Source organism: Tasmannia lanceolata, unplaced genomic scaffold (genome assembly GCF_043159265.1).
Source record: "Tasmannia lanceolata isolate RefF3 unplaced genomic scaffold, GAP_Taslan_0.1 ptg000015l, whole genome shotgun sequence".
NCBI lineage: Eukaryota > Viridiplantae > Streptophyta > Magnoliopsida > Canellales > Winteraceae > Tasmannia > Tasmannia lanceolata.
Genome location: NW_027518692.1, coordinates 39,072,500 through 39,178,639, shown reverse-complemented (window position 1 = coordinate 39,178,639; position 106,140 = coordinate 39,072,500). Strand labels below are relative to the sequence as shown.

General features: G+C 38.0%; 5 protein-coding genes and 1 long non-coding RNA gene across 10 annotated transcripts in view; 2 read left to right on the top strand and 4 right to left on the bottom strand.

Annotated features, from left to right (window-relative positions):
* Positions 1 to 1,976, bottom strand: part of LOC143847164 (uncharacterized) — a 4,053-nt gene extending 2,077 nt beyond the window's left edge. Inside the window, exons 1-4 of one of the 2 annotated variants that reach the window (XR_013234956.1) lie at positions 1,953 to 1,976; positions 1,581 to 1,871; positions 863 to 1,230; positions 145 to 512 (exon numbers count right to left, since the gene is read on the bottom strand). This is a non-coding gene — a long non-coding RNA (uncharacterized LOC143847164). Of the gene's footprint in view, positions 1 to 144; positions 513 to 862; positions 1,253 to 1,580; positions 1,872 to 1,952 lie in introns of those variants that run through there. The other variant, XR_013234955.1, reaches the window with a different exon arrangement.
* A 22,555-nt stretch (positions 1,977 to 24,531) lies between these two features.
* Positions 24,532 to 40,458, top strand: LOC143847163 (CMP-sialic acid transporter 2-like). Its single transcript, XM_077355888.1, has 14 exons — positions 24,532 to 24,626; positions 24,717 to 24,833; positions 28,412 to 28,468; positions 32,470 to 32,547; positions 32,793 to 32,837; positions 33,381 to 33,440; positions 34,260 to 34,382; positions 35,082 to 35,159; positions 37,521 to 37,590; positions 38,331 to 38,438; positions 38,605 to 38,738; positions 38,822 to 38,901; positions 39,983 to 40,031; positions 40,129 to 40,458. Exons 2-14 carry the CDS (start codon positions 24,732 to 24,734, stop codon positions 40,177 to 40,179), a joined length of 1,035 nt encoding a protein of 344 aa, XP_077212003.1. The 5' UTR covers positions 24,532 to 24,626; positions 24,717 to 24,731; the 3' UTR covers positions 40,180 to 40,458.
* A 2,387-nt stretch (positions 40,459 to 42,845) lies between these two features.
* On the bottom strand, positions 42,846 to 57,902 carry LOC143847161 (PTI1-like tyrosine-protein kinase 3). Of its 2 annotated transcripts, none has more exons than XM_077355884.1 (8): positions 57,746 to 57,902; positions 53,159 to 53,333; positions 51,136 to 51,389; positions 50,822 to 50,948; positions 50,145 to 50,418; positions 44,584 to 44,716; positions 44,381 to 44,467; positions 42,846 to 43,335 (listed from the first exon to the last, which is right to left on the bottom strand). In XM_077355884.1, the coding sequence occupies exons 2-8, from the start codon at positions 53,250 to 53,252 to the stop codon at positions 43,210 to 43,212; spliced, it is 1,095 nt and encodes a 364-aa protein (XP_077211999.1). In that variant the 5' UTR covers positions 53,253 to 53,333; positions 57,746 to 57,902; the 3' UTR covers positions 42,846 to 43,209. The 2 variants fall into 2 exon arrangements, with proteins under 2 accessions (XP_077211999.1, XP_077211998.1); XM_077355883.1 differs by having other exon boundaries at positions 53,159 to 53,337; positions 57,746 to 57,901.
* Positions 57,903 to 62,962: 5,060 nt separating this feature from the next.
* LOC143847160 (Ubiquitin-like superfamily protein) lies at positions 62,963 to 75,658 on the bottom strand. Its single transcript, XM_077355882.1, has 10 exons — positions 75,500 to 75,658; positions 74,123 to 74,222; positions 69,440 to 69,492; positions 69,243 to 69,324; positions 67,510 to 67,578; positions 67,325 to 67,392; positions 67,009 to 67,227; positions 66,071 to 66,617; positions 64,211 to 64,486; positions 62,963 to 63,522 (listed from the first exon to the last, which is right to left on the bottom strand). The coding sequence occupies exons 2-10, from the start codon at positions 74,220 to 74,222 to the stop codon at positions 63,281 to 63,283; spliced, it is 1,656 nt and encodes a 551-aa protein (XP_077211997.1). The 5' UTR covers positions 75,500 to 75,658; the 3' UTR covers positions 62,963 to 63,280.
* Positions 75,659 to 76,738: 1,080 nt separating this feature from the next.
* Positions 76,739 to 92,179, bottom strand: LOC143847159 (Tetratricopeptide repeat (TPR)-like superfamily protein). Of its 2 annotated transcripts, XM_077355880.1 has the most exons (6): positions 89,027 to 92,179; positions 81,371 to 81,843; positions 79,595 to 79,699; positions 79,371 to 79,473; positions 78,706 to 79,015; positions 76,739 to 77,709 (listed from the first exon to the last, which is right to left on the bottom strand). In XM_077355880.1, the coding sequence occupies exons 1-2, from the start codon at positions 92,021 to 92,023 to the stop codon at positions 81,799 to 81,801; spliced, it is 3,042 nt and encodes a 1,013-aa protein (XP_077211995.1). In that variant the 5' UTR covers positions 92,024 to 92,179; the 3' UTR covers positions 76,739 to 77,709; positions 78,706 to 79,015; positions 79,371 to 79,473; positions 79,595 to 79,699; positions 81,371 to 81,798. The 2 variants fall into 2 exon arrangements, with proteins under 2 accessions (XP_077211995.1, XP_077211996.1); XM_077355881.1 differs by lacking the exon at positions 79,595 to 79,699.
* Positions 92,180 to 94,412: 2,233 nt separating this feature from the next.
* Positions 94,413 to 104,643, top strand: LOC143847157 (S-adenosyl-L-methionine-dependent methyltransferases superfamily protein). Of its 2 annotated transcripts, none has more exons than XM_077355878.1 (7): positions 94,413 to 95,223; positions 99,076 to 99,286; positions 99,960 to 100,257; positions 102,152 to 102,541; positions 102,842 to 102,919; positions 103,249 to 103,447; positions 104,386 to 104,643. In XM_077355878.1, exons 1-7 carry the CDS (start codon positions 94,567 to 94,569, stop codon positions 104,389 to 104,391), a joined length of 1,839 nt encoding a protein of 612 aa, XP_077211993.1. In that variant the 5' UTR covers positions 94,413 to 94,566; the 3' UTR covers positions 104,392 to 104,643. The 2 variants fall into 2 exon arrangements, with proteins under 2 accessions (XP_077211993.1, XP_077211992.1); XM_077355877.1 differs by having other exon boundaries at positions 103,249 to 103,479.
* Positions 104,644 to 106,140: the final 1,497 nt, after the last annotated feature.

The following is a 106,140-nucleotide window of genomic DNA, read 5'->3' as shown; positions in this document are numbered from 1 at the left end:
TAATGTTTGCCAGAAGAAGCCCAGATTTTTGGTAGGCCTAGCCTAAAAAACAAAGCTTTAAGAAGAAATTATAATCAAGGATCAAGAATCAAGGAGTAAACAAACAGAACAGAACAGACATGTTGCAATTAATCTTGATCTTACTTCATTAAATATTTGACTTGAAGACATTTCAAGTCAAAACCTCTATTGCCCATTCATCTTCCTTAAGAAAAAAAATTCGGATATCCGTGAAAGAGTTAGTTAAAATCCCTTCAATATCATCATCTGAAGAGCTAAAAAAACCCAGAATGCTATTAAAATTACATCATAGTGAAGTGGAACACTGCTTCTACGAAACAATGAAGGCGGTTTGAGAACTCATCCCATTGCTAAGTGGAACACTGCTCATACGACTAGACAAATCTGGATTCTATCCTTTGGCCGCGACCCATCCTGAAATAGAATTGCTGATAATAAATAATATGGTAACAGGTTGTTATATTCTCTCGTAGACCCATAAATGATGAAACCTACATGCCATGTAAAAGAGGTAAGAGGTATAAAATCTCAGTATCTGGCTGGTCAATGCAAATTGAACAAGGTTGAGCATCTGAAATCAAAATGATCCATGTGCCCTGCATACCACAATTAGTATTTGATCCATATGTTTGTGCGTGTGTGTGTTCTGACAAAATTCTTATTAGAACCATAAGAACATAATAATTTAATGTGAATATAATGTTTGCCAGAAGAAGCCCAGATTTTTGGTAGGCCTAGCCTAAAAAACAAAGCTTTAAGAAGAAATTATAATCAAGGATCAAGAATCAAGGAGTAAACAAACAGAACAGAACAGACATGTTGCAATTAATCTTGATCTTACTTCATTAAATATTTGACTTGAAGACATTTCAAGTCAAAACCTCTATTGCCCATTCATCTTCCTTAAGAAAAAAAATTCGGATATCCGTGAAAGAGTTAGTTAAAATCCCTTCAATATCATCATCTGAAGAGCTAAAAAAACCCAGAATGCTATTAAAATTACATCATAGTGAAGTGGAACACTGCTTCTACGAAACAATGAAGGCGGTTTGAGAACTCATCCCATTGCTAAGTGGAACACTGCTCATACGACTAGACAAATCTGGATTCTATCCTTTGGCCGCGACCCATCCTGAAATAGAATTGCTGATAATAAATAATATGGTAACAGGTTGTTATATTCTCTCGTAGACCCATAAATGATGAAACCTACATGCCATGTAAAAGAGGTAAGAGGTATAAAATCTCAGTATCTGGCTGGTCAATGCAAATTGAACAAGGTTGAGCATCTGAAATCAAAATGATCCATGTGCCCTGCATACCACAATTAGTATTTGATCCATATGTTTGTGCGTGTGTGTGTTCTGACAAAATTCTTATTAGAACCATAAGAACATAATAATTTAATGTGAATATAATGTTTGCCAGAAGAAGCCCAGATTTTTGGTAGGCCTAGCCTAAAAAACAAAGCTTTAAGAAGAAATTATAATCAAGGATCAAGAATCAAGGAGTAAACAAACAGAACAGAACAGACATGTTGCAATTAATCTTGATCTTACTTCATTAAATATTTGACTTGAAGACATTTCAAGTCAAAACCTCTATTGCCCATTCATCTTCCTTAAGAAAAAAAATTCGGATATCCGTGAAAGAGTTAGTTAAAATCCCTTCAATATCATCATCTGAAGAGCTAAAAAAACCCAGAATGCTATTAAAATTACATCATAGTGAAGTGGAACACTGCTTCTACGAAACAATGAAGGCGGTTTGAGAACTCATCCCATTGCTAAGTGGAACACTGCTCATACGACTAGACAAATCTGGATTCTATCCTTTGGCCGCGACCCATCCTGAAATAGAATTGCTGATAATAAATAATATGGTAACAGGTTGTTATATTCTCTCGTAGACCCATAAATGATGAAACCTACATGCCATGTAAAAGAGGTAAGAGGTATAAAATCTCAGTATCTGGCTGGTCAATGCAAATTGAACAAGGTTGAGCATCTGAAATCAAAATGATCCATGTGCCCTGCATACCACAATTTGTATTTGATCGATATGTTTGTGCGTGTGTGTGTTCTGACAAAATTCTTATTAGAACCATAAGAACATAATAATTTAATGTGAATATAATGTTTGCCAGAAGAAGCCCAGATTTTTGGTAGGCCTAGCCTAAAAAGCAAAGCTTTAAGAAGAAATTATAATCAAGGATCAAGAATCAAGGAGTAAACAAACAGAACAGAACAGACATGTTGCAATTAATCTTGATCTTACTTCATTAAATATTTGACTTGAAGAAATTTCAAGTCAAAACCTCTATTGCCCATTCATCTTCCTTAAGAAAAAAAATTCAGATATCCGTGAAAGAGTTAGTTAAAATCCCTTCAATATCATCATCTGAAGAGCTAAAAAAACCCAGAATGCTATTAAAATTACATCATAGTGAAGTGGAACACTGCTTCTACGAAACAATGAAGGCGGTTTGAGAACTCATCCCATTGCTAAGTGGAACACTGCTCCTACGACTAGACAAATCTGGATTCTATCCTTTGGCCGCGACCCATCCTGAAATAGAATTGCTGATAATAAATAATATGGTAACAGGTTGTTATATTCTCTCGTAGACCCATAAATGATGAAACCAACTGATTAAGAACTAACATAGTGCTTTACAAAGAAGATGAAACCTTCCAAAAGGGAATTCCACAAACTTGAAACCTCATTCTTTGACTTCAAAGATCTACATTTGAAGGAAATTCTCCAATAGTTGAAGTTGAAAATTCTGCAAATAAGAATATAAATATAAACCCACAAAAAAAAGAATATAAATATAAAAATTATCAAGTTCCAAGTCAAAAAATAGAAAGAACACACTAAAAAAAATTTAAAAATAAAAATATACAAAGATTACCATTTTCAACAGTTTCAAAATCCTCTAATGCTTCTTCGACATTAATCGGCATTGACGATGATCGAAGCCAATCTTGAGTACATATAAGAGCTTGTACTATCTTAGGAGTCAAAGAGCTCCTAAATGTATCAAGAACACGCCCCCCCGTGCTAAATGAGGACTCCGAAGCAACGGTGGAGATGGGAACCGCCAATACACTCCGAGCTATTTGTGACAAGATAGGAAATCTAGGACTATGAAGTTTCCACCACCCTAAAATATCAAACTCGTCACTATCATCTTCAGCATCTTCACTTAAATATCTATCTAACTCTGATTTGTTATCCCCACCTCCGGATTCGATCTTGTGCTTCTTGTACTTTTCTATCATCATCTTCCACACATGTTGTCTCGGTTCTTGCATTTGTGAATTTCGAGAATTCTCACTTGAACTTGATTTCCCCAAGTGAACTTGATTAGCATGAGGTGTGTTGATTGTGTTCTTATTATTTAACTCATTGAACATTTCTAATGTGGCATCAAACACTTTTTCCCCCAACTCCTTACCTTTTTCATCTCCATACATATCAATAAGAGCAAACTTCACAAAATCCAACTTGTTTCGAGGGTCAAGAACAGCCGCAATATAAATTAACTTGTTCATCTTTTCAATATCGCCCCAATACTTGTCATACTTTTCTTTCATTCTCCTCGCCATCATTACCAACTTAAAATCATCACTCTCACTCCATTGTCGGAAAAGACATTCAACCTCACTAATTTCATCAAATAGAGTGTCGGATGTAACATGCAATGAGCCCGAAACCCGTAAGGTGAACTCATAGAAGTTTTGAAGCAATGTCGTCATCCTCCTAACATTTTCCCAATCTTCACGGTCAGGCTTCCTAATCCCATCCGCATCTCCCGAATCAAGTTCACTACTGAAAAAAGGATCTTGATTGTCAAATCTATTAAATGCTTTTTCAAGCTTTTCAGCTGCATTTAACATCAAATAAGTCGAGTTCCATTTTGTAGAAACATCCAAACACAACGAACTCTTGCTTTGAATACTTTCAATCTCAACACACTCTTTGAAAAGCTTCAACCTAGCTGGAGAACTCCTCACATATCTAATTGCCGTCCGAACACGATCAACTGAAATTCCCACTTCTTTCAAGCCATCACACACAACTAAATTAATTATGTGTGCAATACACCTCATATGAAGATATTTTCCTTGCAGAACACTAGACCCCCAGTTGTTTATTCTTCTCCTCAAGTATTCAACTGCAACATCATTTGAACTTGCATTGTCCACAGTAATAGTGAACACTTTATCAATCCCCCATTCAAGCAGACACTTCTCAACAGCCTTACCAATAGCTTCACCTTCGTGACTAGAAATTTGACAAAAATTTATTATCTTTTTGTGCAATTTCCAGTCACTGTCTATATAATGAGCTGTGAGACACATATAGTCAATTCTTTGCAAAGAGGACCATGTGTCTGTGGTGAGACAAACCCATTGACTTGATTGTTTAAAAAGCTTTTTCAACTTCAACCTTTCATCCAAGAAAAATTGAAAGCAATCCCTTATAATTGTTGAACGTGACGGAATATGAAATCGAGGACACGCAACCGACATCAAATCTCTAAATCCTTCGTTATCCACAAACTTAAAAGGAAGTTCATCAACAATTATCATACGGGCTAAGGCATTTCTAATAGCCTCTTGATCAGACTTCCAATTAGTAAGGGTGCCACTGTCGTCCCCCTCTTGTCCCTTGATCGATTGGAAATTCAATTGTGCCTGCTTTGTGTTTATATTGGCGGGGAACTTTTTGCACGAAGAAATGTGATTCCTAAGTGCGGAAGTTCCATTTTTTCGCGGATCACTATGAAACTCCTTCTCACAGTACCTACACCTAGACTTATTTTCACCCTCCTTATTAACAAATTTTGTATAGTGATCCCACACCTGTGACCTTGGCTTCATGGCCTTTCTCTTTCGTGAGGTTGCAACCATTTTGCTTGAGCCTGTGGAGTTTGAAGATTGGTCGCTAACATTAGGAATAGAAGCTCCTCCTTGCGACATCTTAAGAGAAAAACAAAAGTACACAAGAAACCACTTCTCAATAAAGTAAATAAAGTACTAGCCCTCAAACACAAAAGTATCAAGAGATATCTACCTAAAATATGAAAAAACATAAATAAGAGATGATCAAAGACACCAGCACAAGATATGCACAAGATACTTACATAAAGTACAAGCTAACCTGCAAAAGCTTGGGTGTGACTATGGAGAGGTGGCCGTGGAGAATGAACAGACCCTCCTTCCTCTTTCAAAGCTTGAGAGTTGAGAGGAAGAAAGAATCAACCAACTACAGGAATCAGAACAACAGAACCTGCAAAAGAAATAAGAAAGATCAAATAAGAAAAAAAAATCTATTTTAACTGCAAAATATAGGAACCCTAATCGAAACCACAATCAAGCAAGTATAGAAAAGGAGTATAGGAACCCTAATATGCCATGAATCAACATATCAGATGGTCGAATGCAAAATTGTGGAAAGTATTGAAATAAAAAAACCCCAGAACAAACAATTTTATACAGAATCCAAAACTCAAGAAGGGAAAATCAATTAAATTCCAAGAATTTATAAATAACATTTAGGAAAAACAACAACATCAGTAAGTCAGTAACATGCATAAAACCCAGAAATTAGAACAACCAATAAAAAAAAATCAGAGACAACAAACAAACAACCTAGGAAAAAAAAACAATCAAAATCATTAAAAAGCACAAAACGAATATCCTACTCAAGATCTGTTTCTTAGATGTAAGAAAAATAAAAAGAAATCAGAACCAGATATCTTTAGTTGTAGAATCGTAAAAAAAATAAATTACGAATTATAAAAAAACGGAAGAAGAAAAGAAGATCCAGAAGAATGTAGAAGCAAAAAAACAACATCAGGCTAAGGATTAGTGTTGAATATGTTGAGAGAGATGAAAAAAGAAGTTACCTTTCCGGATCTGTTGAAATACAAGGCCGTGAGAGGGATTGAAAGAGCGAGAAGAACAAAATGCGGGATTGGATTTCTCGGACCAAAACCAGAGAAATTTCCTAAAGAAGGAGGGGAGAGAAATCAAAACCCTAAAATGAAAAAGATAAAGAAAGGAAAAAACGAAGAAAAGAAGGAACAAAATACAGTTGAGAGGTGGCCGGAGGCGGAGATGCGGAGGCACAAGTAACGGCCGAGATGGACAGCAAAAAAGAAAACCCTAGTTCTCTAGAAGAGCTGTTCTTATGACATTTTATACTTAGGTTTTTTTTTTTTAATCTCAGCCCTTGATCCTAATCCCTCCTCACTTTCATTTGATCCTCTGCTTCAAATTTTCTTCTTTGCTTTCACTTTGACCACTCATCCTCCTTTGGACAGTCCAGATGAGTAATTACCTTAATCCTCAAATAGAAGAGGTCTTCCCTTTATCTGATTCTTTGGTTCCTTTTAATCCGACTCATTCATTTCCAATTTCTATGGTTTAGATGAAATCAATCTTAACAAAGCTTCCCTCCATCCGAAGACTAATCTTAATTCGATGGTTGTGATCGCTCCTCCCCTAAAGAAGGATCTAGAAGACTCTAAAATTCTTGATTAATCTCTTCCATTCATCTCATTGTTTTGTTCCAATGGTTGAGATCAACATAATGAGCTCAACCTATCCTCTTCACCGAGATATCCCTTCTTTACACATCATCTCCTGATCCAACGGTTTAAAATCATCTCCTGATCCAACGGTATAAGCTCCGTTTGGTTGCCGGAATTTTTTTGGTTCTTGGGATTTTTGTGGAAGAAAAAACTCCCTCGGAGATTGGTGGAAAAAAAACTCCCTAGAAGTATCTCGGTAAAATAAAAATCGCATGTTTGCTTGTCCAGACTATGGTGGGAAAAAAAATGCTTTGTTTGGTTGCTTAAATTGTTGGGAATAAAAAATTTCTTCTGCAAGCTTATTTTTGGTTCCTAGGATTATTATTTTTTGGTTCTTGGGTTTCGTGAAGGGTTATTTTGGTTCCTGGGATTATTTTGGGCCCACTATATAACCAGCAACCAAACATGGGTTTCCTGCGGAAATTCCACAAAAGTCCCAAGAACCAAAAAAATTCTGGCAACCAAACGGAACTATCGTGTGAAGGGTTCTAACGAGAATTTCCGGATGGTACGGGTTTATTTTAATTTTCAAACGGCTAATCAGAAGGGCTTTCTTTTGGGATTTTTCACAATTTGAAGTCGGTTTTGACGGATTTCGGGATTTGGTTTCGGAAATTCATAAAAATGGTTTTCTCCGGTCAAAATGGGGTGTCCATTTTGGGTTAAATGCGGCAACCTAGCTAGATTAGGCAGTTAGATTGAATTAGTAATTATGTTAGATTAGAATATCCTATACTTATCTCTTTCCATAGTTATCTCGAGGCCCATTCTCGCCAATTATGGTGTTGCCATAGTGACCCATTTTTATGAGTATCGGTAAGAGGTGGAACTCGGGCGGGCTCAACCCAAACCCGACCGGTTCAACCTGAAAAAAAGTCGGGTTGGGTTGAGTTTAGGTCGGGTTCGGATTCAGGTTCGGGTTGAGGGCTTGGCCAATCCGACTCGAGTGAACCCGACATTTTTAATAATTTTTTTTATTTTTTAAGCTTAAAATCTCAGGTTGGGTCGTGTTGAACTCGGGTCGGGTTCGGGTTGGCAAAAAAGGTTCCTCGGTTCAGGCGGGGTTGAACTTTGTCAGGTTGGAACTCGGGTCGGGTCGGGTTGAGTAAATGGTTGCTCGGGTCGGGTTGGCCTCAACCTGACCCAACCCGACCCGAGTTGCCCCCCTAGTATCGGTGTTCCAAAACTGGCCCATCATGACTCACCCATTGAGGCTTGAGTTCTATTCGGCCTATTGAAGCAATCATTTGTTGAGGTTCTAAGCTCACTTTGTGGCTCATCTTCCAAGCGACACATTCTTCAACATTGGCAGCATACAACATCTTTAACGAACATCTTCAACTATATCGGCAACATACATTAGCCAACATCTTCAACAAATATCGGACATCAGTAGTGTGTATCGAATTGGGAATTTTTTTTGGGAATTCTACTATAATCAAATGTATGTAGATTTTTCATTCCAAATACAGCTGACGGGGCATGTTAGAATATGTGAGATCCAACTGTTGGATTGGGAGTAGATCTCACCGTTGGATTTTTTGTGGTAGATTAGGCAACATAGCTAGATTAGGCAGCTATATTGAATTAGTAATTTGGTTAGATTAAAATATTTTATACTTCATGCTTTCCATAATTGTCTTTACATCTTTTTTATGTTTATCATCGTGTGTTTGGCGTACCGTTTGAAATAGCGTTTAAAACGCCGTTTTGCAAAACTGTGTTTTGGTTCAAAACGGTGTTTTGCCAAACGGCCTTTTCATGTTTGGTTGGCCAGAGGTGTTTGGTTGCAAATGCCCCAAAACAAAGTTTTAGTGGTAAAATGACCAAAAAGGGCATTGTTTGGTTGGCCTCAATGTAACTCAACTACTCTCTCATTAGGCCCAATATTAAAAGGTCATTAGGATCTCATTCAAACACTACTAAAATTAAACATCATTGCCAAAAAAAAGTGGCTATACCTTTGGGGTTCTTCTCCTTCTTCTTCTTAACGGCTGGATTTGCGGGATTTGACGGACGAGTGGAGGCGCTGAGGCAGTGAGGCGTGAGAGGGTTTGCAACTTTGCAAAGTAGATGAAGAAAGTAAGAAACTAGGGTTTCTTTTAATTCTTTTGTCTTTAAAAAATTAAAATTAAGTGATCATAAAATGATATCAGTATCCACTTGTTTTGAATTAAATATTAACAATTTAACAAATTTGTGTCCTCAAGAATGATATTAACACCCCCACTTTTTTGGTATTTGACGTAACGCATAAAATCGCAAGCATATACGTAAAAATGGGTTTTAATGAGGGCAAACACGTAAAAACTCACAGCCCAAAAACTCCGTTCAAAACGGCGTTTTGCAAACGGACCTCCCCCCTCCGTTTGCAAAAAGCCGTTTTGAGAGTTCAAAATGGTGTTTCAAACGGTGGCTGCGTACCCAAATACTCCCAAACGGCTATTTGGCCCCAAAACGGTGTTTCAAACGCCCAACAGTGTTTTAAACGGTACGCCAAACACGCACTAAGTGCTATTCTCCTGTAAATGGGTTCAAGATCAATAGAAAATCTCTGATTTTATCATACTCCCAACAACTTTTAAAAATCTTTTCACGACCATAAAATTCACAAAAAAAAAACAAACAACATCACTGTACTACCCTCCATTACCTCACTCACGGGAAACCTACACCAAGGAAAACCGAGTGAGAAGTAGATCAACCAGAGAGATCGAAATCATATCTTTGATCTTTCAGTATATGCTTATAGATTTTCTGAATTTATTTTTATAGCAAATGAATCAATTTTCTAATTTTTGTGAAGGGAGGGAGGGGAGGGCAAATGTCCTTATTTCAAATATTTGTACTATTCAGTCCCCATGCAATTCTTGCCTTTTCTGGCAACGATGCTGATTTCTAGGGATTTTTTTTTCACTCTCTTTTTCTACCTCCATCTCTATTTTATCTGCCCTCCAGATTTCGGTCTCTCAACCTCCTCTTGAAGATTTTCGTTCATTCTTCTAAAGGTACTCTCTCTCTCTCTCTCCTATTTATTTTTTATTTTGAAAACCGATTGGAGCAAAAGGCCCTATTAGTCCCGAACTGATTTGAGTCATAGACTCGCAATCGGTTCTCAAAATCCAAAACGAACAGGGACTTCTACTCCCATTCTCCCAATCGGTTTTAAATATCTAAATACCTTAGTTGTTTTGGAGTGCTTTTTTATTTTGGATTTTCAAAACCGATTGGGAGTATGAGCCTTGATTGATCTCATATTGCTTAATTTCTTGTTTCATATGTTATTTTTCCCCGTTGGGAGATATTGAAGTCTTGTAGATTGGTTCATCCGAAAGTGATTTTTTTTTGGGATTTCTATTACTCTTGAATGAATTACAATGAGACTACTGAGTGTTTAAAAAAAACACTCAAATGATAAACACGGAAATAATTTAAGATAATAAAGGAAAGATATTATATCAATCTTGCCTAACGAAGCCAGCCTACCTCAATTTACCCCCAAATCAAATCAAATCTAATTTCCCAATTTATGTGCTTGCCTCATCTAATCTCTTTCCTAATCTACTACCAAGATAATCCAATGGTAAGATCTACACCCAATCCAATGATTTATCTCACATATTATAACATCCCTCAAACGTATATGGATTGGAAATCAATATACATTTGAATACAATAGATATCCCCAAAATTACAAATGTAATCAAAATCCACCAAAAAGCCAATGGATCATAGTCTCTAACGGTTAGATAAGATCCAAGCCTTGATGGGCGAGTAGGAATGGGTCACCCTCAGTAGGCAGGAATGAGCCTCAATGGGCAAAAGAAAGCCTCGATGGGCAAGACATAATGGGCCGATCCTCATGGAATTAGACATCGTGAGTCGATCCTCATGGAATTTGAAACCACTCTCTCAAGCACGAACCTCAAGGAATCGAGGCCCCTCAACTAAGTAGATGAACTATTTCTGGCACGCACTTAAGTAAGGGACCTCAACAAAATTTGGACATGAATAAGAAAGAAGAGAATAAATTGAGAGCAAAAAGGGGAGTATAGAGATGAGCAACTGATAACAACAGAAAAGCTAATGGCAAATATCAATAAAATGGCAACGACTTTGCAAATTTAAACAGTGCATCAAAAGGAGGGTGCCAATGTCAAAATTAGAGATAGTATATTTCACTTTGGATGAGAGGAGGTGTCCAACGTAGGTCTTTGGATACTCCAGTGAGAAGAGGTGACTCATGCCAAGTTGATGGAGTAAAAAGAGGAGAAGATGAGAGAGCACCACTTAAGATGGTTTGGGCATATTGAACATAGGCTTTTGGATAATGCTCCACTGAGAAGAAGTGACTCGTGCCAAGTTGACGGAGTAAAAAGAGGAGAAGATGAGAGAGTGACAAGCATTCATCATTACTGGAGCATCCAACGGCCTAGGACAAGAATTCTGGGATTTCTATTAATCTTGAATGAATTACAATGAGACTAACGAGTGTTTAAATAAAACACTCAAATGATAAACATGGAAATAGTTTAGGATAATAAAGGAAAGAGATAATATCAATCTAACTAGTTGTTTAACCAAGCCACCCTCCCCCAATTTACCCCCAAATCAAATCAAATCTAATTTCCTAATTTATGTAGCTTGCCCCATCTATCCTCTTTCCTAATCTACTACCAAGATGATCCAATGGTGAGATTTACACCCAATCCAATGGTCATCTCACATATTCTAACACCAGCAATGCCTTTCCATTCCAGATATGACCATCGGTTTTACTTCACGTTAGCAATTTTTTTTTTCAGTTCAATCGGATTCCACGTTTTTTTACGTATTTTACTTTCGTACTAAAAACAATGTTCTCAGTAATTTTTTACCAATCTGAGTATGCACACTAATGTAATGGATTTTGATTCTTTAACCACAAAATTCCAAACCATATTTCTAAATCAAATTGAACACAAATCGGTTTCTCTTTATACAAATTGATATAAATTTGAGTATGAGACTCAAATCGGTTTCTCTTTACACACATTTATATCAATTTCTAGGATATTGATTTTGGACTCGGTCTATCTTTCATTCACTTGATTTCAAAAATTACTACTTATAAATTCAAACTTCTTTTACCCATCCTCTAAAGGAAGTAAGCATGCCTCACAATCTCACTGTATATAAAATTTAAGGTGTCTGTCCAGGTTTCTAGTTAATTTATAGGTAATAAGTTTTTTCTAATAAAAACTTCTTTGCCCCCCAAAGCAAATTCCCGGCTCCGCCCTTGTCCAATGCGTTTGCAACCCCTTTATCCAACAGATTGGGCCCCACCATCTCCACTCAAATTCATGCACAGCGTAGGGGCCACCATTTTTATACCGTGTTTTGATAGGAGGGATCCTGATGTAGGACATTAGTAGTAGGTTTCCTATTCCACTATGATACTAGGATTAGTAATATCTTTCTTTTTTTAATAGGATTAGTAACTTATTTTTCTCATTAAGTCAATAGGAAGCTTTGCTTTTTATAGCATTAGTTTCTTGTTTATGGGTTTCTTAAGTTGGCAAGAGTTATATATTGTTGATTTGGTTGAATGTAGTTTCTTATTTTTAGTTTCTTGATTTTCTATAAATAAGAGAGCATGTATGTGAAAAAAAGAACAATCAAGCTTATTGGAACAAAAGTTACTCTTTTATATGTCTCTTCTTCTCTAGTGGATTCTAGGGCATATCTCGGATCATAAGCTCCGGATCCGACTGTGATTCCCATTTGATCCCCCCATTTGATCCTCTACGTTAATTAGTATCAGAGCGAGGTTTCTCCTTGGATCGGACCATCTTACTTCAACGTCAAACACCATCAGCAGGCTCGGATTTCTGATGCAGATTTCTCGCACAAACGGGTCTGGCTACTTATTTTAAGGTTAGTTTTTGTCCGCTCGGGTTTATCTGTTTCCTCCAAAGCTTTTTTATTTTTGCCTTAACCCCTTATAGTTTGTCTTTTATGACCCAAAACCCTGTTTGTTTGATCAAAACTCTCCACTGTAGAGCCATCTTTTCCACCCCAAATTTCCTACAAAATAGCCACCAAAATTATCTTTTAGTTGCACCCAAAAATCCATGTGAACTCCTATTTTTAAGCCTCCCACTCAACGCATCTTTGAAACCCATCCAAATCCTTGTTTTTAGGTATATTTCCTAGCTTTTAGACCCACCATCCCATCTTTCATTTCGGAAAAACCATCCAAAAGTTCATAAATTTTGGCCCAATAATTCCTAAAGAATAGTAAGCCTTTTGTGGATTCCAGAAAATCTTGAAAACACCAACCTTTCAAGATCCCGATTCTTTCCCACCTTTGCAACTTCCCAATTAAACTCCCTATACCCAGCCGATCATCTTCTTGTTACTCACCCGCAACCCATCTTGCCTGAAAACCTTTACCAAGTCCTTGAACTTTCAACCTGATAAAGCTTCTGCTTCCTTACCCTTTTGACCTGACACCCATGTCTTCCTAAAAGCAAACCAGTTTCTGGCTTGTTTTGCCTCGTTCACATGCCCAAGAGCCACACCTTCTTTCCTTGTTTCAATTGCCTCCATTCTGTCTTTCCATTCTACTTTCAACTATCTACATCACCCGATTCCAACTTGTGTTTTCCTCAACCCGAAATATTTGATACCAGTCCGCTATGCCTTCACCCGCATCTGGTTGTTTTACCATCACCAACAACCCAACAAAACATCCGCCAACCAAATTTAGCCTTCCCCATTTTCATTGTCTTCATTATTTTTTATTTCCTTTTTAACAGATCCAATACCTTTACAAAATTTTCAATTATTCTTTTCTTAGTTTTCACCCCTCACCTTTCATTCTAAACCTGCTCTGTTTGGTTGCCGGGTTTTTTTTGTTCCTGGGAGTTATGTGGGAGAAAAAAATACCCTGGGAGATAGGTGGGAAAAAAAAAGTCCTAGAAGTATCCTGGTAAAATAAAAATCCCATGTTTGGTTGACCGGATTATGGTGGGAAAAAAAAAAAACCTTTGTTTGGTTGCTTGAACTGTTGGGTAGAAAAAAAATTCTTCTCAAGCTTAATTTTTAGTTCCTGAGTTTATTTTTGTTCCGGGGGTTATCTTGGGATGGGATGAAAAGGCAATCATTACAAAAGTGGGATTAAAAAATTCACCCCACAAGTAATCATTACAAGAGTGGGATTAAAATAAACCTAGTGCTAAAAGGCAACCAAACATGGGATGGGACCAAAATTTAACTAACTCTCCCACATAACTCCCAAGAACAAAAAAAACCCGGCAACCAAACAGAGCGTGGCCAAATTTTACCTTAACCAACCATGGATCTGTCTTTCATTTTGTCCTTCTTTGGGTAAGGAGATTGCGAGACACTGCATGTTTGGTATGGATTGATGCAATTGAGGATTATATTGAAAAATATGGCTTGAGCCACACATAAATAATTAAGTGAGCTAAAGCGACCATTGGCCTTCATGCCAAATCAATTTTAATAAAGATGGAACGAGATCGATATAGATTGGGATAATCACCCTTCACTTGTTGGTATGAAGTACACGATTTGTTTATCAAAGAATTCACACTGGTTATCTATCAAGAGAGCTTGGAGATCCAAGCTCTACTCAGGCGAGAGAAAGCCCAAATGGCTAAGGGCCGTGCCACGAGGAAAGCCGTGTCTTCTAATTCAAAAAACTTGGCGCATGTAGCAGGCCAGACGAGAATATAAGAGGTACAACAGTTCTGCAACTAAGATTCAAAGTTGGTGGCGTCAAAAGATCGCCCGAGTTGATTACTTGTGCACCAAATATGCTACCAATATCATTTAGAGGCCTGGAGAGCCTAAATCACTCGACAGAGCATCGTGATGATCAAAGGTGACAGATGGAGATTTACCTTATTTCTATGACAACGTTGTTCATATCGAGCATAGTGAAGGGTATATTCTGCCTCAGCTATTCCAGATTGAAGAGTCTGTCAAAGGCATGATTTCTAGTCGAATCAAGTCCAACCTTCTGCCGACACGTGTTAGATTACCAAGCAGATGGCAGTATCTGATTTGTGGGCCTCCGAAGTTGGCAAGAGTTATATTGTTGACTTGATAGGATTTAGTTTCTTGATTTTCTATAAATACGAGAGCATCCATTTGAAAAAAGAACAATCAAGATTATTGGGTCAAAAGTTTCCGTCTTATCTCTCTTCTTCCGTAGTCGATTCTAGGGCATATCTTAGATCGTATGCTTCGGCTGCGATTCCCGCTTGATCCTTTGCGTTAGATCCCATCAACTCCACCCAAAGCATGCATTGGGTAAAGCCAGCTATTTTAACTCATGTTTTGATGGATGGGTCCTACCAACTCCACATCCAAGAATGCCAGCATTTATTATGGCACTTAAAAAATACAGAATTAAAGAGGCAATAAATACGGTTGTGTGATTTGGATCCAATGGGGCACCCTTGCAATGGGGGTTTTTGCAAGGGCACCCTTCAAAATATAGCATTCCCCTTTAACTAAATAAGGTTATTTTAGTTTTTATAAAATGAGAAATGATAGATGTAACTTGTAAGGGCGCCCTTGCATCAAGAGGCAGAAAAGTGCCGATTGGATCTGCGTCATTAATTGCAATTGAATTAACTTTTTTAAACCTATTTTTAAAGTTTACCAAAAATGACATGATCCAATCAAGAGCTCTTTTCCGGATCTTCACGTAAGGGCGCGCTTGCATGTATCAATCCTCTCATACAATATGTAGGGGTATTTTTGTCCTTTAAAAATAAAAAATAATGTATCCTTAGAAAGTGGAGAGGGCTGTTACAAAGATCCTGACACAGGTCTCTTTCCATCCGCTGTTTTTGCAAAAAGAAGTCTCCTAGTTAGCAAAAAGTGTTTTGTAGTTTGTCAATTTGCAAAATAGAGTCTATCACATTTGAGTGAATTTTGCAAATCAGGTTATGCCATTAATCTGTGACCAAATACCCACGGTGGATTGTCTTTTACTTATAAAAAGACCAAAATGTCCATATTTTGTATGAGGGTGGTGATAAATTCATCCCCTTCCAGACCTCATTCACCCCGTTGCAAGGATTAGCAACCGGTATTTACCAAAGGGGAGTGATAAATCGACTCCCAAGTCCCAAACTCTCTCTCTCTCTCAACCTTGAGATAATGGTGCAACTCGGGTCGGGTAGTCATTTTTCCAACCTTGAACCCGACCTGATTTTGAGCCCGACGAGGTTCAACCCGACCCAACTTCAACCCAATTTCCAACCCGGCTGGGTTCAACTTGACCTATTCCGATTTGCAATTTCCTCAACCCGATCCAACCCGATTTCCAATTTGGGTTGAACCCGACCCGAGTTGCACCCCTAAGAAGAAAAAGGGTTTAAAAAAAGTCCTAAACCATTAAAAAAAAAAAAACCCTAAAATCAAATTCCAAACTTCCAATAGGCGGAAGAATCCTGACACAATAAAGTATAACTCTAACCGTCGTAGCCCGTAGGATGGATGAAAATGAAATCAATCAAAAAAAGAAAGAAAAAAAATAGAAGGAATCAAGGACTCTGAAGATTACCACGGCCGGTGGCGGTGAGGCTGTTAGTCGTAGGGGTGCAACTCGGGTCGGGTTGGATTGAGGCCAACCCGACCCAACCCGAGGAACCCATTTTTCCAACCCGACCCAACCCGATTTCAGAGGGGAGAAGAAACTCAAGTGGTTTTTGAAAATTACAAAAATACCCTCGCTCCTACCTCTATCAAGTGGTTTTTGAAAATTACAAAACGGGTGTCCATAGGATATAAATGAGTAAATGTCTTTTGGAAAAGAGGTTATCAATATAAAAGTCATTAAAAAAAGTAAAGTTTCTTACATTGTTCTACACGTGTAACAAGAGAGGAAAACCTACATTATTTTTTTGGCATTGGGAGAAGTTAAAAATGGGAAGAGAAGTAATGGCTGTCTAGAAAAGTGCATAAGAGTTGTCTACTTTTGTGGAAAAGAGATTGCGCCATTATTTTCAATGCATATTCAAAATATTTTGGTATTCAACAAAGACAATTCGGGTTTCGGGTTGGGTCGGGTTGCCCGACACCCCAACCCGATTTCCAATTCGGGTTGGTTTTTCCCAACCCAACCCAACCCCACCCAACCCAAATTCGGGTTGAACCCGACCCGAGTTGCACCCCTAGTTAGTCGGTGACGGCAGTCGACGGCCACGGTGGCTGGTCAGGCGGTGAGTCGGTGACAAGCCGGCGGAGTCGAACGGCGGTCTTCTTTATCTCTTCTCCGAAACCCTAACTCGATAGTTCAAAGTTCACACAGAAGATAAGTTCTGTAACTTTTACTTTTACTCGAGTATAAGGTGTAACGGTGTATAACTCTCGAAGTCTCGATTCTTGAACTCCCGTTTAGAAATTAGGTATAGTGATATATATCACTCCATTTTTTACTCAGGACAGCCAACTAGGCTTTACTCAAGCGAGTGTGTGGCAAGTGGGGGCTGTCCCAAGTTAAAAAATGGGTAAAAAAAACATTTAACATCTAATGTAATGGTTCTTACTAATTCGGTTCTCCAAACCGATGTATAAAACCAAAACCGAAAACGGAAATGTATTTTATACGAACCAAAATTCTGTTTTCGGATTGACCGAATTTTGTGGACGGGAACCGAAACCGAAAACCGAAATTTGGTTGGATAAAAGACCGAAACCGAACTGAATTGCAAAACAACAGAACCGAAATAACAATTTCGGTTCGGAAAATTCGGTTATTTCGGTTATACCCGAACAATGCACACCCCTATGTATATATAAAACACTATATATAAACATCTACAAATCGAAGAGTTTGGATCATCCTATGGAGATGATTTCGAGAGAAAAGCCCCCAACAAATGAACGGTTTGGATCTTCAAACAAAGTGTGCCAGAATGAATTTTCTAATAAATATGCGATATTACGGTATTCGTATGTAGTTGAACTTATTTTATTTTTTAAACAGTGGGTCAGCCTTCATTAAAAATCTAAACCATTCAATTGTTGGGGCTCAATGTGAATAGCCCATATGCCAAAAATCCTCTCCATAGGATGATCCTAACCTTCCAATAATTAGATATTTCTATCTGATATAGTTTGTCTACAGATTAGAGAGTTAGGATCATCCTATGCAGATGATTTTTGGGGCATAGTCTATTTACATGTGGGCTCAACAATTGAATGGTTTGGATCTTCGAATAAGGTAAGCTCCAGTGTATTTAAAAAAAAATAAAAAAATACGCATCTACGCCCATAAGCAATATGCAGTGGGTCCCACCTATTTTAAAAAATACATTATAGTCCAGTTGTTTGGCCTCAATGTAAATAGGTGTTGCCCTAAAATAATATTTATTATTATTATTTTTTGATGGGTAAGCTGGGGTTAGGCAGGACCCCGACCAGATATATTAATAGAAAACGAAAGATATACAAGGAGCAAGAGAGCAACCCCCTAACATGAAGGGGAAAAAAAGAAGCAACAAGCCAAAACAAAAGCAACAAAACAGGGCAAAATCCCAAGATGCAGCAAAGAAAAAAAAACAAAATAGAAGACAAGCCCGAACAAGGGCAAAGCTCCAACACTGCAAGGGGGGACTATAGCAACCCACCAAGCAAGGACCGGAGAAAAGTAGCTACAGCCCTCTGGGGATCAGAACCTTCCAGGGATAAGGCCTTTGAAAGCTGGTGGAGTTCGAAACCCAGGTAGGGGGGGAACAAAAGGCAAAACCTTCCCTTTCTTTTTTGAAACTAAATTACAGGGTTCTCCATTGGAAGAAGAGGGAATAGAAGCTGAATTAGATAATGGACTATCTAATGGGGGCTTACTACTATCAATCACATTTGTTATCCCAGTTGCTTTGCCTTTGTCAATTGCGTCTGGGGGAATCGGGGTGATGGTTGCTCCCTTGGATACCATATTTTCTTGATCACAGAGGGCATCAAATCTGTTATAGAGAAGATTCTGATTAGGAGGCAGGCTCCTACAGGAAGGAGGATGATTTTCGGGAGAAGACTTAGCTTGCTCAGGGACATCACTCTTTTGGACAGGTTTCCAAACCTTTTTGGGGAGCACATGAAAAGAAATTAAGGTACAATTCTCCAAAGAGTGGCTGAAATCTTTGCACCTAGAACATGCCTTAGGCTTCCAATCATAAACAATTTCTTGAATGATCTCCCCAGAGGAAGTTTTAAGCTTTATAGAGTCAGGGAGGGCTTGCTCTGCTGAAATTTGGATGCAAATTCTTGCAAAGTGGAGTCTTGAAGTTTCAGCTGTGTGGGTATCCATGTAAAGCGGCTTTCCGATCATGCTTCTAATTCTAAAATAGTATTTATTGGATGTTCCTTACTCTCCAATCTGTAGACGTTTATATATGACGTCATCTATCTGTAGATTAGAGGGTTAGGATCATCCTATGGAGATCATTTTATCAGCCAGATCTATTTACGTGGGCCCCAACAAATGGACAGCTTGATCTTCAAACAAGGCAAACCCAAGTGATTATTTTAAAAATACATTTTATACGGATAAGTGATATATTTGCCTCATTGTTTACTTGGGACAGCACCTTTAGTGTATTTATAGCTACGCTTTTACACTTAATGGGGTTACCCCAAGGAATAAATGGGTCAATATATCATTTCCTTTTTGTGGCGTTAGGCGCTCATATTTTTTCGTTGAGAGGCGGAGACGGTAATTCGGCAAATATGGTAAATACCGGTTGTGAGCTTCAAAACCGGTTATTCGGTGAATGAGGTTTTGAAGGGGATGAATTTATCACCACCCTCAGTAGAAAGATGAAAATTGCCTTAGAAAAAGACCAAAATACCCGATGCTCAATAATATGTTTTAATAGAGTGGGTCCCACCAACTCAACTCAAACTCAGGCGTCGGGTGAGGCCTACCATTTTGCCTCATATTTTTATGGGTGGGTCCTACAATCTCCACCCATGCCCATTTATAGGGTAGGGCCCACCATTTTACACCTCATGTTTTGATGGGGTGAGCCCATTTTTTACAACCGTACATAGCTTGGGCCATGAATGCTATTATATAGGGCTGCAACTCGAGCCGGGTTTTACCCGACCCGAAAATAGCCTGGGTTGGGTTCAGGTTTCATGGGTTTCAGGTCGAGCCGGGTTTGAAGGGGCCCGACCCAACCCGAGTTACATAAGTTATAGTATGTACATTTATTTTTATTGTTAGTTAAAAGTTAAAAGTGAAAACCCACGCACCCACTGTTATTGTATGTGAGTGTAATTTCTGCTTCTATGAGTTGAGTTGATTCAAGTGTTTGATTCAGCATTGTTTGATTGTAATTACAACATTGTTTGATTACAGCATTGTTTGATCCAAGTGTAATGTGAGTGTAATTACATCATTGTTTGATTCAAGTGTAATGTGAGTGTAATTTCTACTTCTATGAGTTGAGTTGCCTTGCCAAACAAGAATTTTTCTTAAAAATTTGCGTCAACGTGAAAAAACCCGACCCGACCCGAGATTTATCATGGGTAGGGCCGGGTTTGGGAATCGTGGGTTTTCCGAAAAAAAACCTGACCAGACCCAACCCGAGATATTTCTCGGGTAGGGTTGGGTTCTCCAAAACCCGACCCGCCCGACCCGAGTTGCAGCCCTACTATTATATATAGAAATAAAATTCCCACACCGCCGACCCCAACTAGTTTGGGACAAAGGCTTAGTTGAGTTGAGTATTCCGACTGTGATGGGTGTTTTGGTCTTTTTATAAGGTATTTGTTTGTCTTTTCACATATAAGGAAATATTGGTCTTTTTAGAGTAAAAAAATCCATTATGGGTATTTTGGTCACAAATTAATGGCATGACCTAATTTGCAAATTTCTTTGAACTATTATGACTCTATTTACAATTGTCTAACTAGAAGACTCTTTTTGCAAATAAAGCAAACAAGAGGACTTCTTTTGCAAAAATACCTTCTATTTAATAGCTTTATTACTGTTAGAATATGTGGGATCCAACAGTTGGATTGGGATAAGATCTCACTGTTGGATCATCTTGGAAGTAGATTGGGTAAGTTGGCTAAATGAAGCAAGTAGATAAACTAGGCAAGTGGATTAGAAGAGGATGAATGTGTGCTTATATAGAGCACTTACATGATAAACATGGAATGGAAGTAAGATAATTATAGAAGAGCACTTCCATTCCATGTTTATCATGTAAGTGCTCTATATAAGCACACATTCATCCTCTTCTAATCCACTTGCCTAGTTTATCTACTTGCTTCATTTAGCCAACTTACCCAATCTACTTCCAAGATGATCCAACGGTTAGATCTTATCCCAATCCAACTATTGGATCCCACATATTCTAACAATTACGGGCGCGATACCGCCCGAAATTGCCAGAGGCGCTCGAAGCATGTTGTAAATTTGAAGCAAATGCGAGGCGGCATGACTATTCTGCCTATAAATACGCTCAAACCTTCTCTCCATTTTCCTCGCATCTAAAGGTGTCTCCTATTATTCAATAACATTACTTAATTCAATAACATTACTTATTATTCAATAATATTACCAAAGGGATCTTTGGTAAAAAACAAAGAAAAATTTTCATTTTAATTGAGATGGGTTAGGAATACCTTGCGCCATGGTTGCTCCTTGAACGTGTGTAATCCGACAATTATTCGAACCTTTCCGAGCACAAAGACGACTCAGAAACGCCCCTTGGCCTTCTCTCTCCTCTCCAATCACTAGACTTAATGGGAAGTCTCTCAAAGTGCATTCTCTCTCTCTCAATGAACTCACTTGTTGTAATGATGAAAAGAGGGACCAAAGGTCTCCTTATACAGGCAAAAGCTCCCACAAAACTTTTATTTTAGTGTCCAATTCATTTGGATCCTTTAGGCATAAGTTAGCAAATGTAATTTAGCTAAGTTGCCTTCCAAAACAGTTCCAAAATTAAGGGATTACCCTATGGAGATGAAAGGTTATCTAAATATGCAAGGCCACACAACTTTAGTAACTCTAAACATAGTAATCCATATTCTAGAGGATTCAAAACAACGAAACTATCAAGTTTAGAAACTCTAAACTTTAGCAAACGTCCAACATCTCCGTCTCCTTTCGTTCTCGTAGAAGTTCTAATCAAATTGGAGGAATCTCCGTCATTTGGACTTGTTCTCTTGAATCAGATTTTTCAAAGGCGAATGTCACTCTCAAGCTGCTCGAATCCAGCCCGGAGGAAGGTGAATTCTGATGATTTTATTGCTGCTCAAATCTGGCTCTCGTAGTATCATGGGCCCAGCTTTCTGTCTCGTCAGGCGGAAGCGTAGTCGTAGTGGTCGTAGAGCCTACCCTCACAAACAAAAGGTTAAGGACCCTGGATTTGGAACTTCGGGGGACACTTTGACACTCAAGTCAGATGGAGGCAACATAATGAGAAGTAAGCACAAAATAAAGAGTGATTATCGGTGGTCTGAGTGGGGTGTCGGGTGTGCACCCCTGGGTTAGGAAGTGTGGTTTTGCATTTGGACATTACCTTTGAAATGGAGTGGAGGGTGCGGAGCATCTTTGTTTCGGAGTTGGCGATGTGACAATGGCGTGGTGCCAGTGTGGTGACTGATATGGGCATCGGCATTGGCGTTGTACAATCAATCAGAAATGACTAGTCAGAGGAATGATGAGTGATTGGACATTGTGTGGCTTCGATCGGTGACCATCCCTTGTGTTGGTGGGTGATGGGAGATGGCATGGTCCCAGGAGGCAGCATGTCAATGAGCTGGTAGGTGATGGGGATCCAACGTGGTACCCAGCTTTTCAGTGAGCTGACAGGTGATGGAACTTCACCTCCACCAAGGGTTCCTATTCGGCTGAGGGCCTTAGGGTTTCGATCGACATTGACTCTGCATCCTACCACGTGGCGCCACTAGACCGTAAGTCCTCGGGTTTCAACCGACTGAGGTCTACCCTCTCGGTTAGGGTGGTGATGGCACCGTGTGGCAGCTCCTCAAGGGTTTACTATCGACCGGAAGCTTGACACTTGGCCCCACAAAGTGGAGTGATAGGGGTACTCAGCTCCTTGACTGTAAGAGTACCTTTATCTCAGTCGGAGCCGCGGGAAAGCTGAGCTGCTTCAGGCTTCTGTGGGCCCTCTGCCACGTGTCAACATGATCTTGCCAGTATAATTTTACCCCCTTGCCTCCTACTTCCTCAAGCAGTTACTTGTCAAGGAAGTAGACTTGGTGCCCTTGACGGTTTTATTTTCCTGCAGGCCGATTGGGCGTCTGGTTGCCAAGACGATCCTTGGATCTCTCTCCTCACCCAATCAAGTACCTCTGTCTCGGTTGAAGCCACGAGGCGGCTTGGCTACCCTAGGTCTCCATGGGCCACTTGCCATGTGTAGTCATACTATAAGGAGTCTGCGACCGCGTGGGCCACCATTACCGATGTATCTGCTTGGAAGAACATTGTTAAGAAGGCCAAGAACGACAACAGAAAGGAGGGAGAGGAAGCAGTAGAGGAAGAAGAAGATGAGGAGGGAGAGGAAGCAGTAGAGGAAGAAGAAGATGAGGAGGGAGAGGAAGCAGTAGAGGAAGAAGAAGATGAGGAGGGAGAGAAGGCAGAAGAGAGGAGGCAAAAAGAGAGGGAAGGGACGAAGAGAAGGATTGAAGAATAGAAAGGAGCAAGGGAGAAAGAGGAAAGAAGATATGAAGAGGGAGGAGGCACTGCTAAAGTGGCCGGCGGACCCGGCCGAGCCAAATACTGTGGTGCCAAAGGCGCTGAGATTGGATGAAGAGCCTCTCGCAACGAGGACTTCGACAGTCCCAACACCCATTCCAGTGGCGACGTCAGCAAGCTGGCCATCTTCTTATTGAATACGATTCATCACATACACGACAATCCGAAGTAAAAATATTCTTTAACGCACGCGCGCTATTCTAAATTTCTAATGCTAGAACAACCAGCAATTCAAATTCAAATGCTCATAAAGGCACGTGAGCTATTTGAATGCCCCAACTACTAGAGGATTAGAACATGTGCATTATTCGAACGCTTGGATGAAAGTTAGCGAGTGGTTGAACCAAAATAACTCGCATGTTGATAAAATGGTTGTAAGAAAACCCAATGGTTATAGATAATTAATCTACAACTGCCAAGCTCGAAGCATATATATAGAGAAAAAGAATTTGAGACGATCACAATATCATCATTCTACTACTACTTAACATTTCTACTAGTAGTTTGAACTTGTCTTCTCTATTCCTTTTTTCTCTTCATTTTGATGGTGTAATTTGAAGATCATCAATGGACACTGTGATGTTGAAGGTATTCTCCTTTATTGTTCTTTGGTAATTTTTTTCTTTACACTAGGTGAATTATTGAGTCCTTGTTACAGGCAATTGAACCAGCAGTCGTTTCATTGTAGTTCTCCCATTACTCGAAATTGATTTACATCCTTTTAATTGGAAAAATGCATTCAAACCTTCGATCCAAGGGTCTCTCATATAAATAGTTTGTAAGATTTTGCACCAACAATAACAGTCCCGTTTTAGAATTTTTTTAGTTTTAGGATGGCTATTTCTTGATTTGCCGATTGGAGAAGGCAAGATGTTTTCTGTTTATTTATCACTGTTTTAATGAATGCATGCTTTTTAGTGTTTTTTCATTATCTCCAGTGAGGTTACATTGTGCGCAAATTTTATAGTTTAGAAGTTCTATTCCTTGATTTGCTGATTGAAGAAGGCAAGATGTTTTCTGTTTACTTGTCACTTTTCTGATGAACACTCGTTTTTTATTGTTTTTTTTTGTATCTCCAGTAAGGTTACATTGTGCTATTTCTAGATATCTAGTAATTTAAATAATTCTGCTATCTCCTGTTATCAGATGTATTGCAGTGTCTGCCATTCCAAATTGGTAAGCCCTTCCACCAAAGCTCTCAACATCTTTTTGGTTGGTGGGGATTGCATCTTGGTTGGTCTCCAGGTGATTGACACTCTTCAATCTGAGATAATTAGATGGTTAAAATTTCGAGGGAGAAAGTGTTTGACATGCTGTTTTTCCCCTTTCTTGCAGCCTATTTTGGTGTATATGTCTAAGGTGGATGGAGGCTTCAAGTTTAGTCCCATCAGTGTTAACTTTTTGACAGAGGCTGCAAAGGTTCTCTTTGCTATTATTATGCTCTTGTTCCAGGTTTGTTTTATTTTTTATTCATACATTACTATTTGAATTCAGTTGCCTTTTTTTGAATCCCTTTTTTTGAATGTCTTGAATTCTTTTTTTTTTTCCTATAATATTTTCATGAGGGTTGAAATGGCTGTAAGAAAGGGGAAATCCAAATCAATTGCAGGATCAACTTGACTGAAACATGCACATACTATGTCCCAAGCTTTTATATATAGTGTCTTGAGTTGTAATGGACTCGGCCTACTCCTAACAAGTTGCTTGCTTGTTGGCTGGCTTTCAAACTGACAATTCAAATCATAATTCAGGTGGACTCAAAGTACATCTCCAAAGTTCAAAATCCATCCATACAACTCAGAGGAGAAGCCTCTCCACTATTGGTGTTTTGAATCAAACCCGGTTAGATATGCAAAGTTTGCATAACAATGTACTTGATGAGTAGGAGTAGCCAACGTATTCAAGAAATAGATAATGGATCCAAGCCAAGTTCATCCTCGAAGCCAACCAAGCAGCAGGGTCACCATATTTTGAATCATAAAGAATTTGAGGGTGCAGGTAAGGAGTCAAGGTACATGTTAGCGCTTGTGGATCAGGAGACCTTTAGCTTTGGTCGAAGCAGTTGGTTGACATCCCACCCGAGGTCACACAGTTGTTACAGGAGTTTCATAATGTGATTCATGATGAGCTTCCGGCCGAGCTGCCACCCATAAGGGATGTTCAAAATGCCATTGACCTGATCCTAGGATCTCAATTGCCTAATCTCCCGCATTATCGTATGAATCCTGCAGAGCATATAGAATTGCGACGACAGGTTGAGGAACTATATATTAGAAAGGGGTGTGATTTGAGACAGTCTTAGCCCTTGTGATGTGCCTGCTTTGTTCATATAATCCGTTTCGAGTTTTAAAGGTGGTTTTCCACTCATTACCTAGACGAATCCGAATTTGGTGGTATCCACTGTGTAAGCCGATCTTCATGTACCAACAAGAGCCTGTCAATAGATCTAACATATCTTCCAGATAGGGCATATGGAACCTATACTTGACCGTAATTTTAATTATGGCACACCTATCATGACAGTAATTTCCCTTCGGATTATCTAATGCCCCAAGTACATTCATGAGGGTGATGATTCAAGTGTTACGTCCGTTCCTAGGGAAATTCGTGGTGGTCTATTTTGATGATATCCTGATCTTTAGTCAATCTAGAGGAGGACACCTTGATCACCTCATACAAGTTCTTGAGATGCTTCGCACTGCAAAATTTTATGCCAATCTCCAGAAGTGTTCATTCATGTAGACCCAGGTGATCTTCCTAGGGCATATTGTATTGGAATAGAGTGTTTCCGTAGACCCTGAAAAGGTGAAGGCAATTATTAAGTGGCTTATCCCTAAGACACTCTCAGAAGTTCGCAGTTTCCATGAGTTGGGACTTTCTACAGAAGATTTGTTATTGGCTTTAGTACTCTTATGGCTCCCATCACGGAGTGCATGAAAAAAGGTGAGTTCCGTTGGACCACTTCTGCAACTAGAGCTTTCCAGAATATTAAACAAAAGATGATTAGGGCTCCTGTCCTAGCTCATCCTGACTTTGCTAAAGTCTTTGAGGTTTCATGTGATGCATCATGAGTAAGGATAAGAGGCGTGCTGAGTCAGGAGGGTCACCCCGTAGCCATTTCAACGAGAAGCATAAGGAGGCCAAACATCGATATTCTACTTATAACTAGGAGTTATATGCTGTTATCTAAGCATTGCTTCATTGAGGTATTATTTGTTATCTCAAGAGTATGTGCTATATTCTGACCGTGTTGAAATGCCTTCATTCACAATAGAAATTAAGTCAAATGCAAGCTAAGTGGGTAGAATTCCTCCAAGAATACACATTCGTCCTCAATCACTGCCTTGGAGTGGAGAATAGGGCAGCTGATGCCCTAAGTTGTGTGGTAATGGTCTTACAGTTTGAGTGTCAAAGTAATAGAATTTGATAGGCTGAAGGTCGAGTATGCCACTTGTCCCGACTTTGACGTCATCTTTCAGGAGGTTTAGTTCAGTTAATCGGACTAATAGTAAGAGTCCATTTGAGAGTGTTCATGGAGTCATCCCTCGCCAGCCCATTGACCTCATACTGTTGTCCCTGATGCATGTCCATCTGAGTTTGCTGATTCTTTTGCCCAGCACAATTGTGACTCACATGCTGATATACATCGTAAAATTGCCATGAGTAATATAGACTTTAAGCTAGCCGCTGATGTACATTGTGGGAACCTTGAATTTAATAAAGAGGACTATGTAATGGTTAGTGTACATCCTAAGAGTTATCTTAGTCATTCATTTAAAAAGTAGCACGCATGAGCCATTGGAATTTTCCGTATCATGTGTAGCTATGGCCCTAATTCTTATTTAGTTGACTTACCTACTGATATGAATATTAGTCCTGTCTTCAATGTGGAAGACCTCATTCTGTATTGAGGCACCTTTGAGCCCCCTACTATGTCTACAAGTGTTTCCACAGGTTAGAGGACTGTCAACTCTTCTGTTCCAGCGCCAATTGCCTATATACAGGCTGATGGAGACTTTTAGAAGCTTTTGGAATACTATTAAATTAGAGATTTTATGTCCTAATTTTCTTCTCTTATTCATCTTTTCTTTTCTTCTTCTTCCGTTTCTCTTCTCCCGGCCTGCATCAGCATATCCCATAACCCTCAGTAAAGAGAACTAGGTATGTTTTCTAATCCATATTATAGAATTCATTCTGGTAAATCTTGCTAATAAAATAACATTTGCCCATATATAAGAATATTTCAGTGCCTATTTTCGTCGAACCTTGGTGCATATGCAAGTGTAGAAGAGAGACTTGTTGTCATGGTCAAAATAATTGATTTACATTTCTTATTTGGGGGTGATTCAGATGGTTGTGAGAGTAGATGAGCCTGAGTTACCTGCTCATTGTGTAGGTCCATCAAAGTGAAGTCTGCCTCCTGCGATTTGCTATCACACAAACATTGTTGAAGCCATAAAATTAATAGTTCAACCAATTTTCGGTCCCACGACTTTCAGGCTTTCTTTGCCCTTCGAGTTTTTTAAGAATCTGTTAATGTTGTTTTGAATATAGTTTATTCCACAAAGCATGGGCAGGGCAACAATGCTATGGTACCGAACATGTAATATCGATAAGCATCCTTATATTCTCTGTTGATATGGGGAGGATTGTTGCCATTTCAGGTTTCTTTGTCTTGTGATGTGTTTATTTATTTAAATTTTTTGGTATCTGTCTTTCTAATCCTTATAACTGAAGTGTCTTGCCATTGTTTTTCTAGAATTTCTTTTATTATATGAAATAAAAAAGAAGAAATAGCAAGAGCAATTGTCTCTAGATATTGGAAATAACGATGTGGAAAACAAGACAAGGATTCTTTATTTAAATGCTTTTCATTATCCTTGTCATTACCAGCCAGATAGGATTGTTACCGATAAAGGAAAAGAAGAGAGTAGTCCACACCATTGCAGCAAATGATAGTTTGTGCTGCTCATTTTTTTATGATGCCTGCAAAGGAAATTTATCATATTATAGTTACGGTTAATTGGCAGGCTAGACATCAGAAGGTTGGAGATAAACCCCTCCATTCAGTGTCTACATTTGTGCAGGTAAGGATTTCTTATTGATACTGCAGTAATTTCAATGATACTCCAGTCAGAAAAATTATTTTTATGATAATATTCATGTAACCATAACTGTGATGTTTTTGAATGGTAGGTAACCATAACTGTGATTCTGTCATTGCTATTCATTAAAATCGTATATCTTTATGGTCCATTTATATATACCTAATCATAACCTATAGAATGAATGGGTTGATTGAATCAAACAACTATGGGAGATATGGTTTATGAGCATTAGTTCAGGCTGAGCTCGAGCTCAGAAATCTTTTCCTATATATGAGGGCGAGGTTTCTAAGCTTGAGCTTATAAACCTCGCACTCATAATAATAGTAATAATATATATATATATATATATATATATATATATATATATATATATATATATGTAGAGGAAAGGGTTCCTGCGCTCGAGTGCAAAAATAGGGGTGAGCCACATTTGTGGGGGGAATCCAAAGCATTCATTTGATGGGTCCTTTCATGGATAGGGTGTCCACCAAAAATCAGCTCAATTGGATCACCATAGGCTGTCCATTTGTGGGGCAAAAAATGGGCAGATTTGTGGACAAACAGTATCTGTCCATTTTTGGCCCCACAAATGGACAATCTAAGATGGTCCAATGGAGCTGATTTTTTGTACACCCCCCATCCATGATGGGGCCTGTCAAATGAATGGTTAGGATCACCCCCCCAATGTGGCCCCACCCCCTTTCAGCACTCGAGCGCAGATAAGTTATCTGCGCTTGAGCGCAAGAACCCTTTTCTCTCTCTCTCTCTCTCTCTCTCTCTCTCTATATATATATATATATATATATATATATATATATATATATATATATATATAGAGAGAGAGAGAGAGAGAGAACGGTTTCTACACACTAGCATAAAATACAGTGGAGGCCCACTTTGTTTGGGTGATCCAAACCATTCATTTGATTAGCCCTCACATAGATAGGGTGTCCACAAAAAATCAGCTCCATAGGATCATCCTAACCCTTCGAACCGTGGAGGCAAAAAATGGACAGATTTGTGAAGGTTTATACACGTCCATTTTACCTCCACAAATCATAGGGTTGGGATGATCCTATAGAGCTAATTTTTTATGGACACCCTATCTATGTGAGGGCCCATCAAATGAATGCTTTGGATCACCCAAACAATGTGGGCCCCACTGTATTTTCAGCTAGTGTGTAGATAACTTATCTACACATGTGTGTAGAAACCGTTTTCTCATATATATATATATAGGTTAACCTCATATTACTTATATGAGGTGGCCCTTACAAAACATAAGGGGCCCACATTGTTAGGATGATCCAAAGCATTCATTTGAAAGGCCCCATCATAGATAGGGTGTGTACAAAAAATCAGCTCCATTGGATCATCCTAACCCATCCAAAAGTGGAGGGCAAAATGGATAGACACTTTTTGCCCATAAATCTGCCCATTTTTGCCTCCACTTTTGGAAGGGTTAGGATGATCCAATGGAGCTGATTTTTGGTACACACCCTATCTATGATGGGGCCTTGCAAATGAATGGTTTGGATCATCCAAACAAAGTGGGCGCATTATGTTTTGTGAGCGCCACCTCATATAAGCTTATATGAGGTTAACCTCAGGAACTCTATTCTCTCTCTCTCTCTCTCTCTCTCTCTCTCTCTTATATATATATATATATATATATATATATATATATATATATATATATAAGAGAAGTTCCACCAAGGCATAAGCTTTGGCCCTTAGACAAGGCATGATGAATTTTATTCCATGTTTTTATGTGAGAAGTTCTTTTAAATTGAAGGAGACTCGTGTAATGTGATAAGATGATAGGCAAGGTATCCATGTAAACTAGTGGATATCTTTGAAGAAGTTATGGAAAACACGAGAACCATCATATTCATTCCTATCATGTGATAAAGAGCAGCAAATTGCAAGGTAGATAGATTAGCTACTGGAGTTTCTCGCGAAGATCTGATTATTATATATTTTATGTCTGTATAGATAGATCGCTGCTGTTCTTAATGATAATGTTGTAGATTCTGATTGCATTTTCGGTCCCAATTATATGTTGTCGCCTGTTCACCTCGATGGGTCTTCATGTAATTTTGGACTGATTAATAAGTTTTATTGCTATTAAAAAAAGAAGAAAAGAATTTGGGTGTCTATTCTTGAGGCAATGAACATGGAAATGCAAAGAGGTGTGTTCAATTCTAAAATCAACCTACAAAAGCCTTTCATATACACTAATCAAATGTTTTTTTAGAATTATGGAAGGAAAGGATGGTATTAAGTTGTTGCACCAAATTAACCAACTACTCCACCTTGCTTCCATTGATGGAAATGGTAAGATTCGAGCAGTAACCTTGCACGCTGGTGGAGTACCAAACCAGACCTCTTCTTTACATAAATAATTTTGGCATTCTTGTTTTCTTATTCTTTTCATTCACTGAGTTTTCGTGTGTAGAATTTTTTCTATTCCTTCATGGAAAGTTTTTTTAGATTCCAATTAAAAGAAACTCATGATTGTTATTTATAATTGCACCACATGGCATCAATCCCCTCTGGTAGATTTAAAAAACCATAAATTTGCATGCAAGTGTTTCCTTTATTGTTAGAAATACAAAGAATCTCAATCTATTGGCCTGAAAAATTAACTCACGAGATCCGATACTTATGGAGCATGTCATACTATTATCCTTCCACCATCCTAGAAATTAAGATGAAAATACTCCCACAAAAAATTTAAAACAAACATATGCAATCACGGATGCATTTAATTACAGAAGGGCAGTTTGTCATAGTTGTGAGAAACTAGGCTTCAAAGACAACAACTATGATAATGACAAAGATGGTGTTTTTAGAAGCAAGGGGCTTGCATTGTTCCCTTTATAAAGAACAGTCAAATGCAGGCTAGGGTAGTGGGGTATCCCCAGATGACTAATCCTTGCTCTTGCTTTGGTATTCAAGGGTTGATCCCTTGCTTTACTTTCTGCTTGGATCTACTCATGGGCACACATTTTGTTTGGTGACTATTTCTTACCGATTTCAGATATGTATTTATCTCAGTTAGTGTTCATGGTACTCTATTGAATCTATTTCATTTCCATATATGATTATTCCTTTCTTGGTTTTGGATTTTTGTTGGATGAGATCGATTTTTGTGTGCCAAGTTTTGCGATTGGTTCATGGATATTACAATAACATTTGAGTTTAGGGATATTTCAGTTGATGCACTATCACATTACTCTTTATTTAAGATTTGAAGAAACCATCGAGGGGTTGAGGAAAAGCCTTCGATCCTCCTTTGCAAGGTTCCATTAGAAGGGCTTTGAACCTTGAATCTTCGAACAACGTTTTACAAATTACTGCCTCAAAGCAGAATTCCCTTTTCATAAAAAGGATTTGTCCCTCAAAGAAGAAACCAGTCCACAAAACCAGCATTGTCCTCAGAAAGACCCCCCAGAATTTGCATTATCAGGAAAGAAGAACGATGAAGAGCGTAATGATCGAGTCGAGGAGAAAATTAGATTTTCATTGCAAAATGACTTGAGCCACCATTGTCAAAGCAAATTCATTATATTGAGGTAATGTCAGATGAAGAAGAGTTTGTAACAATTCATGGGATGGGCAATTAAAGCATTTAGATTCTATTTTAAGCATTTTGGAGCAGAAACAATTCAATGCAAAAAAACAAAAAAAAATGTCAATTTGGAACGACAAAATTTTTATAAGCAAGGGAGGAGTAAAAGATGATCAACAGAAGTTGAGATACCAATACCAATATTCACATCATTTCTTTATTCATTTCACCCTAGAACCTGACCACAATCTCATGCATTAGCTATGCATGAGAGATAAGTCCTACAGGCATGCTCTAAGCGTTTGTGTATTATAATACCCAACTGAATCTTCCCTTTTTTTTAACGTTCAAAAATTGTTGCTTATGATCAAGAAGTCATCGATCCTGCATTTTTGTTTTCTGGCAGGCAGCTCGTAATAATGTCCTTCTGGCAGTTCCTGCTTTTCTCTATGCTATCAATAACTATCTGAAGTTCATCATGCAGGTACAAAATTAGGCTGCACTGCTTAAATAATAAATATATTTCATTTGTTTGTACTTGAAACTTATCTACTTTTTTATGTGTATATAAACAAAAAAAAACAAATTCATTCTACGTTTTTATGTGTATATCAAACAAACAAATTGATTCAAACTGGGTTCATCCTCCATTGGCTTAAGTCGACTTCTGGGTGTTATTTGTCTTCCCTTATTTTCTTCTATCTTAACATCTAATTCCCTTCTGTGCAGCTGTATTTTAACCCTGCTACTGTGAAAATGCTGAGCAACCTGAAGGTATTGTTACATATGCATATTTCTATGGACATTTAGTGGTGGTATTTGGTGTGACGTTTTCGTGAATTTCCTATTCAAGATTTTTTTTTGTGCCATAGACTTATTATTTGTTTAATAGTTGCGATAATCAAGATTATGTTCCTGAGCCTACTGATTTTTAAACTTACAACTACCCACATTCCAAACTTCCTATTTTCGTTATCATAGTCCTTTAAATTCTGATTTTTAATGGCTATATATGTTTTGACATTTCATATGATGTCACATATTTCCTGGCATATTTGAGGCTACTCATCTTTTCAATTTGATATTTATCCTAAGACTCTTCATTCTTATATTCCACATTTTTTTCTAGGATTGGTCTGCTTGAAAACTAACTCATCTCAACATAATGTTTGGAACTTTTATCTCCATGAAAGGCACACCATGGTTCAAAAACTCGCCAAGTTGTCTTGACCTGATTCATTTTTTGAGTTGGTAATTTTGAAACTGAATATTCAGCTGACTTTCATTTCTTTTTTTTTGGATTTGCAACTCATGCAGGTTTTGGTAATTGCTGTCCTCTTAAGGTTTATCATGAGGCGAAGGTTCTCTATAATTCAGGTTAGGTTGAACATTGTATATTATATCCTTTTCAATTAGATAAGGGTATTTTAGTCATTTTCTACCAGATAAGGTTATTTATTATTTTATTAGGTAGGGGTTCTTTGGTCATTTTCTATAAGACGTATACATTTTCCATGATAAATGGGTATTTTAGTCATTTTCCATGAGAAAGGGTTGCTTTGGTTTATAGAAGGAAAGGTCCCTACTCCTTAACTTTGATTTCGTAGTCGGGGGAGTCAAGTGTCCTGTGTTCGTAAAATTTCAAAAGTCAATGAAAATTTTACAATGTAAAATTCTATTTTACGTTGAAAGAAACACCCCAACTATTTGGGTTGCACGTAAAAAAAAATTTTACGCCCATTTTACATAATCTTTCGAAGTAAAATTGGATGTAAAATTTGTTTTAGGGCGATGATATTTTCACCCCCTCCTGCGGTACTCATTCGGCCCCCACGTCAAAAAGCGTTAAAGTTGCCCACCGTTCACGTTATAAGGGGGTGAATGCGTACTGCAGAGGGGGTGAAAATATCATCTCCCTTTGTTTTAAGTTCATTTTTACTACATAAAACAAATTTTACGTCAAAAGAAACGGAGCCTTGAAATTGAACCCATGGAAAAAATAGATTTAAATTAATTTTTGTATGATGTATTATCACATGTATACTTTCATCCAATGCTTATATGATTCATCCATGTTTCACTCTACATATTTATGAATGAATAAATTGATGATTATTTCTGTTGTTTTTTGTTTTTACCATTTAACAACACATAGTTCCGTGTATTTACATGATTATTATCTTTATTTTGGGCCAGTGGGAGGCTCTTGTTCTGTTGCTTATTGGGATTAGCGTGAATCAGCTTCGGCCACTCCCCGAGGGTACTACTGCTTTGGTTCTTCCTGTTACAATGGGTGCATACATATGTACATTGGTCTTTGTGAGTATCAATATCATACTGACCTTTATTTAGGATCATACTTTATTCTTATATATTGTGATTTTGAAGTGGTTGGTTGTCCTTTGAAAACCTTGTGAAATTCTACCATGCTCCATGATTCTTATTCTCATTTTGAATTTAAGTAAATCTGCGTGAAACTTAAATTGTTCACCATTGTAAATTGTTTGAAGGGAAAAATACAGATACACTCCCTCAACTTTCTGACATTTTCAACGATAATCCTGACTTTTCAAAGTCATCAACGACACCTCCTAAGTTTTCAATAATGCTTGTTACGAGACGGGGTGGACGGGAAAAAAGAAATTGTCAAGGGTGTCTTTGATGAATTTTGAACTATAGGGTGAAAAGTCAGGAGGTTTAATTCATGGACGGTGAAAAGTCAGGGAGTGTTGTTGATGACTTTGAAAAGTCAGGGTTAACGTTGAAAATGTCAGAATGTTGAGACGGTGTATCTGTATTTTTTCCTTTTTAAATGTATAATTTGTTTTTTAAAATGTCTATATGATCATGATGCAAATGTTAGGTGCACAAGGAGCACATAGTGGCCTATTAGATTGCATTCTAAAGCCCAAGTAGCTTGAAGTAAATTAGTATTTCTTGAAAATTATCTTTCACTTATCTTGAAATCTTGTAAACATATTGTGAGGTGGTGCCTTACTTTGAGAGATTAAATTTCAGGTAACTGTGCCATCTCTGGCTTCAGTTTACAATGAGTATGCCCTGAAGAGCCAGTTTGAGACAAGCATCTACCTTCAGGTGGTTCTCTAATGCTGACTAAATTTGCATATTTGCACTACCATGTTTGATAATGACACAAACTCACCTTGTCTTGTCCTTTTTAATTGGCTGCCGAGAGCTTTTTGGGAACTCCCTTTTTGTGTTTGTTTTATACACATGTGAGGCAATCTGGATTTGCTGCCTTCCTCTAATGATTTTGAAATACTTATTGTGTGGGTTATAAGCTTATAATATGTACGTGTAGATTGTTTTAATCTCAGTTGCAGAAAGTAAAAATCATCATTGTGATAAAATTTAAGTATTGGTGTGTTTTTTTTGGATAGCTTTATAAATCTGTTTAGCACAAGCATCTGCAGCAAGGCTTAAAATACATGTTTCGGCCGAAATATGTTTGTCACAATTGGCAAGCTGGGTCATAATGTTTTGTGGAGTTTTTTAGTGAATTTTATTTAATTTTTGGACAAAGTTTAAAGAAAGTTTTGGTTGGCTCGTGAATAGTGTTTTTACAATAACTGTTGAGGGGTTCCACGTGAAAGCAAAATAGTCCCACATCGGAAAAGTGTAATGATGTGGATGGGCTTATAAGGGAATGTGTTCCCTCCCCTTAACAGCTAGCTTTTGAGGGCGAGTTCTACCCGGGTCCGAACAAGCGTTATAAAAAAACTCATCCACCAACGAAACAGAAGTCTCGGCTTGGCATACGACTCCCCCATCACAAGAAGAACAACTCTAAAAGTTAGAAAAGGAGTGATAATTCTACAAACTTGACTTTGATAAAAGAAATTGACAACTGAAAAGTGAAAGCTTTACATCGCTAAAGAATCAGTAATTGACAGCAAGAGCTAAGAATCCATAAAAGGAAAGTACCAATTAGACTGGCAATGTGCGCTCCTGTGGGAGTCGAGCCCACCGCATAGGCTTTTGCCTTGTTCTACCGAGAGATGAACTAAGGAGAGAGAAGCACAGGCATCTAGGGAGCGAAGACGCTTGGATCCTAGAGGGCGTAGAGATTAATTCTTGTGTAACCCGGAGAAAGCTTTGAGCTTTTGTAATCTGGTGAGTGCTTCTTGTAACCCACTTATTTTCCACGTAGTGAAATCTTTTGAGGTCATCTCCCGTGGACGTAGCCACACACATCGTGTGGTGAACCACGTTAAATCTTGGTGTTCTTGTGTGCTTTATTTGTGGTTTGGCTTGCAATTTATTATTTTGTTCTTGCAAATTTACTTCGAATGCGTTGCCTAGTGTTAATACGTAACACCGGAAACACACTTTCGTGTTCGGATCGTTAACGTGTCACCGCGGAGGGCTGATTTTATGCCCCAATTCTGCAACAAGTGGTATTAGAGCTAGGACGTGGTTACCCCTGTGTGCCTCCGAGGAGGAATCCTTCGGGGAAGAATCTCGGTAACCCCGGTATGCCTCCGAGGATGGAATCCCTCGGGGAAGATCTCGTAGTTCCTACGTTCCTGCTGCGTGGAGGGGCGAGATTGTCCATGGTGCTTCCACGTGGAGGGGGAGATTGTTGAGGGGTTCCACGTGAAAGCAAAATAGTCCCACATCAGAAAAGTGTAACGATGTGGATGGGCTTGTAAGGGAATGGGTTCCCTTCCCTAACAGCTAGCTTTGGAGGGCGAGTTCTACCCGGGTCCCAACAATAACAACATGTAAGACATTTTCTGTTTTTCTTCTGGCCTGCTCTAAAATAGAAATTAAGCTTTATTCAGATTTATCTAAGGGCTAAAATTGGTCGTGTAGCAATTCCTAATTAAACTAGGGTTTTAATGTATTTTGGGCCTATATATATAATTTTTTATATGCTTTCTGGAGTTCAATGAATATTTACAAGTTTTTCCTTTTGGGTTTTGATATTTACCCTACTTTGATAATGTTCTAATCAATATATTGTCGTTTTGTCTCTCTCTAACATTTGTTTGTGACTAGTGGATTGTGCATGTTTGAAGATTCACAATGACACCAAAGTAGGCTTCTGATCTGCATGAAATGATTGATTGAATAGATCGACTCACGTTGATTGGATTCACCATGTGTAGTGAAATTGGGGAGTCATATACATAGTTCATTGCTGATTGTCAAGTTCACAGCTAGATATTTTCATTCACTATAACCATCACATGCTAGCTATTGAAATTTAAACTACCAATATGTCTGGTCTCCTTTTTTTGAGCATTTTCACAGAGGTCTTGCTTTCTATAGAAATCAGTACCACCACATGCTAGCCATCCTTTTCTTCCCTTCCTAAGATACTAGATTATACTGTCACTCTGTCAGTACTCATAATTTTTCAATTTTGTCAGATTTGTAAACCTCTCAATATCTAGTGGTTTTGACATGAGCTTGCTTTTGTTTGTTTTGCAGAACTTGTTTCTGTATGGCTATGGTGCTATATTCAACTTTCTTGCCATTCTTGTGAAAGCCATTTTTAAAGGTATGAAAAATGCCAAACAATCACTTTGTGTGTTCCCATGTAGAGGCTTGATTCAATCGATGAATGTTACAGTAACCACATTGTTTGTTTGAGGGAGTGACATTATTTATTGGCAATTCCTATTGCTATTCAGAGCGAACTTTCTGTTCTCTCTCTGTTGATAATGTTGAGGGAAAATGCACTTGTTCTGTTCTTTGGGAGTTAGAAGTAACCTTGTTTGAGGTACAAATCAGCAATTGTGTCTCAATCTTCTCTTACTCTACGAACATACCGTTTCTTCAGCCCAATACCGGATATCTCTTAGATATCAAGATAGCAGAGTAAATTAATAAATACTGTAAATGGCCATGACAGCAGTAGTTTAGGGATTGTCTAAAATGCATGCAGATGTACTTCGATTAATCTATCTCATGACCCTTATCTCAACAAATTTTCCTGAAGAGTTAAATATGCGAGAAGAAATGGAAGGTTCACCTCTGGGTAATACAAGCCTTCTCAAGTCAAAATGAGGGACGCAGTCAATGAGTTTCAAAAATTTATTTGCTGTGATTGCTTTCGAGAATCAATCAGTTATATTCCACAATGTCACATTGTTCTATATCTAATGCTGATTTTGATCATTGCTAATTCCTCATGTCTAATCACCTTCATCATAATACGCATGCAGTTATAATAGTCCCAGCCATTTAATGGATATGTTGTGTTATTAATACTTGATTGTGATATCTTTTATCTCTCAGGCTCTGGTAGCTTTGATATCCTGCAAGGCCACTCGAAGGCTACAATGTTTATAATATTCAACAATGCAGCACAAGGCATTCTATCCTCTTTCTTTTTCAAATATGCAGGTTAAATAACCCTGCCCCTTTTCATCCACTTTTTTTATGGTCTAACAGGGCAACAGCCATTCAAAAAGAAAAGTAAAAAAAACAGGGCAACAGTCTTCTTATAATGTTCAATAGAAATGTAGCATCACATTAGGTAACACAATTAATTTCTACTCAATGTGTGCAGACACAATTTTGAAAAAATATTCGTCTACTGCTGCAACAATTTTTACTGGCATAGCTTCTGCTGCTTTGTTTGGTCATACCCTCACTATAAACTTTATGTTGGGAATCTCTATTGTTTTTATCTCAATGCACCAGGTAATCATTGTAATCTGAATTATACGTCATCTCATCCACCATTTTATCTGAGTTATACCACGATGTGTTACTTTTCCTTTCAGTGCTTTTCACCACTGTCGAAAGAGAAAGATGAACCACAAAATGGGACGTTAGAAATGAAGGATATTCAAAATAATCAGAGGTCTGAATTTTGCTTTCTTTTGGACATGAGCTCAAAATGTTTGTAATATTAATTGTTTAGTAAATGTGTCCATATTAATATTGGACTATATGTCATGGGCTTTGGGTGCTCCATTAAATTGAGTAATGAGGACAATAGCACTGTTCTACAGCTGCTCCACCTACTAGCAGTTTCTCATACATATTGGTAATTATTGATATCCATTATTTACTAATTTATTTTCCTCTCCATGTCTCTCTGGATCTTCAGCCTTAAATCAATATACCTTAAATCAATTTACACATTCAAATTTTGTAAGGGCCCGTTTGGATACCTCCCATTTTGTATTTGGATTTGGAATTGAGTTTTGACTACAAATTGAATAGATCCGGCAGCTCATGTAGAGGAAGACAGAGAGGGAAGGGGGGTACTTCCTAGTGGAGGGGAGAGGTTGAGGAGCAAAGAGGGTGAAGGAAACTGCCAGATCCGTTGATTTCCAGTTTCTTATTTACACAGCAAATTTGGAAATCTGATTTTTTTTCACTGTCAGCTGCTGAATTAGAAATCCAAGAATTTGATCCGATCCAAATTACAATGCAAAAAGGGCTGCAAATGTGAGAAATCCAAATCAAAATCTTCTCGGCATCCAAACGGGTCCTAACCTTTTTATAATAGAGACTTCGGTTGTCCTTCAATGTTGTTATTTATTTTTTTTATTGTTTATTTTGTCCATGTTTTATTTTCTATTTTTTTGTTCATTTTGTTAAGATTCAAAACACAAAAAGTATATGGGCTACGCATCGCAGATAAAGCTGAAAGTAACATATCAACATGTAGTAATCACGTTTGGTCAATGATATTTAAAATTTCTTTATAATCACATTTTATTTCAGAGGATATCTGAAATTTGCTTATAATGCAGCCCAACAAAGTTGCACAAAGGATAACTTCGAATTTTGATGTGTATGCTATCGAATTTTGATGTTGAATGCACCGATGTACTCACATTGCTACTTCAAATATATGATAATGTTCTAACAACATTTTTGTTCCTCCATTTGACTTACTAAATCTCTAATAATATGAGAATATCTGTCCTCAGGTCGAACAATTCATCCTTCCTAAATATGACTGTTGGAGCAACTGAGGATGTAAGAAACATTTCTTACCAACTCCCGAGTGAGCTTTTTAAATGGCTGTTTCTTCTGAATGAATACTCTTCTTATTGTATTCTTTTGTCCTTTTCAGGCTAGCCATCGTATTGGCTCTGATGAGATGCACCCACTTCTCCCCACCTAATGATTTTACTCCAAAGGCTAACTAAAACTTGATTTCAATAAGCAAATATCTCAAATTCCCCTGCTGTGCAAATGTTAGACATTTAGGCTCTGTTTGGATGCTTTAAGCATTCTTTATGTGCGTTAAATCTATGGAAGGGGCTGGATTTTGGATGTCATGTAAACCTTGGGAAAACCATGAGCTTTAATCTGTTTGGATGCAATTTAACCAGGAGAGAGAGAGAGAGACTTTTCTTTTTTGAGATATTTCATATAGAAAAAGAAGTGACGACATGTTACCAGGCAATCAATTACTACACTATTTTCTTGTCTGGTAATCTCTAAGCATTTGGGTGTTACTTTGGCAAACAACACACCAAGCAATCTAAAAAGTGCATTATTTTTGCTTAGGGATTGCTTGAGGATCTCTTGATGTGGTTACATACAGGAATTTGTCTTTAAAAACATGACCGAGTACCCGAAAAAGTCACTGACTTGGTCAACTTGATCCAGAGATGCTAAATATCCAAAAAGACCAAGTTGATCGATTAGAAAAAAAACTTGAAAATTTTATTGAATACTTGAAACAACTTGATTGAATATTGGAATAAGTTGATATTGTAATTGGAGAGCGCGAAAAGTCAAAAGCCTAATTGAGCTCTCAGATCAAGTTTTTGCCATGGCCTCTTCACTCTATTTCCAGTGCACTCTAAAATGCTATGGACATATTAACTGCATTTTCTACATAATTTGTAGATTGAGACCCCCTTCTCTAGATCATCTCCCGAAGATTAAGTAATATAACTATGGTGTCAAAGGTTACCCCATAGGTTGAGCAGAGTTGAGTCTCAATACACCAATGTAGATCCACCTGGATACCCTCTTTTAGCTTCTAGGGTCTATTGTTCAAGATCCATGCAATTTTACAAGTGGATTGTACCCTTTTCACTTCTAACATTGGGATGTTGTCCTAAGGATAAAAAGACCCTTTTACCCTCATGTGTATTTCGAAAATTTATTACTTGAACAGGGGCATGTTTGCTGTTGTGGCACCCTTGCTCCCTCTTATAAACTTCAAGCAGAATTTCACAAAAGAAATGTATGAATTTTGCTTGGATTTCTTGGGAATGATGCTTTTGTCTCCCTTTCTCTCTTCTCCATATTGGTAATGACACCCCCTAACACTTACTATATTGGTATTAGGTAATCACCTTGTAGATTAGGGGTGTAAGTAGTCAACAGGGAGGAGGCAAGCATTAGATTTACCTAGAACTTACCCGTACAATGAAACTATGAAAGAACAATCTTTAACTTAGATCTAATCTTGATAAACGAAAACAATTGTGATCATTGGCATATGTGCTTTGTGATAGGGACCGTTGATTTGATGGGCTATCACAGGACAACCCAATCTGATGTCAAACAAACAAAGATCTCGATCAGTGTATTAAGTCAATAGTCTAAATACAAATTTGGGACTTGCTAGGCAATTTCGCACTAAGCCATTTTGCGGATCACTTTTTCACAAAAGAACAGACACCTCAGACAGAATCTGCTACAAGGTGGGCACCAAATGACTTTATGTGAAATTAGGCATTCATTTAACCATGACTAATCCATGTTATGGTGTTTGGGAGTTAATTAGCAAGGTCAATTGTTCACAAAATGCTGGAAATGATGAGGCAGAGTAGTTGGTTTTTTCTCTTTGAGGTGTGATTTCAATTTCAAATTTAGACATGTTGTTATACATGAGAAACTGACACATAATTCATCAGATTCTCATTTAATTCAAAAAATGTGAGAACTTCAGTTTAAAATTGGGCATAAAATTTTAGGATTTTTTCAATTGAAAAGGAGAATGGAACAAGCAATATTTGCCTCTTCTTCTTCTTTTATTTTTCTGAGGTTGTTTGAATGCAAAATAATATATTTTGCTCATTTTCAATGACATAAGGGTATTTTTTTTGGTCATTTTCAATGAAATTGAGTATTTCGACTATCTTCATGAAATAAGAGCATTTTAATCATTTGCTATGAGATAAGAACACTTTCGTAATTTTATGATATATGAGTATTTTTGTCTATTTCTTTGTGAAATATGAGTTTTTTCAATGATTTTTCCCTTTTTTCTTATTATTTATTTATTTCATTTTTTCTCAAATTTTCTATGGATACACAAACTTTGCATAAATGTATGTTGGTCATTTTGTATGAGGTCAGGGTATTTTGGTCAATTTTCCGTGAGACGAGGGTAATTTGATCATTTTTTATGAAATAGGAGTCTTTTTATGAAATTAGATTAAAATGTGTGTTTTACATTTATTTTAAAAAATTACTTTTTTAAGTGAAATTTAATCTCATCTAGAAATTCAGTTACCCTCATTTTCTAGATAGATTGTTTTTCAACAAATGCTGAATAAGCAGTTCTTGAAAAGAATTTGCCCCCAAAAAATAGTCCAACAATCAGACAGGCCCTTTCTGTTTTTAATAATAATATAACAAAGCCAGAACAACAGACCACGGCAGTGTTTATTACTCCCCTATATTATTACTCTTTCAAATCTAAAGCTCTTTAATTTATCAGATTTTGGGTAGTTTGAATCTTTCTATTTTGTTTTCTCAATCAGCAAAGCCACCCAAATGCTTCTCAAGACTTCTGCCCAGAATTTCTATATTTTTACAAACAAATTTAGAACGATGAGTTTATGAATTCAAGAGTGAAAAAGTTGTATTAATGTTCTTCGTTATCCTCAAAACACAAATAGAAATGACTAAACAAATTTACATACCTGAAATTTCTGTGTCCATTGCAGCCTGAAGGCATACCAATTATGATTTACGCCTTAAGCGAACACGAATGAAAAGCCAAGAAATGTGAACAAATACATCAAAGAGACCTGTGAAGCACGGAGCAAAGCCAAATCCCATGTGTCGAATATCAAGAAAGATGAAATGTAAATCAACAGGCTACTCTGCCAGAAAAGCAAACCAAAACCAAGCCGCGATGAGAGTCTCAGCATAAACGGATAAAACACAGTGCTAATTTCATGTCTTAAATCTCAGGAGCAGGTGCGGGAGGCTTCTGCACTGTAAGAGGCTGGAGTGCCTTGACGACTATGCTCATATTCGGCCGAAACTCAGACTCATATTGTACACACAATGCTGCCACCGCAGCTAGCTGTAGAAATAAAGGTACAAATGTTAGATTGCACCGTGTAATGATCAGATAAAACTTCAATAAACTTCTAAGTTGTTTGGAGGGCATATTTGGATACCACCAAAACTGTGCCTTACTTGCACATAAGGTTGTTTTAAGTTAAATTTTCCTTGCAAATGGAACATTGAAGTCATTATAACCTTTATTTGCAAATAATTTGGGAGCGTATCAAAAGTGGCCTAAGTTAACTGGTTAAACTTGTTAAATAGTTGAAGTGGCTGAGCTTTTCAAGCCCTTCAACAAGTACAATCTCTGGTAATAAACCTTGCCATGAAAGAAAATTGTTTATCTAGAAAGACTGCAAAATGTAGTAATCAGTAATCAGTACATAGAGTTACTATACTATGGCCAATATCTAAAATATATGAGGGAAGTTGTATCCACACCCCCTTGCTTGGATAATGGCGCTCTCCTCACTTTATTAAGACACTTTTCTGGTTGAAAGTGGATAGATTTTTGTGAAGAGATATATACTAGGGAGCAAATATAGGATGCAACCATAGGACAGCCATTGTATTTTTGGCCACATGTCCTCGTTGCTTTAATGAGAAGCCGCGTAACAGTTCGCTCGGCTAGTTGGCTGTAACTTGCTACACATTAAAGCAACTAGGACACATGATTGAGATGCATTGCCTGTCGGGAGGGTGTCTGAATTTCGCAACCCTTTATCATTTTTCTATTTTTAATTGTAAAACCTTTTAACAACTAATTAGAACAGTGTAAAATAATGATTGCCATAATTAAAACAAGGGAGTGCGAAGATCATTTCCCTAATCTGAACCCATGATTTTATTTTAGAACCCTCCAAGGTTCTCATTATTCCTTTCTTACAAAGATGATCGTTTAGACCTTCAAACCAATCACCATCTGGATTAGCAAACCATGGGAAAAATCTTACAGTATGGGCTGTTTGAACCATTCCTATAACAAAGGGTTACAAAAAAGGGGGTCCATAGCATGTTAACCCACACATACAATCCTTGAAGAGGGAGTGGAAAATCCAAACCTTGGCAACTCCTTTGGGCGGACACTCTCCCTTTAACTTTGGATCTACGCATTGTTTAACCTTATCCTCACTCAGTCGTGGGGTTGCCTAGACAAGAAAATACACAAAATTAAACCAACATTTGCTATCAATAATCATTTATGCCCCCCTCTTAAAAAATAAGATAATTAATATAGAGAAATATTTATGAGGTTGAAGCTCACCCAAGTAACAAGACTCTGTTGACCTCGAGGCATTGTATGATCCACGGGTTTCCTACCAGTCAGAAGCTCCAGAAGAACGACACCGAAGCTATACACATCACTTTTCTGTGTCAACTGACCAGTCATAGCATACCTGCATTTGGGTTTTACAAGTCAGATATTCATTACAATCAGAAATATTTCATATTTTTTCGGTACACATACAACTACGGGCATGCTGCTGAAACAAAGGAAACACGAAACAAACTGATGAAAGACTCTAGAATCTGCATATTTAATTTTAGTGATTAGACTGGGAGATATGTAACAATTTACAGGTTTTCCATTTCAAAACCAAAAAATATTGCATTTACAGAGCATTCAAGAGATTTTGAGTCCCACAAAGTAGAAAAATTACCAAATATAAGAAGAGAAAGTACACCTTGAAGGCACTACCCAGAAGACCATACATCAAGAAACAATGGGAATCCAAATATGGGTACCTCATGGAAAGGTGTTCAATGATTCTTACAAAATGTTACTCCAGGAAGCTCAAGACACAGCAGCCATGTGAACATTTGGCCCTACAAATTATCTATGGTCTACATCGTCCACCAAGCACCTCACAGTCTGAGAGACCATGGAAACCTAAAATCCCAAATCTCAATCCAGATAACACTTTAAATTGATTAATATCCACTTCATTGAGACTTCAAGAGGGCTTCCAACCATTCTAATGTGGCATTGTGTCCACTACAGCTTGTATGATAAAGTGTGGCACTTGCAACCTGTACTTTGGCCGTGCCCTAACACTCATCTATCGTATAAGATAGTTGATTGACCCTATACAAAGTTACACACTCGTATTTAAGTCGCATCACAGCTGCGCGCAATTCATAAGTGCATCACAAATAACTTCGGTGCATATCTTCTAAACACCCAAATCTGCTCGACCATGTCTGTATTGCTGACAGCCTACAAACACACGTCGGTCGGGACACCTAAATCATAAATCGACAGAATCACAAGTTTTTTTTAATGGCTTGACAGAATCACAAGTTACAATCCAAAGAAACTTACAGAACCCAATGGCATGCCGCATCAAACAGCAATGAGATTCATAGAATCATATAGATGGTAGGCCCAATTGGGGCTAATATGAGACTAAACATTTGTGAAGAATACTGTTTCAATTTACAGTGCATATAACAATCAAAACATATATAATGCCAATATGCCAATATGCAACAAATAAAGTCCCAATATGCCAACCAACCACTGCAGTCTTATAGCAAAGAAGTACAGATTAAAAAAAACAGGTCGGACAAGTCAAGATCAATACTGACGCATCCCTTCCTACTAAAGATGCTTACTTAGGTGGATGCCTTCGCATTCATGATGCCACCTCTTATACGACATACGTGTTAAACCCACCCTCTTCTGGTGTTCCAAATCATAAATAAAGAAATTAAATATCTATGAAGTTCTTCAATCTTCTTTGATCATATCAGTACACCGTTGAAGAAGTTTCATTCTTGGGGGACAGCGAGAACGAAATCACACCACTAATCTCCTTTGAAAAATAGATTTTCCATCGAAGTCTGTTCATAGATCCTTGTGATTTCCCGGGTGATCTTTTTAAAAGTTGCCCAGGAAGGTTGAATGAAAAAGAAGAAATAATAATGTAATGCAAAACTTTTTCTCATTCTACACAAGGGGGTCCCGGCAAACAATAGCCCCCGTGATATTTTAAAAGTTACAGAGGAAGGTTGCATGAAAAAAGAGGAAATAATAATGTCATGCAAAACTTTTTCTCATTATAAACCAGTGGGGTCCCACAAAACAATAGAAACACTCACCCCCCCCCCCACCACCACACACGCACACACCCAAAAAAATCTGAACAGTCAACATGGGAAATATATATATATATATATATATATATATATATATATATATATATATATATGAGGAAAAGGAGTGTGCGGTCGACCGCATATAAGGTTATATGCGGTCGAGGGCCCAAACACATGGATCCCACATTTTTGTGGTGATCAAAACCATTCATTTACAAGGCCCCATCATAGATAGGGTGTGTACAAAAAATCAGCTCCATTGGATCATCCTAACCCTTCCAAAAGTGGAGGGCAAAAATGGGCAGATTTGTGGCAAACGGTGTCTGTCCATTTTGCCCTCCACTTTTGGATGGGCTAGGATGATCCTATGGAGCTGATTTTTTGTGCACACCCTATCTATGTAAGGGCCTTGCAAATAAATGCTTTGGATCATCCTAACAATGTGGGCCCACATGAGTTTTGGGCCCTCGACCGCACCTAAGCTTGGTGCGGTCGAGCGCACAATCTTATCTCTCTCTCTCTCTCTCTCTCTCTCTCTCTCTCTCTCTCTCTCTCTCTCTCTCTCTCTCTCTATATATATATATATATATATATATATATATATATATATATATTCTAAAATCATTTACGTGGCAAGGGACAAACCAAATTCAATCAACTCCAAGGAGTTTCATCTACTCACCTTGATCGAACTATGTTTATTCCGGACAAGCTTTTCTTGGACCTCCATCAAGAATCCATGGAACAAGGAAACTGGACGTCATCGGTTAATTGTGGGATATTGTTCCTTGTATGGTGGAACAACAGTGACAGAATATCTGTAACGAAAAACCCCAGAAAGCCTATGGGAATGTTTTTGGATTGTTTCAGCATACAGCTCTATAATAAAACTAAAAAGTCTTTGAAACAATGGTGAAAATTAAGAGAGGAAAAAATGATGAAAGATAAAGAATCTACCCAGATTCCAAATGAGGTGAGGGGTTTTTTATATGAGAAAAAAATATAATGGCAGCTAGCATGTCGTGTAGTTTCTACATACCTAGGAAAAGAAAAAAGAAAGAAAAAGAAAGTGTACTTTGCTAATAAAGTAGGTAGGAGGGGAAAAGCTTTAGTTTCCAATCAATAGAGGCCGCTGACATTATGCAGTTTGAAGAGACAACAGCATTTATGAATATGCCGGATGTTTTTCACTCAGCTCAAATCCAGTGTGGTCCTCCTGTTGTTGGAGAAGCAAGCACAAGCAACATCGGATTCATATGTTTATGTTGCATCCAAGGTAGTTTTGGCATCAGCCAAAAGCGAAATTTCAGTGTAAATCTTATAATTTCGGCAGAAATTTTTAAATTTCGGTTTCGGTTTTAAATTTCAGTCCCAGCCGAAATCCAAAAATTTTGGTCGAAATTTAAGTATTTCGGCCGAAATTCAAAACCATGGTTGCATCAAGACCCACCCATGGAAGGATCATGCAAACTAAACTCCCAGAAAGAAATAAAATGGCCCCCGTGTTTCATATGAACACCTGCCAATGATGTTGCAAAAACTGCTACAGCACCCTAGTACACGGAGACTAGAAAATTTTTTTTTTTTTGAATGGTCAAGAGATTCATTAAAATAAAAGACCGAGATGGTCAGAGTACAAAATCAGAAAGCGAAATACAAGAACAATGCAACCTAGTACACAGAGGTCAACATAGAGTAGGGTGGTGAAAACCCGAAGCTGACGTCTGGACTATATTTGACACCATGTGAGTCCTGAATATCCTTGCATGATGAAAATATGGCAACAATCAATTATGAAAAAGCCTAGGGTTATTCAGCTGAATATCAGATGGATAAAGGCGCACTTCTAGTAAGTTGATAGGATTCAGGGAACGTAAAGACAATTTGACTGCATCTTAAATAATGAAATATATTCATAATATAACATCTACCACCAACAATATCACATTGGAAAAACTCAACTTGTCCTATGGATCTATCGAGCGATTTTCAAATGGTTCACATGACATCACATACCAGCGTGTAACACCATCAGAAGGCTCTAATTGCCCTTCTGTCGTCGATTAAGGATGCATATGAGAGACCTTTCGGAATGATAAGTTTGGCCTAGTTACAACAAATCCGGCAACTCAATATCATTCCTTAACCTCAAGCATACACTCACGGAGGATTACAGAAGGTGAAGTGCTAATCATCACCATTACAACATTGCTTTATATGAGCTTTTCAAAGGGTCACATGCCCACTGTGAGCTCGTTTCTTCCCAAGACAAGGAAATTCTGAAGGTACAATTTAAGAGTGCCAGTAGTTTACTTTATAGGAATAAATAAATAAAGCTGAAACTAATCATATCAAAAAGAATAATGACCTCTGCTATCATCACATTTTTGTGAATCAAAGGGTTCACGAACACTCCACCAAATAGTACCAAAGGAATCACACCGAACCATCCTGGCCTACTTTCTCCCTTCATGGACAACAACAAAGAAACTTAATATAGACAAAGACGATGACAGCAAGAGGGACTGGCCATTAATAGTCACACTCCATTACATCCACTTTTTAGCATATCAAGTATGATTTCTCAAAAATCCATGCCAACCAAATAATACAATAAAAGAAAGCTGATAAAGCAACGATACAGCTCAGAAAATCATTTTGTCAGAGTATATCAAACCAACTACTAGCAACTCTTATCAGATTAGCAACGTTCAATGAAAAGATCAAAGATCAAACCTATCAAGAACCCATGAACATGACTACTGCTCATCAAATTTGAGCTTACTAGGTGATACAAATCTAGCCTGGTCTTCCTCTTCATGGATGTCGCTCAGCATAGACAAAGCCAATCATAGTAAGAAGTACAGGGGCCATCAATGATATATTTTCTTTTTTGAAGAGGAGCCATCAATGATATATCTCGATATGATTTTTCAAAATCCAAGTCTACCACGTAATACAAGAAAATAAAGTTAATAAATCAAGAATATAGCTAAGAGAGACCATTTACGCACAGTATATCCCACCAACACACCACTAGCAGACTAGCAATCTCCAACGAAAATATAAAATCAGAATATCAGATCGGACACAAGAATACAATTTTAAATTTCTTTGATTGCAACAGCAGCATCACATGCCTTTTTACCCTCAGTTCTATGGCCTTTACCCAGTAACATAATATGAATTCAACATCCAATTTATTGCATTAATTTTCTACCCTTTTATATCTCCATGTTTGCCTTGGCAAAAAATAGCTCGAACATGCATATATAAATATAAAGAGATATAAGAATGATAAGAGTCAAAAAACTCATAAATGAAAATATAAAGTTATGTGCAGTACCATACATCATCTAGCTTAAGTTGAGAAAAACTAAAACATGAGGATGACAAATCAATCAATAAAGTGAATTCCGTCTCCTGAAAACAGAAAAATAGCAGCAACATATCGATGTCAAACTTTGCAGCAAAACCTTATAAATTACTATTTACATTATCAGTTTATGGCCAACTTAATTTTGCAAACTTGAGTAATACAAGTTATGGTGAACAGGCAGTTCCCAAAAAACATTTCACAGATTTGGAATGCATTAGTAACCATAGACAGGTCACTTATCGACACAATGAGTTGCAAGATATAACTATGAAAAAAATTAATTATCTTTGTCAAATAATTATAGCAAAATATAACCATGATTATTATCCAAGTTTCTGCTGAATTACTCTGGTGCATGATAACCGAAGGTTCCCAACACCCGAGTAGAATGAAGACGAGCAGCCATGTCAGGAGCCTGATTTGAAAGGTTAAAATCGGCAATTTTGGCTTTAAAGTCTTCAAACAAGAGAATGTTGCTTGATCTAATATCCCTATGTATAGTGGAAGGTTCAACTTTCTCGTGTAGATACTCCAGCCCCTTTGCCGCATCCACTGCTATCCTCACTCTCTGCATCCAGTCAAGAGTGGGACCGGGTTGGGCACCTTGGACTCCTTTTCTGCCTGGAATTGCAGAGAGAAGTCTAAATCAGTGCTGTTAAATTATAAAATATTAAATAACGCCATCTCTAACAGCTTAAGCTTTTGGAGTAAATGGTCGTTTCAAATGAATAAATGGTCGTTTCACATGGTATCAGAGCAATTGCTCTGGGTTCAAAACTCCTTGGCATTAGAAATCCACATGTAATGGCCAACCCAAAAGAGGGGCCACATGTGCCACATGTAGGCCAACCCTAAAAAGTGGGCCACACGTGAGGGGGAGTGTTAAAGTATAAAAGATTAAATAAAGCCATCTCTAACAGCTTAAGCTTTTGGAGTAAATGGTCGTTTCACGTGTACCATCTCATAAAAATCAATAATGATGAACATGCAGTACCGTGTAGTCAATTCACAATTCACACCATACCATGCAAAATGTCATGTAAAGAGCCCATCGTTGCAAACTCATATGCTAATACACGGAGATTTCCTTCGACACAGTAACCAAGCAACTCCACAAAATTGTCATGCTTCATTCTTGAAACCACTGAAAGCTGAAGTCACGAAGATGAATACGGTAAGATTTGAAAAGAGAAAAGCTAAACAGAAAGAGAGCGCAAATATCCGCAAACCAAATTGTCTTTCTTGTCCAAATATCATTTGTTAGCAATGACAGAGATTGACAACTAAAAAAAGAGAGTGATTGACAACTAAGATTACAGAACAAAAATTTGCCCGAACCTGGCTCAAAAAGTCAACGCCGGACTCAGCCTCGGATGAAACATCAAGCTTTTTAATTGCCACAGCTTTTCCATTGTTTAAGGTCGCATAATATACTCTTCCATAGGATCCCTCCCCAATCAAAGACTTCGACCCAAAATTGTCGGTCTTTTCTTTTAGTTCATCTAGAGATAATGCAGGAACTTCGATGGGAGGGGGTGCTTTTTGTGGCTCACTCTTGGCTAGAGCAGACAGCTTTGAGCCTCTTTGGTTCCCTGAAATGTAACCATAAAGCAAATTTTGACACAACAATATTGGAAACAACCCACAAATGCATACTTTACTGAACAAAACTGAATAACATCTTTTCAGTATCAAACTCGTTTAGATATTGTAGTATTTGAGTCGGTAAATGCCCAAAAATCAGAAAAGGATATGAGGAAGCCAAATCATGTGTATATAACCACACTCAAAATAGACTTGTCTCAAAAAAATGAGCCTGATTCCTTCCTAAGGTTCCTATGAGACTTATGGTAAGCATTATAAGGTCATGTGATCTCACAAGCAAACCTTTGTTAAAGATGATGGTATATGATAAGAGCCAAGTCTCCAAAAGGGCATAAAGGAGAACAAACGATGCAATAAACTGTCATTTATGGCTCCCACGTAAATAAGGAGTCCAATTGAATAATCTGCGGCTGGATTCGTTGCGTCGGCTACTAGTATGGGATGCATATCTCTAAAATGAATGAAAGGAGTATGAAGCCACTTAAATGACCCAATTTTGAGACGGTTGCACTATAAAAGCAGTCTTTTTCCCAGAACCTTATCACCTAGAAAAATAAAATGTATTCTACAGTTTGAAAGTTGAGTGCAGAAGTAAAATCATTTCACCTGATAGACACCACAAACAAAATAATAAAAGGAAATAAACCTCCAAATCAAAACTCCCTCTCTGCCTAAAGGTGCATGCACCACTGCAACTAACATGTCCGTTTGACAAGTCAAGTTTTTCAAGAGAGGCAAGGTTTGAAATAATGCTATACATAAAAAAACTTACCTTCAATACTCCAGGTAGTTTCTTCTATTCTTCTTCATAAATACACAACCCAAAATAAATCACTGAACCAAACCAAGGCCCACAAAACAAACATATGCTGCTTCCAATCATCTCTTTTTAGGAGAATGGTAATAGCACCAAATAGCGAAAAAGAGCAAAAGGAACACCAAGACCAAGGTCTCAAAAGTGAAATAGGTACACCACAAAGCTAATCACAGAGAGATGCTGATCGGCTTGCTCACTTGGGGGTTAAAAGAGATGAGATTTTAACTTTTGATTTTTTTAATGGTAAAAAGACAATAAAGGAAACTTCTGGTTCCATTATTCTGGAAATACCAATATTCAACTCTTTCATTCTTACGAGAGAGACCATTTTAAAAAGGTTAAAGGAAGAACGAAAAAAATATTTGAGAAGAAAAGCTTTGGCGACTTTTTTTCTGCATTTATAAACAGACATTTTAAATTGACCCAGAATTTGTGATTTTTTTCTAATGGTGACCCAGAATTTGTGATAATTTTTCTAATCATGTTTAGAGGCAAACATAGCCATTCTATAATCTATAACACCCTTCACTGCCGACTCCCTGTGCTCCTATTTCCATTTGCCGATACCACTCATATCAGGAAGCACTTTGTCTCAATTTAGTATCATCAACTACAGATATAACTACCACATTCAAAATAGAAAATGGAAGAAATCCAGTGCCGAACAAAGTAAACAAGTATCCATGATAGGTAATTACACTAATTTAGTTCCCACATCACAAATTCTTCATAAAATCAATGAATTCTATAAACTGCAGGCGTCAAGACCCATAACAAATAACTTTTCTTAAAGGTCTTGACTACTTTTAAAATGTATACCATTCAACATACACTCCTTCAAACACTTTAAGATATAGTGAGTGAGTGAGCAGCCCCAGGCGTTTTTCATGGACCAGTTTGGGCTTGCATGTGTGTGAATAAAAAAGATAAATAACCAACCATCGGCAATATCCTTCTGGCTTTTCAGGAGTTCATGGTCATTTGACTGGTAAGAGTCTTCCGTGTGACAAGTACAACAGAGCCACCGCCTCATCCTTTCCTTCTTGTTTATAGCTCTTGTTTTGGTACACGGGTTCCCCAGACATGCAAAGAAACGAGGGGAAGTTTCATGTGCCTGTCTAAACACAACCAAATAAGTCATATAACTTATAAAAGCAACATCAAATATTTATTTCTGCGTACAAATTTATGCACTGGAGTCAAGCCTTCAATTGAAAAGAGGGAGATCTATTTAACGAAATGGTGGAGAAAAATCAAAACCATACACCTCAAGATGCTCCTCAATTACTAGTACGCATAACATTTGCAGTATAGTTAATTTTGCAGACTCAGACTAGAAAACGAACTTATGATAAACACAATGGGGAATAAATTTATGAAATCTGAACAGATTAAGGAAAAGAAAACTCATTTCACATATCTGATCCTTAATACAATAAGCATGTGATTTGACATGGGCCTATAGAGACACCTAGAATGTATTGGGCATACATGATGGCAGATCACAAAAAGCAAAGCATAGAAAATGAAAATGAAAATCAGATTAAAAGGCAAAAGGAAGATATCTTTATGCCAAGATTGAACCGTAATTACTATGACCAATTATTTTTCTTATAAGTGGTAATTGAAATATGTGACAACTATGGTTTTAAATTTCGACCAAAATCCGAAATTTCGGATTTCGGTGGAGACCGACACCGAAATCGACCAAAACTGAAACGGTCATTTATTTCGGCCGGAATTTTGGAATTTCGGTTGAAATTTCGGTTTTCCAGAAAATTGACCAAAAAAACTGTTTTTTTTTATATTAATTTAATATTTTACCGAAATTTCGAAATTCCAGGGTCCGAAACCGAAATTTTAAACCTTGGTGACAACACAATTGTGACATTGAGCACCATCTATAACTACTATAATTTGTTCGTCCAGGTCCTCTTTCAAGTCCTTAGTTAGGTTTTAGAGTGGGGGAGGTGAGGGAATGAGATTTTGTGTAGATCTTTAGCTAGGAGAGTGTAGCTTATGCCATGCATTTCCGGACCTAAACCGTTTAGCAACCCATAGAGAGGCAAGAGTCCATGACTAGTTGGTGCGAGGAGCGGAGGGGAATGGGAATGAGTTCTGTAACATTAGGTTTAGAAGTAACCTTAGGATAGTGAGTCGTCCCGTCTGTCTACATTGTTCGGTATATTATACTCCACCTATTGTTCTCCAGCCCCGTAATAGTAGAGTCTGGACACCTGATCCTGACAGAGCCTTCTCTGTTAAATCTTTATTTTTCAAGTTGAGCGCGTTAAACTTTCCAAATAGGGAAGTTCCAAGTCATACAAGAGTTTGGAAGATGAAGGCTCCACTGAGAGTTGCAGCATTTGTTTGGATTCTAGCAAGTAAGAAAACAAACACTCGTGATCGCCTTAAAAGGAGAATGCCTCCGGCAAGCTGGTGTATCTTTTACAAATCAGATGAGGAATTGCTAAATCACTTGATAGTATATCGTCCTTTTGTTTTTGTGTACCTGATCAGGCTATTATTAAAAGCTTTGGTCTGACATGGGTGATGCCAAGATCGATCAAGAGCCAATTGAAAAGTTAGAGTGGCGGACCCTTGGGCGAAAAAGGGCAAGCGCTGTGGCGGCCAAACCCTTTGGCACTAGTATGGCACATCCGGAAAGAAAGAAACAATTGAATATTCAAAGAGAAGGTAAAAAACTGGGGTAAAATCATTTCAGACATCGAGATAGGTGTCCTCTTGTGGAGAAAAAATGACAAGTACGTACCAAGTTATATAGAAGGAGAGGTTCTCAGGGAGTGGAAATTAGTCGTGCTGGATGTGAAAATGAAGCAAACTATAACACAAAAATGGTCCCCACCACTAATTGGTTGGCTGAAATTTAATTTCAATGAGAGCTCCTTAGGAAACCAGAGTCGAGGAGGTATAATTCGCGACACATTTAGTTGAAGTAAACGATTGATCTCTATCCTATCAAGTAAGGGGACTAAGAGGGCCACATGAATCGATCTTCTTTACTCAATCTAGATTTCCCTTGCATTGGTTCAGGTTCAGGTGGAGACCTCTCCGTAGCGAAGGATTTTCTCTTTAAGATGGTGGCCCCTGGCGCAACAAACTGAAATCTTGGAGCACTCTCGCCTCTACGGTGTTTATACAACAACTCCAAGGAAGTATGCAAAAAAAAAAGATAGAACCAATTTCACAGATGAAAAGTATGCTGGAGCTAGAAGAGAAGCACATTGGAATGAGTCATATTATTTCCCATGGTAATGTAATGTTCCAAGCAAAGAAGGCTGAGAGTAAGCGTAACTCACCCGGAAGCTCGAAAAGCTTTCTCCGCCAGAGAGAGTGGAGAAGGGGAGAAGCGACTCGTCATAGAAGCGAAAACGGAAGTTGAGTTATGTCTTTCTCTGGACCTGCTGGAATTTGCAACACAAACGAGGTATATAAGCCAAAGCACTCCTTTGGGGGTTGAGATGGTCTCTCAAATCGGGACGTGGCCCTCTTGCAGTAGAAGGGGACTCATCTAACGTAATTTTCTGGAACACCAATTAAAGTGTCGGCCCTTGGGAACATAGTTGGGGGTAGTTGATGAGATAAGAGAACCGGTTCGGGAAATTGAAACACAAACACAGCATCAGAGAGAAACTAATAATGAGCAAGCAGATAGGCTACCAAAAGACGGCGTGGAGTCGTGGACAACGAGGAAGTGGAGGTCATCACTACAACCCAAGAGTAAGAGATGAAAAATCCGTGGTACAGAGCAGTTAGGCAGGAGTATTGGCAACGACAAAAATGAGTTGGAACACAGCATCAGAGGGAAACTAATAATGAGCAAGCAGATAGGCTATCAAAAGATGGCGTGGAGTCGTGGACAACGAGGAAGTGGAGGTCATCACTACAACCCAAGAGTAAGAGACGAAAAATCCGTGGTACAGAGCAGTTATGACAAAAATGAGTTGGATTGTAAATCAGTGTGAGTAGGGACAGATTTACAACAATTCATATGGATCTGGTGGCGGTGTTCAAGAAGTACAGAGAGTGAGCATTCGGTAAGGCAGCTGTCACAACCCCTGTAGTTAGTTATCAAGGGGCCCAAGCGACCTGCAGTGAGATCGACCCTTGTCCAGTTGGAGGCTTCTACATTCCAGGATTCTTTCTAAAATTGGTCATGCATCAGAAATTGATGCGGAGCCCATATCTCCGTTTGATGACTAGTTTGGTCTAGAAGAGTTAGAAATCATCAGAAGATGGAGGGTGAGTCCATAACTCCGATTGAGGATTAGTTTGTTCTAGAAGGGTTAGAAGTCATCAGAAGATGTGGGGGGGGGGGGGGGGGGGGGGGGGGGGTCTGAGGACTACTTTCATCTAGAAGAGTTAGAAGTCATTAGAATTTAGAAGATGGAGGGTGAATCCAAGTGAGAATTGCATACTGCAGGGTGGTTTGTAAAATGCCCTTCTGCCAGGGAGGGATCAACAGCTGCAGACAAGAATGTTTTTACAGGGAATTGCTTCACGACGCCTCATCCCCATCGTTGTGACCGGGTTATTGCCTAATTTAATAAAATATTTGTTACTTTCAAGCACAAATCAATGTGATTAAACAAGGGAAACATCAAGGTACATGTGGCACCTATCTTTATCAATATGAGAGAATTATGAGAAAAGGAACTGACAGACATAAGGCCCTGTTTGAATTGCAGGAATTTTTTGGAGAAGTTTGGAAAGGAAAAATATTTCTAAATTTTCTTACTTTATTTACACATGAAAAAAGATAAGTTGAACCAGCTTTATTCAATTTATACATAGAGTGACCTTCAATTTATAATAGTATTCATCTAAATTAACCGTGTCTCTCTAAATTGTGGAAAAAAAAAATTCCCGAGAAAATATTTTCCACCAGAAATGATTTTCTTGCAATCCCAACATATAAGGGAAAAGTCCAATTCTGGAAAAATGTAAAAAAAAAAAAAAAAAAAAAAAAAACATTAAATCTCACCAATAAACCTGGCTGTTGAATATGATCCCCCATCAATCCAAAGAATTTTGGGAAGAAAACGTTTAAGAATAGAATCTCTACCGACAAGCGCGCAGGTATACAAAATAGCAGTATAATTGGTGTTCTTTCAATACAAACGATTAATCATCAATTCCACATCATAATTTAAAATGATCCTTGTAACAAATCATCTCCTACACAAAATTCTCATACATTCTCATATAGAAAACCCTAAATTCATGAAGCTACAGCTAATGAAAAACTATCAGATACGTTTTCAAAAGAAAATGAATTCAATTTGAAATCACCGAAAGCATATAACACACAAAATAAAAAGGGGAAAAAAAAGGGATCATTTGTAACCCTAATTTGCGAAAAGGGACAGATCCGTAATGAAGACGATTTCGAAATGATTCCACAATTCAACGAGATAATTCGAATCCTAGAAAAGAGAATCCTATGAGAGACAACAATAAATAACGATCGGAAATGTAAAAGTGATCAAAATTACTGGAGCGTACCTGGTTTCTTGAGAGTACAAAAATAAATAAAGGATCTTTTTTTCTGTTCTGTTCTAGGGTTTCGTTTTTTCTAGAGTTTTCGGGATGAGAGAGAGAGAGAGAGAGAGAGAGAGAGTGTTTGAAGGAGGAGAAAAGTGGGGGGTGGAAATATCAAAATTAGAATAGTTGTAAAGCGACAGTCGGTGATTTTGCCAGCGCAGAGCTTTGCAAGGAAGATTTTGTACCCGGTTTTTCAGGAATGCGAAGTTTAGGAATATCGACTGGGGTGATGATAAATTCGCACCCACTGTAGAATAATTCGCACTACTTGTAAGGTGATTTGGCGTCAAAAAAACGTTACTAAGTCTGCTACAATTAACGTTATAAGTGGTGCGAATTATCTAACAATGGGTGCGAATTTATCACGACCACTATCGAATGGTAGAGTTTTGGTCCGAAGGTTTATTTATTAAGGTGGTTCTCACTTCTCACGGCCATTTACTCTGGCCCGGGTTGGGTCCGGTGGTTGAGACCAAACCCTAGACCAATACGAGGACCCAAAACCTCAACCCTAACTCGATCCAGTCTGAGCATCGAGCCAACCGAACCCCCCTTTAAATATCTCAACCTTGACCCATTCGTCTAACCTGATTTTCCAAATCGGGCCGGATTGAGTCGGGTTGGGTTGAGTTGGCCCGGGGCAAAAATAAATTAAAAAAATCATAATCCTAAAGTTTTGAAATCACTATAAAATTACATTAAAATTAGGGGGACGATGTCAGCCAGGTTGGGTTGCCCAAGGCTTCTTCAATCCTAACCCAACTCAACCCGAGCCTCGGGCCAAGGATGGTCAATCCCATAGTTACTAGGGTGGGAAACAAATCCATTAAATCGCCTTAGCTTCATTTGCTTAACTTGATTTTTCAAATTAGGTCATGTTGGGTTGGGCTGGTTTGAATTAAATTTGGTTTGGCCGGAGACAAAAAATGGAAACAAATTTCAAAAACAAAAAAAACCCTAAGATTTTAAAATTATAAAAAAATACAATATGATTAGGGGATAAGATTATGGGGGGACTAGGTAAGGCTCAACCGGTCGTGTTGCCCAAGGCTTCAACCCCAACCTAAACCGGAAATAAATAGGATTGGAGTTTCCAATCCCAACCCAGCCTGATGAACCCAACCTAAACAGTAATTGATCGTGTTGAATCTACTCGGCTAGGGTTGAGCCCGACCGGAGTTGCACCGCTGCATTATTTAGGGGTGCAACTTGGGTTGAGTTCAACCCGAATTTAATGGTTGGAAAAGGCCAACACGATTTAATTTCTGGTTGGGTTAGGGTTGAGGCTTTAGGCAACCTGATCTAACCAGAACCCTACCTCCGTCCTCTAATTTTACCATAATTTCCTAGGGTTATGTTTTTTTTTTTTTTTCATATTTTTCTGTTTGACCCTTGGTTAACCTGAACCTAACCCGATTCAACCTGATCCTATTTTGGAAAAACAGGCTAGACAGGTTGGGTTAGGGTTGAAATATTTAGAGGTGGGTTTAGTTAGGGCTGACCATCCCATGGATTAGGATTGAGGGAATGCCATCTCGACTCGGGCTTAGGATTGGCCCAACTCAACCCGAGTTGCACTCCTACTCATTATTGGCATAATATCATGGATTGAGGTTCTTTTTTAGGGTCTACCATTTCGTCGACGAACCATTTGATTCGATGGTCCCCCGAACTAATTCCTTGCTTTTCCCGTTCTACCCTTAGAATTTTGGACGAGGCATTAAGATATTTCAAAATCTAAATTTACCGCCACGTGGAGGTGAGATTAGGATATTTTGGGTGGCGGGGGGGATTGATCTGGTGTTGCTAGCAATCAAATACTAACCCTTCATGTGGGCCCACTTCTTGTCATAAATAGCTTTCATTCAACGCTTTTCAAATTAGCCGTGTCACTATTTGGTTAGTCTATTCCTTTTTGGGCATCTAATCTTCTAATCTATCGATTCTTCTATCTATCTAATCTATCTACTCTATCTAATATAATAATGCTTCTATCTATCTAATCTATCTATCTATTCTAATATAATAAGGAGGGAGGGTGTTTACTGTTCGCTGCTTAGGTGCAGCATGAGGAAAAAGAAATTTCTTTTCTTTTTATTCCCCACCCCCTGAACTGATAAAATCCGCCCCCTTAATGGTTTCTGTGAGAGTGGTCCACTGCATTAGGATAAATTCACCCCTTTAACGTTTTTCTTTTGCCTATAAAGTAATAAAACCTAACGAATAACGTTAGGGGGGTGTGAATTATCATTTCCCAAATTTTTTTTCCTAGAATTTTTTCGTTTTCACAATTTAGAGGGAGTTCTTTTCTTTTTATCCCCAACGGCCCCACCCAAGATATTTCTTTTCTTTTTATCCCCCACCCCCTAAACGGATAAAATTCCCCCCTTTAACGGTTTATGTGAGAGTGGTCCACTGCATTAGGATAAATTCACCCCTTTAACGTTTTTCTTTTGCCTATAAAACCTAACCAATAACGTTGTGTTGGAAGGGGGGGGGGGGGAGGTGAATTATCGTTTCCCAAATTTTTTTTCCCAGAATTTTTTCGTTTTCACAATTTAGAGGGAAATGATAAATTTTAGGGATATCATTATCAATTGAAGAACTGCGGTGATTCAAATTACTTTTTTACATTTGTAATCAACAATATAAAAGTATGAAATTTCGGAAAAATAATTTCCTCTCAAAACATTTTTGTCATACAATCCAAACTTGGCCTTATTGAACCATGTCCCATATGAGCTAACTTGGTCAGAGATTTGATTAGATGGGCCATACGAAGGTGCCAGGTTTGATTCAGAAAATAAACTTTATTCGTAAAATTGGGGCTTAAAAAATCATCAGGTGAAGACATATTTAGGATGTCTTTTTCATCAAACTTGATCAAAGGTCTAGAATCATCTTATGTGGGTAGGGTAGCCCATTGTGAAAAAATGAATGTTGGGTCTTTGAAATGGTTCAAATCTGTTTTACCGAGAAGTTTCATTAGATATCCTACCACTAGAATGTTAGAAAGACTGATGTGCTAATCTGTAATTTAGGATTCGGGAATACCTTATAACGATTTAATCTCGTAACTTGTGAACGCAGAAATCAACAGTAACTATTTTCTGCAAGAATTAACTGTAATGAAACAGAGGAAGTCGTTAGATCACTTATCAAGTTGAGGCACGAAGGATCTTTGCTGTCCTTAAGGCAAATCTCGCTCCCACTATGACGAATCAACGGTGCAAATTGGCGTCTTGGCGTATACCTCTAGGAAACAACAACTCTCGCTCTAGGTGTGTGCACTCACGCAGCCCGGACGCCTTGGAACTTGCTTATATGTGCCAAAATCATCTTGATCAGAAAGCTTGGGGAAATAAAAATTAAAAGTTGCAAAAACTAGAGAGAAGCAGAAAAGAAGAATAAGAATACAGAAGGACTCTCAACTAAGATATCTTTCTCTTCCCTCTAAATCTGATTTATAGAAAAGTAAGAGACACGTTAGGGCGAAACGTCGCACTCTTTTAATGTGTGAGAGACATTTCCCAAACGGCCACTAAACCACGATTACGTCGTATCTCAAACAGTAAAAAAGGGTAAGTTTATAACCGTACAATTAATTTAAATAATTAAGAAAAGTGGAAAAAAAGAAAAAGAAAAGAAAAAGCTTCAGGCACATGTGTGCGGCCGGCCTAGCCGCACCACGCTGGGCGGAGCGCGTGTGTGGTAAAGACTAACCCACCGGGGTCGACTCGGCGGTTGATGCGCCTAGGACCCTCCTCTTCCTCTTTCTCATTCATAAGACAATGAGAGTGAAAGTATATACATGGCTACTCTCTTCCTCCCAAACTTCCCATCTTGGGCTAAAGGTTCACATATGACTATACCCCCTTTTGGAGGAAAGTTCAGATTGTTGGTAAAAGCTTTCAAAAGCAAAAAGTAAGTCCAAAAGGACAAACACATAAAGACTCAAATGACCCATTGTAACTTTGAATTACTAAATGACTTTTCAACACTAAGCGGCCGTTTGGATACGAGGATTTTAGAATTCGGGATTTCTTCAAAATTGTAGCTAAGAGACAAGAGAAGAAGTGGACCAGCCGTTGTTTTTTACTCATTTTTTACTTCTCGCCCGTCTTCCTCTCAGCAATAAAGCATCAAATCTCCCATATTTTCAGGTTTTAGAAATCTTAGGATGCAGGAGATATTTTTAAAACCTGATTTTCTCGCTTAAAATCCAAGAAACGATGCTAGGACAGCATACAACAGCTTGATCATGAACCCTCTTTTACACTGTTTTTAAACTAAAAACCTGGATTCTAAAATCCGTATATCCAAATGATCCCGTCAACATAGAATTCCTCTTTTTTAACAATTCGGTTCCTTAATCCCAATTAGATTAAAGGGATCAAAGAAAATTCTCGAGTGAGGTATCCAACTATAAAGATGAATCTCTCTCTCTCTCTCTCCTGTTTGGATTGCAGGAATGTTATGAAAAAGTTCCTACTCTTTTTACACACAAAAAGATAACTTAACCAACCCTGTCAATTTTTACTTGGGAGGACCTTGAATCTATGATAATATCCCTCTAAACTAACCATAATCACTTCATTTCTCTCTAAATTGTGGAAAGAAAATTTGCCCGTCAAAAGAAATTTCCGTCTTAAATGTTTTGCTTGCAATCCAAATAGGGTTCCTACCACTTGTTACGGGACATCCTGTCACCTTCTAAACCTCAAGCCTATAAGAGGCATCATCACCTCCAAGTGGTGTTATTGCAATTCCCAACTAAACTCCACTCTCAAGGAGAAAACAAGCATGATTTCCCTCTTCTCGGCATGCTCCATCAACTCCAGCAAATTTCCCTCTTCTTCTCACGAGTTTTCAATGGTTGTGAGGTTGCAACTTGGATCAGGCGGGCAGGGTTTCCATAACGGCATAACCCTACCCTGTCCAAGATTCTAAAATCTGTTTATTTAAACAGGCCCTTAGGATTTGCTTCACAATACATTCAAACATTCTCATCTTAAAACACTGAAGTTATGTGCAAGTTTCACAGGAATTGAAGATAGGCGGATCAGTGTAGAACATTATAATAGAAATCAGTTCAATGGAAAACCTTGATATTCTTCTGATGAATACACTTCAATCAAAAGAGCGTATCAGGAGCAGATTATGATAATAACAAGGATATATCTAAACCATTAAAAAAAAGGATTTATCTACATGAGTTCATATACAGAGAAGTTACAATTTCTCCCAAAATATAATAATAATAATAATAACAGCTAGGAATTGAATAACATTTTACCACCAAGATGAGCAAGTCTCTTCACACTAAGGAGTGGGATGAGAGAACCCAGCATGCATAGCTTATTTTGTTTCATTGTTTTCTTTCCAAACTGAAATTTTAGACTATATGTAGCCAGTGTGAAATATAACATATCCCAACCGAAAGGTTTTTATTCACCCAATACTCAGATTTAAACAGCAGGGGGCAAGTCTTTTTTTTTACTTGTTATTGTCACCACCATACTGTGTAGAATTTCCATTCCAAAAAGCATTTCTATCACTGAATGATCCATCATCTTCGTCATGTTTCAGTGTGTGGATGTTGCTGCCAAATCGTGTGGATGTTAACTTCTTGCCCTTTCCATCATTTTCACCGGTTGGAGGCGTGCCAAGATTCGGCGAGTAGGGACGATTGGATCTTTCTTGCCCTGATAAAGAATTTTGAAGGCCGGGGTTTGGACCTGTAACAGATGTCCATGATATTAAGAATATGGAGACGTTAGCCATAACCTTTTTTAATCTAAATGATAAAAATACCCATGCTTTAACTGCAATGATTACAAAATATTTGTCTAAAAAACACAGTTCTGATGCATTCAATTTATTAAAAAAAAAAGCATCATTTCTTGGTGGGAAAATTCAAAGAAGCTGATTAGTGACAAAACCAAAAGGACCTTTCATAAATAAATCAAAGTCATTCTCAAACACTGCATTTTAACCTATGTTGCATCAGCACGGGCACGAGTGTCGGAATCTGACACGGGTATCGAGTGTCGGATTCAACAAACCTCAAAAAGAAAGCTTTGTGGATTCACCAAAATATTTTAATTAATTCTGAAATTTTGATTATAATAAATTTTTAGTAGGTTGAGGAAATAGAACGTTTTATTTTCATATAAAAATATAAAAAAGTTACTATTAGGAAAAGAGACATGAAGTCTCTCTCTGAATCCTAAAGTATTGGAATTCGAGACGTGTACAACACGGATTCTTCGTCCATTCAGAAGAATCCATGTAACATGGAATTTAACTATAATTTAAAATTTTAACACAGTGAGCAAGAAATCCAAATCATTTCAGTAGCCAATGAATAAGCAAGGACCATTAAAGAAAAAGGAAACAAATACCATGGGAAGACTAGGGACTCACGATATTGCCATAGGTTGCTGTCCGATACTGGCCCTGAACTTGATGAACTAGCACTGCCACCCAAATAGGACAAGGGATTCATGTATGATAATATTTTCTTCACATACGCAAAATATCCTCCACTATTGTCACTCATGGAATCAGTGTCACTAGAGGTGTCTGCACGCACACCAGATGATGATTCCCCCTTATAGGACTTTCCGATTTGATGGTGAGGAACAACTATTAGTGCTTCCCTGTTTACCAACCCCAGTTCTGACAATGTTTTGCACATATCTGCAGAACATGGATAAAACACCATCAGTTAAAACTGAAGACATCTATTCAATTACTCACTTTTATGGGTTCATTAAGCAAATTAGAAAGAAGCCATCTTAATCACTAGACCAACTCCTCAACAGACAAATTTACCAAATTCTTCAACTTTTGAAAATTAATTAACATCATTGCTCACATTTTGGGGGGAATAACAAACTTTCAAACTCTGGTCACACACGCACGCACATGCACACGCACATCTGCGCTCGAGTGCAAAAATATCATGTGGGCCCACTTTTTTGGGGTGATCCAAAGCATTTGGAAGGCCCTTCCATAGATAGGGTGTGTGTACCAAAAATTAGATCCATAGGATCATCCTAACCCATCCAAAAATGGAGGAAAAAATGGACAGACACTACTTGTCCACAAATCTGCCCATTTTTTCCCTTCACTTTTGGATGGGTTAGGATGATCCTGTGGATCTGATTTTTTGTGGACACCATATTTGGGTAAGGGCATTCTAAGTAAATGCTTTGGATCACCCCAAAAATGTGGGCCCACCCTGTTTTATGCACTCGATTGCAGATAAGATTATTTGCGCTCAAGTGCAGGAACAATAAGCCCATATATATATATAGAGAGAGAGAGAGAGAGAGAGAGAGAGAGAGAGAATAGTGTTGCTGCGCAGCTGCTCAGATAGCTTATCTGAGCAGCTGCTTCAAAAACTCATGTGGCCCACATTTTTGGGGTGATCCAGAGCATTCATTTGGAAGGCCCTTCTATGGATAGGGTGTGTACCAAAAATCAGTCCTATAGGATCATCCTAACCCAATCAAAGGTGGAGCGGAAAATGGACAGACACTGTTTCAACCATTTTTTCCCTCCACAAATGGCAGGGTTAGGATGATCCTAAAGGGCTCATTTTTTGTACACACCCTATTCATGGAAGGGCCTTCCAAATGAATGCTTTGGATCACCCCAAAAATGTGGGGCCACATAAGTTTTTGAAGCAGCTGCTCAGATAAGCTATCTGAGCAGGAACACTTTTCTCATATATATATATATATATATATATATACATATATATATATATATATATATATATATATATATATATATATATAGAGAGAGAGAGAGAGAGAGAGAGAGAGAGATTTGTTTCTCCCCTCGAGCGCAGATAGCTTATCTGCGCTAGAGTGGGACCACATTGTTGGGGTGATCCAAACTCCAAAGCATTCATTTGGAAGCCCTTCCAAAGATAGTGTGTGTACCAAAAATCAGATTCATAGGATCATCCTAACCCATCCCAAAGTGAAGGGGGAAATGGACAGACACTGTTTGTCCACAAATCTGCCCATTTTCCCCTCCAAAAATGGAAGGGTTAGGATGATCCAATGGAGTTGATTTTTTGTGGACACCTTATCTATGATAGGGCCTTCCAAATTAATGCTTTGGATCACCCCAATAATGTGGGCCCAACCAGTTTTTGCACTCATGTGCTGATAGCCAAGAGATGGTCAGCACATAATTTCCATTTTTGATGCAATATCACACACTGATGCAGCACAGAAGTTGAAATGTTGATTTAGGAAAATTTATTACCTTGCTCGTTGAATACTTTCCGTGGATAAGGAATTGCTAGATCATATGAACCCGTTCCATTCATTTGGTTCTCATTCACATAGTTTTTCACCAATCTCAGTGTGTCGGAAACAGAAAACTTTGCCTGAATAGTTGCACCATCGGGCAAGCGGATATTTAGATGAACAACATTCGATTTAGTGACATTTGTACAACCCACCAACCCATCAGACTTCTTATCATGAACAATGTTGTCCGCCTTACTAGTAATTATCTGTGAACTTCCTCCAGAAAACCCTGAACCATATTCCATAGGTACCTTGCCAGAAGATTCAAGAGTGCTTACGGTGTCGTGACCATTCAAAGTAATGTTGTCTTGTTGTGCAATGGAACCATCCCACACATTAGAAGACCCAGATTCAACCTGAGAGTTGTCCACATTTATTGTAATGGGACCCATAAAGTCTTTAGCTGTTTCACTAGCTGAAATTGATTGTTCATCACGACCACATTCTATCGCATTAACATGAATCGATTGTGACGAGGTCTCTTCAGTGATTTGGGTATTCTGTCGCACATACAAACATGACTCGCTGCTTAGCTGATGAACGAAATTAGAATATGTTCCGGGGCCATATCACTCAAATAGGCTTGCCACCATAGGTTTAAATTTTGGCCGAAATATTTCGGTTTCAGTTCAGTACATTGAATCGGTTTTTTACAAGATTTCGGTGAAAATTTCACCGAAATTTACAAGATTTCCACCTAAAATTTAAGATTTCCACCGAAATTGCTAAAATTACCGAATTTTCCAAACTTTTCACTGAAATTTTAAAAAAGGCCGATTTTTTTACCAAATTTTACATGATTTCGGCTGAAATTTCCACCGAAACCGAAATATTTCGACTTTGATTGTGATCAAAACCAACGCTGAAACCGAAATTTAAATCCTTGCTTACCACAACTATGGGTGCACAAGTTATATTTTCCCCTGATAGCTCAGAAACAGTCGATGGTCCGCCAGTAACACCTAGACTGGGGTTCACAGTTGAAGAAGATGGGACATCAGTGCTTGACAAATTTTCTTGCTCAAACAAGGAAACATTAGAAGCACTAGAACTCGAAGGTTCAGGTTTCTTTGAAGTAAGTGCGGCCGTCAGAACAGTAGCAGCGGTTTCCTGATATCCACTCCACAGATTACTTATAATTTTGATAACACCAAAAAGTTAAAACGGAATTTGTGATATGATTTAATAGTGAATTTCAATGAATAACCTGTAGATGGAGGCTTGTGCATGTCTTTTCAATGGCAGCCACAAGATCTTTAGCACTGACATAGCCCTCTGGACAATTCAATCAGAAAGAAGATAACTGAAAGGCATTAGAATAAATATTTCATGGACGTTTGTACATTCAGGGATAGGGAAGAGTTGATTCCCATTCACAGATGAATATCATACCAAGCTGCCAAAGTAGTTTGCCAGCAATGTATCCAATAGCAGATATAGTTGGCACAGACTTCGGTGGATCTGTTCAATTTCATGTAAGGATAACTTTCTCTTTTCTTACTTTTAATGCCAAATTTAACTTCTTAACTCTCACCAAGGAAACCGATTTATGGTGATGAATATAAAGTAATATAACTACAGCAATTTCACAAAGCAAAGAAACAATAGCTATAAGAACTAATTACTTCTTATGGGCAAGCAATAAGACAATAGTGAGGGATTGGGCCTGTAGCTCAATGGGTGAGGCTTTGTTTCTCAACCTTGAGGTCGCAGGTTCAATCCCAGCTTACCAACAAAAAAAGAGACATTAGTGACATTTGTGGAACTAATTTCCAAGTCCGTAGACTGGAAAGGTGAAATATTCGGTAGACTCTGATGAATACACGTCAGATCTTGTTGCTATATTATAGTAGATTTGCGGAACAATGCTAGTAGAAAGGAAATTGTACAGACATCATACAAGCCAGAAAAAGGTTACCACTTCATATATGAAGTCCATGGACTCTGACAGAATGTTGTGAATTTGGTTGTGCATCCAACATATGGGCGTATCACATCAAAACCAAAACATGATTTATTTCATCAAAGAAAGTCTTCAGAAAGAACTAAGTCATACATGTACTGCATGATACACATGTATACATCACATCCAGTGCAAGAAATTTAACCCACCAAATGTTTCTATATAGCAATATCAATTTGCTTGATTACAGAAAAGATCATTCCCCCTTATGCTCCTCATTTATGCTAAACTACCTATGCAATTACGGGATCACTTACCACCAACAATAACTAGACAAACTACATAAATTTTCAAATTTTGCATACCTAAAAGTCCATCTATTGCAACTTTTGAAGGGACAGACATGACAGAGATAAAACAGATCTATCTGAGTTTAAATCTGCAGGATAGATCAACAGGATAGGCCAATTCCTAATCCCGTGGTGCACCTAGCCTTAAACTCCACCATACCAGGACTAAGGTAGGTAGTGCAAGTAAAATGCTATAAACAGAAGAGAAAGAAGAGGTAAAGTTAGAAGTAGAAGATTTGATAAGCTTCTGAATCTTCATGATGCTGCTGAGAAATTTAACAGTAAGTTCCGAGGATGGCTCATCCTACGAAGTGAAGGGATTTGGATAAAGAGAGGAGCAATTCATGCAAGGAATAAAAAAAATATTATAAGGTACATGACTAACAAACAATAAGTTGCACAAATAAATAGAAAAAAAAACTTAGCATACTATGGAAAACAATACATAGCACACTGGAATACAGAAGAGCGCTGTACATCAGATGCAAAAAGAAAAATAATAAAAGTACACAAACTATTTTGAAATATTCGGTGTAGAGTAATGAATTTCGTAACAACAAATATTCATTATTCAACACATGCAGCTTGGAATTATGTTAGTCAGTCTCCAGACTTGGCATGAGTTTTCCACCATGGTAAATTGTGCACCGCAGCAATGAGAAGCTACATCAGGTCATCTTGTTAATGGCCAAAAGTTTGTTCGCTAAGTGAAACTTCAAACAGATGTAATGTATTGCTTAGGACATTGACTAATTTGTGCAAGATGGAAAGCCAATAGTTCATAAGTACAATATTTCAAGACTGACAGGATCATATTTAAACCTGATCACTTTGTGCAAATAAAGTGTGAAATGGCTTTGAATGGAGGATACAAATGGCACAAAAATGTGATGCATCAATACTTCCTTGTCTGAGATGCAAGAAAACACAATTCCTTGATATTGATTCCGCCACCTGAATGTGATACATGAAACTTCATATAAGAAACCAACATGGGTTGTAAGTACAAAATGATGTCAGCGGGCATGTCAATAAATATAAAGAAGCAAAAATGAAAAACCATACTAACATTTATATCAGTCCATGTGGACTGTTCCAACAGGATAGAATTTTCATCTTCACCTGAAATTGCAAAATGAGACTTTCTACCGTTTAAAAAAAATGCAAAATGAAAAGTGTTAAGATACAGGCAGTCAAATAAGTTAATAATTCTTGAGAGATGATTATTTCATCATTATCCCCCCCCCCATTACACATGCGCTCCCCTTATAAGGTGATTTGACGTGAACAGTGTACAACTTTAACGCTTTTTGACGTCAAATCACCTTATAAGGGGAGCGCATGCGTAATGCTGGGGCGTGAAAATATCATCGCCCTAATTCTCCCTTTCAAAATTGTGTGTCACGTCGATAAAACTGTTATTCATAAACAACAGAATAAAATGGGAGGTTAAATGGAGATTCAATTTAATCCATGATGAACTGCAAAAAAATGATTTCAATACTAAAGAACCATGAAACACAGTGGCATACAGTTCAAAGTCAAGGTCCTACAACTTACGAAAATTGAGGGACGAGTATTTTTTCTAGGACACTAGGAAAAAATATAGACCATTTTCAAATGGGAAAAGCCTTTTATTGTTGGCAAGCACAAATGAGAAAAGCTAAAATGATGATTACCGCAGATTTGCCTAGTGAAAATCATGGTCCAAAGCCGTGTGTACATGATTGTTGATCTAGTGACCACCATGAGGTTTTTTTTTCTTCAAATTATTTTGAAAGTTAAAGATGAGCATATTAGAAGATAGTTAAAATACAAGAATACAGGGCGCAAGATTGGCCCCAATATACATGAAAACTACAAGAAAAGGAAAAAACTGCAAAACATGATAGGGATTCACAACTCTCAAAGAAAACTCGGCCTATATTTTTATGAAAGGTATTTCTTGTCAACAACTCATATGTCCCTATTAGCTCCTTTCTCTCTTACACATGAAAACTACAGGAAAAGGAAAAAACAGCAAAACATAATAGGGATTCACTACTCTTAAAGAAAACCCGGCCTATCTTTTTGTGAAAGGTACTTCTGGGTCAACAACTCATATGTCCCTATTAGCTCCTTTCCTAGAGAGTTTATCTGCCATATTGTCAGCAAATCTTGCTACATGCTTAAGCAAAATTGTCATCCATCAGCAAAATCCACCACCTTCAAGATTGCATATGTCAACTTCCATAGACCTGGGCTGGCTTTTATGTTTTGACCACCATGAAATCATACTTGCGAGTAGAACCCCACCCATAATCATAGTCTACTTTAGACTTCAAAATTCAGAGGCACCAATTGTAGAATATAGCCTCATTTGTACCTTTTGTACATCATTTATGTGTACCATATTGAGGTGTATATAAGTTAGGATGGATTTACTTTTATGCCATTAAGTTTACGAGTAACACTAAAGGGGGGTTTTGTCCCTTTTGTATATCACTTATATGTACCATATTAAGGTGTATATAAGTTAGGATGGATTTACTTCTTTTTTTATGAGTATCACTAAAGGGTTTTTATGTGAATTGTGTTTTCATTAATATAAAGAAGGGACAAGACAGGTAGTGAGAGGGACAAGACAAATCGTGAGGCAAGACTTTAACATCTCATTCCCCACCAGGCTTGCTTGCGCCCTACACTCTCTGCTCTCTTCTTTCTCATCTCTTCCTTCTCCAATTCAAGGAAACTTGACACCAATTAGTAGTGCACAGACATCCACCCTTTAGATTCTTTGGTAAAAAGATGCCCTGAATAACCTTTGACAATTTCCCCCAAAAGAATTACTAAAAACCCAACTAGCGACTGCTGTCCCAGAACTACCATCAAAGCCTAACTTGAGTTTGTGTGTACTTGTGTGGGTATGAGTGTTGGGACAATGGTCAATTGGAAAAACAGAATAAGAGGACTTGAAGATCAAAACCACTAAAATACGTCTTTACAGGTCCAGAGCCAGCCCGCTCAAAGTTCACCCTCTGATTCACCTTCTCACCCGTTACAATAGTCCACACCACCCATCCGACCAGTCCCTATTCTGCCAACACAATTCACTCCTGCCCGTCCCGAACACGAGCAAGCGCCAGTAAGGGCGATGGATCTCCTCATGTCAAAGAGCGAAGTGGAGGTTCTATTTTACTAGATGCAAGAGGACAACCAATTGAAGGAAGTGAAGTTGCGCTTGCCCGGATGGACACTAAGCCCTTTCCCCCAAAGTTCAGACAGCCACTGCTAAAAACTATCATGGAACCGGCTCACCCTGAATAATTGAAGTGGGCACTTACGTAACTACCGTTATCATTCGTACATTACGTTTAAAAGATCAGGACATCGTCTATAAAAGCTATAGCTTAAAAGTCAAAGGGTTTGACTATCTCGTCCATAATTCTTTACCTAGCTCTCACCTGCCACATGCCGATACCGCTCGCAACGGGAAGAGCTCGATTACTACGCTTGCCAAACATGTGGAACCACTCCTTTGTCTTCTCGCTCAGGTAAGACACGACTACCCGACCATAGGGAGGGAAGGCGTGGCTTGCTAATTGATACCGCATAACCGCTCGATCGCCCCTATTCTTGTTGATGGGAAGCCCTTCACTTAACAGAAAGAACGTAGGTAGGACAGTCGAATAGATTTTTTATTTATTTTTTTGAATGGTAGGTAGGACAGTCGAATAGATGGTTTTAAATTTCCTCGAAACGACCGAAATGTTTTTATTTCCATTCCACCGAAACGAAATCTCAATGAATTCCTTCCACGTCATTATTTTCGACCGATATTCGATAGAAATTCCTAAAATTCGATTGAAATGGTCGGAACAACAAAAAATGGAAAGGTGTTATGATTTACATTGTATAAAGCAATTTACATCGTATTAATATAAAGTTGGGGTTCTTGGAGGGGAGACTGGTCATTGTACTTTCTTATACTTCATTACATTGTACTTCTGTATTGACTTTCTTTATTGACTTTATCGTTCCAGACATGTGCGACAAGCATGTAACTAGGTGTTCGATGTGACTACGCTATTATAGATGGTTTTCTTGCTTGTGTGATGGTTTCTAAGTATGCATTTGTGCTTATTCTAGCATTTCCCAAAGTTTCATCTTAAAATTACATCATTTGCATACGTTACCATACGTTTTCGTGATTTTACAAGATTTCCACCAAAACCAAAATGTTTCTGTTTCTGTGCTGACAATTTAAAACCTTGCATCTTACGAAAACCCATTTTGTAGTCTACCACCGACTGCTCCGGAATCCAAACTACAAGAGCTATCCAAAGAAATCACCTTTCCTCTACGCCCGTCGATCCCCGATAACACCTCCGAAAAATATCCAAAGGGAGGGACGCCTTACCTCCGACCAGCATAGTTGTGAAACTTGTTTGACTCGTAGGAGTTGACTCGCGGGTCGAGTCGGATGTTTTTCTAGTAGACTCGGAAGGGTGACTAGCTGGTATTGGAAACTCGTACGAGTCGTGTGGTTTTAAGTAATGGTTTTAAAAGATTCCAGAATACGAAAGTTGAAAGGCTTTGTTGTGGTTTTTTTTTTTTTAGTTTTTAGTTGTATTTATTTATCTGTACGATAATTTGATATATTGTCTTCAACAATTATCTTCTTCATTATTGGTTATCCAATAAAATGCCAACTGCTTATTACAGCTAATTGGTGGATCGCTTTGGATCCAGATTCCAGAATACGAAAGTTGAAAGGCTTTGTTGTGCATGTCCTAAGCCTCACATGCAATTTTTCAAACTGTGAGATGAACTAGAGTACATTTCACACAGTAAGTTATTAAGTTTACATAATATAGGTCCACACAAAGAAAAAAGGAAGACTAGAGCAAGCGAAGTTAAATGCTCTAGCCTATTTTATGTATACCACCAAGTTGTGTGATAGAATCATGAGGAAGGAGAACATCGATCTGATCTTAGCAGATCATATAGATCCTGATGATAAGTGGAACATTGAGAAAATAAACCGTATTCTTCCTGCTTATCCTAGTCCTAATTGGCTAGATGACAGTGGCATGATGCTTGCTATTCAGACTTTTCCCATCAGATCAGATGATCATCCACTTGTTGCATTACAATAGAATGGGATTGGGGAATAATTCTAGATTGATTTCTTCTCAACCCAGCTCAGGCGCCTAAAGGGGGAAAGTACTCCTCAAAGTATTTTTTTCTACTTCTAAGATTGTCAAATATATAATCCATTTATACTGTTAATTTATAAGGGAAATGATATCAGCACAACCATATTTTCATATTTTCCCAAAGCATCTTGCCTTTTAGTATTTAAAGAGCTGTCAAAAGGTTAATACATTTCCCAAAAACCTCTCCAAGCCAATTAAAAAAGAAGAGGCAGTTTGTTTTGTGCAAATATCAAAATATGGGCTTGCTGATAACATTTCCCATTTATAATACATAATAATTTTGCACATTGATAAAGGTAAAGTTGTAGCACATCATCATCGTGTGCTAGTAAATGTAGACGAACATGATGATGAGGATGAGGGAAGAGGAAGGAGAGGGGGGAGGAGGAGGGGGAATCCGCTACAACGATGAAGATGATATTGACATTGAGGACGAAGACACGGATTATTATCATTGATGACTCCGAGTCGTTTGCTATATTTGCATCTTCACTTTCGCATGGCTTAAGAAAGTCAAAACCAGAAAATTAACAATAAATAATAACAAAGTTGACCTGAAATGTATACTAAGAAGAGTCTCCTCTTTGCTTGTGCTTCAACGATTGCTTCAGAAATGGAACCTTTGAATGTTAATGAAGTAGTGGAACTCTCCATCTGCATCAAACATCGCGAAAGAAAAAAAATCAGGTTTGAAGTTAGGAACAAGAAATTCCTCACAAATTTTTAACATAAAGCTAAGAATTGGATGATTGGCAATGTATAAACAATACGGTTAAGAGGTGACCGAAATAGAAATGTATAGCATATAGAATGAAAATTTGCTACTTTATACTTGTCTCCAATAAGCCAACCTCAAAAAAACATGAGCCATGTTTACTTTATAAAGAAAACAATGAATTATATCCACAATCACTCATTTTCCTCTTCCTCTGTTTATTTGTTTATTTTGTCGAAATTGTTCACCAAAAGGAAATAATAGCATGCAGTTTACCCACTTCATGCCATTAAAGACTCGCAAACCAAGATAATGCAGTTACATGGTTAAAACATGGAACAAAAAGAATGGATAACATTAACACCGTATTGCCATTCAAAATCCACCCACTTCTCGGAAAAATTCAATCAGGCCAGAAACTGATTACCCAAAAGAAATTCAAACAACTATCGAAAAAAAATTATCCATTTTCTCATTTTCGTTCCAGCTTAAGGCAACCCAGAAAAACCTATAATTCTCAGCTATTTCTAAACTAGACAAAGTTCCTCCAGAATGCCGACAGTCAAATAAATAAATTTCCCCCTGAAGCAATAAGCTACTAAATAACTGCCCAGAGACAATTTCTAAAAATAAAGATCCTCTAAAATGAAACGAAAATATAATCTATCAAAATTTCAACTATCAAAGTTCAAACCAAATCCGTCATCAATGGAAAATATTCGTTACAACCCTAATTCCCCAACTTAAGTATCTCGTGTACAAGATCATGGAATGGGATTGCTGAAGTTTTAAAAAAAGGATTCTCTAAAATGATACGAAAAATCGAATCTTTCTAATATTCAACAGGCAAACTTCAAACCAAATCAGTCAATGGAAAATATTAAGTACCAAACCCAAATTCCCCAACTTCAGTAACTCGTGTACAAGTTCATGGAATAGGATTGCTGAAATTCTTAAAAAAATGATTCTCTAAAACGAAACAAAAATTCGAATCTCTCTACAATCCAACAAGAAAACTTTGTCACGTGCCTATCAGTGAATGGAACATATTCGGTACGAAACCCTAAGTCCCCAACTTCAGTATCAACGAAACCCTAATTCCCCAAATTCAGTATCACATGTAAAAGTTTGTGGAACGGAATTTCTGAACCTAAGAATTCTCATCGATTACAAACCACATATATGAACTGAAGATAAAAGGCAGCCGAATTCTCACCGTGAAAGTTAGGGTTCTTCGAGAAAACGAAACTTTTCGCCCGCAAAGAAAAATTAGGGTTTTTTCTCTGTGAGAGCGATTCTGTTCCCAAACCCTCTCGCGAGTAATGTGCTACTGATAAGGTGTAGCTTTCCTTTTATTGACGTTCTAAATTCCCCGCCCCAAAAGGGTGCCTTCGGATCCAGACGGTCCGAAGGATTTTTAGATCCGGTCCCACTTAAATGGATTTGGAGCTTAAACACTTTATTTAACCCTTGGATCTTTTAGCCGTTCATATTTATGGATGGGAGACGTTATATTCGTTCCCTTTTCTCCCTGGCCTACCCTCTTCTAGTGTAAAGAAGCTGTCATAAACATGGTTTTAAATTTCGTCCGAAATCCGAAATTTCAGATTTCAGTCAGGACCGGAATCAAAACGTTCCGAAATTGCCAAAATTTACCAAATTTCGGTCGGAATTTCAGCCCAAGAAACCAAAATTTTGTGCGCTTCTACGGGATTTCGGCCAAAATTTCGGTTTATGTGAGGACCGAAATTTAAAACCTTGGTCATGAATACCCTGAAGGGGTCTGCCAGTGGAAAAAAGGGGGCAAATATATCACTTCCCTTCAGGATTTTGTTACGGTGAGAAAAATTATGGATGTATATTTAGAATCCAAAGACATGTTCTGTATGGTTTAGTATAAATTAAGGAAATGGAGAAGACACATTTCTTAGGAGTGCACCAACAAGGCTTCTGATAATTGCACAAACTCAGCTTGTCTTTTCTTTTATACTAGGCTTCTTAGAGCTTTTTAAGTAATGTAGTTACATTTTTTCGTAGGTAAGCTGGGATCGAACCTGCAACCTCAGGGTTGAGATACAAAGCCTCAATCATTGATATAGCTTAAACCCAAATGTCATAACCTCTGACAATTGTTTAAATAATAAAAGACAAGATGAGCTAGTGCAATTATCAAAACATGGTTGTGCCAACATCGGTAGCTGCAAACAATCCTCGTATCTTCCTAATATATCTCTATAAGATCTATAGATATTTTAATAAATTTATATAGGTTAATGATACTAGCGCTATCGCACAAATTCAGCTTCTCTTCTCTTCTTTAAGAGAGCTTTTTGGGAAATCGATCCCCTTTAAGAGGGATGCTCCAAGGGCATTATAGAGTGAAGTAAAAAAAATCCACTGCTGCTCTCCCTACTGATGCTTCTTGCCCTAGTTGGAGGATCACATGTAGAAGAAATTGTAGAAAACCGAGAAATACCTTCTCAAATAGGATTACGCAAAGTGCAACAAAACGTCAAGATAAGAGACAATCACACAAAAACAAGAAAACAAGATTTACATGGTTCTGTAGTGAGTAGTGTGCCTTCATCCATGGGAGAAGAGTTTCACTATTTCAGTTTAGGGTTAAAAACTCTCCTTCTCGGCCAACATCTCAGGGAAAAAAAAACTTCCAACCTATAATCCTAGCGAATGTCCGTGGCGCACATTAGTCCGTCTGGGTGCCGGATGATGCAAGAATACAAGACATTTGCACAACAAAGATTGCCATCTACTGGTGTCAAAATTGAAATGAAGAGGAACTACATTTGCCAATGGTTAGACTCCAATAATCAATATCGCGGATCACGGAGATCCAAATTCTAATGGTTGCACCGGCTTGAGTACTGATATAAGAGCTTGTCAGAGCCGAGGCATTAGGGTGCTGCTCTCTGATTAGAGGTGGCAAGGGTGTTTACTATCTTGCCTCCTCTGCTGATGCTAGGAAAGTAGCAACATACCTGTGGAACAAGTTTCTAGGTATTCTTCTCCCATGCGTGGTGATGCTGTTTTATATGGTATTGACTTTGATATTGGAGGCACGAACGACCACTAGGATGATCTTGCCAGGTACCTCTCTGGATATAGCAAGCGAGGGAAGAAGGTCAACTTGGTGACGGCTCTTTCAGCAAGAATCATGTTTGAATTACTCAGCCTCATGCCTCACAAGCTTCCTCACCATCATGTGTGTACTCTTTCCATTTAGTACAATGAATAAATGAAGATATTCACACCAGTGCATTCTCTTTCTTTCATAATCATATATGGATTAAGATTATTGTCCTCCACTCGAGCTTACAATGTTTTCAATTTGGATTCTAAGTACAACTCAGATCATTCCGCTGGGGACCACAATTCCAAAACTTCCTCTTTTTTATGACAACTGCAGTCCTGCATACATTGAAATGTGAAGCCATGGGTTTTGTTACTATGAAGAACCCAGAAGCAAAGAGTATAAGCCAATGACAGGAGGTGGCTCCTGTTACTATATAGACTGAGTGTGATTTAAGATTTTTTTTTTTTTCCTGATGGGTAAGCTGGGATTGAACCCCCGACCTCTAGGTCAAAGAACAAAGCCTCGACCATTGAGCTAGAGGCTCAATCCCATGATTTAAGATTGTTATCATCCTGGTCGCAAGGAATCAATCAAGATCAAGCTTCCTAAGAATGACAGCAGAACTTTGACATTGGGCCATGTAAATCAACCTACTTGCTATGATACCCAGATTTATTTTTTTTAATGGCTCTGCCCCTGTAATGATACCCAGATACAGACACAGGCATGGGAATGGCAATACAACTTTGACATTTTTCAAAATGTATGACACGGACAAGGATTCGGATAGTCATACCATAAGATAAGACACAAGACATGGATACATCAGTAAGATTGCATACTCAAAATTTTAATTCATATATGCGACACTAACAAGCAGAAAAACAAAATGGATAATTCAAAGAGGGTGACATGTTTCAAACACAAGATAGCTATTTTGTGGTCGGAGCGCCCGACGTGGTACATTAGGCCTCCACAAATATATGGGTTTGATAGGCTCCTATTGAGATGGGCACGTTAGGCCTCCACGAATATATGGGTCTGGTAGCCTCCTATTGACATGGCTTTGAAACATGAAAGCTATTTTGAACTATAGAAGTATCCATGATGTATCCGGTTCAAGTATGTATGAATTATCTGGTAGGAGTGTCGGAGACGGTATGTTAGGCCAGTAAATGGGTTTCATAGCCTCCTTGGTAAGGAGATCCGCTAGTCAACAAGAGACAATCAACAATTCTGTTGAGATTAATCACACTCCAAGAGAAGGTGAGGCAGTTTTATTTATCTTCAGAGTCTAAAAGCAAATTAATAACAAAACTAAATCCACTCACCAATATAAAAGACCTGATTGCGTATAATTATTTCCATAATCTCTTCTAATTCTTCTTTGAAGTAGGGCCATAGATCACTGGATAGAAGCAAAGGATGGATTCCACTTCGCAAAAGACCAATATTAAATACAAACCACCAGAACATTCCAGACCCTTCGGAATATGAGGGTTCCATAAGATCCACATGCCTCCCCATGATACTTGTGCACACAGACCTTTTGCAATTGGACCGATAAAATGTAATCCTTTCATGGTGTTCATTTCTGTTCCTTGCAGAAGTGGAGCAGACGCAAGATTGACTTTAAGCCGCCTGGCATCAAGGCAATGTATATTAGTCATGAATAGTGGCACATCATATACCAACGCAATTATCAGTTTCAGTTTGGTTCTCACTAGCTGATCTCCTTTTGGGATAACAACTGAACATAAATTGGGATGAGTTGAAAATCTTTTTCCGAAAAAAAAAAAAGGAAATGTATTACATTAATGCCCAAAAGAGAACACAACATGTTCAAAGTACAACACAAAACATGGATATATGTAGATAAATTACATCAATGAGGCATTTGGGCACACAACATGTTTATAGTACAACACAAAAACACAGAAATATGTAGATACATTACATTAATTAGGTATACTTTTCTTTTAAGTGGTGACATTACCTGTAACAAGAGTTGCTAAGACTGTTGATCAGAACACCCCACCTTTGCAGGAAGAACAATATCTACGACATCCATGGAATTCAACATGAAAAAGCCATGGGAACTGCCATAAACAAAAGATGTCAACGACATGGTAAATATGAAGAATCACTCTTATAATCTGAAACAATAGTAAGGCACAGTTCATATGTCAATATTAGACCATCCAAAACAACATCACTTACCAAGAGCCCATACATAAAATGATAGACATCGAATCCAGACATTATATGACCGTTTGCTTTCAGAAAACGGTCACCAGAATCTTTCACTTAGGATGGATATATGATCTAAAAGCAAAATGTAGCCATAATCAGTGGATCTGTATAAGACCTACTACATTTGAAACACTGAATATTGCACTAAATAAGGGGGATTCAACGGAAACTGATATGATATAGTAGGAAATGGGATGGATAATGAGTTAAAAGATCAAGTGATACGAATACATATCGGCCGATACATATCCGTATCGGTGGGATCTCATACGGATGGACCTTCGTGCAGGTGCTCATAAAAAATCGCAAGTGTTTCGGATGCAATATGACCGAGATAGTCTGATAAAGGGTCCATATCGAATCATCACGTCATGTTCACATCAATATCATGAACTTCAAATTATTATTTTTTTCATTTTCTTTTGTTATTTTCAAATGGGGCTTTGCTTGATTTAAAGTTGTATGGCCTATATCAACATAGACCTACTAGATTCAATTATAAAAACAAGATTTGAGAAAAAAATTTCTCTCTCAAACAAAAATTCTGTTGTTTCTCTTTTTTATATTTATGGAGTAATCATAATACATCAAAATCATGCATGATTAAATTTAAAAAAAAAACAAGATTTGAAGAAATTTGGGAGTTGTTAATTCAGATTTTATTGCTTTCTCTTTTTTGATAATATTTTATATATTTTAATAATATTTCATTTTAATGGTAGAATTTATATGTGCAGTGTATTATATATTTATTAGGCTCAAGTGACGCATGCTTTCGGTTGTTTTCTTTAATTTTTAATTTATTTTAATTAGATTTTTCATTTGATTTAACATATGCAATTTTTTAATTGTTATAGAGCTACATGGTGTACTTTCCCTAGCATGCATGATTAAATTAATTCTGTCACAGGCAGCTCCATGAGAAAACAAAAATGGCAATACCCTCCCAATGATTTCATATCTAAGTTGAATAGTTTATGTTTAGAAATAAGAGAGGTGTTTTCTTTGAAATGGCACCTTTGGCTCTATGGAGTACACTAAAATAAGTAAATAACATAGTTCCAAGAATTGACCGACACCCATCATAAACTAGAAAAAATCCAATTACCTTTTCAAATAAATTAAGGACCACGTTTCTAAGCGAACAACTTTTCATAGTTCACATTTCAAAAAATAAATAAATTAAGGACCACTCGGGATGCCATCAAAAGTGGTCCTTATTAGCAAATAAGATTATTTTATTGAAACTTACTTGAAAATGGGACATTGAGGCCCCTTTGCATATCATTTCTAAAAAAAATTAAAAACATTATTTGCAAATAATCAAATTTAACTTTAAAACCATCTTAATATAAAATTATATGCCAATAAATTTTAGTCAATGAAGGATCCAAAGAAGCCCTAAGTCACAAGTCACGACTCACAAGTAGTACTCAATTAAACCAATGATTGCTTTTCTAGTCAACAAAGTACATGAAATATTAAAATCAACTTAAATATCAGATTTTTGGAAGGACCAAAAAAGTTAAAGTTTTCAAGCAATTTTTTTTTTTTTTTTTGAATGGTTTAAATTGACAAATAAAGTTTTCAAGCAATTGACAAATAATGTTTGTATTCCTTCCAATTTTCAACTTCTTCGTCAGTCACATACTACCCTCAGTCCCTCACGCATCAAAACAACTTATTTGTTACAATTTGAAGTGAAAAAGGAAATAGAGGAAAACAGTAGATGTAAGAGTTCACCTTGTTAGAATCAGTTAGTACTGTTGCAGAGGCATGTCCAACAATGCCAAGTTTCCAGCTGCACTTTAAAAAATAAGCTGCATGGATGGCATCCTGGTGAATCTATTCCTGTGTGGCTTTAAATGACATTTTAGCAATAGTTGAACACAGTAGTGAAACTAATTCCTGATTTAATTTCTTCGATGAGGTACCAAAACACCCTCCAATGCCTTGACAGAACGAATATTGCAAGGCACATACCAGGTGACTCAAATATTTAGCACACAATTTCACCTCTTTCGCTTCTGAGGGGCAATGACCCTAGAGACTGTACTATCTAAATGTCAATATAGTGACACTGTCCAGGCTCATAACAAGATTAAAGTACAAAGACCTCATGCTCAGCTCATTGTTTTACCAGAGGAAGGGATGGAAAAAACCGAATTTTTCTAGCTCCCACCAAAGGCCTCTCCAGTAAAATGCCAGTGGATATCCTGCTTCAAAGATAAAATTCAACAACACATCACAAAACAAAAATGCACAAAATTGTACACGACATATTGTTCCTGAGAAACAAGCCAATATCGTAGAATCCAATTTTAGGCCAAATTAAATGTTAACAACACTAAATCATGAAGCTGGAAATATGATGCTTTGAAGAACTGAATTTACTGATAAACAGTGAAAAATAAATAAAGAACAGTAAACGCCATATTTTAGTATTGGGAGGATTAGGTATAAAAATATGAACCTCCCATGATCACGTTTGGTACCAACAAAGGTTTTGGTTGGTTGACAGATTCTATGAATAATGAATTGTTTGCAACGGCATGATACGTTCATAGTTTTCGTATGTATAGGGATGTCATTCACAGACTCCCGTTTCTTTAACAAGAATGAATTGGATTTAGAGTTAAATTGTAAGATGTTTACCTTTCAAAATGTTACACAATGATTAAAGTTATTTGGTATAAAACCAAATATTATGACAACATTGTGAAAGGTATAATAACATTGTCTGGAAGATTATTTTAGTCCATATAAACACTTCTTTGGTTTATAGACAGCATTGTGAAGATTATTTTCTCTTCGTGTCCATCAATTTCAGATCCTTCAGGTAAGAACATATATTTTTCTTCATTAAGTTCTTCATTTAGGAATGTTATTATAACATCCATTTGTTAAAGTTCCAAATCAACGCATGCCAATATTGACATAATTGTCCTTAAAGGGCGGCCCAGTGCACGAGGCTCCCACCATTGCGGGGTCTGGGGAGGGCTAGATGTACGCAGCCTTACCCCTACTTTGCAGAGATGATGTTTCAGTTACCTTATCGTTGCGCCAAAGCTCACCCTCTAAGGACATAATTGTCCTTATGGATGTAAATTTGTCTAGAAGAGAATACATCTCCTCATAATTAATCCCTTCTTTTTGTGTAAATCCTTTTTCTATTAATCTAGTTTTGTATTTGTTTATAGATCCATCCGGTTTGAGTTTTCATTTAATCATCTACTTACAACATATAGCCTTTTAATCTTCAGGTTCATCTACTACTACAAAACTTGATTTTCTCAATGAAGTTTAATTCTTCTTCAATAGCTTCTTTCTATTTGAATCAAGTGATTCTAAAGCTTCTCTATATAAAATGAAGGCTCGTAAAAAAGTATAAAAATCTCTTTACATTGATGAAGGCTGTCTACCTCATTGAATCCTACATATTTCAGGTTAGGGTATACTCAAAGGAGTTTCAATTTCATTATTGACTGAATCTTTTTCTTTAGTTATTTCAAATAACTTTATCAACTTGCTAGGGTGTCTTGGATCTTGAGATTCTTCTAAAAAAGAGCATCTCTGCTTTTGACTACTCAAACTGACCCATTGTCATGATGAATCACAAATCTGTAACCCTTAGGGGCCAATTGGATACGCGGATTTCAGAATCCTAGATTTCTTCAAAATTGTAGATGGGAGACAAGAGAAGGAGACCAGCCGTTGTTTTCTGATTTCTCTCCCTTCTTTTCGTCAGTAAGAGAGTAGGAGATCATCCCGTGTTTCCAGGTTTTAGAAATCTTAGGATGGGGAGAGATTTCTAAAACCTGGATTTCTTACTTAAAATCCAAGATTTTAAAGAAAAGCGAAACAGACCGTCTCCTTCTCTATTAGAGTAGTCGGGCCTCACTCCATTCGCTACGCTCATGGTGGCCTGGAAAGAAAGGGATAGGTTTTCCTACTCCTGCTCACCGTTCGAGCAGAGTCTAGTTCATCGTGTAAATGGGGGATCATCGATTGGGGCCGACAAGCGTCATGCTTTAACAATTTCCAATACCTACTGTTGATCCTGCTGATGTAATTGTTGCATAAAAAGCTTCTATTTCTTTAGCACCTACAGGCATGCTGACCGAAGCACGTGTACTTCAATCGATTAACCAAGCACGGGAGATATTCACGAAACAGTTATAGATGGGAGACGAGAGACGAAGGAGGTCCGTTTTGCTTCTCTATAGAATCTTGGATTTTAACTGAGAAATCCAGGTTTTAGAAATCTCAACCCCATCCTAAGATTCTAAAACCTGGAAACAGGGATGATCTCCTACTCTCTTCGTGACGAAAAGAAGGGAGAGAAATCAGAAAATGACAACTGGTCTCCTTCTCTTGTCTCCCATCTACAATTTTGAAGAAATCCAGGATTCTCAAATCCGCATATCCAAACGGTCCCTTAATATTTTCAGTGTATCCTATGAATGCGTACTTAATTGTTTTACTACACAACGTATCTCTGTTTGACTAGGCATCCACACATGAGCATCATATCCTCAAACCTACAGGTTACTTAAATTGGGTCTAAAACCTCTCCAAAGTTCATAAGGTGCCACATTTATAGCCTTATTTAGAACTCTATTTAAGATATACATGGTTATTGACAGAGTCTAATCCTAAAAGTTGGAACTAAGGTTTGAATAGCTAAGAATAGGCCTAACCATACCTATTACAGCTATATTTCATCTTTCGACTACACCATTTTGTTGCGGTGCATAAGGTATAGTAGTTGGGTGTAACATTCTACATTCTTTGCAGAATTCATTGAACAATTCAAAACTGTATTCACCACCTCTATCTGTTGTAAGTATTTAATTCATCTACCTTAATTGGTTTTCAATTTAAATTATAACTCCACCCAAAGACTAAGAGCCCAACTTGATTGGGAAAACTTTGGAGTAAGTCATGGTCGGTCTAACAACAAGCGTGCCGGTCTAACATGACTCCTTCCCCAGCTAAGGAGTCCTGTCCTCTTTGATTGAGTGACAAGTGTGTTGGAATATCACACAATACCCAACAAGCGATCAATCATATCCTCAGAGTAAATCGTGAATCATCAAGGAGAACCATCCTTATCTTGGATCAATTTGATAACATTCTTCAACCACCCGCCACGATCCAATGCTCTCAGATTAGAATCTCAAAAGATAATCCCCCACTCAAGGCCAAAACTTCTGCCTCGTTGGAACCTTTCGCACCAATTGATCTGGACTACGGAGAAAACAAGCTTAACTGCTTCCTCATGGTCCCTAAAGATACCAACACCTGCTGAACTTGGGTTAGCAATGCTACAACCATCGAAGTTCAGCTTGGAGGTGCCCAACGGAGGAGAAAAAGAACTTTAAAGACTATCAATAATTGATTTCCTTCACATCCATACGCATAGGTTTCTAACACATTAACAAACAAATAATATGCCACTAGATATGATATGAGAGTCAGGTAATCATACAGGTCTAGGTGTGGGACTTGAACCCAAAATGTAAAGGCGCATGGACATGCCAATGTTCTTAAGATCTTACTATTTCACATATTTAAACATTTTTAACTATATGCTATGACAGTCATTATATTTTTAAATATATGCTCTGTTTTTAAAAACTTATATTTTACTAATTTTTACTGTTCAAAAACAAATATTTTATTAATTTTTTATATCAAGATACTTGGGCACATCCCATCTATACACGGTCCATATCCCATATAAATACTGATGTTTTGCCATGTTCGACACAAGTACTAATCCGTATCTTGCACAAATCTCCTTGAGGCATGGAGTTGCTGCCACCTTGGCTCTTTCAGTAGGACTCCATGGAAAATGTCTTCCCTAAGATTTGGGTTTTTTGTAGAGAGAAATGTGAGATCTTTCAAGGATAAAAAAGTGTCATTAAATCATCTAATTTGGAACATCAAATCCCTCATAATCCATTGGGCTTTATCAAGGGATGAGTTTAGAGGGTTTTCTTTCAGTAAAATATGGAGAGCTCACAGAATGGATTAATGTTTCCCTCACTCATCCACAAGGCGAGAGAGCTCAAAGAATGTACTATTCCGTAAAATATGGAGTCAAGTGTAATGACAATGATAAGCATAAGTTTGATTTAAGAAGCCTTCCTTATACCTAGTCTTTTTATGATTGGTTCAACACTTGCAAGTCTTAAAAATGAAAGTGTATACAATATCATGAATGAAGTTGGAGCAGCATGTATCTAGTTGGAGTAGGCATTATTGAGACAGCAAGGATCATACACTTTCAGTTGTGAGAATCCACAAAGGAGCCTTGGCCATCAAACAACCACATGAAAGATCATAAGTAAAAGAAGAGTAGTAAATAAAAAGTCACCTGATCAATCATTGACTTGATTGATCAGGAGAGTTGGACAAAATTTATCTTGCACTTATAGCCCATAAATGCATTGACTCTCACCTCAACAATGGAAGAAGTGGGATTATTTGCAAAATTGACATGGAAAAGCATACGACCGGGTGAGTGGGTTTTCCTTGACTACATGTTGGGTAGGATCGATTTTGGGGATTGATGGAGGCAACGGATGAAAGCTTGCACACCATCGTTGTGGTTCTCAATTCATATTAAAGGAACTCCTAAGGGATTTTTCAAGAGTTCAAGAGGAGTAAGGCAACGAGACCCCCTCTCACCATTCCTTTTCACCACAATGGTTGAGGCTTTAAGTAGAATGATGGACAAGGCATCAGGAGGGTTAAGTAATGGTTTTAAGGTGGAGAACTCATATAGAAGGAGATTTGTTTACTGGGATATTTTTGGACTCGAAAATTGATGACGTCACGCACATAATGGAGATATTGAACAATAATTTTATTCAGATCAATCGCAAGGATCATAGGATCTGATCGCGAATGGTGAATGGAAACTTCTAAGTTACATTCATGTATCTAACGCTAGTAGGGAAGGAAGCAACGGGGGCTGGGATAGTGGGTTTTCGGTCCTTTCAAGCTCCTACTAGAGTTCTAGCATTCCTGCTAGATAGCGAGGAGAGAGAAAATCCTCACAGTTGACCGGCTTATTAATCGAAACCAAAGAATGCAGAATAGTTTTAGCATGTGTTCGAGGGCAAGGGAACCAGCTAACCATCAACTCATTCACTGCCCAATGGCTGCAGCAATCTGGAACCATGTTTTTACTTTCTTTGGTTGTCAATGAGTGAAGCCAAAATTGATAGTCATTCATTGCAGCATGGAAAGTTTTGGAAGAATGCTATGAAACGTATGCCTATCTAGTACCGTATGGATGATCTGCTTGGAGATGAATGAATGCATCTTTAGAAGAAAATATTCAAGCATTGTGGCGCTGAAAAGGAAGGTGATTGCAGGTTGGTGTAGTGGGGATGGCGAACTAATTCAAGGGTGTCCAAGAGCAAATGATCATAAGTGATAGATTTAATTGAATAGTGCCTCTCCGAAAATTAGGATTGTGCTGAGGTGGAAACCCTCACAATTGGGGAGCATAAACTTTTAATTTGATGGTTCAAGTTGGGGGGGCCGACGTAGAGCTGGAGTTTGATGTGGTGTTTCAAAACACGAATGCAGGTCAAAATACGGCCAAAGAAAATCCTAGTCGACTCGGCACAACGTGGTCACGTACTCAGTTGATCCGGCTGAGTACTCATTTGGCGCGGTCATAACTTGGGAGAGTCAAAGGAGTTTTGATTGACTTTGTATGGCAAAACGGGGACTCGGACAAGGATGCAGTCATGGTAAAAGAGGTTCGACTCAAGGGAGTCTATGACGATGCAGGTAAGTTTTAAAACTATGGTTGGATGAACTAACCAAGACGGAAACAGTGAGGTTAGACTGGCGTATACAGATCTGGTGGCTGAGGGGAATTCTACCGAAGCTTCTTAGTCAAGTAGTAAGAATTCTGATCCCATTTTTTAAGTAAGGAATTGCCTATAGAAGGTGATTCTCTAAATAGTATTAGACGGTGCAGAGAGGGAGTGGGTTTCCCTTGGAAGCTAACAGATGTATTTGAAGATATATTAGAAAGGTTGGAGGGTCATCATGGGCAATTCCATCATGTGAAGAGAGAAGCCAGTGAGGAGGCTAACAGATTAGCACATGGAGTGACTTGTTCCAATTTGGTCATTCGAACTTGCATGCCTAAGTAGGCAAAACAAATCTATTTTTTAACTTCTGTCTTTTTCAGCACTGCTGCTGCTGCTGTTTGTGTTGTTTTGATTTTATACTAACGGCCAGACTATTTTAGCTGGGCTTTGTTTTATTTTCGTCTCCTGATGAATGAACTCTGTTGCTATTCAAAAAAAAAAAAAAAAAGCTGCCCAACTCAATGAAGAACTCATTCAACTTGGTGAAGGTGACTCACCATAGGTGGGTTCATGTCCGAGTACTAGTTTTTACACAAGGCTAGAAACAAATTCCCAATGTTATTATAGTTTTAATGCAGAACCAAGCATGACTAAACATATTCAATGACGAATCTCATATCACAACTGACGATGAAGAAGCAATTGAAAGAGTCGATGGTTAAGAATAGATATATAGCATGAGCTTTGAAATGAAATTAGAACAGAAAGAGAAGGAAGGGCAGTCACTCAAAGCCAGTGTCACACCATGGGTAAGAGACAATCTCAAATAAAGTTATGATGTAAATTGATTCCTTGAGAATCTAATCAAAGGCTGAGAAAGGTGCATATGATATCCTCTTTGTTGAGAATAACACGATGTAGCTACAAGTTTCAGAATAAGCAAAGTTTAACTGATTGATTTAAGTGTGCTACTTCTCCCCAGATGTAGTGCCCTATACTGTCGAGTTGAGTCCTCCTTGCCATTTTATGACTTTTAACAACTGAAATGAAATGAAGTTAGGATGGCTTATACAGACTAAATGGATCATAGTTTCTATCGTCTGTTTAAGAGTGCCGCTAGTTGCCATTCAAAATATATATAAAAAAAAGAGTGCTGCTAGTCCAGAATTTTCTTTTCGAACACATAAACCTAGTATAGCTCATTAGATGTGAGCAAGAAAGATGCGTTCCGATAAGAAGTCTCAAGAAAGCAGCAATTTCCTTCTGAATCCTAAGCAACTTCACATATGCATATAAATGCAAAATAAAATAAGGGAAATGATATATCAGCACTGCCATGTTTTGATATCTCCGTGGAAGCTTTGTCTTTTAGTGTTTAAAGGGCTGTCAAAAGGTTATTACCGATCCCAAAAAAGCTGACAATCCAATTAAAAAAGATAAAACAAGCTAGGACTGCGGAAATATCAAAACATGACAGTGCATGAATCATTTCCCTAAAATAAAGCTGATAATGTGATCATTAGTATGTGGAGGAGAGGAGGGAAAGAGAGAGACTGACCATGTGGCATATGCTATGTGAAAGGAGAAGCGCTTCACCCCACTTGTTAACCTTGATGAGCCCTTTAATTAGGTAAAATAAGACAAACAATTCTGGAACATAGCCCCTTCTTGTCATGTCAGCATACAGTTCAAAAGCCTTTTGAACCTTACATGCTGTGCAGAGGCTCTCAATCAAAGAGGAATATATATTTTTGGTGGAAATAACTGAGCCCACTGGAGAAGAGGACAACATCTCTCTATGCAACTCTAATGCCACTTCCAGTCTTCCAGCTTTGCAAAGGCTATCAATTAGAATATTGTAGGCAGGAACAAGTGGCACTGACCCATACTCTGATATCTCTTCTAAAAGGCCAAGTGAGATTAAAAACTCTCTATTGAACCCTTGGATCACATTATGATAGCCCATTATATGTTTAGGCCAATAAGTATGTTTCATCTCTTCTAGAAGTTTGTGACCTTCATCCAAAAGGCCAGAATTACAACAATGGTTTATTAATACCCTATAAGTGACAAAATTTGGAGCACAACCCTTTTCAGTCATTTGCCTCAAAAGCTCAAGGCACATGTCTACTTTACCCACTTTTCCGAAGCCATCTATCATAGCCGTATAAGTCACAACATTTGGATGGCATCCTTTTTCTTCCATCATCACTAAAAGCTTGTATGCCTCATCAGTTTTCCCTACTTTGCAGAGTCCATCAATCATCTCTGTGTAAGTAACCACATTAGGTGCACAAGAGTTCTCTAGCATTTTCGATAAAACCTTCAAAGCAAGATCAAGCCTTTTATCCTTAAACAATCGATCAATCAATGAGCTATACGTATACACATTTGGACTGTACCCACGTTCAGACATTTTGACAAACACCTGTTGTGCTTCATCTAGCTTTCCAACCTTGCAAAAGCCATCAATAAGAGCATCATATACCACTTGATTAGGTTCACATCCAGCTATTGCCATTGCCTCCAATAGGTCATGAGCTTCAACTACTTTGTGGGCTTTACAGAAACCATCGACTAAAGCACCATATGTAAAAACATTCGGCTCCATAGTGTTGTTTGCATCATGTTCAAAATACATATCGACGTCCGGAACATTCCCACTTCCTCTCATCCTAGCATAAATCTGGCACGCCTTCTCTAACTCTCCAGCCTTACAATGCCCATCAATCAGAGCAGTGTATGTGACGATATTTGGAACACAGCCCACAGTAAGCATACTCTCAAAAAGCGCATTTGCCTCAGAGACCCGCCTCACCTTAAGGTAAGCATGTATAAGTGCAGTGTACGTCACTACATTCGGAGCACAACCATCTCTTACCATTTCAGTAAACCAGTTCCTAGCCTGCTGAATAAGTCCAACTTTACAGAAACTGTCAATCAAAATGGTATAAGTAAAGACATCAGGAACAATATCATTCCTTTTCATTTCTTCAAATAGAAGGAAGGCTTTATCGACTTTACTGGCCTGACAAAGAAAACCAATCACCTTTGTATATGTACTAGCATCAGGTATAAAACCCTTACTCATCATCTCACGAATAACCATATATGCCTTCTCGAACTTCCCCGCGCCACAAAGGCACCAAGTGAAATGCCCAACATTTATCTTATTCAACACAAACCCCGCATCCATCATTTCCGTGTACGATTTCTCAGCCAATTCCAAAACATCGAGGCTCGGTAAATCTTCATTCGCACAAATACCACCAATTAAGATATTATATGCTACATAACCGGGTTTGCAACCACAACCCACCATCTTCTTAAGCAATTTGTAGGCATAGGCATAGTCCCCCGAGGTGCAATACACGTGAAGAAGAGAATTAAAAATCGAAGGACTAGGATGGCAACCCTCTGCAATCATCATGCCAAGAATTCTCTTACACCTACCAAGCTGTTTTTTCCTCAAAAATCCCACAAGCAATGTTGTGTATGTGACTACATTTGGAATACAAGAATTCGAACGCATTCTATTCAAGAAACTCATAGCTTCTTCAAATAGAGAAGCTTCACACAAGCCACTTATCATTTTCGTATAAATAACAGTATCAGGCACAAACTCTTCCTCATCGATTATACTAAGAGCCTCCTTCCACCTCCCTACTTTGCACAACAAACGTGCAAAGCAACCTAGCGTAAAACCATCCATGCTATAACCTAAACCAGACATCTCCTTATGAACAAGAAAAGCTGAATCCAATCGATCAGCCTTCAAAAGGACCTGAATTAATGCATTGTACGTAGTTTTCGAAGGCTTATACCCAAAATCCTTGAGCCTCCCAAGCTCCTCTAATGCCGCATTCCAATACCCATTTTGGCAACACTTTCGAATCAAAACATTAAGCAATTTTCCTAGAATTTCTTTGTCATCATTGGCAATTTCTCGAAGAAAATGTTCAGGAACTTTATTTTTCTCATCAAAACCTAGAATTTCTAATAGGGCATGGTATGCCCTAGCAGTATGATGATACCCAATTTGGCGCCCGGCCCAGATGAAGATTCTAACACCCAATTCGGGATTTTTTACGAGGTTTAACACATCGATTACTAAAGAATCATCCAATTTTTCTCTAAACTGCCTAAGGAATTTTAGGGTTTCATTACTAAAATCACTACCACTAACCCTAATCGTATCCGAAATCAAAACAGCTTCATCAGAGTACTTACGCAACTCGGGATTCTGATTCTGATTCCTTCTCTCTGTTGAGCTAGAATCTGCATCGTAATCCAAAATCGATTCATGTAAAAAGGCGAAATCTTGGACAGAAATCGATTCATCTTTATGATTTTCGTGACCCAAAGAGCAAAAATCTGGATCGTTCAATCCGTGCAAAACGTCTTGTGATGAGCTGAATAAATTGATATGATTGTTTTTGAATTGAAAGTAGGGAGAAATTCTAGGGTTTTGGGGCGAGAGAGAAATGTAGGGTTTTATTGAGTTGAGAAAGGCGGGCGATTGTGCGAAAATCACTTTTGCCAATCGCCTGTTCATGCTGTTTTATTTGAAAGATTTGAAATTTTAGGGTTTTTGTCTGAAAATCTAATGAGAATGGGGAGCATTTGAGGTGGGTTGTGGGGTTTGAAAGAGAGAAGGAATAGGACAGCCATTAGAGAAGCTTGTTAGGGTTTTCATAGGCTGTGCTGTGGTTCTTTGAAATGAACCCTTGGGTGGGAAGAACTGAAGAAGTAAGAACGAGATGAAGGAGGGTATTTTGGTCATTTGGCAAAAGGGTATTTCCGTCTATCTGGGAAAGAAAGAGAAGGACAGGCTCCCTGGTTTAGTGGTTTGTCTAGTAATGGGCCCACGTATAAAAATATAATGGAGCTCTTTAGCTTGTGGGCCAGTAAGATGATCGTATGGGATTATCTGGTCCCACCCAGCCGGATGATCCTCACCGTTAAAGAGGCAATTTTTTTAGTCAAAACTTGGGGCGCAATTTGGATCAGCCTCAACCTGAACCTCACGGATTTCAAACCGATTTTGGCTCAGGTTGGGTTAGGGTTGGAGCTCTCAAGGGTAATGGTTTTTCTTGTATTTTTTCTATTTGGCCGTTAGTTAACCCAAACCCAACCCGGAGAAAATAGGTTATACAGGTTGGAGATTTAGAGGCCGGTTGGGTTAGTTTTGTCTCTGTCTCTCCAGATTTATTTTTCTACAAACAGATAATATGACCTTGGATATGATAGAATGGAAGAAAATGATCCACGTAGAATAACCCAACTATAGCGAGCCGGGTAGATTCATTTCATCTTCCTCATGAATTTTTTCTAAAGGATTCATTTAGCCGACCCCGACTAACCCTGGACAAAGGCTTTGTTGAGTTGAGTTGAGTGATATATCTGCCCCTTTTCTTTCCCGAGGCAGCCATCATCTAGTGTGTATCGTGAGTTGTGCGTACCATGGTTTTAAATTTTGTCCGAAATCCAAAATCTTGTATGTGTTCCCAAGGAAAGGAATTTGTCCATTTTTTCAAAGTCTCGAAGGGCGTGGTGACACATGAGAACTCTTGAATGGAACTTGAATAGAGATGTAGCTCCAATTCCTTCGGAAATGATAAGATCTTTGGCCCAAGAAGAAGGGGTCGATCCGTATCATCTTGACTTGGTTATGCTTCCTCTTTTTTTTTGTAAGAACACCAAGTCGGGTTCTTCTCTTACTGGTATCAAACAAAACATGCTGAACAAAATCTTCTTTCCGTAAAACCTACTCGATTTAGATTGGGAAAATCGCATGGATTTTATGAAACTATGTAACTATGGCTTGAGTCCATAGTCAACCCTATTTCTCATAGGACCATTGACAATTGAATCCAATTGTTCCATTATTTTACTATCCGTAACAGTGCGAAAAGAATGCAATTTCAGAAAAATTAGCCGAACTTTTGAATAATTGATTTTTTAAAAAAATATTATTATTCCAAAATTTCGGCCGAAATTTGGAAATTAATAAAATAATACTTTTTGAATTACCAGATTTCGGCTGAAATTTCGGCCAAGGGCGAACCGAAACTGAAACCGAAATTTAAATCCATGGTTGTGACCTTTTTTGGAAAATTTACAGCAAGCAAGGACCCAGGAACATGAAAAAATACCCTTTTACTTTGTTTTTATTTAGGGAATTGCTAGTGTCCATCCCAAAAGGGTTTTCGTGGCTGGTCTATCGCACATCAGGCCAAGGCGGTGCCAGCAGCCGCGGTAATTCTAGCTCCAAAAGCACATATTTGAGTTGTTGCAGTTAAAAAGCTCGCAGTTGGACCTTGGGATGGAACGATCGGTCCGCCTCTGGGTGTGCATCGGTTGCCTCGTCCCTTCTACCAGCGATGCGCTCCTGGCCTTAATTGGCCGGGTTGTGCCTCCGGTGCTACTGCTTTGAAGAAATTAGAGTGCTCAAAGCAAGCTCAAGCTCTATATACATTAGCATGAGAAGACCCTTTTGCGATGCGCTTACCAGGCGGAAAATGAAACACAGCCCCAAAAAGTAGTCTTTTTGAAAGAGCCTAACCGCTATTATCTATATCACTTTTCAAAGTCAATAGGTAGGCATCCTACTGTGTAGGGGGTATGCATGTGCAATTGAGACCATTGATCTTGTAGAAGAACTACAAAAAGAAATCAACGGTTTAGCTCTGGTTGGTGGAATCCTAAATCTCGATGGATCAAGAACCTAGTGGGACCAACAATTATGATCACATAGAATAGCGCAAACGGGCCCACGGAGTGTCTGTAATGAAAAGGCTTAACAGTCAACGTCTTCCTACCATTTTGGGGGATGGTAAACGCGCACCCACTGTAGGATAATTCACTCCCCTGCAACGTAAAATTCACGTTAAAGGGGTGTGAATTTATCATCACCCTAGAAATCACAGTCTGTCAAGTGTCAACATTCAAAAGTTCCCGGCAGTAATTAGTGTCCAGTCTCTGTACCTTTATCATAATTTCATCTTCAATCCAAGAAGAAAGAAAGAAATCAAAGAAGAAATTTACAGTCCTCACTCTCCATTTTCGCCCCCCATTTCTCTCCATCTCTCGAAGAAAATGGCAAAACCCCATTTCTCTCCATGTCTTCCTCTAACCATTCAAAGAAAACCCTTAGTTTGGCTTTTATCAGTTTCATTCCTTTGCTCTCTCTCCTACTTTCTGGGTTCTTATAAGAACTCAAAATCTCTCATCCAAACCCCAAATTCAACCCCAAACTGTCCTGAATTTAACCTCTCAAACACCTCAACCTCTTCAACTCCCTTAGATTTTGAACCCCATCACACAGCTTCCCTCCATGAATCCATTGACCTTTCGCCACTCGAATTCTGCCCTAAGAACTATACAGATTACTGCCCATGTCAAGACCCATTTAGAGAGCGTAAATTCAATAATGGGAAGGTTTTTCGTAGGGAAAGGCATTGCCCTGAGAGAGATGAGATTGTTAGGTGTTTGATTCCTAGACCAATTGGGTATAAAACGCCTTTCTCGTGGCCCAAGAGTAGGGATTTCGCTTGGTTCGCGAATGTGCCATATAATAGATTGACTGTTAGTAAGGCAATCCAGAATTGGGTTCGTTTAGAAGGCGATCTATTGGTTTTTCCCGGCGGTGGGACTAGTTTTATAAATGGTGTGAAGGGTTATGTTGGTGAGATTGGGAAGGTTATTCCATTGATGACAGGAGAGATCAGAACAGTTCTTGATATTGGGTGTGGGGTAAGTGAAATGTGTTTCTTAGTTTTTGATGATTCTTGGTTTGCTTCTTGAATGTTATAACTAATGTGAGTTGAAAACTTATTATTGGACTTAAAATTAAACGTAAATTTGAGTCTAATAATCAGTTTTGGACTCACAATCGCTTGTCAAAATCTAAAAGAAACAGGACCTTCTTTTTTGATGATTCTAGTTTTGATTCTTGAATGTTATTTATCGTCCAATTGTTTAATTGTTTTTTTGCTTCATTGGGATTCTTAGGTCTTGGTGTTAATGGAAATGAAAAAGATTAGAACAGGATGTCATGGTGCTTGTGTTTGTTGCTTAATACGGTTGTAGTCGTTTCTTTTTCTTTTTAATTTTGCTTTACTTGATTTCTTGGATCTTTGGTTGTTACGAACCTAAATCGGTTCGTAATGGATTTGATCTTCTCAGAGGGAAGATCAGCCTCTTGACCCACTTCGAGGGAAGGGTCGTTCCTCCTTTATGTGCAAAGACACAAATTTGGGGATAAATTTCTTCATTGATTTCCATTAAATGTAATATGTGCTTATATGAAGCACTTACAGATAGCATAGAAAGATCTTGAAAGATCTTATGATAATAAGAGAAATAACTAAATAAAGACTATCTTAATCTAAATTAGCATCCTAATATATCCTAACTACTAAATATATAGCATCCTAAAATATCCTAACTACTAAATATATCAGATGTGGTAAGATCTAATCTTATTCTCTAAAATACCAAAGTAATTTATTCCACCCCAAGCGGGACCCGTCTAGGCACATAACATTCCACCCCCCCTTGAAATCAACCTTGCCCTCAAGGTTGAAGCTTAAGCACGTGCCAAATAGCGAAAATTGAGATCTTGCGTAGGACTTTCCGTAATCCATCTCTCCTCTTCTTTTTTCTCGCTCCCTTTCTTCTTCTCTTCGTCTTGAGATTGGTCACCATTTCGTATGTTGTCATCAATGGTTAAGGCAACTTCATTTTCAAATCGATCCCATGGAGCCGTTCATCAAAGGTCCTTAGTTTTGTTATTTTGGAATGATTTGGATGTTGGCCCATGGATGATTGTTGATGGGAATCTTGTCGATGGCCTTGGACAGTTTGAGAGGAACGATAGGCTCTTCGGCGACGCCTTTTGTTCTGTGGCCTTTTCGCCTTTTCTTCTATCTGATTATTTTCGCTCTTCTTCTTTTCTCCCCTTTTCCTGTTTCTTCTTTTCTTTTTCGGCACACCGGCCTTCTTGACGACGCTCTGGTTGAACTCTTCATTCAACTTCTTCAAAACATGGGGGCTCTTCTATCTTCACGCCAAGCGATAATGCCAACTTGTTGAATTTGGCATTCATATATGTTAGATGCCTTTTGTCTCTTATTTCCTTTTTTTTTATAGCTAGCAATTCATTAAAAGAAGGGAAGACCGAGACAGTCAAACCCAAAGTACAAGAGCGAAACAGAGAAAAGAAAATACTAGGGAAAAATACAATTACGGAGGGAGGAAATCAAACAACTCCAAACTAAGCCTATCCACCCCTCCTCGAGCTAAACTATTTGCCTCCTGGTTTGCCGATCTTCTAATGTGATTGAATACTATGGCAAAATCACCTGTCCGATCCTCTATTTCATCAAACAGGGATGCAAACCTCCAAGGCGGGACTCGCGCACCCATGGTTTGTCTCTTATTTCCTCATCCCATTGATCCATTATTTCTTCGATTTTCTTCGACATGATGACGGATCGTGCCACTCTGAAACCAATTGTTACGAACCTAAATCGGTTCGTAACGGATTTAGCCTCTTGACCCACTTCGAGGGAAGGGTCGTTCCTCCTTTATGTGCAAAAGCACAAATTTTGGGATAAATTTCTTCATTGATTTCCATTAAATGTAATACGTGTTTATATAAAGCACATACAGATAAGCATAGAAAGATCTTGAAAGATCTTATGATAATAAGAGAAATAACTAAATAAAGATTATCTTAATCTAAATTAGCATCCTAATATATCCTAACCACTAAATATATAGCATCCTAAAATATCATAACTACTAAATATATCAGATGTGGTAAGATCTAATCTTTATTCTCTAAAATACCAAAGTAATTTATTCCACCCCAAGCGGGACCCGTCTAGGCACGTAACATTGGTTCTACGGGGATTATGGAAATATAACAAAAATCAGAGCTAATTATGCTCTCATTTCTTGTTTGTTAAACGGGCCTGTATTATTCTATTAAATTCTGGTTTCTGTTGTTTTTACTTAATATATAAGTTCTCGGTATGTGATGATCATGGAAATAAAAAGGGGTGAGAACTTGCTAGTATATTGTTTCGTGTTTGTTTATGTGTGTTATACTATGTCTACTGAATTTGGGTTATTTTTGGTTGGTGACATCGCAGAATTTCGGTTTTCGTTGTTTTTACTTAATTTTAAGTTCTTGGTCTGTGATGATCATGGAAATAAAAAAAAGTGAGAACTTGGCAGTATCTCATTTCTTGTTTGTTTATAGGTTTTATACTATGTCTACTGGATTTGGACTTGCTAGTATTTCGTTTCTTGTTTGTTTATAGGTTTAATACTATGTCTACTGGATTTGGGCTATGTTAGGTTTGTGATGTCACGGTAACTTCAAAGAACGAATGAAAATTCATTATACTGTTTCTTATGCAGTTCTCAATTTTGTTTGTTCTTTTTAATCATGGTTTTAATGGATCTGTAATTATCATGGCGAAGAGGGTGACAAATCCTTGGTAACTACAGGATTCTGTTTGTGCCTTTCACCAAAAAAATAAATAAATAAATAAATGCAACAGGATTTTGTTGATCAGTTAATGTTGTTTATGAACTGTGACTGGAGAAAATTGTACTGCTACTTGTTTGTCATTTGATATGAAATGGACTAATCTAATATAATATTCACAGTTCCATACTAAAGTAATCCAGTAACAACATTAAAAAAAAAAAGGGTAACCCAGTAACCACAAGTAGTGAAGAGCCTGTAAGCTCCCTTCTACACTAGTAGATTTTGGAGAGTCCTAATTTGTTGAATATCAAACAAATAATTCTATGTTCTGCCTTGAACTTATTTGAATATCGTATTGAAGATCGAGTTGTGCATAACGAGAATTTTATGTACTGTTATATCTTTTCCAATAAAAGATTTAAATTCCAGTAGCATGCGAAAAGGACAAAAACAGGAAATGGGCAGGTTGTGGGCTATGGACCTCAGCCATCTCAGGTATTCTTTGGATCCATTTTAATTGAAAGTTTTCAACTCTTATCAAGGGTCATACATGTGTTTCTTTATCTACCACTACAACTTAACACCTTGATTTTCTGATGTTAAGGATGAATTTATATAGAATCCTGGTAAAATGGTGATAGAATCAAAGGGCAGAACCTATTTGGATTTGATGTCCATTTATGGAATTTTTCTTTCTTTTTGGCTCCCAGGCGGGGATTGAACAAATGACCAAAATTTTATGCATTAAGCACCGGGGTAGGAAAATATGCTACGATTTTAGATGCATTAATTAGTATTGACATTGGGCTGATCTCATGGATAGGCTAACACTTTCATGCCTGGTTGAGTCGTGCGATTATTCATTAACCTTTATGCTATATGCATTAAGCACCGTGTTAGGAAAATATGCCATGATTTTAGATGAATTAGTTAGTATTGACATTGGGTTGATACGGTTGATCTCATGGATGTGCTAACACTTTCATGCCTGGTTGAGTCTTGGGATTATTCATTAACATTTTTTGTCTCTACCGATCAATTTCTAATTTTGTTATTACCAAATTAAATCCTATTTTTTTGTTCCTAAATTATCTTTTCTTCAGGTGGCAAGCTTTGGTGCCCGCCTAATGGACTTAAATATCTTGACAATGTCGATGGCACCAAGAGATATACACGAAGCTCAAGTACAATTTGCATTGGAACGCGGACTACCTGCCATGCTTGGAGTACTAAGCACCTACAGGCTACAATTTCCATCAAGATCCTTTGATATGGCCCACTGTTCGCGATGTCTGGTCCAGTGGGCTGGTTACGGTATGCACCACACTCTGATGCATTACGGGATTTCTTGCATTATTGGAAGGAATCTCTAAAAATAGGCTTCATCCATCAGGAACCATAAGATTACATTACTCAAATTCCCTTAGTCCGTGTTCATTAAAGATTATGACAACCGATTGTGAGTGCCAAACCGATTATTGGACAAAATATTACATTTAAATTTGATTCCAATAATCGGTTTGGCACTCACAATCGGTTGTCATAATCTTAAGTCTTAAGGTCCTTTTCGTTTGAGATTATGCCAATCGATTGTGAGTCAAAACTAATTATTGTACTCAAATTTAAACGTAAATTTGAGTCCAATAATTGGATTTGGATTCACAATCGGTTGGCATAATCTCAAACGACCAGGGCCTAAATAGTCATATGCAGTTGTATAATTGTCTGTAGCTATGTATGTGTTATTTTCGTTATTTGTAACAGATCTGACCGCCTTCTGTCCAATTTTAGTGTCACGTGTTCGTGAAAGAACTCTTTTTTTTTCCTCTGGGTTTTGATGTATTTGGTCCATTTTCACTTTTTTTTAAGGAAATTTCTCCAAAATAAAATACAAAAAAGTGTTTCTTTTTCATAAGTTTCACTTGTGCACACACAGTCTGTGAATTGCTCAATTCTGACTTCCAACTACATATGAACCAATTCTCAGATGGAGTGTATTTGATGGAAATTGACCGGGTTCTGCGGCCGGGTGGCTACTTTGTTTTGTCTGGACCACCCATAAGTTGGAGAACCAACTATAAGGGGTGGGAGAGGAGACCTCAAGACTTGCAAACAGAGCAGGATGCTATAGAGAATCTTGCACGGAGACTGTGCTGGAAGAAGATTGCTGAGAGGGGCCCATTTGCTGTATGGAGAAAGCCTACCAACCATGTACATTGCATCCGGAAATCAAAGATTTTGCAATCTCCTCCTTTTTGTGAGGCCATTGATCCTGATGCTGCTTGGTTTGTCTTTTGGTCTCCAAAATTTCTTCATTTTTTTCCTCATAAGGTACCCATTAGTTGTCAGAACATTAGACAAACTATTGAAAAACTCTTCATTAAATCTGTTAAAATTGTCCTCATGATTTTTGGAGGCATGAATATTACAGCTTGTGGACAATGGTTCTCTTTGAGTTGTAATTGATTTAAGAAGTTCAGGGAATTTTGCCTAAAAAAGGCACAAGTATCGTGTTCTCTATATTCTGAAAATTGGCGGTTTTCATGATATGTTTGCATTGGATGATTTAGGATAATCACCATTAGTCTTGTATTTATCTCCTTTATATTAAATAAATAAAAAAGGAAAACTTTACTTAAATTTCCATCATCCTGTAGTACCATTCTTTCACCAAAAAATATGCAGAATTTACACAGCTTACTTTTTTCTGTGTCTCTAGTCCTTTTTTAAAAAAAAACTGGTAATTGCATTGGAACTGAAATAATGAGTTAAATAAGGACGAGCTATTGTCCAAAAATCCAAGTTACACAGAGACACAAAACAAATCGGAAACTACTTTATAGGGTACACATCACTGATAAACAAGCCGCTCTGACATGTACCTTGCTTAGACAAAACTTTTGCTTCCGATTTAGACCGCATCCATTGATGTTATGGATGTGGATTGATTAGGTTGCATAAGTCAGAAATTTCTAAGATCGTAGATGCTAACTTCACAGCCCTTCTGATTCCCTTTTGGCGTATGAAATCATCACTTTTGTGACCCTTCAACAACACAATCGCCAACAAAGCAGTCATTAAAAATGCAAAGACCAGCAAGTAGTGCTCTAGCTTCTGCCTTGTTTGAGTTTGTTATTCCACATGGTCCAGAATGGACTAAACATACCCCTGACTCTGGGTGTGACCAGGGTTCCCTTTACAAGTATCATCGACATTTACTTTTGTAGCATTGCTTGAGGGTGGGCACCATCTAGGAAAGACTTTATCTTTCACTTTCTTCTCCCAGACCCTCATTTTTCAATTAATAAGGGTGATACTTCAAGAAATTAGCCATATTGCCATCTTATCTTTTTTCCATGCGAGTAAGTCATGTTTTATCTACGTGATGATTTTCCCAATAGATTTGCTTTTGTCTTGGTAAATACGATTGTTTCTTTCTAACCAAATATGCCACAATACCACAAATGGTACTAATTGCACCTATTGCCATCTATCATTTGTCCATTCGAGTAAGTAATGTTTTATCTTCGTGTGGACCTTCCCAATAGAGTTTCTTTGGTCTTGGAAAATATGATTGTTCCGTTCTAACCAAATATGTAAGAACACCGCAAATGGTACTAATTTTCACATAATTTTTCCTTCCAAGTCAGTGTCTACTTGGCCATTTTGAAGTCATTGGTGCAGTTTTTAATTTTTTGAACAATTATTTGTATTTCATAGTTCTTTGCTTTTTTTTCTTTCATTTCAAGCTATGTCACAAATATCATTCTCGGGAATTTCTCGACAAGGGAAAATCTCGGGATATATTAACTTTTTTTTTTTTTTTTTTCCAGGTTTATATCTGAAAAAAACGATAAAAATAAAATTATTTAAAAAAATATATAAATTTAAGAAAAAATAAATATATCGTAAAAATATCGGGATAATATTGTGATGTTTTATAATAAAAAAAGAAAATAGCGCTATATTTTTAAAATCTCGAGATTATTTCTGAATTTGTCATTTTATCAAAATGTTGCGATTAAAACGTGATATTTTGAAAATATCGGAGATATTTGTGACATAGATTTCAAGAAAGTTCTGTTCAGTTCATAAAATGGGTCACATATTACATGGATCTGCACGTAAATCCTCACGCCTGCTCTCTGATAGCAGTGTTTTCATAAATGAGCTCAACAGGTACAAAAAGATGGAGGCATGCATTACTCCTCTTCCAAGAGCAGAAGGTATCAAAGAAATTGCTGGAGGTGCTGTGAGGAAATTCCCAAAAAGGTTATCCACTGCTCCACCAAGGATTGTCCGTGGAAGTGTAGAAGGGATTACAGCCGAGATCTTTAATCAAGATAATCATTTATGGGACCGGAGACTGTCTCACTATACAAGCGTTTTAAGCTCATTTAATGCGGGTAAATACAGAAATATTATGGACATGAATGCTGAATTAGGGGGTTTTGCTGCCGCTCTATCCAAATATCCAGTTTGGGTTATGAATGTGGTTCCTTCAGATTCAAAAAACAACACCCTTGGCATGATCTATGAGCGTGGCCTCATTGGAACATACATGGATTGGTATGGCTTCTAGCACCTAGTTAATATCCAACTGAAAAGTTGCCATGTCATTTTCCAGCTAATGCTGATAAACTATGATGTTTTGGCAAACTGGGAAGCATTTATTTTACTTCATTAGAATCAAAACTGTTAAAACATTTTCATAGACTTCACAGTAGTTTTGTTTTTTGTTTTATCTTGATCTGCTCTGTGAATCAACCGTCAATGAGTTGACACTAAAATGTTGAATCATATTCACGAAAAATGGAAAATCCTTGTAAAGTTCAATATTGCTGTGATTAACATTATAATGCCTGGCAGGTGTGAGGCTTTCTCAACGTACCCACGAACGTATGATCTGATACATTCAAATGGGATACTCAGCATGTACATGGACAAGTAAGTTATCTAGCTCATGCGTGGTCTTTATGCCACGATAACCAAAACTGTGGTGATTAATTACAAACTAATGATGGCACCTTACCTTTTAATTGGATTCTTTCTACCCTTGGCAACTCGCCAAAGCGTACCTCAAATGAAAAAAATCCATAAAACTATCCACTGACAGAGCAACAAGGAACCTAAACTAGTCCTTTTGTATGTTGCATGAAGAGACGCAAACATAACACAGACACACACACAAATGTCATGATTTTTTGCAATTAACTCTCCAATGTATACATCATAAGTATGCTCCATTTAATTTTTTTTTTCATTCTTAATTGCAGGTGTGACATTCTCGACATTTTCCTTGAAATGGACCGTATTCTTCGCCCTGAAGGAGCTATTATAATTCGAGATCATGTCGATGTCATTGTAAAAGCAAAGCGTGTAGCTGATCGAATGAGGTGGCACAGCTGGATTTCTCACAGCGAGCATGGGCCTTTCCATCCAGAAAAGATCCTTTTTGTCGACAACTCTGTGAAGGCAAACTAAATTCCACTGTTTAAAAATTCCAAGTAACTCTTGGCTCGTCCTAGTCTACTCTCTTTTACCTTGACTGAGTTTTTGCTCTAGTTCGCATTTTGCCCTACCAAGTTAATCAAAACTCCTCTGAATCACCCAAGTGATGACCACGTCAATCACTGACTCACCCAAGTTGACTTCCTTTTACCTTGTCTGAGTTCTTGTTCGAGTCTATGTTTTGAAAATTTGGTAAATCCAAACCAGGTTACAAGGAAAAAACAGCCTTGATCAGATTCAGCTATTGATGAAACATAAAGAATTGATTATGGCTCTAATACTTAGTGCCTGCAAGTTTTCACATTAACTGGGTTAATCTTTTACCTTTTTCCCGGCCGGTTTCATGGTGAATCCAATCCATTTATAAGCGGAAGCTCAACCTGACCTGAAAATATGTACCACACCTTTATTTTATTTTCCTTAATCCACAGTCATGTTCTTTACATGGAAATCGTGATGAAAATTAAAAAACACACGGGGTACAACAAAAAATTGAAGAGGACATTGAGAAAAAACAAAGACCTTATTTCTCTATGAATTTTTGGAAATCCATCTAATTGTGAAGGATTTTTAATTTTAAGAAATTATTACAAAATTTAAAATTGCTTTTAATGGGGCTGTTCACCATGGGGATAGAAATCCTTGTTCCTGGTATTGGCTTATCCTGGTTGGATAGGTTTATCTTGAAATTGTATTGTCCGTTGTTTGTGGTAATATTTTATCCAAAGGACAAAGGTCAATGCGAATGGAGGATAGATAGTCTATCCAAGGATAAAATAAAAGCACCTGCTATCCGCATGGTAAACAGCCACTAAGTTTTTTTTTTTAACTATTTGGAATATTCAGTGTTTAAAACATCATACATTAATTCCACTTGTATTCTTCTATGTTCTCTCTTGCAGGTATGACACTCTCCACATTGTACAATGCTTTAGAAAGGGTGATGCCCATCAAATGAGAATACCATCTTTCTTTACAACTCTGTAAAGGTAAATACAAGCCAGGTTGTACTGAAATACTTCATTGATCAACTTCAGAAATTGTTAACAAGATCAAAATTTAATAGAGAGCCTCTCTGCCAAACCTTTTTCTTCTTTTCTGTAAACAATGAGTCATGTTCTTTACATGGTAAATTATATAAGACCTTAGTTCTCTATGCATACATGTGGAAACACATATTGGATGTTGATAAATAAAGAAAAATGCAAATCAGGTTACACTGAGATACTTCATTGATCAACATCTCTAGTGATAACAAAGTCAAAATTGGATAGAATTATGTAAAGCCTTTCAGCCAGTCATATCTTGGATTTTGACAATTGTGTAGACAAATGGCGCAGTAGTTTAATACGGAATTGTTTCCCAAAAAATGAAAGAATGTGTTTAAAATTTCGTCAGTTACAAAGTATATCGGGGTAAGGTTGGAACGTTTGCGTTCAAGCCCCATTGGAGGAATCGAGGAAGAAGAGTACTAGTGGAAGTTCTGGCGCTATTCGTCTCTACCAAAAGGCTACGAAGGATTTTCAATAGTCGATCAAGATATTTGTATGGTTTTAAAATTGATCTTACGGTTGGCATTAGATCCGATCTTAGAGGTCTAGAATCAATTTTAAGTAAAAAAATGGATTTTCGGCTGCCTGTGACATCACTGGATTTTGGCCATCGAACGACCAGTGGTGGACTACCAGAATCATGGAGGTAAGACAGCCGATGTCTATGTTGGTGCTCAAATCCGGCTAAGCGAATAAACGATAATGATGGTACTAATCCGGCCGGTTGTTTGATGCTGACGGCAAGAAGGTTGTCTCAACCTGTGACCTGCGCTCATAGACAACAAGTTAGCGACCGCCCGGAGTTGGAACTCTAGGAGAACCCTATGGTGCTCTAGTCAGTTTTGAGATCAATAGAATGAGAGCTTAGCACAGGAAGATGGTGTGTTTACCTTGGGTTCAGAAGGGAGGGTTCCCTTTTGTGAGCGGAGGTTCCGCATTCTATGGTGTGATATGATAGTGTTGTGGTGTTGTTATTTGTTGCTTCGTGGTATTTAATCTTGGCGATATACAGCATCCCAAGGACGGGGTTGATTGGACGTCGTTAGGGGGGTGGCACGATCCTGGAGCAGCTACAGGAGGTCGAGGCGATTGGAAGGTTTGGGTGATATTCTCTCTTTTGGGCGGTTAGTTGATGTGACTCGTTTCCTGTGAGGCAGCGTGCGCCGATGAGGTTGCGGACATGTATCATGCAGTACGGCCTTGAGGGTAGGTGGATGTCAGTAGGTTCAAGGGTGATGGTGGTCCCTTGCGCCTGGAGACGCTCACGTCTCGAGGGTTGGATGATTACTCCAGCAGAAGGTGGGGAAGGGCTCGTATATGCTCGAGGCTGGTGCACCTTGCATCAGACGCTAAGGGCTCCTTTAGGATCTCTTAATACCGTCAACGGTTTAATCCTAAACTCAAGGGCGCCCTTGCATAAATAAGATGAAAGGCGCCCCCATTGGTGGCAAGTGGCCAAAGTGCACTTATAATAGCACCGAAAAATGTGAAAGTAAGAAATTAAATGCAATTTGGTCAATTGCAACCAACAGGGGTACCCTTGCATCTTATTTATGCAAGGGCTCCCCTTGCATAGATAAGATGACTTCGTAGGATGATACAAAC

What these genes read in the sequence shown, in the direction of transcription:
- LOC143847159 (XM_077355880.1), bottom strand. Translation starts at nt 92,023, where the DNA reads ATGAACAGGCGATTGGCAAAAGTGATTTTCGCACAATCGCCCGCCTTT. An exon ending in CACATAGCATATGCCACATG is followed by an intron (nt 81,844 to 89,026) that starts GTCAGTCTCTCT and finishes TCTTTGAAGCAG; the next exon opens with GATATCCACTGGCATTTTAC.
- LOC143847157 (XM_077355877.1), top strand. Translation starts at nt 94,567, where the DNA reads ATGGCAAAACCCCATTTCTCTCCATGTCTTCCTCTAACCATTCAAAGA. An exon ending in GGTCCAGTGGGCTGGTTACG is followed by an intron (nt 99,287 to 99,959) that starts GTATGCACCACA and finishes ACCAATTCTCAG; the next exon opens with ATGGAGTGTATTTGATGGAA. An exon ending in CTCAGCATGTACATGGACAA is followed by an intron (nt 102,920 to 103,248) that starts GTAAGTTATCTA and finishes TCTTAATTGCAG; the next exon opens with GTGTGACATTCTCGACATTT.
- LOC143847163 (XM_077355888.1), top strand. Translation starts at nt 24,732, where the DNA reads ATGTCTAAGGTGGATGGAGGCTTCAAGTTTAGTCCCATCAGTGTTAAC. An exon ending in CAGTGTCTACATTTGTGCAG is followed by an intron (nt 28,469 to 32,469) that starts GTAAGGATTTCT and finishes GTTTTCTGGCAG; the next exon opens with GCAGCTCGTAATAATGTCCT. An exon ending in TGTGAAAGCCATTTTTAAAG is followed by an intron (nt 37,591 to 38,330) that starts GTATGAAAAATG and finishes TTTATCTCTCAG; the next exon opens with GCTCTGGTAGCTTTGATATC.
- LOC143847160 (XM_077355882.1), bottom strand. Translation starts at nt 74,222, where the DNA reads ATGGAGAGTTCCACTACTTCATTAACATTCAAAGGTTCCATTTCTGAA. An exon ending in CAAACTACTTTGGCAGCTTG is followed by an intron (nt 67,393 to 67,509) that starts GTATGATATTCA and finishes TGAATTGTCCAG; the next exon opens with AGGGCTATGTCAGTGCTAAA. An exon ending in CAGCAACCTATGGCAATATC is followed by an intron (nt 63,523 to 64,210) that starts GTGAGTCCCTAG and finishes CATCTGTTACAG; the next exon opens with GTCCAAACCCCGGCCTTCAA.
- LOC143847161 (XM_077355884.1), bottom strand. Translation starts at nt 53,252, where the DNA reads ATGAGGCGGTGGCTCTGTTGTACTTGTCACACGGAAGACTCTTACCAG. An exon ending in GCGTTGACTTTTTGAGCCAG is followed by an intron (nt 50,949 to 51,135) that starts GTTCGGGCAAAT and finishes TCGTGACTTCAG; the next exon opens with CTTTCAGTGGTTTCAAGAAT. An exon ending in TTCGGTTATCATGCACCAGA is followed by an intron (nt 44,717 to 50,144) that starts GTAATTCAGCAG and finishes ACCCAAATGCAG; the next exon opens with GTATGCTATGACTGGTCAGT.